This window comes from Mytilus galloprovincialis, chromosome 11 (assembly GCF_965363235.1).
Source record: "Mytilus galloprovincialis chromosome 11, xbMytGall1.hap1.1, whole genome shotgun sequence".
In the NCBI taxonomy this organism is placed as follows: domain Eukaryota; kingdom Metazoa; phylum Mollusca; class Bivalvia; order Mytilida; family Mytilidae; genus Mytilus; species Mytilus galloprovincialis.
The window spans coordinates 26,076,319-26,220,497 of record NC_134848.1 but is presented as its reverse complement, the minus strand read 5'-3'; the positions used below and the strand labels follow the sequence as shown (position 1 = coordinate 26,220,497).

The 144,179-nt window shown below is 31.1% G+C and overlaps 1 long non-coding RNA gene across 1 annotated transcript in view; it reads left to right on the top strand.

Moving 5' to 3' along the window:
- Positions 1-3,463, top strand: part of LOC143051080 (uncharacterized) — a 4,006-nt gene extending 543 nt beyond the window's left edge. The window contains exons 2-3 of the long non-coding RNA XR_012970579.1: positions 1,194-1,264; positions 3,072-3,463. This is a non-coding gene — a long non-coding RNA (uncharacterized LOC143051080). The remainder of the gene's footprint in view (positions 1-1,193; positions 1,265-3,071) is intronic.
- The last annotated feature ends 140,716 nt before the right edge of the window (positions 3,464-144,179 follow it).

Below are 144,179 nucleotides of genomic sequence, written 5' to 3'. Positions count from 1 at the left end.
TTCAAAACTTTAATAGAAAAACTTTTTTCTCTCTCAGTCTCTCAAGAATCATGATAAAATATAAATTCTATTACAAAGCCCTCCGGTATCAGGTCTGTTCGCACTGAGTTTGTTTGACAAATTGTCAATAGAGTCCATTGACTCCGTTTTTTTTTCTCCTAATTTAAAAATAATGGTTGCTTCAAATCCCTTTTTTTTAAATACAACCCATTGAAATAGAAAACATTCAGTAGATAGATATAGGAAGATGTGGTATGAGTGCCAATGAGACAACTATCCATCCAAATAACAATTTATTAAAGAATACCATTATAGGTCAATGTACGGCCTTGGCTCACACGGAACAACAAGCTATAAACATGATAAAGGACCCCTAAATTACTAGTGTAAAAACCTTCGAACAGGAAAATCAATGGTCTAATTTATATAAAAAAAAGGAGAAACGAGAAACACGTATAAATTACATAAACATACGAAAACTACTGTACATTTATGCCAACTAAAAAGTATGTGTTTGAACCGCACAACCCTTACCCTTACCTACCTTTATTTTTATCCCTACCCTAAAGATTTTTGTGACAGGTTTTGATTAAGCACTGTTAAAGTCACAATATAGCTCCCAAATTTCCTGTCTTTATTCATTCCTTTACCAGTACTACATGTACATTGTACAATGCAGCTAGATTGATACAATATATGGTTCTCAATCTCAAAAAAATGTTTTACAAATTATGAGCTGTTTTTTTTCTCTCTAAAAATTGGTTACTGTGAGACTTTTTCTTTACATTTCCTTAGTGCAGGTCATGTATCACAGTTATAAACATGGACAGAGAACTTGTACATGTCTTTACTTCTATCCTTAATAAAATAGAATCTGAATAGAATATGCTTACAAATGTATTCCAAATTAAAGGGCCCAGAAGGGGCAACATGAGATTATAACATTACAGATTACTCAGATAAAACAAATTCAAAATAACAATACTGAAGAAATGAATTACTTGATGATGTGATTGATATCATAGCATTTATGACATTTACACAAATTAATTATCATATCTACAAAACTTTTTTTTTTCAATAACCAATGCATTATGTTAAGCCAACTTAATGTACAATGTACATGTAGATGTAACTCACTGTACTGATCATGCAAATGTACATATATACAATATTTTATTTCTTATCAACAGGTTAATGTTGAAGATGGAAAAGCACAAAAATAATGTTAAAATGAAAGCAGATATGATAGGAGATCACATAGGTAAATATATGATATAATTGATAAAAAAATGAATCAAACAAGTCATAACAAGAGACTACTAAATAGACAGCAAATAAGACCTGTGTTGTGACATTATTTGTGAGATATAATCATATATAAAGAAATTGGAAATTGACCAGTTACATTTATTATTGTAAAAACATGATAAATAATCAATAAATTAGATTAACCCTTCAATGTTAACAATCTGGTGAACAAAAAGTAAACATAACACACAGAACGTTCAAATTATTTTTTTATGATCAATTAAGGGCCATATCAGTACAATTTACACAACAAAATTTTCATTACTCATCATTGGAATTGTTCTCTTTATAAGAATTAAACCTAGAAAAAAATATGTTTTCTTGTCAGCTTGACACTGAGATCCTCATTTATATATATAGTATACATGCATTAATGGTAAACCTGAAGACTACATTTGTATTTTTCATTTTTGAAAAAACACTTTTACCATTATTACAGCTATTTTCCTAATGCGTGTAGAGTAAAACTTTGGTAGATTTGCTTGCTCTGTTTGTATAAATATTGATTCAAGCTTTGTTATTAAGGTTGATATCTTCAAACAATAAATATAGGCATATTTGAACCTTAATGGAGTACTTTTAAATTTGATTAGACATTATGTCAATTGCAATTGTACAATATACAAACAAACCATGCAAGCTAACCGAAGTCTAAGATTTACATGCCGTAGGAAATTAGCTGTAAAATTAATTATATATTTGTTTCCAATGCTTATTGTTTTACCAATTTCAGATGTTTGGCTTGTTTTTAAATTGGTCTATATCAGCTATAGGGTCAAAAGGGTCGAAAGTTAAACTTCATTTCATAAAACAATTGAATAATTGGTGTTCTTTGATATTATGCAAAACTAAACGGTGTATTGTACTTTTTTGGGTTAAATACTTCTTATATGTTTAGATTTTTAATATTCGTTTGCAAATTGCAAAAAAGATCATGGGGGGCAAAAAAACCTTTGTTAGTTTATTAAAATATTATTGAAGTTTTTTTTTTCTATGCTAAATGTTATCATGCATTTAGCATGTTAAGATTTATGATTTGGGCTCAGTTTTCAAGTTGATTCAAATTGGGGTCCAAATTTAACTTTGTTTAAATTCATTAAAAATTGCATATATGGGGTTCTTTGATATGATAAATCTTAATCATGTCTTTTAAACTTTAGATTTTGGATATTGGCACAAGTCCAATTTCAAAACCATCAGTTCTTTTACCACATTTATTCTGTGTCAGAAACCTGCATGTATGATGTGTATAATAATTCATCACAATCCAAATTCTGAACTGTATCATGTGAATCAAGTTTGAATGTAGTGTCTATATAGTGCCCCCCCCCCCCTTCCCAACCCAAACCTGATGAAGGTGCAATCTCTGTATTTGTAAAAGAATGTACCCTTGAGCTGTTTTATTCTCATTGTTGAAGGTTGTACAGAGGCATTACATTCATTTCATTTGAACTTTTGTGGATATTTGTCTCATTTGCAATCAATACTCATCTCCCTATTTTTGTATTGTCATAACGTCATTAATACAAGATGATGACTGCAAAATTAACTTCATTAAAATTAAGCTTGCTGCAGCTTGGAATGAGAAAAAAATCAAATTTAGGTCCATTTTTAGCTAGTATACTTTATAGTATACTGGAATGTCAGAGTTGTGATAATCGAAACACATTTTACACTAAGAAAAAGTTAATAAGTAATTTCTTTTTAGGAAATTTCAATCATTTAATGTATAACAATTGTTTTCTTATTATTTTTTACAGACATTTGGTGATCCAAAATAACTGGAGTTCATGAAAGAAGACTGATTGCTGAGACACATTTTTGTTGATCAACAGTTTATGATGAAGAAAAACTTAGATAATATTACTGATACTAGAATAAGGCTCTGATCTGTCTTTGATTTTTCCTGTTGATGTTAAAAAATTGCCAGCTCAAATAAAAATAAATTGAAATGGAACTCATATGCTTTGAAAAAAAAGGAAAAAAACGGAAATGTGAATCTCGCTGAAGTCTTGAAAACCACCAAGTCAACACGCAGTTGCAACACAAATGAGAAGAGAGAGATATTTGCTAGGAAATAGAATGTTCTCACTGTCTCACCATCAGCAAGGCTTTCTCATCAGCGAATAAGAAGTCTAAAATTACTTCTGTATTAAAATTATCAGTATTGAAGACAATCAAGAAGATTACGAATGTACTTGGCCATTTGATAAACATAATAATATTTTCATTTGTCAGAAATTGTTTCTTAGATTGACTAACTAGTTTTATTCATTGAATTATTAGTAAATTACCTTTCATATTTCATGTAGTTACATGTATGTAAATTCTTATAAGATAGTATGGAAACAATTTAATACTTCCCTAAATTCCATACCTAATGCAACAATTGTCTTGTGCTGCTAAGTCAATTCGAATTAATATTTATGTATGTTTATAATGATCTTATTCTTGCATGTAAGCACCATTTAGTGTTATTGTATCATCTTCATTGATTGTTAAATATAATACTAATGCTATAGAAAATAATAACATTTATGATCATTTATACAGATTGAGATATTTAAAAATGTATCAATGCTAAAAGAGAATTTATAAATTTAGACCTTTTTTTAGGAGAATTTTAGAAAGTACTACAACAAAAGCAAACCAAGAGTATATGCTCAAATGCACTATTAACTCTCTCTCCAGATAACCAAATAGAGATATGTTTATATTTTATTAAATTGATGAAGTGTATGTTAGTTTAAATTAATATGTACATGCAATTTTAAGGTTTTAAAAATTAGCATTTTTATTGGATTATCTCCCTTTGTACAATAGAAATTCAGATTTTATCCACACTGTCTCAGGTACTCATGATGAAAATGACTTATATGGTAACCAGCATGCAAGTAAAAGGTTGCAACGTGTCTTAATTTTGTTTACCTGTCAGACACAATTTCTGAATGTCAATACTTAAGATTTTTCAATATGATTAACTTGACGTTGAATTTCATATCCTTTTTCAGTAACCAGAATACAACTTTAGTAATTAGCAAGCTGCAATAACCAAAAATGGGATTACTAGGAAGAAATGAATGGATTTTACTCTTTAAAGTAATAGGGACAAGTGTACTAAAGGAATTTGGAATAAAAAAAAATACCCCAAAAAAATTGTCTTTGGCAGCTCCCCCCCTTTTTTAAGCCTTATGCTTACTATTGTTTGTGACACAAAAATCCATTTCACTTTGAATTTTCTATTTGATTAACCTATATTGCATGTTACAATCTGTATAATTCAAGTGTTTATTTTTGAATGCTTGGTTTCATTAAAATATGAGACTTTCCTCAATTTATTGCGAAAATACAAAAAAAAAGGGGGGGGATGCTATCTAAATGATCAATAAAATCTATAAATTTAATTTGCAACCGAAATCCCTTCAAAATATTTTGAACCAAAGAAAATGCAAAGCATTTCTGAAATTTAGGGTAAATTAAAGCGACTTTTGGGCTGTAGAGTCTGTTTTAGTGTGATTAGATGAAAAGGCCATATTTTTATCATTTTATGTGTTTTGCCACACCCTTATTTTCTATATATATCATTATGTTTAATAAAATTATGTGATTTATACTTCATACACATCCTATCTGTGCTATTAAAGTATTTAAACACTCAGAAGTATTATAGTATTTATTTCTATTTGAGAAATTTATGAAATCTATGCATTTCAGTAAATGCATCTATAAATAAACTCGAAAATACCCTAAATCCCTATCGTTTCCATGGTTACCAGCAGTGTAAGGGCTTCAAACTTGCATGACTTTCATATGAGGTCAACCTGAACATGTCAGCAAAGTTTCATCAAAATCAAACAACTTTGCATGGAGCACCATCTGCATGGTTTTCTCATAGATGCCCATTTAAGCAGCTCAGTGAATATAATTATAGTATAACTAATCGCCGTATTTGAATATAAAAAAATAAGACAACGCGTGACCGAACGACGCATGGATTAAACTACTGCGGCGTTATTTTTGATATTCAAATACGGCGATTAGTTATACTTATTATTACATAGTCAAATTTTTTTTCTATGAAATTAATGTAGAAAAATGTAAGGAACTATATTTTTTTCCTTTGCATGTTTTGTTTCGACTTTATCGACGTCTTGACAACGCCTATTGTTGTATGACGTTAGAGGGTGAAATAACCACCTTTATTTCACATGAGGAGAAATTATCGGTTTTTATCTAACTGTGAACTCAATGTAATGCATTGCAACCAATGTAATAATATAATTTATTTCTAATGAATGAATGAATGAATTGTTTTCCTATTATTTTGTTATGAAGTAAATTTTAACCAACACTTTGTAATGGATTGTTTCAGATGCCAAACTCTCCAACAAAGAACCGAAAACTATAGAATGTATACATGTAGATAAAGAAATCAGGAGATTATATTTTATCAATATCAAAAAGGAAGCTGAAAACAGAAAGGAAAAATTAGCCTGTAACATTTCAGAACCTGTAAAAGGTATAACATTTATTTTCTATGTACTTTTTGCTAGCATTAAAGGGGCACTAGCTGTCAAATTCATTGTAACCGATTTGACTCAAATTCTCATATTTGGTTTATAACAATGTAAAACATTTATCCAAACTATCAAAAGTCTAAAATAAACAGTTTACAGAGCATGGGGTAGATAATATATAGGTTCGTTTCGTGTGTATTTTAGTCCAGACGCCATCTAATTAACTATCGATTTGACCTCAGATGACCATATAAGCGATGTAAACAAAAATAAAGATACTAATAGATTAAACCAACACGTGCAATTGCATTTTTATAGGTCTGTTTGATTTTATTTTATAGATTAAAAATAGATGTTTCTCATTGTTTTTAACCATATTAGAATGATTTTATGTGCATCGAATTAGTAATCAAATGATTTACCGTAGTTTCACTTTCATTGTTTACATTCTTTTTCTTTAAATAACCAGTACACGTACAATGCATGCGTTGTCAATCTCTAGCTAGGGGTTAACTTGAAGTTCACATGAATACCGGTTAGAATGATGATGACGTTTTCACTTGCAAGTGAATCAGTCAAAAATTATGTTTAATCGCTTATTTCAACGAAATTAAAGGAAATTGATTCCTAAAAGCCAATTATTATTTCATTATTCCAATTTGATTAATGATTGATCTAAAAAAAATCATACTTTATTTTTTTATATATATCGTAGCTAGTGCCCCTTTAATAGACAGCCAATTTTAACTATTATAAGAATATTCAGTGTTTTATGGTTTAAAATTATAGCTCCTGAGAATAGTTTCCTTAAACAGAAGTATGATTTTTAATACAGGTAATAATTATGTTTTCTTTAATACAAAATTTTCTTCCAGATGTGAACGCCATTTCAAAAACAAGTGGCCATCAAAAAGATTGATTGATTGTTGGTTGCTTAACGTCCAGTGGCAAATATTTCATGCATATTCAGGACGAGAACAAGTTCACAATAAATACAACAGGTAGGTTGATACAATAGAGGCCATCTGGGGCATGGGATGATGGTCGGAGAAATTTTGACTGCCACCGGAAAAGGAGGGTATATTGGATAGGGACAGAAATTTTGCCTTGCAACAGGCCACCTACGGATCCCTCAAAGAGTTGTTGCAAGGGTTCTTTACGTGCAAAAAGCGTGGCTCTCTCTTTACACGAGGCATCGGATTTAACGTCCCCCTTCTGACCGGACGTTACTGCGAACATGATACATTCCGCACAGCCAAACGGACGCCCCACTTCGGCAAGCGTTTTACTGCCGGTCGGGAGAAGACCAAGTGACCATATTTCTATACCCCAGTCACCCTTGGAGATCCATCAAAAAGAAAAGACAGGGATGAAGCCAGTTCATGCTACGAAGCTGACTGCAAAACGGACACCTCAATGCTCTTCAACTTTGTATTTGTTTGGCTTTTTAATTGTTTTGATCTGAGCGTCACTGATGAGTCTTATGTAGACGAAACGCGCGTCTTGCGTATTAAATTATAATCCTGGTACCTTTGATAACTATTTACACCACTGGGTCGATGCCACTGCTGGTGGACGTTTCGTCCCCGAGGGTATCACCAGCCCAGTAGTCAGCACTTCGGTGTTGACATGAATATCAATTGTATGGTCATTTTTGTCGAGCCTGCAACTTTTGTTGCAGAAAGCTCGACATAGGGATAGTGATCCGGCGGCGGTGTTAGCTAACTTCTTAAAAGCTTTATATTTTAGAAGGTGGAAGACCTGGATGCTTCATACTTTGTATATAGATGCCTCATGTTACGAAGTTTCCGTCAGTCACATGTCCAATGTCCTTGACCTCATTTTCATGGTTCAGTGACCACTTGAAAAAAAAGTTGAGATTTTTTGTAATGTTGAATTCTCTCTTATTATAAGTAATAGGATAACTATATTTGATATGTGCGTACCTTGAAAGGTCCTCATGTCTGTCAGACAGTTTTCACTTGACCTCGACCTTATTTCATGGATCAGTGAACAAGGTTAAGTTTTGGTGGTCAAGTCCATATCTCAGATACTACAAGCAATAGGGCTAGTATATTCGGTGTATGGAAGGACTGTAAGGTGTACATGTCCAACTGGCAGGTGTCATCTGACCTTGACCTCATTTTCATGGTTCAGTGGTTATAGTTAATTTTTTGTGTTTTGGTCTGTTTTTCTCATACTATATGCAATAGGTCTACTATATTTGTTGTATGGAATGATTGTAAGGTGTACCTATTTAGCGGGCAGATGTCATGTGACCTTGACCTCATTTTCATGGTTCAGTGGTCAAAGTTAAGTTTTTGAGTTTTGGTCTTTTTATCTAATACTATATGCCATAGGTCATCTATATTTGGTGTATGGAAATATTTTATGATCTTTATGTCAGTCGCGCAGATTTTATTTGACTGTGACCTCATTTTCACGGTTCGTTGCACAGTGTTAAGATTTTATGTTTTGGCCTATTTTTCTTAAACTTTAAGTAATAGGTCAACTATATATGTTGTATAGAAGCATTGTTAGCTGTACATGTCTGTCTGGCATGGTTCATCTGACCTTGACCTCATTTTCAAGGTTCATTGGTCTTTGTTTAGTTATCTTGGTTAATGTTAAGTTTATGTGACAGTTGTATTAAAGCTTAGCTTTATACTTAGGACTATCAACATAATATCAATGATTAGTATAGAAGGCGAGACATTTCAGCGTGTGCACTCTTGTTATAAATTTTCTGTGTACAAAACTTTGAATTTTTCGAAAATCTAAGGATTTTCTTACGCCCAGGAGTAGATTACCTTAGCCGTATTTGGCACAACTTTTTGGAATTTTGGGTCCTCAATGCTCTTCAACTTTATATTTGTTTGGCTTTTTAATTGTTTTGATCTGAGCGTCACTGATGAGTCTTATGTAGACGAAACGCGCGTCTGGCGTATTAAATTATAATCCTGGTACCTTTGATAACTATTTGTGACCAGCCAGGGAAATTCTGGTAAGGATTTAACACTCTAAAATATAAGTGAAACTGCGAACTACTGCTCACATGTGATACCCGCTCCCAAGTATTTTAAAGCGGTTTAAAGAATTTAAATTATTGATAGACATTCAGTGCTGACCTTTTATATTGTACCTCAGATTATATATTTTTTTCTTTTGTTTGGTGTAGTCTCTATTACAGCTATATAATAGTAAATCTTTAATTTTTCATAAGTGATTTTGACGTACATTTTCAGATTATATACGTTATTAAAATTTTTCTTTAAAATACTAAATTTTACTAATCTTTCAGAACCATCTAGTGGAAAAAAAGACACCGTTGGATCTTGCTGTGCAGTTGCTCGGAAAAACACCAGAAGTGTTCGAGTGCATCAAGTATAAAGGACTCGTGCAAAATCTTCCAAGTCATGCACCCTTCTCGATGAAGTATGACAAATTGTTTTCCAAACTCCAGATAGACATCAGCGCCAAGTACCATGAACTAAAAAATAAATTAAACAACTCTGAGATGCATGAATTTTTTGTTGTTGACTTGATAAATTAGGGTCAAACTAATAAACGTCAGTTCCAAAATTGTAACGTGGCTGATATACCATAATAAAAGTAAATAAGGCTTGGGGTTTGACGTCACAAAGCTGTGATATGCAATTTCATTATAAGCTGAGATAAAAGTGAATACAAATGTATAAGATATTGTTATATAACCTAATTCTCAAATGAAAGAAATTTTCAATCTTGTGCATATAAAAGTCATAAACACTTAATCCATACAGTTATTATAACAACAATGTCATTACTATGTTTTATTGGAACAGAAATCTGACAGGGAGACGTAAATAGACTGTCAAAGGGTCATTGGTTGGATGAAAGCATTGTTTATGTTGCAATAAGGTGATTACTGTACACGACTTGTACTGCTTATATGCAGCATTCATCATTACCAAAGGAGTTTGTTATCAGCATTATTCAATAGTATATGTTACTGGAATAAATAAAATAAAATACAGGAATATAGCAATAAATTGTGTTAAAAATATTTGGACAAGGAAGATTACTTTACACTTAAAGTTGGTTTTGATAATTAAATATTATATACCCTTGTTTAAATAAAAATACAGTCTTTTTCAAAATATACAATTGATATGCTTTAACACTAATTTATTAATGTATTCTAAAGACATCATCAAGAGACGTGTGCAACAGAAGATAGTATTCACACATTTGATCTAGTCTTCAGCAGGAAGCTGTTAGCAAAAGAAAATTGTCGTGATGATGGGTAATTGTTAAATTTATCACAAGCAATGCATTTAAAAATATATGGAAACAAATTATCAAACTTCACACTTAAATGCCATATCATGATTAGCTAATAACAGAGTTGTCATTTACTCTATCATATGGCTGAAAGGGTGACAATCTTTTTTAACGTCAACCTCTTGTCCAGATCAATCAAACTGAACTAACCATTCAATGACAATGAATTGAATACTAAAGTAACTGAAGACAATTCTTAAGTTCTACATTGATGCTCAAATTTTATCATTTGACTGTCAAAATAAATTAAAACATTTTGCTTCCCTTAGAACTGTTGTGACATTGTTATGTACATGCTACCTTGTTTTCAAACCATTATAAAATCAGGAGATTGCCTCTTAAAGTAAACTATTTCACTGAAACTAAACAAAAGTGATCTTACGGCATGGCGCTATGTAATTTTTATATATATATAAAAAAAAATTCTTAGAAGTAAAATTTTCCCCAATGTAAATAGAAAATTTCTGAATTTGAGGTATTATTACAAGCTGGGGCATCATGGACACATTCTTTAAATAATGTTGTCATGTGGAAGTATAGCTCATTGCCACATGGTAAACCACTTTCAGATGGGGCCCTTCAGAATGCTCTAAGAAGTGTGTTCACCACTTATGCTGAGAATTCTGGTAAACTTTCGTCACTAGGAAGTACATAGGCAAAAGAAAGTTTTAACAGAATTTGGGCTTGGAAGGCCCCTAAACAACAACACTACAGTTTGTCTGGTTCCTTGAAATATAGAATAGCCGCATGTGTTGCTCGGAAAAATGAAGGGAATAAATATATATTAGATGTAAGATTTTAATTGTAATTATTTTAACTCCTGTATACATATATCTCAAGACAAATCTTTTTTAATATTGTATTTCTGTTCATATTTAAAACCTCTAATTAATGACAAATTATTATCAAAATGTTTTTATCTTCATTTCCCATTTGCCAAATAAAAAAAAAACATTTGTTATCAAGTTTTGAAATATTTTTATTTTGACTCTATATTTAGCTTTAAAAGGGATTTCTAACATCATCATAACTGAGAGTGATCCCCAGAAAACTTGCGTCTAAGAGAACATTTCAAGTTGGTGCTCGGAAGAACAATGTAGTAATAGTCGCTGAGTTCAGCAGAAGGCTAACCACTCAGAAAATATAAACAGCAATCAGTCAGTGGTTCAACCTTTGGCATAGGGCTAGTGATGCAAACGGACGTCAACACACGAAGGAGACGACCCGTTTATTTGAATTGGACAGAGTAGATCATGTTAAGCAGCCGCTTACAGAACTGATAAATTTATTTGAGATGCATAAGTTAAATAATTTGCAAATGAAAATATCGACTTAATTAATGCATGCGATCCTGGTGTTGAACATAATTTGATGTAAAAGTTAGTTGTTGATTAAAGGCAAGGCTAATTCCTAAACTGTTGGTGACCAATACACCAAAAATCAATCCCAACCTTTCTATTCTGGTAATTAACCTTGTGTTCAAATTTCATAAATTTCTATTTACTTTTACTAAAGTTGGAGTGCAAAATCCAAATTTGGAACCGAACGACTACAACGATACCTTGATGTAATGAAAGTGCATGCCTTACTGGAGGAGGAGTTCAGGGGCACCTATAAACTAAACTATATCATACCAGAAGTTGGCAGAATTGTTAAAACTGCAATATGACAACAAATTTAGTATAAACTTGGGAAACTACATGCTGCTGAAGAAATACCGAGGACGTGGGGATGCTTAGCGTAATCCAAGAGAAAACGAGAAACCTCTTCATAACCTTTATGTTTGAAGAACGCATGTACCGTTAATAAAGGGGAACTAACAAGATGTACCGTTAATAAAGGGGAACTAACCTACATTTTAAGTTTACTTTTTATGTCATTTAGTATTAAAATAAGACCCATATTGGTTTGCTCAAAAGTCTTGCATATTAAGGTTGTACTATCTCCATTTTAATTTTTTTTTAAATCAAAATACATGTAGTATGTCAATTTCTGACAGTGTTCCAAGTTTTTTCAAAAATCACAAGTTAAGATATTTGCATTTTCTGATAAAACAGAATACGAGACCATAGTGTGGTGTCAGCAGTTTCAACATTAACCTACAATGGATAACTTTTATAAATTGTTACTTGGATGGGGAGTTGTTTATTGGCACTTATACCACATCATTCTATATCTATTGAACATGAACATGAATGCAATAATCATATACCTATCAGTCATCAAATTGCCATATATGAGGGTAGAGGGATAAAGGCTGTGGATTTTCTATCAATTTTTCATATGTTTAGCATTGAATCCAGGGAACATAATCCTTAACAGGTCGGGACCACTACCTTATATGGAAATTCATAAATTAGCATACTTACGTTCTCGCACATGTAATTGTTTATTTACATGTGACGCAATTTATTTTTACAAAGTATATATGTATAAAGTCTATATAGATGTAACACTCCCAAACGTGTCCGATTCCCCCAAGCGTGTCTTTTCTCCCTAAACGTGTCCGAAATGTACAATATTCCCCAAACGTGTCCGATAAATGTTATTCGCCAAAACGTGTCCAATATTTAACGCCAGAACGTCTCGCGTCTTTTAGCGTTAATACATGTATCTCCAAAATAAAATCGCAGATAACGTTTACGGCAATTTTATAATGAGGACACAGGTGACAAAATTTTCATTTATTATCTTTTATTAGTTAATTGAATGTAGGTTTTTAATGAATATCATAATTCAAAATCTAATCTGTAATTGTTAATTAATTTTTGACTGAAATTGCTTATTGTTCAGTTGCAAGTATTTTAAACTCATTGAGAGCGAACCTGCACATAATTATAGAGCTGAACTAATCGGTGACTTTGTAAATTATTTTGTACTTATAAATTCCGATGATGTTTTCTATATTAATCCGAATATTGCCTGGCGGGCATTAAGCAGCAATATTTTTTACTTTTGTTAATAGTTCTCCATCTGAATTTGTGTGTATTTTAAAAACTCATCAAATCATAAATTGGTTATCCGTTGTTTTTTTTCAATTTTAGGTTTCCAGCATTAATAAAGACACACGATCAACAGTGCCAAATATTTCATGCATTGGTTTTATAGATTCTTTTTATATATATGAATGTTATGTGATCAACGCCAGTTATTAGGGGTTACCTTTATTGCAAATTTAATTTGTACTGTATAAATGCACTTTCTTTACTGTTTCGTATTGTCCAGTTGCAAATACTCTATGTATAGTTAGAGCGAAATAGTTTAACATTTGCTGTATAAATTAACTTTAGACTGTTGATATTTCCAGTTGCAAGTATTTCATGCATATTGAGAGAACACACATGTTTTAATAATTTTAATGTTCTTTACTGTTTGAATTATCTTTAAACTGATGATTGCGTATTGTCCAGTTGCAAGTATTTCATGCATATTAAGAGATGAACATAGGTTACAAGTTTTTATTTTTTTACATTTGTACTGTATAAATTTACTTTAGACTGTTGAACGTCCAGTTGGGGGTGTTTCCCAATATTTAGAGAGAACATACACATTTTAATGTGCAAAGAAAGGGACACTTTCATCCGTTAACTCTACAGTATAACGTTACTAAACATATTTGCTTACACTTTACATACGACATAACCGAAAGGGCGCCCCCACTTTTACCCGATTTGTTTGGCCGACTTAAAAAAATTACCTTATCTGTATTTTTAATGCAATGGTAAAATTAGTATACGTTTATGGAATAGCAATAACCAAATAACGCTTGACATGGACACGTTTGGGGGTTTGTTGAGAAATGGACATGTTTAGGCGTTTATACAAATCACACGCTTTGGCGATGTTTTGAAGTAGACAATTTTTTAGAGTTCAGTGACGTCAATGTGGACACGTTTGGGGAAAGGACACGTTTCTGAGTGTTACATATATATATACAACTCGTCTAAACATCAACCCAACAATGTTAGATTGCAATTATTTGTTCTACCCTCGCCGGGATTCGAACCCATGCTTCTGATATATCGTGACACCAAATCGCCTGCACTGTAGCCATCCCGCTAGACCACACGATCACCTGGGCTTCACTATATACAACTCGTCTAAACATCAACCCAACAATATAAGATCTGTAATTTTTTTTTCTTCCCTCGTCGGGATTCGAACCAAAGCTACTGAGATATCGTGACACCAAATCACCTGTCTTGCAATCGTCCCACTAGACCACGCGACCACCTAGGCTTCTCATACTAGTATAATAAAGCGTTCGGTGGCCGTGTGTAACCTTTCCTCGTCAGTATTAATCTAACGTCGTATTACAGTACGTGATATATAAGGCATGGATATATATAAATGCAACTCGTCTAAACATCAACCCAACAATGTTTTACATGCACGCGTATAAAAATTGCGGTTTTTATCCAACGCAATCATAGATTTGAACGTAGTTTTCAATTTAGACTTGTATGTTAAATATATATATATACATGTACAACTCGTCTAAACATCAACCCAACAATGTTAGATCTGTAAATTTGCTTCGCAATTTTTTGGTGGAAACATAGGAAAAAAATGGTGCTCTGACAATAAATGGCAAACTATTCAATGTTACTGTGGGGATGATGATCGCTCAACCATTTCTATATACATTATAATGGAACCCCACCATTTAAACCGCCAAATGATTCAACGTGCATATATATATTTTAACAAGGGCTAAGTTTTATGACCCAAATGGAATACAGTACAACGTTTCAAAATGCAATAACCCTAGATGTGGTCTTTGTCAATATATGGCAACCGGCCCGCAAATAACATTGAAAAAACGGCCAAACCATAGTTCCAAATGCAGACATGAATTGCAAAACGGTAAACCTAATGTACTGTACTGTATGCAGCACTTGCAAGGAATGGTACATCGGACAGACTGGTAATTCAATTTGTCAAAGAGTTTGTGTTCACAGACAACAGATACGAGACCCATCCACACGAATGCAAGATGTGAGCGAACATTTCGAAACATGTAGTAGTGGAAAATTTGCCGTATATCCGTTCTATAAAATGACTGGCAAAGGAAGCACACTTTATGAAGGACTTTTAGCCAAAATTAAACGGATGTACGTAAATACGTTGGATTTATCTCCCCTTATCGTTATTGTAACGTAATAAACGTTACCAACGGCAGTGTGGTCAAGGACATTGTTAAAACGTCGCCTGAAGATTGCCAGAAGGCATGAAAGCGCTAGTGACAATATTTTAACGAACTGTTATTATTTGATGTGAAATGTAGTTTGCAAATTTAATTTTTTTTTATTATATATATATATTGCCCTAAAATGAAAAGAAATGTATATACTGGCTAACGTGTGAGGGTACTCTTACATTTTTGACTGAAAATTAAGCAAACGGATCAATCAATTAAACAATATGACAATGCTTTTTCCATATGTTGTAGTCTTCCAACTTAATGATACGTATCAAGATCATCAGTCCTATAGAAAAGAGGAAAGATTAGTTTCTGACCAATGTGATAGAAAATGTAAACAAAGAAATTAGACAGATGTACTTCCCAGAACAAATTTCTTCAGAAACTGAAACAAAATTGCTTTTACGCAATAACAAATGCTAAAATTGGAAATGCGATAAACGGCAGCCAATACTCCAAAGAATATAGTTACGCTTAAAACTTAAGAAGCCTCGATGGAATTATCCAACATTGTAAAGTTTATCATTGTGCCTAATAGTTAATTGTTGATTACTACTGGAAATTTTCTGAGGTAAGGCCAAAAATAAAATTCAGATTGTTTGATGTTGCCAACCTAAGCTACCCACCTAAAAAGCCAAAACAAATTGAAAAAAAAAAATTTGAGACAATTCGTTTCAAATTTTTTTCTAAGTTTCATTTGTGCTCTAATATTGTTTTCACGTCTTTTGTTGTCAGCCAAAAAAGAAACGATCCCTACCTACCTAACCCTACAAGGCATGGGTAGGCAACATGAAACAAAAGAATTTGATGAGGGTGGCCTCAAATATCCTGGACTTTGCAATATGAAAATCAATGGACCACCTAAAAATTAAAAGTGGAGTTCTTTAGAATTGTGCAGGACAAATTTCTAAAACAAAATATGTTTATATATTATACATGATATATAATTTGTACCATAACTTTTGATTTCGCAAAAACATGCAACATGAAGGCCTGTCTGTATTTTTACAATTTTCATTTCCCTTTGTTCTGCAGTATGAGCAATGTAATCATTGGTTAATGGAAAACATTTTAAACCAAATCTTTTGAAACTTTTACCTTTGTGCTTTGGCATCTATAGGGCTTTAAGTGGCTAAAGGTAAATACTGCTTTGAAGAAATTTTGACACGTGAAAAATGTGTATTTACAGGGGTTCAAATTTACTTTAGGCAATGGAAGGTCCAGTACCTTTGACCAAAACGACTGAAAGGTCATCCTTTATTCTTAGAAGGTTCAGTTTAAACTGAACTTGAATTTTGAAATTTAATTTATAAAAACAGAAAATGCTTACCCTTCCAAAGCACTCATCAGGTCTTACTGTAGAAGTATATTGTCTAAAAAAAACAAAAAAGTTTCAGTTCTGTCCATTCATATTTGATTTGCTCCTTTTCATTATCAGGAAATATTTCACTAAACTCGTGCAGATTGATTTACCAATTCTACTAACTGGTCATTTCCAAATTCAGCAAGTTCAAATTCCCTTCCAAGAGGCCCCGATGAAAATTAAATATTTGAAGAAATCAGAGGGTTTTCTCATTCAAAGACTTGAATCTTCAATTTACCCTGAAAGACTTGAGTTGAATGATTGATTGGGTCAGTCATACCATGTTCTCCCTGTTTATTATTTTATCCATTATTTTTTTGTCTTGCAGGTTATGGAAAGCAAACCCTTCCCATATGTTGTCGAGGTTGAAAGGGTCTTTATTCATCCACCAGTTGCATCAGTAGCAGAAGCTCTAGCCTGCCATCCTAAAAGGAGGTTAAGTTTGAGTGGAAGATTTGAGGGGGTAAGCAGAATATACAGGATAAGATTTTGTTCACTTTTAAACATTGAATCTGTCTTCCCCAAATGATTTTATCAAATGATTAAATTTGTGACAAGATTTAAATCTGTGTTTAACAATAAGAATATATTGACTATTTGTGAGTGTCTGCAAAGAAAATACACTGATCATTTATTTCATGTTCACATTTTTTTTAGAAAACAAAGTAAATTGTCAATGTTTGTACACTGATATTCTGACATTTTATAGAAATTTCATTGTTTTAAAATAAAACTTCTCGAGTGTACTTGATGTGATTATATGTCAATCCTTCCTGATTACTTCAGCTGATATAATGAGGAATTTATCTAACAAAATTACAGAGCTCTAAAATTAAGACAAACTTGCTGTACATAATGGTTAAACTGCAATTTTAGCAAAGTTTGAAAATATATTTAGGAGGTCGAAAACATTCATCCCATTTTCTCCTGGCACCAAAATATCCGGTCCATTATACGTCCTTGCATTTTACAAGATAAGTAAATATTAGCTGTATAAGACAAGTGCATGCAACAGGTATATAAAATGCAAATTCGCCTATGAAAACATATTTCAGAAATAACAAGCATTTTTGACAGACAGATGAAATTTGCTAACCTATTAACTGAACATATTCAGATATAGAAGTGTTTACTTTATTAAATTATCAAATTAAAGTCCTATGAAACAAGTGACTGGTGAAAAATAATGTTTATCCAATTCCCAAACCAATGAATGTATATAACATAAACTTAGTCTTCTGTGCAAGCTTGTCTTTTTTTTCCAAAACTATATCGTATAATCGTAATTTTTTTCGCTGTCTGTTATGATTTAACAAATATGGCAGCTCATCAAATGCCGTGTTTTGACTCCAAAGTTTACAAATTGTCACCTTATAGTAAACAATCAACCGAAAAGGCATGGACATTGAGCACGTTTAATATGTACAATCAGATAATAAAAATAAAAAAAGTATATGTTCATAAGTTTAATAATGAAAACTATCCATTTTGTTATATGCACATTTTTTTTTTTAAATTTGAGGTTTCAAATGATTTGAAAACATGTACTGTTGCAATTTTTTGGAAAAATATAAAACACGATGTTTGTCATCTATTTATCAAATCAGATGTTGGTTTTCTCATCAACGGGTATTTGCCGTCAATTGTTGTTATGACACAAGCATATTTAATAATTTGCATCAATATGGATGTGCTAATTATAACCCCAAAAAATGATTATATAATATTGTGGTGTAAACATCAGAACAAGCTTTGTTTAAAAAAGAAAAAAAAAAAGGAAAAATATATGCTTTTTTTTTAATCATGAACCTTTTACATTATTCTGGTTTAGAAATTGGGGCAAATATTGAGGTAAAATATAAAAAGGGCAATACCAATGGTATTTTTCTAGACTTGAACTGTATTTCACCGGTAAACAGGCTGCCGCTCTCCAAACAGCTCAAATCTGTGTTGTAGTTTTGTGAAATGATGTTTCCAATGATACCCGAAGCATTTTTCTAGACAAACAAATTTAAAGTTTATTTTAATAATTCATTATGAATCCGTTTGGCTGTTCGCAGTCACGTCCGGTCAGAAGGGGGACGTTAATTCTGATGACTCGTGTAAAGAAAGTGCCACGCTCTTTTCACGTTACGAACCCTTGCGACAACTCTTTGAGGGGACCATAGGTGGCCTGTTGTAAGGCAAAATTTCTGTCCCTATCCAATATACCAACATTTTCCAGTGGCAGTCCAAATTTCCCCGACCATCATCCTAGATGGCCTCTATTACAACAACCTACTATTGTATTTATTGTTAACTTGTTCTTGTCCTGAATATGCATGAAACTTTTGCCACTGGACGTATAGCAACCAACAATCAATCAATCAATGGTAGTGTATGATTTGTGTATAGTATGTTGGCAGATTATGATTGATTTATTGAAGGTATGTTGGCAGTATATGATTGGTGGAAGGAATGTTGGTAGTGTATGATTGGTGGAAAGTCTGTTGGCAGATAATGATTGGTAGAAGGTATGTTGGCAGTGTATGATTATTTGGACATTTTTTTAAGTTTATTTCCAACCAAGTTTATTTCTTTTTTTGTCTTATAGACACAATTGTCTGACCATACCTTTCTATATTTTTTTTCTCTTACTTTTAAATTTTTTTTATATTTAACAAGTAATCTCAGAGATATTTTCAAAAATATTAGTTAAATTTTCAGTTGCACCATCAACCCCTTTCGTCCTTCATATTCATTGAATTCAAAATTCAATATATCGTTTTAATATGCTCTGATGTAAAAGCTTTAAGTAGCAAGTTTTGTGAATTTTCAGTCCATTTGTATGTTATCAAATCTTTCCTTTTTTTTCTATATGACTTTTAAGGTCAAAAATTTGTTTTATATTACAATTTAAAGTATTTCACTGAGGACAGGAGACTATCACTTATTAATACATAATCTACATCACTGTATCCATTTATTGACATATAAGTATAGTAGCCTAGGCTATCCCCTAATAAAAAACAATAAGTTTTAAGAAAACTGTGTTCATTCATTAAGTGCATTGATAAAAATGTTAGTCCCTCCATGTAAACGTAAAGCACAGACTGATTTCTTCATGTTTAGTTTAACCTGTTTATTATACAGGTATTCCATCATAAAGTTGTACTTTATTATTTATTATCTGCATCTGTTTACCCTCAACTATTGTATTTGTATTTATATTGTAATTGTACTTTCTCTGTAGACCTGTATTTAGTTTTTAGAGAATACAATATCTATCTATCTAATAAGAATAAAACTGAATGTTACCTGTTTTGATTTTACCCATGGACTGCATCCTTGATCTATTAACCATTTTGTTGTTTCAATCTGTCCAAACTGAGCAGCATCATGTAAAGCTGTTTCTCCATCAACAAAATGGAAAATAAAAACATGTTAATGGTGTGAATAACAAAATCATGAGAGGAGTCAAACAATTTATCAAATGTAAGAAATATAACATCGGGTAAGAAAATATCCAATTATATTAGTGTCTAAACTATTAAATGGTAGATTAAGATATATAAATTCAATGTATATTTTCTGATTCAGTAAAACAAAACAGGTAAAAAAAAATAGTAAACTCTTAATTATATATGTAACAAGTTATATAATAGCAACCCTCACTTTATATAAGTCAAACAAGTATTTGTTTTCCATTTAAATTGTATGATAAACAACATGCTTTTATGTTGATTCAGTAGAATGATCAAAGTTGAAAAAAACAACTTTTTCAAGAAACATTTAAAACGAGTAACAGGGGTGTGGAAATATTTGTTGTGGCCACTTGTCCCCGGGCAAGTGAAATTGTAAATTTTACTTGTCCAGAAAAAAAATTACTTGCCCCGATTTCTTAATAAATTTGGAATGAAGACATGTATGTTTCTCAAACAGTTTTGAAACACAATGGAAATGATATTCATGATCTTTGTTTGTATATTAGAATGATAAAAAAATAAGTGGAGTATAGACCACTATGAGCTAAAAAAAACAGCTCTAAATTAAAGAATCTAGAGGCCAATATTGCAATGTTTTTCAGTGCTAGCTTACATGAACCTGGGAGATTATATCATGGCTTATATTTTCTTCACTGTGAGCTAGTGCGAAGTTTTAAAGTTAATAAAGGGATGAAAACCAAATAATTGATGAATTACTGAATTGTTGTTTGCACCACCTACTTTTACCCCCAAACAAACTTGTAAATTTGAGATTTATTTAAGATACCTAAGCGAAATCAAAATTTTATAGAACTTCAAAATCCTCTATTCCGTTTTTTTCATGATATTTGCGCTGTGCCGCCTCTGATTTCCGTTTCTTGTAAAAACCAAATTATTTGCTCAACAATTTTATTTTTTATGAGGCGCCCATTTTCCGTTGGTCATCTTCCGAGCGATGACCTATCTTAAGATGCTTATCCAACTCGAGCGGTCATTTAGTTTTCATTCTTGAGAAATCAGTCTTCGAAATTAATAATACCATTTCCGGTGTACCGTTGCTATAACCTGATCAACGATTCCGGATCAACGGGGAAAAAATCACAGAATATGAATGAAACCCGGATCCGCATACTTTTTTTTTGGTTTGATAATCGATCTGTCTTGATCATTGATGGAGTTTTACTAAAACATGTTGTTGTCGTCTTATTTCATACAGTTGGGTGCAGACCAAGCATTACATAAAGTAAACGCAAGTTAACGCGGCGTGCACATGTTTCGTTACTTAACTTTAAATTTTGCGTTTACTAGTAAACGCCCGTTTACTTCATTTACGTTAACGCGGTCAAAATGGAAATTTCCAATGTCTACCCGAGTAAACGCGCGTTTATTCTGTCCGTTTAGTCAGTAGTAAACGACCGTTTACTTCAGATTTCACAAGTTTAATTTTACTTGCACGTAAAAGTAAACGTTTCTCAATTGTATTTTTACATGCACTTGAAAGTAAACGCGCGTTTACTTTTCGAGTTAACTTATTGTGTATACCATAAAATAATTGTCGTATGCATTTGTACATTTATTTATGTTGTTGAAATTAATTAATATTTTACGTGTTTTGAACCTTAACATATAAAAACACTTTTTATAAGACTTATTATTATAAACATTTATTAATTGCAAAAAAAGTCAGTTCCAAAAACTTTTAACAGCAGATTTTCTATTTTTTTCTGTTCAAAATTTACATATGCAATGATTATTTTTTAATAAATCATTTTAAGAGTTGTCATTTCATTACATGCAACCGTCAATATGTTTATCGAAAATGGCCAGATGGATATTTTCATGTACCTTATCATGTGATATATTAGATCAGTGTATCCAGGATACGAGGATTGATTGATTGATTGTTGGTTGCTTAACATCCAGTGGCAATTATTTCAAAAAACAATTAATTACACCACCTTTTTAAAATCAAAATCGTAACCTCCTATAACAATGTAAAAGATATATTATATAGGCGTATTTCGTTTCTTCATTTTCCATTTCGTTTCTTCATTTTCCATTTCGTTTCGTTTCGTTTCTTCATTTTTTCATTTCGTTGCGTTTCGTTGTATTTCGTTTCGTTTCGATTCCGTTTCTCACTTTATAAGTACCCCACAAAAGAAAGGTGTTTTGTCTTGATGTAACGTAGAAGCCTTATATATGAAACTCGGGAAGTTTAATCCAAGGTATTTATCTTTCTCCAGCATTACCTCTTTCATCAGCTCCATTATACCATGCTGCATTAAACAAATTGTTGGTTTATTTCCTTTTACATTGAACTGCACATTCAAATATTAACAGAATATTTTCTTATTTTTAAATTTATAATAAGAGAACGTATGAAACTCGGGAAATTGTATGGATTTCAAGATTCCGGATTATCCAAATAAACTCACCACAGATACTAGGACTCAATTTTGAATATACGCCAGACGCGCGTTTTGTCCACTAAAGATTCATCAGTGACGCTCAAATCCAAAATATTCCTGAAAATTTTGCCAAATTCAGCGGAGGTAGAAGAGCCTTAGTATTCCAAAAATTCAATATTTTGAAAACAGTTGATATATAAAAATAACCATATCAATGATAATTCATGTCAGCACTAAAAAGTACAACCAGCCAGATAGTTGTTTGTGTTTTTCATGAAAACAAACTGCTGCAAAATTATAGGTTTATTCTGTGACCATGACATTTTTCATTAGCTCCTGGCACACACAGTCCTTGCACGAATAAAATCAGACGGTTTTTTTTGTTGTATTTGAACTGATGGAAAGAATTCAGCACACTTTGTTCCCATAGTTTAAAGCCAGATTCTGCCTGTGATGCAAAATTTAGTAAATTTAGTAAAATGTCCCGGTTACATTTAAAAAATATTTGATTTTGATATTTTTACGTTTGTCTTCGGAGTCAGAACTGTTCGATTTTATTAATAATTCAATTTCATTGAATTCAACATTCAATTTTCATTCTGTTCAGATTTTAGGACCGAACCTCTCTTAAATGTGTTGCCTATACCAATATTGTATGCTTGCCATGTAATGATATCACCTCCATCAAAAGATATATTGCTGATGTTAGAAATTCCTTTAATGCGGTGACCAATCATGGTTTGTTTTGTTGTGTCTACTTCCACAACAGCACACTGACATCCTGCCACTCAAGTTCCTCCCATAATAGCATCCTGCATATCAAATGGAGACGTGATATTTTTCAATGAGGAGACATACATTCGCATTTTAGAGCGCCTATGTGATATCTTAGCATCAGAAAAACTTTTTCCTTCTTGGATTTCACTGAAGTCATAACGAACCACTGTAATACCTGAAAAATTAAAATATTCAACTTAATCAATGAACACTTATGCAGATTTGCAAGACCTATTATGGCTATCTACAATTATTAATTAAGGCTTACTGAGAAATAATACATAGAATGTCATTGTTATCTAAATAATTGAATAGTATATATGACTTGTGTAAATAAGGAAAATAGAAAGACAAATACATTTTGTTATTGGCGATCAACACATGCATGAGAAAAAAGTTTACTCCTAACTAAAAACTCATATAATTTCTTAACCCCATATGAAAATATCCAAGAAGATTTATTTTTCAAATGTCTGGCCTAAGATGAGAATTGCATGGCCCTAAACATCGAAGAGTTATTAAACTTATAATATGCACTTAAGAAATCAAGATTTTGATCATGATGTGCAACAAAGACAAGAGCAACATATTTTTTTTAATTATGGGGAATGCTCATGTTTGCATGTTCACACCCCTTAGTGTTAAAAATAGTGTTGTTTTTTTTACCCATTGATGCAGTTTACATTGCAACTTTATAATGAAGCAGATGATAGACATGTCCTTCTATTTTTATATGTTCAAAAAATCTGGAAAATTGAGAAAAGAAAATCCAAAAACATTGAAAATCAAGGGAAAAGCTTTGCAGGGGACAGTATTTATGTTCAAAGTTTATGGTGAAAGACTTCTCGGCTACAAAATGTAAATGATTTTAAAGATGATATTGTTTTTATCTTACTACATAATGCATATATATGCCTGCAGAAATATTCTGTTTCAAGTTTTCAAATAATATTTCAAATATCATTAAAGGTACCAATTAAATGCTGTTAAAACATTTTATACGAAATCAAAGCAAGTGGTCTTCACATTTTTAGCAAGAATGCAAGCATTTTGCTTGCTTTCCTTACAGGCTTACTTTATGAATTATCATAAACTGCTTTCTTATTTCAATTCTTTCTGAATCAATTGTTCAAACCTCAAAAAAAATACACTATCTAGTTTACTTTGTTCCTGATTCGACAGCTCTTCCTCTCTGTTATCTTTGCTGTTATCAGGATTTATAAGATCTTGATCTTGATTGGTTATCAAAATTATACTGCTGGACAGGACTTCCCCTAAGGAAGGCACGACCGCTTGATCAGTATTTGTATCCATATCTTTTTCTTTTTCCATCTTCTGTTCTTTTTTTTTCTTTTCTTTTTCCTTTTCTTTTTCCATCTCCCTCTCCTTTTCTATTTTATTCTCTTTCTTTTTCCGTCTCCTTTTCTTTTTCCTTTCCACTTTTATTTGATAAAAATTTGTACAAAAAGTCACTTTTCAGCTAATATGCCCAAAAAGTAACTTTTCACTTCTTTCAATATTTTTGCAAATTCAGCATCCTTAATTTTTCTTTGACAATCTTTATCTAAAATCTATTTGTGTTTGTGGTATTAATTTCATGTGTTTTACTTATTTGTGAACTCTGTACACAAAGAAAAGTGGATAAAAGCATAAACAGAGTATAAAATGTGCTGTTTTAATAGTCTAGGTCTAGCGGTCCGTACGAAGTGAAATATGTAGTTCTATGCACTTTACAATTGTATTTCTTTAAACAGATTGCACGTGAATCTATATGAAATGCACTTATTACTGTTGCTTCATCATATCCAGCACCACCATGTAAACAAGCATCAGTTTGTAAACAAGTAACTGGTTTTGGAATCTAAAAAATGTTACTGTTCCATTGAACACATTCATAAAATTAACCCACCAGAAAAAAAAATCTGTAGATAATAGTATTTTTGCATTCCTATTCGTTGTATTTACATTTGATAGGTTATCTATTAATCTCCTTACAAAAGTTCTACCTGCCTTTACTATCTGACAAGTCCAATTTGGTTTTCCAAACAAAGATTGTAGTTGTTTCACACTGGCTCGTTTGCAGTTTTGAAATGATAAAATGACATCATGGAATTGTCGTCGTTTTTTATCAGGCATAGCGAGAGACGGAGAACATGTGTTAATGACAATCCCTAAAAACGTTAACCTTTGAGATAGACCCTCAATTTTATTTCAGCTGATGTTGAAACATAATCTACGTAAAGTATCGATTAAAAAACAAATTCCTGTTTGACACTTATTACACGTATCTTCAGTCACTAAAATAATATCTAAATACGCAATGCAATTAATACTATATGTACATTTCATGATTTCACAGACCGATGCACTTAATTGCTGAAAGACTTTAGGGCTTCTCACGTGACCAAATAGAAGTTTAGCATCACACATATATGTTGGAGTATCGTCCTCATTAAAAGTCCATTGGAGGCCTGTCAAAGGATAATCAGAATCATGACACTTTACAGGTCTATAAGCACTCTTTAAATCTATTTTCCCGGGATAATCATTACGTTTGATTATCTTCAATAAAATTGTGAATGGAAATGGGGAATGTGTCAAAGAGTCAAAGAGACAACAACCCGACAAAGTAGAATATTGAAATAATGTGAAATCATTGTATACATAATATGTCACAAGCTAGCGAAAATGTAAATTATATTAATATTACATACTTATTATATATCTCAATTATTCTCTTGACTTCTCCTCTGTCTTTAAGCAGGACCCATTTGTCCTGGTCCTGGTTGTCCAATAGATCCCCAAGGAAACCCTTGAAGGCTGTCCAGTAATCCTCCAAGGGCTCCCAGACTGCCTTTTTAGTTGCTTCTTTTCATAGCTAAATGCTCTCTGAAAAATAATTAAAGGTCAATAATATAGTATGTTTATACAAATCTAGTGTTTAATGCATACATTTTCAGTACCCCATTGGTTCCAAAGTCTCTTTACAAGAACAAAGGAGGTTGACAAAGAACAGACATGAAAATTGCTAACAAAATAACAACTCATTCTTATCATGTTCAACATGCCAAATATCAAATGGAAATTTAAAGAATTAAATTAGAGTTTATACAATTATTTTATATCCTAAGGTCTGTACTTTCCCAGGTTATAAAGGCTTTGGCTGGATTTCCCACAAACTAGATACCAATATGCATAGTTGTTAACTTTAATAACTTAATATTTCAAGGTGTACACATTATGATTAAAAATTAAATTGTCCTTATTGTTTCACCCAGGTAATGAATATATATATAAAGGTTGAATCATTGTATTTACATAAGCAAACAGCCAGCTCAATAGATGCATTAAGTATGCAGTAAAATATCTTGTATTTCAGGGTTTTTTTTCTTCTGTTTTATAGTGTATGTAACCTACTCATAACTAATGTTTTACTGACACAAATATTTTATCTGCAAAATGATGTGACAAGTTGCTTAAACTCTTTAAGTGATTGATTTTGATAATTCTTACAGCTATAAATAATTATCAGTTTTTTATGTGATTACCATCATCCATGTGATGATGTGGGGACTATATTTTTAATATATGATAATAAATATCTATTATTTTTTGTTTAAATAATGATGTATGTACTTACTAAAGCAACTGTCATATTTTCAACAGCTTCTTCATCTTGGCATTGAAACCTTGAAAGAGGGCTTTTCCCAAGTCCTTCAGACCTTTACAGCCTAAGTCTGCTGATTCATTTCTTGATAGCATCTAAATAGTAATTCAAACATCATGATAGGATTACATGTAAGCAATTTGTGTTTCTTATTGAATAACTTTACAAAAATTCTGTCCATATAAGAAATAGCATCTAAAATGTGGTACACATATCTGCATGGTTATTTTGTGCAAGAAAATTGATACCGTTAATTTTATTAAAGTGTGCACCACATTTTTGATGTTTTAAGAAAGAAAAAATATAAATTAAAAGTCATTATTTCTTTAATTCAATTCTAAATTCCATTTTAAGCATGAGTAAATCAAGAAATTTTTATGTCCTGTATTAGTGTAAATATTTCTCGGATTTATTTTCCAAGAAAATGTTGTTCATGTCCTCATTTTTCAGCCTTTGTAGATGGATGGATCTATCTTAAGAGTTATCACTTAACAGTAAACAAATGATCGTTTCCAATTTATTTAATGCGGTGCAGTACCTTTGTTTTGTGAATTCAACTTACATTATGTGTAAATTAGAATTGCCGAGTGAAGTATTGGAATCAGTGGGGTTTGAGATAGGGAGTTCGGAGTTGACGGAGGAGGTGAATCCAGTGGTGTTTGCCTCAAGAGGAGCACTGATGTTTTTTAGCATGACAATGCAGGACAGTTTTCAAACTTATGTGACAGGTATTTGATGTAAATGATAAGTGTTTTATTTTTTACAAGAGTTTGCTGCTATAAGGAAATATTTGACTCTTATTTGTGTTTAGTTCGTAAATTATAATTGTCGAAACGGCTATAAATAGCAAATTTGATTGTCAATGTAAATAGTACAATAGTATTGTAGTAGATCATGTATATATGTTTATGTAGTACGAGACAACTAGTTTTATCTTTTTCATTGATCGATTGATTCATTCTTTTATATGTCACTTTTTTTCATGATCACATGTTTTGGCTTAGTTGAATGAAAATCGGCGACAATGCGTGCCGGTCCCTCTACATAAAATGGTTGGTGGTTACAGAGAATTGCTCTTAAAGAAATAGTGTTTATCTGTTAGGTTTGTTATTTAGCTGACAATTTATTACAATATGCAGTGACCATGGCAATCAGAAAACATACAAAAATGATACTCAGACACTTTATGCATGAAACTAGCGGTAAAAATGAGATTGAAATAATCACAATTTTACCAAAACCATTGTTAATCATGCATATTTTGAAGCAATGAATCGTATATCATTTGTTACATCACTTCAGATAAAAAACAATTAAAAAAAAATATAATAATAAAGTAGACATGTACTGACAAGTTTTAAGTTTTTGAAAATACCCCATACAGATGACAGTTTTGGGGATCAGCAATTCCAAGTTTAAGGTCACACACACTTATTTAGGTTTTTTTATGTATAACTTCTTTGATCCTTCGTGGATATAAATGAAAGGTATACAAGTGATATATTTAGGAGCAGTGAAGACACCTATATTTGAATAATTGTTTTTATCAGTCAGAAGGTCAAATAGTCATGGTCACACTTACTGGTTGAAATACAGTTTTTCTTTTGAAAATCGGTTTCCGATGTATAAGTTCTTTAAGCCTTTGTTACACAGCAAACTTATTCTTGAATATTATGGCATAAAGAAAACATTCCACTTACTATCATTCTTTTTCTACATAGTTCTCTTATTATATCACTGAATAAACTATGAATTACTTTTGGAAAGTTAAAGTAAAATAGTATGTTTTGTTCTGAATTCTTGTAATTGTTTTACTAGTCATTTAAGTTCATTCTCTTCATCAAAATGTTTCGCAGTCATAATGTTTTGCTTATCTAAATAAAAATGATATTAGATACAAAAGTAGAATAGTTCAATGTTCAGTTCTAACAGCCTTCATCATGTTCATGGCTAATAAGGAAACTTACATAGGCATGATAGGTGAAGACTTTTTGGGTAAGGAAGAGGACTGTTGATTTGTGGTGTCAGTAGTTATATATAGGCTAAATGTCAATGTCACACATACTGACATACAAGTAATCGTCTGAATTTTTTTAATTTTACCTTGAAAAAAACATTGTCATTGTTGTATCTCAATCATTATTTTAGCATAGATGCTACTTTTTCTAAACAAATGGGAAGGTTTGTCAATGATGGAGTTGGAGCAGATGAGAATGCTTTAATAAAAATAATTGTTGTGGATGGGAGCCTTTGACATTATGAAAGACCCAGACTTTATGAAATCAAACAAAATGTTCAAGGCTATGTCGATTCAACTAAAACGTGATGGATTAGGAGGGATTGAGCATTATCCACCCATTGAAGAGGACCATATTAAGACAATTTATAGTTCTCTAACACAAATGGATCCGGTGTCTCTTCAACAAAAGGTTTTCATAGATTTAATGTTGTACTTTGGTCGACGAGGACGGGAAAATCTCCGAGATTTAAAAGTAAAGGACTTTGAATTTTCTAAACAAGGTGGTGGTGACAAAGAACATAGATATATAAGAATACAACGGGATGAACTAACAAAAAATCACAAAGAAGATACAAATACTGCAGTTGGGAAAATGTACGAGGTGAAAGGTAGGTACAAAATAATAAATGTACTTCATTTTGACATTTAGGTAATCACTCAGTGTATAAATACTAAGAAAGTTTTAAAAAATACACCAAGGGATGTGGATTGATTAAAACATTAAGGCAAAAGAATAAAAGGAAATACAGCGGTCCTTGATCAATTTGAACTCCGCTACGGTGCTCCAATTTATGGTGATACATGAACACGTCCTTATAAATATATACAAATTCAATATGTTAGTTATGAAAACACATTGAAAATGATATTAATAACATCAAAACATGATCAAAGATGTCTGTTATCTTAATTTGATTTTATTTCATTGCGGTTTGAAGGTACACACTACATAGAGTAATATTTAAATATGAAAAAGGAAGATGTGGTATTATTGCCAATGAGATAACTCTTCAAGCATTGAACTGTAGTTTTGATTCCTTATTGACCAGTTTACTGTATTTTTCAGATGATGCTAAGTGTCCAGTAAGAGCTTTATTAAGTATACAACCAAACTCAACACAAACTGTGAATATTTCTTTCAAAGGCCAAAAACCACCATAAATGATGACTCTGTTTGGTATGATGCATCACCATTAGGACATAACACCCTAGGTGCTATGATGCTTGCAATATGTGAAAAGGCAGGCCTTGGGAAAAGATATACTAACCATTCACTTCGTGCAACAACTGTTCATGTTTTAGATGAGGCTGATTTTGCTGGAAGGCATATTATGTCAGTAACAGGTCACAAAAGTGAAAACTCTTTAAAAACATACACAGGGTTTACATCAGACCGTGCACTACATAACATGTTAAATGTAATTAGTGAAAGTCTTCGGACAGATGCTACATCTACAACTTCTACTGCTGCAGTTCCTGATCGTAATGTTGAAGATATGTTCCAAATTGAAAATGACAGTGACATTATTGACTTCATAATTTTGTCTGATTCCCAAATGAATAATTTATGCCAAGACATTACTAGTACTAAGTCTTCACATGGACCGGTGGCTGCTTGTGAACAGCAACAAGTAAATGTTAACAAAACAGCAACATATTCAAGCTATCCATGTGTAAACAATTTTGGAAATGGATATCCAAATTATCCTGTCATTACAAACAATTATGGGAATATCAATATCAACTACAATATTATTCCAAAGTAAACTTTTTTTTGACATTTTCGTTGTTACATTGTGTCAAAGAACCTGTGATTACTTCAAATGACATCTAAATACCTGTTTTCAAGTCTTAATTTTTGCAAAATTAAATTTGTGTTGGTATTAAAAGATTTCTTTTGATAATTATTTTTACACAAAAAAAAATATTTCAGGGAGATAACTTAACAATAACTATGAATAAATCATACAAGTATACAATAAATTGCAAAAAAAAAAACCAACAAATTAACATGCACATATATATATATACATGTTTATGGGGAAATATCAAGGACAATACACTCTTTATTTATTGAATAAAACAATCATTGTCTTTTGTTTCGGCAAATGTGTGGTTTTATTGACTTTGGCCGAAGTGAATATCAGTTTTTTCAAAAGTCAATAAAACCACACATTTACCTCACCAAAAGACAATAATTGTATATTATTATATTTAAAACGATTTGAATTTTTATCACGTTATCTTACTGTTTATTTTTATTTGTAAATAATCAATTTGCTTTAATCTAGAATTTTAGTTTATTGAAGGACCTTTTGTCTTATTATAAGAATATGCTTTAAATTGTAATAAAATATTCGAATAAGGTCTCACCGCGATATAGCCTTCTTGTGCTAATGCGGCGTAAAGCAACCAACAATCAATCAATCAATCTTTCTCATCTCCAAATTTAAAATGTAAAACAGAATGAAATAAAGATGCTGTAATTCTTCACTCTGTACAAAAACCACTCAGGATTTTCAGCTTGCCCACTTGTTCTTGCTTAAATTTGGTGTATAATGTCATCATCATGATACAACAATTTAATAAAGTCTAAAATGTTACTACCATTATCTTTGCTTTTTATCAGCTAATTGTTTCAAGGACATAGGAGTTTCACCTTCCCCGTCACTTTTGTCACTGGAATTTTCTAATATGTGTAAAAAAAACAGATTTAAGTTTTGAAAGATGTGAGACAGTCACCGTTGGAAGACTTATAAAAATATCATGAACATGTGAAAGAATTCAAATAATATTTCAAATGCAAAACACTACAGATTATTAACGAACTTTAAGCATTTAATTGATCGATTGATTATTGGTTGCTTAACGTCCAGTGGCAAATATTTCATGCATATTCAGGACGAGAACAAGTTTACAATAAATACAATAGGTAGGTTGTTGTAATAGAGGCCATCTAGGATGATGGTCGGGAAAATTTGGACTGCCACTGGAAAATAAGGGTATATTGGATAGGGACAGAAATTTTGCCTTGCAACAGGCCACCTACGGACCCCTCAAAGAGTTGTTGCAAAGGTTCTTAACGTGCAAAGACCGTGACACTCTCTTTACACGAGGCATCGGATTTAACGTCCCCGTCTGACGGACGTGACTGCGAACTTGATACATCCCGCACAGCCAAACGGACGCCCCACTTTAGCAAGCGTTTTACTGCCGGTCGGGAGAAGACCAAGTGACCATCTTTCTATACCCCAGTCACCCTTGGGGATTAAAGAGTATAAAGAGATCCCTATAAGAGTATTTCATTTGGATTTTATGGTACACGGCTTAATCAGCACAGACGAATTAAATTCTGATTGATATATTTTACCTTTATTTTTAAAAACAGTCGTCTCATTTTACATCATATTTATGATTCGAGCGTCACTGACGAGTGTTGTAGGTGACGGCGCGTCTGGCGTAAATATTAAATTTTAATCTAGGTATCTATGATGAGTTTATAAACATATAATTTGATTCTATTAGAGGCTTTACATCTGGCTGCTCAGAATGGACATCTACAGGTCACATGATGTCTCTCAGAACAAGGAGGTATCAGTCCGGTTGTTAAAACACACGAGAATGAAAGAGAGTTCTCTGAAGAAGCAATGAATTTCAAAGCCGAAATACAGGCATAATATTCATCAACTGTTTTTCTTATTTCAGTCCTGTCTCAAAACTATGTATACCTGGAGTAGTGTTCTGGGGTTCTATAACTTTACATGAAAGCCTAATGTTCTATAAATGTTCTTTATTTCCATACATTACATACTTTCCAGGGGAAGGTAGAAAGCTGAAATTAATAAAATGTTCCTATTACAATATGTCTTATTTTAATAAACAAAAATACACAAATTAGGTAAGTATCAGGTAAGTACACATGCACTAACAGTATATGAAAACACGCACCTAAATCAATCAATCAGTCAAAAGCTCACACATCGAAATCGTAGTTAAACACTTGAAAAGTGTCCTATAAAACCTGTGCCTATAAATATGTTACATGCTTATAAATAAATACATAATTGAAGTTGAATTGTAATTTTCTGCCGTCGCTTCACTTCAAATAGTTGACCATATAGAAAGAAGACTAAACAGTTCATCGGCAGCAACAATCGCTATCAAAGTATTTAAAATGTTAAAAGTTTATACATATTCTCCCTTTTCCTGCGACCGTGAACATTTTGTATTTCAGGTAAATAAAAATAATTTAGTCACTTTGCGTATGAACGTTAGATGGTATGTGACTAGTACGATAAGAAGACATTAAATTTTAACGATTCCGTTATCTCAATATCGATAAATGCCTGGTTGGGAAAAACCTCACAAATTTCTGAAATATAGTGAACTAAACTGTAACTTAAAGGAATTTAATTTGTGTGAGAAGATACGGTTCCTTCAAGATCTTGACGAAAAATAATGTATCACAAGCACCGAGATCTTTACAGTCACTCATCTTGGGGAAACAATAATGTACCACAAGTACCAATATCTTTAGTCACTCATCTTGGGAAACAAAAATGCACCACAAGCACAAAGAATTAGAAAAATAGGTGTTTCCAGTACACGATCGACCCTAGAATTTTTTTTTCTTTCTGAAAAATAAATTTTCAAAATAGCAAATTTTGAGGATTGTGATGATCATGATGATTGTGAAATAAATCATTAAAATCATAGATTTCTGTCATCAGAAGCATCATTTATAGCAAAAGTGCAAGAATTCACAACAGAATGCAACAAAATTAACTAAAAACGTTTCCATTTTCCTGTTCTATTTTGGAATCTGCCTTACCAGTTCACTATCATGCAGTTTCAGTAAACAAATCAAACTGAAAAAAAAACGAAATTGGTTGACCATGACCATGGATAAAACGGATTTATACAGCAGTCTTATCATGGTTTTTGGCCCAAAAATTTAGCAGTTTTACATAATTGTTGAAATATAAACTTTTAGTTATTTTTTTAACAGTAGAATGCTTCTGCTTAACAAATGTGTGCTGTTTTTGACAATACAATGCATATATATCGGATACTACCCCCTTTAAGTCATGCTTAATTACTGAAATCTTCACAATTCTAGCATTTTAGTTAAATTTTAGACGGTGTCCGTGTAAAACGAAAGTGGCCGCATTCGTGTTCATCCTTAATATTGAAATGTAAGTTGTATTTAATGATAATACATAACATATATAAAGGTTGAGGATGAACACGGATGCGGCCACTTTCATTTTTGACAAAAACCATCTGAAAAGTGACATTTTTCGGCATATTTGGTTTTGTATTGAATAACAATTACCGGTGAACCCTATCAAAAAAAGTCAGGGGTAAATTTTAAAACACTTCAGACAATTTCATTCTAATTACATATTTTAATAAATTGGCTAATTTTAAAAGCATACAGAAGTTCATAGACTCATCATGCTCATTGCTAAGTATTTACTCTTTTACTTCAACATGTTCAGTAGAAGCTTGATCATCTTCTTATTGTTTTCAGGTACAACAGAGAGAGAGAGTTGTTCAACAGACATGACAGAAGAACCAATAACCATGATTACAGGAATGAGCAACAGGGAGAATATCCGAATGTTCTCCGCACCAGGGTTTAGAAAAAAACTGAAACCCTTCATCAGCAAAAAAACAAAACACCCAGGATAAGATTATGGCATTGAGGGCATCAACATCAAGAAATATTAAAATCTTGTAAGCATTGAAATTGTGTATTACATAAAAATATTCCTTGTTATATAAATACCAACACTCTCGGCCCCTCACTACACACTCCAATCGTTACCAATGAGTATGCCTGCTTAAAGGAATCACAATTTATAAACTGCTGTTTATACTACATGTATTTCACATAACATATTATGATATAAATAATAAATCCGGAAAATCTTGAATATGTTGTTAAGTTAGAAGACATAAAGTGACAATTTTTTTTCTACGTCACACAGGTAATGGAAAATAAATATGTTGTTTACAGTACAAAGAAATGCACAAGGCTGTAGAACGAACATTAGTAATGCATAGCTAGTGTGTGGAATAAAAGGGTATATCTCTGCGTATGGTTAAGTCAGTCTCATACTTGTTAGCAATACTCCATACGAGCATTTTTAAACCAATCAAAAAAAATACTACTTAAGCTTAAAAATCATGATTTCAGATTTTATAAATTTCATCATATATAAATATCATTTAGTTACCTTGATAACTATGATAAAAAGTAAAAACACAAAATACTGAACTCCGAGGAAAATTCAAAATGGAAAGTCCCAAATCAAAAGTTCAAACACATCAAACGAATGGATAACAACTGATTCTCACGTTAAAGGAACATGTTAATCTCTTGACATTTAAACCAACGTAAAGCCTAAGTAAATAATATTACTCAACATCCAAATTAATCATGCTTATGATTTACTTAAAATTATGGTTTCAAAGCCGTACGAACATGTTATTTATTTATGTCTCTTGCGCAATTTTAACTTTACATTACATCTAAAGTCCCTATATTAATGTTAATATATAAACTCACGACTTGTTGTGATGGTGGAGGATGCTGTTCATTCATAGTTTACAGAGGATTTATTGTGTTCTGATACCGTTATAATTTATAGGTCTCCCATAAGAAGAAAGCAGTGACGGAATTGTATACTAGAAGTGTAATGTCGCACAGCAATTACAGGAAATTTAAATAGTAAGCATTAAACATTGAAAAAACAAATATTGTATTTATTAATATGAACTGTTTTACTTAACATAAAACGTAGATGTGGTAGGATTGCCAATGAGACAACTGTCCACAAGAGACCTATATTGACACTGACATTTACAACTAGATGTCACCGTACGGCCGTCAACAATAAGTAAAGCCCATACCGCATAGTCAGCTATAAAAGTCCCCGATAAGACGTACTTTTTCTTGTTTCAGAAGTGCATTAAATTGGACTAACATTGTTGGATACCGACGTCGGATTATGGGTCAAGGGGAAGAACTGCACGACCCTCTTTCTACCATTTGTGTATTATAATGATACATTCAAAGACAATTTTAAGTTTCAATTTATCCTTGCAATTCGAACCCTCTACACTAATAATTCAGTGAGTATTTAAAGAATCGGCTCTAAAATTCTGTTTCTATCATTTCCTAGGAGTTTAAATTTTCATTAAATATAAAAATCACCATGAGTATATGATTGTGAGTTCTGAATGTGGACGAAATGAACAATAAGTTGACCACAAAATAACTTGAATATTATGGAAGTTAAGCAACCAACAATCAATCAATCCTATTGAAGTTAAAAAATTATGTTTCTTGTAACATCAATGATGTCAGATTATATTTTTTACATACTTTATACAACGTTGATGATGCAACTAGACACAGGCACTTTATATAACAGATATTTGAATAATGCACATACATTATTTCATTGATTAACCTCTTTATCATTGATTATCTGATGACGGAGGATTCCCAGTAAAAATGACATTTCCAGATGTTGATTTTTAAAAAAATTACAGTTGTACAATTTACATTACCTTGACAAATGCCTTATCACATCTGTATGTTGCTTTTAGGGTTGACCCAAACATTCTTACCATTTTTGTTAATTTTATCTTAGTGAGAGGCATTGATAATTCATTGAACTTGACAGCACAGTTTTCCATATTGCATTTATTTTATTTTATTTCAGATTTAATAGATTAGTCTCTGACATTGGACAATGTTGGACCTTCTAATCTTGTGAATGGTTGGCTCTGTCCATCATTGAATGCCATATCATGGAAGATGTGTTGTTATACAGTGAAACTGTATGCCGAAAAATTTGCGAATAGTCCATCTTTTTAAGAATAGGAATAATTTGACAGCACAGCATGGCAGTTAGAAAACACTGATTAAATAACCAAAGCATTTTTTTTAACTTGGTATTTAAAGAGCTGTATGGTATTGTTATCTCTGCCAGCCAAAACAGAGATCAACAAATTATTTACTGATGCGACCTTTCTTGTTCAAGTTGGTGATGCATTTGTCAGCTGAATGACAAAACGACAGGCATCAGAGCCTTTCATTTGTTTTTTTTTCTCCAACGGTTTCTGCAGCAAATTTTTCAAAATCATATTGGGTATTGATATATCATGTGAGGTTCATTGTGTAAAATTTCATCAGTTTCTAAATTCAGGGTTTTTGTTGAGTTACATTGATTTTTTACGAGTTATGCTGGAGGTCTTGTAATACCATGCATTAGTTCCGTTAAAACATCTTTCACTGTATTTTTATCTATATTGTCACTGTTAACACTCGTGCATTCCAGTTCATCAATTAGCTGATGACAAATGGATTAATAATGCCACTCTGAATTTTTAACCACACCTTACCTCCCAATACCAACCTACACCTGTCTTCAAGATCTAGTAATTCTATTTTTTGGCAAGCTTAATTATGAGCTTTTGAAGGAACTTCACAGAGACAGCTATAATTTTCAAACATTAAGCTAGCTGGATTATCTATATATTGTATTAACGGTGATGTATATACTTTCTCTTTGTTTATAGGTTGATTTTGGATAAGTACAGGTGTAGTTCACCAATTTTAGCATTTGGTTGAACCACGTCGTTGTTCTAGTGCTTATAATTTATCTAAGACGATTAATTGTCTAAATCTGATGGTAAAAGAGATGAAAGTTTGTTTAGTAATAGCAGATGTAAAGTGGTATGGTATTTATTTTATTGTCATGGCTTCAATAGACAATTGACGGTTCGCTGGTATATTATTTCGTATTCATAAGGATGTAGATAATGAAAGGCCGAGGAGAAAACCTTTACCGTGATGAAAAATGGATTTTTTTTTAGATTTTAGGACTGCAGGGGGATGGACTACAGTGCGCGAATATGAGTCATATCCCATCGCTGATAACTCGGACGATGAAAAGAAGATTAGGCAAGCCAAATGTAGTGCAGTCAAATCAATTAAAGAGAGGACCAAACCTCCTCCTGCTTGGTACAACATAAGAAACATAGCTATCCAAATTGCCAGACCAGCTGATACTGTGCCGAATCCTGCTTATTCTCAGTCTTACAGTCGTTACTCTCAACCTAAATAAACAATCATTTCAAGCAATTAATAGTGTTTATGCCAAAGCTACGATAGTATAGGGGCATTATGTATCTGACTATGATATGATTATTTATGCTAGGCTATGAATAATTTTAACAGACCATCGCACAATGCAAAATAATGAATTTAAATGAGTGCTATTTATGTTAGTTTGTCCTTCGATTCAAAATGGCAATTGTTACATCTAATGTCGCGGGATATCTTTGTTATACAGGACATTTGTTAAATGCATTTGGTGAGCCTAATTTCACAGAAATTTCGGGGATGGTTACGTTACTGTGAAAGTACTATTGTTCATTAGTACTAGTATAAATTTTTCATGGTTCGTTCAAACCATAAATTCAAATTCCAACCATAATATGGATTTTCCTTTTGATATTCAGATGCCTTAATAATATCTACGTACCCACGCAGTTAATAAACTCGAAAGACATAACCTTCACAGTAACCAAGAGTCAAACACATTTAATAAAAAGTATTCTTTCAGTTTGTTTGTCATTGGAGGTTTTGACCTTATAATCTTGATGACAGTATTTAACCAATAGTTGATAAGATCGTCGTGCTAACCCATTGTATTTAGCTGTGTTTTGTACAAGATTGCTTGGTACTTTTTTCTTTACAAAAACAGGAGTTTTAGGATGACTGAAGTACTTAGGTATAGCTGTTTTCATTCTTGTTTGTTCCATTGTTTTTTTACTGTTTCAGGATCTCGACAAATTTTCCTTTCCGATTAGATAGTAGTTTGATACCGTCCCTGAATTTATTTACAAAACTTTGATTTTTTCGAAAAACTAAGGATTTTCAAATGTCAATGTTTCGTACACTTCTATCCCTTGGTTGCCTTCCAGATAAAAAAACATTTCCAACTTATAGTCTTCATAAAATAAAATAGAATGTAATACTAGTTTTATTACCTGGTTAGTTAACAAAAAAAGTGATCACTAGCTGTGTCCATAAATTAATAAAGTTTTTATAAATATATCGCTATCATAACTTATATATAATTCATGTCGTAATTTTCCCTGAACTTTTACTTTGAGCATTGTTACGTATAGTGTAGTCAGTATTCGTAGTGATAACGTCTTCCTCTGAACGATCCTCTGTTGATTCTGCCGTTTCTATTGTCTCTCATACTGTTCTTTAACTCGTCCATCTCCCTTCGGGGTTTTACTAGTTCATTTTCTTCTTCCCTCTGAGGTATAATAGTAGGTTGTTTACGTATTTACAACCATATAATAGTCAATTTCTTTCAAGAAATAAAACATATGAAATAGATCTCAGTTATCATTTATGGTAATTTCGTACAGTATAACCTTAACAACCATGATTACCTGAAAGCTTTTCAATCAACAAAATAGTTAAAAATGAAACACTTTCACAAACACAATAACAGGCTTAATGATATAAAGAAAATGCCTTGAAAATACTAGATTTAAATATTATTCCTACTTCTTACCTTTCCTTTTTTTAACTTTTGGTATACCGGTAATTTCTTTTCTTTCCTTAACATCCTTTATGAGAACTCCTTCCTTTACATCCTTAATAAAAACTCCTTTCCATTTTTCGGAAAACCATTTAACCATAACTGTATAGACAACTTTGTTATCTTGGTTAACTAATTTGGGTTTTTTCACCCAAAGTTCTTCCAATGATTTTGTCCGGCAGTTTTCTTGGAGACAATGGAACCAATCTTAATGATAGTTGACTATAATGAGGAACACAAAATTCCGGGTTGCAGTAGGTCATAAGACCATTAAAAATGGCTGCCGTTACCATGGAAACAGAACAAATGTGAAAAATTAAATTTTTGGGTTTTGGTGAATAATTTGGAGATGCTTAAACTCAGAATCATTATATTTTGATACAATGTAGGTGCCGGGCATATACTGGTTTTGGATGATTTTGGCAATCATTGGAACTACTATGTTGTCATGGAAACTACACCAAAAATTTCCAAAACATCAAAATGCTTCAAATTTTTTGAAACTTAAGCATAACGATGAGCAACTTTGGTAGATGTGGAATTTGGCGTTGGAATTTCGAAAATGTCTTGTGTTACCATGGAATCAAGGCAAAAATGGTCAAAACGCTTTAAAAACCTTAAAAATGGGCATTTACTTCCTAAAAATGGTAGGTCAAATCCTCCCATGTACCAATGTGGAATCTGCCATTAGAAATTTGGAATGGTCTGTGTTACCATAGAAACCAGCCAAAATGTCAAAAATTTCTAAAATTTCAAAATGCTCAAAAAATATTGAAACTTAGTATGATTGTTGACTGTCAAGTCTGCATGAGACTTTTGGAGTTGGAATTTCCAAAATGGCGGCAGTTGCCATGGAAACTGCAGAAATGTTAAATATTTTCAAAATGCTCCAAACTTAATCAAACTTAATATTATTGTCAACTGGCATGTATGGATGAGACTTTTGACTTTGGAATTTTCAAAATGGCTGCCGTTGCCATGGAAACAGCAGAAATGTGAAACTTTTGGCAAATGCTGTTATTGTATTGAAAATTTACAGAAAGATATATCGCAATTCATAGATCTGCATTCACTGTTAAGTTGTTTTGAAATGGCTGCCGCTTAGTGGCAATGAGGGGAAGGGTGACATCCGCTATTGCTTGCAATGGCAATTCTAGTTATGGCACCCTCAACGGAGTTGGGGTGACGTATTGTTATTCTACGTTTCTTTTTTTTCTTATTATGGCACCCTCAACGGAGTTGGGGTGACATATTGTTATTGTTCCGTTCTTTTTTTCTTATTATGTCACCCGATCGACAAAGTCGGGTGACATATTGCTTTTCCTCTGTTTCTTTTTCCCTATTATTATTATGGCACCCTCAACGGAGTTGGGGTGACATATTGTTATTGTTCGTTTCTTTTTTTCTTATTATTATATTTATTCTTCAACACTTTTTTGTCCATGCTATTTCTCGGAATTGGCTTGAACAATATTGATGGAACTATACCATAATGTAGACAAGAACATTCTATAGTGCAGTGGGGTATGGCACCGTCAAGATGGCTGTCGTTACCATGGAAACGAAACAAATGTGAAAAAATCCAGTTTTTTGTTTTGGTTAACTATTTGGATACTATTTAACTCAGAATCATTATATTTTGATACAATGTAGGTGCCCACTATATACAGGTGTTGGATGATTTTGGCACTCATTGGAACTACTATGTTGCTATGGAAACTACTCCAAAAAATTCAAAAATCTCAAAATGTTCCAAACTTAATGAAACTTCACAGTAACGATGAGCAACATTGGAAGATGTGGAATTTGGCGTTGGAATTTCCGAAATCGCTGTTGTTACCATGGAAACAATGCAAAAAGGGCAAAACTTTGAATTTTCACAGAACATTCTAGAACATCAATGTTTAATTTATTCTAGAGACATTAAACGGTATATGATTGTGGAGGAAAAAAATTGCAGCGGGGGTTTGACTTTGGAATATTCAAAATGGCCGCCGTAACCATGGAAACAGCAAAAATACAAAAAACTTCAAAATGCTTCAAATTTATTGAAACTTATAACAAATGTTGCTCAGCTAATGTAGACTTGACTTTTGAGTTTGGAATTTCCAAAATGGCCGCCGTTACCATGGCTACCGCTCACCTGGCAATAGGGGAAGGGTGCCATCCGCTATTGCTTGCAATCGCAAATCTAGTTATTATTATTATGTCACCCGATCGACAAAGTCGGGTGACATATTGCTTTTCCTCTGTTTCTTTTTCCGTATTATTATTATTATTTTTCTTCCACCTAATTTTGTCCGCTCGCTTTCTCAGAGCCAAAGGAACCAATCTGAATGATGGTGCACTATAACGAGGAACCCTGACTTTCCTGTTGCTTTTCAATATTGGCACTAAAAAAATGGCTGCCATCACCATGGAAACGGAAAAATGGTGAAAAAATATAATTTTGGAGTTAGGTGAATTGTTTGAGAATTCTTAACCTTAAAATCTTAAGATTTTAATACAATGTAGGTGCCCACTATATACTGCTTTGGGATGATTTTGGCAATCATTGGAACTACTATGTTGCCATGGAAACTGCACCAAAAATTTCAAAAAAATGAAAATGCTCCAAATTTTTTGAAATTCTAGCATAACGATGAGCAACTTTGGTAGATGTGGAATTTGGCGTTGGAATTTCTAAAATGTCTGCCGTTTCCATGGAAACAATGCAAAAAGGTCAAAATGCTCCAAAAACTTCAGGGTTTGGTGAATAACTTTGATATGCTTGAACTTCAAATCATCAAATTTTTATACAATATAGTTGTCCACTATATACAGGTTTTGAATGATTATGACAATCATTGGAACTACTCTGTTACCATGGATACAGGATCAAATATTTCTAAAATTTCAAAATGCTCCAAAATTAATGAAACTTGATATTATTGTTGACTGCCAAGTCTGGATGAGACTTTTGACTTTGGAATTTCCAAAATGGCCACCGTTGCCATGGAAACTGCAAAAAAGTCAAAAATTCTCAAAATGCTTTGAACTTAATAAAACTCGATATTATTGTTAACTGACCAGTAATGATGAGGCTTTTGACTTTGAAATTTTCAAAATGGCTGCCGTTGCCATGGAAACGGCAGAAATGTGAAATTTTTAAAATGCTGTGAATGTACTAAAAATTTACAGAAAGATTTATTGCCATGAATATATGTGCATTCACTGTTAAACCATTTTGAAATGGCTGCCGCTTAGTGGCAATGGGGGGAAGGGTGACATCCGCTATTGCTTGCAATGGCAATTCTAGTTATTATTATTTTTCTTCCACCTAATTTTGTCCGGCAGTTTTCTCAGAGCCAAAGGAACCAATCTGAATGATGGTGCACTATAACAAGGAACCCTGACTGTCCAGTTGCAGTGCAACTTTGGAACTAAAAAATGGCTGCCATCACCATGGAAACCGAAAAATAATGGAAAATTCCAGTTTTTGGTTTTGATGAATTATTTGGAAATGCTTTGACTTAGAATCATTATATTTTGATACAATGTAGGTGCCGGGCATATACTGGTTTTGGATGATTTTGGCAATCATTGGAACTACTATGTTGCCATGGAAACTACACCAAAAATTTCAAAAATATCAAAATGCTCCAAATTTTTTGAAACTTTAGCATAACGATGAGCAACTTTGGTAGATGTGGAATTTGGCGTTGGAATTTCCAAAATGTCTGCCGTTACCATGGAAACAGTGCATAAGTGTCAACATGCTCTAAAAACTTCAGGGTTTGGTGAATAATTTTGATATGCTTTAACTTAGAATCATTAAATTTTTATACAATAGATTTTTCCACTATATACAGGTTTTCAATGATTTTAACATTCATTGGAACTACTATGTTACCATGGATACAGCTGCAAAAATTTCAAAAAAATCAAAATGCTTCAAACTTAATGAAACTTCACAATAATGTTGATTGTCATGTTTGGAAGCAGCAGCTGGCGTTGGAATTTCCAAAATGGCTGCCGTTGCCATGGAAACATCAAAAATTTCAAAAATTTGAAAATGCTTCAAATGTTCTGAAAATTTGTAGAAACATGAATTGCCATGCATATATGTAAAATCACTGTTTAAAATTTTTGAAATGGCTGCCACTTAGTGACAATGGGGGGAAGGGTGACATCCGCTATTGCTTGCAATGGCAAATCTAGTTATGGCACCCTCAACGGAGTTGGGGTGACATATTGTTATTGTTCGTTTCTTTTTGTCTTATTATTTTTATATTTATTCTTCCACACTTTTTTGTCCATACTATTTCTCAGAATTGGCTTAAACAATATTGATGGAACTATACCATAATGTTGACCACCACATTAAATAGTGCAGTGAGGTATGGCATCATCAAGATGGCTGCCGTTGCCATGGAAACGAAACAAATGTGAAAAATTTCTGTTTTTTGTTTTGGTGAACTGTTTGAATATGCTAACACTCAGAATCATCATATTTTAATACAATGTAGGTGCCCACTATATACAGGTGTTGGATGATTTTGGCACACATTGGACCTACTATGTTGCCATGGAAACTACACCAAAAATTTCAAAAATATCAAAATGCTCCAAACTTCATGAAACTTCACAGTAACGATGAGCAACATTGGAAGATGTGGCATTTGGCGTTGGAATTTCCAAAATATCTGTAGTTACCATGGAAACAATGCAAAAAGGTCAAAACTTTGAATTTTCACAGAACATTCCAGAACATCAATGTTAAATTTACTCTAGAGACATTAAATGGTATATATGATTATGGAGGGAAAAAATTGCAGCGGGGGTTTGATTTTGGAATATTCAAAATGGCCGCCGTTACCATGGGAACAGCAAAATTATGAAAAACTTCAAAATGCTTTAAATTTAATGAAACTTATAACAAATTTTGCCTAGCTTATGTAGACTTAACTTTTGAGTTTCGAATTTTCAAAATGGCCGTCGTTGCCATGGAAACAGCAAAAATTTTCTAAATGGCTGCCGCTGGCCTGGCAATGGGGAAAGGGTGCCATCCGCTATTGCTTGCAATGGCAAATCTAGTTTTTATTATTTTTCTTCCACACATTTTGTCCAGGGGATTTCTCGAAATCCAATGGACCAATGTTGATGGAACTCTACTATAGTGAGGACCCCCATGTTAGGTTTTGCACGAAGCATGGAATGGTTCAAGATGGCTGCCGTTACCATGGAAACGGAACAAATGTGAAAAAATCCAGTTTTTGGTTTTGGTGAACTGTTTGGATATGCTTTAATTCAGAATCATTATATTTTAATACAATGTAGGTGCCCACTATATACAGGTGTTGAATGATTTTGGCACCCATTGGAACTACTATGTTGCCATGGAAACTACACCAACAATTTCTAAATTCTGAAAATGCTCCAAACTTCATGAAACTTCACAGTTATGATGAGCAACATTGGAAGATGTGCCATTTGCAGTTGGAATTTCGAAAATATCTGTTGTTACCATGGAAACAATGCTAAAAGGTCAAAAATTTCAAAAAAATAAAAATGCTTCAAACTGAAAGAAACTTTACAGGAATGGTCACTGGCATAAGCAGAGTTGACTTTTGAAGTTGGAATTTTCAAAATGGCCGCCGTAAGCATGGAAACAACAAAAATGTCCAAAATTTTAAATTGCTTCAAACTTAATGAAACTTTGCAAAAATGTTACTAGACAGCTGTAGATGCACTCTTTGACTTTGGAATTTCAAAATGGCTGCCGCTTACCTGGCAATTGGGGGTAGGGTGCCATCCGTTATTGCTAGCAATTACAAATCTAGTTATTATGGCACCCTCAACGGAGTTGGGGTGACGTATTGTTATTGTACGTTTCTTTTTTTTTTCTTATTATGTCACCCGATCGACAATGTCGGGTGACATATTGCTTTTCCTCTGTTTCTTTGTTATTATTATTCTTCTTATTCTTCCAATGATTTTTGTCCGGCAGATTTTTTGGAGTCAATGGAACCAATCTAAGTGATAGTCAACTATAATGAGGAACACAAAATTTCGGGTTGCATTAGGTCATAGAACAATTAAAAATGGCTGTCGTTACCATGGAAACGGAACGAATGTGAAAAATTCCACTTTTTGGTTTTGGGGAATTATTTGGAGATGCTTTAACTTAGAATCATCATATTTTGATACAATGTAGGTGCCGGGCATATACTTGTTTTTGATGATTTTTGGCATTCATTGGAACTACTATGTTGCCATGGATACTACACCAAAAATTTCCAAAATATCAAAATGCTCCAAATTTAATGAAACTTCACAGTAATGATGAGCAACATTGGAAGATGTGGAATTTGGCGTTGGAATTTCAAAAATGTCTTGTGTTACCATGGAAACAAGGCAAAAATGGTCAAAACGCTTTAAAAACCTTAAAAAGTGGCATTTACTTCCTTAAAATGGTAGGTCAAATCCATTGAAACTCTTATGGTATGTTCCCTCCCATGTACCAATGGGGTATCTGCCATTAGAAATTTGGAATGGTCTGTGTTACCATAGAAACCAGCCAAAATGTCAAAAATTTCTAAAATTTCAAAATGCTCAAAAGGAAATGAAACTTAATATGATTGTTGACTGTCAAGTCTGCATGAGACTTTTGGAGTTGGAATTTCCAAAATGGCCACCGTTGCCATGGAAACTGCAGAACTGTCAATATTTTCAAAATGCTCCAAACTTAATGAAACTTAATATTATTGTCAACTGGCATGTATAAATGAGACTTTTGACTTTGGAATTTTCAAAATGGCTGCCGTTGCCATGGAAACAGCAGAAATGTGAAACTTTTGACAATGCTCTTATTGTACTGAAAATTTACAGAAAGATATATCGCAATTTATAGATCTGCATTCACTGTTAAGTTGTTTTGAAATTGCTACCGCTTAGTGGCAATGGGGGGAAGGGTGACATCCGCTATTGCTTGCAATGGCAATTCTAGTTTTTCTTATTTTTCTTCCACCTAATTTTGTCCAGGAGATTTCTGGAAATCCAATGGACCAAAGTTGATGGAACTCTATTATATAGAGGACCCATAGGTTAAGAGTTGCAGGCACCATGGAATGGTTCAAGATGGCTGCCGTTACCATGGAAACGGAACAAATGTGAAAAAATCTAGTTTTTTGTTTTGGTGAACTGTTTGGATATGCTTTAACTCAGAATCATTCTATTTTATTACAATGTAGGTGCCCACTATATACAGGTGTTGGATGATTTTGGCATTCATTGGAACTACTATGTTGCCATGGAAACTACACCAAAAATTTCAAAAATATCAAAATGCTCAAAACTTAATAAAACTTCACAGTAACGATGAGCAACATTGGAAGATGTGGAATTTGGCGTTGGAATTTCCAAAATATCTGTTGTTACCATGAAAACAATGCAAAAAGGTCAAAACTTTGAATTTTCACAGAACATTCCAGAACATCAATGTTAAATTTATTCTAGAGACATTCAATGGTATATGATGGTATATGTGATTATGGAGGGAAAAAATTGCAGCCGGGGTTTGACTTGGGAATATTCCAAATGGCCGCCGTTAACATGGGAACAGCAAAATTATGAAAAACTTCAAAATGCTTTAAATTTAATGAAACTTATAACAAATTTTGCCTAGCTTATGTAGACTTAACTTTTGAGTTTCGAATTTTCTAAATGGCCGCCGTTGCCATGGAAACAGCAAACATTTTCTAAATTGCTGCCGCTGGCCTGGCAATGGGGAAAGGGTGCCATCCGCTATTACTTGCAATGACAAATCTAGTTATTTTTATTCTTCTTCTTCCTCTTCCGCCACTTTTAAAAATGAACTTGTCCGCAGCGTTTCTCCAAAACCGCTTGTCAGATTGACTTGGGATTTCAAAAAATGGTAGACTAATATGTCTAGGTGAGACATCAATCTTTTATTTGTGCATTGGGGTCTATTAAGGGGTATTTTTTGGAGGGTAGAAAGGAGGGAGGGGTTTACTATAGAACCCTATGGGATTTTATTTTCTAAAATTTTCAAATGAATATAACTTGAAAACTGTAAGTGATAGATACATGCAGTCTTCAGAAATGATTAAAGGACAATAAAACAAATCACATGAAATATAGGTGGAGTCCCTGGGGGTCATCCCCACCCACTTCAATTTGAGAATGTACTATTATCTTGTAAGATCCCCACCCTAAACCATATATATTCTTGTAGTGGACAATAAAACAAATGAAATGAAATAAAAGGGTTTGAAAACTTGTAAACGGTCAACATCCCCACCCCTAAACCATATATATTCTTGTAGGGGTCAATAAAACAAATGAAATGCAATAAAAGAGAAGTCCCTAGGGGGTCACCCCACCCCCTCTTGTTTGAAAACTTGTAAACGGTCAACATCCCCACCCCTCAACAACTGAAACAGTTTGCAACAAATTAACATAAATTTAAGCATGTCTCGCCAACGGAAATATATATTACTTTTTATCATTTACCATCAATTGGCAAGAATAAGAGTGAATTCTCTGGCATTGTCTGCAGTTCATATCCTTGTGTTGAACGGGGTGTCTTACCGAGAAGATTGAAATAATTTATCCTCTTGCGGCTTGGCTGAATTATCTATACAACAGTGACATCAACATAGGACTAACTCATTTCTTTTTCAATTTAACAACTAAATTCTTATGGTCAAAACTATTCATAACAAATCACTGTTAAATGAAATCATTCAGAGTATTTATAAATCCATCAAATATATATATATATATATGTACGTCTGAGTCAGTGACAACCCTACAACAGATGTATCCATCGGATCGTCATCAATGATGGTGATACATGGCTGTGTACATAATGTATATACAACTCGTCTAAACATCAACCCAACAATGTTAGATCTGTAAATTTGCTTTCGCAAATTTTTGGTTCTTCCCTCGCCGGGATTCGAACCCATGCTACTGTGATATCGTGACACCAAATCGCCTGCACTGCAGCCGTCCCGCTAGACACCACGACCACCTGGGCTATATATATATTACAAATTATAATTTGTATTTTGACTCTATACATTGTAATTTGTAAAATGAGTGCATGTACACATTATAATTTGTACAAACTAAGGCTTAATTTCACTCATAACTTGTACAATATTTTTCATAGAATAAGATTGAAATCAAATGATAAGAAATAATTTAAATTGCAAGTTTTGATGTTTTTGTTTCAAGAGACATTCTTCAAAGTTGGTTGTAAATATGCGTATTGCTTCCCGGCTAATGCTAGCAAAATTCAGTTCTTTGTTAGTTTAATGGAGACCCCAACATATGCTGTTTCTGTAATATCATACTTATCCTCAATGGATAAGGAGTAGTGTATGGCGTCATCTGAAAGTAAGAATCAAACCATTTTGAGTATTGCACACAGCTAAACTTGTATTTTGTTATAAAGATAATTATGTTATGAGCCCTAACAGCGATATGCTTATTTAACTATTATAAATATAAGAAGAGTTGTGATATAGTTAATAGTTAAGCTCATATAGTCGTCTGTATTGTGACCTAAAGTTCTTTAAATAATACTAGTAAACCCTTATTTACTATGATCATATAGAGTTACGATTTTAGGTTGATGTATCATAGTGACTGCAATCTTCTGTATGCAATAATGAATGTATGATTAATTAGATACATCGTCAAGAACATGCATGAAATATTCACCACTGTAAGTTAAGCAACCAACAATCAACCAATCAATTAAAATTCCAGGCTTTGGGATATATTTTTGTTTACATTCGATTTCAAACCCTCTTCTATATTTGTCATATAAAACAAAACAAAACTTATCATTTCCTCCTTTTTATGAGCTTTTTAATATCAGCAACTTCAATTACATTATATTTCTATAGCAAATGTTTGTCTTGGTAACTTTTCTTCAATGCCTCTTTTAACTTTAAGAAATTAAGTGATTCAATTTTCCCTAGTATAAACTTTAAGGTGGTTGTGCTTAGATGCATTATTCTCAGCAGACTGCTTAATTTCTTGGTAGAATTTATCATGTTGATTAACATTACTAATCATTTTTGTTGACACCTTAACTTTTACTTATGTTAATGTACATGTGAAGGACCAGTGAACAGGAGTTTTTATAGTGGGTTTCAACACTTTTTTATCACAATATCCATATGATAAATTACATGAATTGTACAAGTTATAAGTGAAAATAAGCCTTATTTTGTACAACAAGTGCTTCTACAAATTATAATAAAATTAACGTTACCAATGTTCTTGCACCAGATGCGCATTTCGACAATACATGTCTCTTCAGTGATGCTCATGGCCAAAATATTTGAAATCCAAAGCTATCTATATATATACAAGTTGTACGTCTGCACGCTACACGTTGTTGGGTCTAATTTCAATTGGATATTTTATTATCATAGTAAATTATATTTTTTTTATAATTAAGTCCTTGATTTTTTTATTGGTTTAATCAATGCATATATTATTATGAAAAAAGGCGAGTACATACAGTCGTCTACCGAGGTCCACAAGTTTGCCCTCTCCAACTGTTTTAACTGACGTTCCTGGAAATCTTTCAACAGGACAATATTGAAGCCTTCAAACACTTCTGTTGATTCAAAAATCTGAAAAATTATATGAATTGTAATGCATTTCTCAATTTGTCTGGCTGTATATAGCTAGGAGATTGATATTGATGAGCTCAAGTGGGAACTTAGTTTGTTTTTTATCTATAGTTTTAACGTTTTCATACGACCGCAACAATACGGATCTGTACTTCCAAGTGAATATACTTGGTCAAAAGGATAAGCGTAGCTGGTTGTGTCTGGATAGTATGGTGCAAAATTATATGAATGTAATTAGTTTCGTACTCTCTGTGTGTGATGCTGTATATGGTGATATACTACATGTAGTTGCGGTCCATATTTGCAATTTTGTAGGAATATTTAGTGGTTGATATATTTTCCAAGTATCCTTGTTTGAATAGCAGAAAATAGAAGATTCGTTTGTGCAATCAGTGCATACATATAATAAAAACATTTTGGTGATGAGCTGAATTAAACTAATGCAGCCTATTGACGTGAATAGTAGAACTAATGATCGTTTGTTAACTAGTGAAGAAAAGTTTCTTTTTGTCGGTTCAATTCTTGTTTTAAAATTATCTGTTTCTTTCAGACGTATGTTTTTGTTGGTATTTAGTGAATAAACATACATATAAGATAAATTAAACATTACACTGTTTTCTATTTTACATTGTCAATTGAGAACGCATGATCTAGTATTGTGTCCTTTTTCTCTTTTTGATTGGTTCATATACATGTACCACTCTTATCAACACAAATACAATATACAGTATGTCTGGAAGATGAGCATTTTTGTTTCGATAACATCATTCAAACACATATAATCTAATATTATATCGTATTCTTTTTTTTTCTTTTTTTTTACATAATAAATAAAAGTCCTGAAAGAACATAAAATTAATCAAAAATAATAAAATCGTATGATTATGAGGAACTCGAAAGACGATTCATGAAGTGACGGAACACTTAGCATATGGCAAGAGGAGGGAAAAGGATGTTTGCTTATAGCTTCCTACACCAGGATTAATTAATTGTTGGTTGCTTAACGTTCAGTGGCAAATATTTCATGCGTATTCAGGACGAGAACAAGTTCACTACAAATACAATAGGTAGGTCGTGTCATATTAGAGGCCATAAGGGATGATGGTCTGGGAAATTTCGACTGCCACTGGAAAATGAGGGTATATTGGATAGGGACAGACATGTTGCCTTACAACAGGCCCACTACCTACGTTCTCTCAAAGAGTTGTTGTAAGGGTTGTGAACGTGCAAAGAGCGTGGCACTGGCACTCTTTCCACGAGGGATAGGATTTAACGTCCCCATTCTGACCGGACGTGACTGCGAACTTAATACATCCCGAACAGCCAAACAGACGCCCACTTCGGCAACCATTTTACTGCCAGTCGGGAGAAGACCAAGTGACCATATTTCTATACCCCAGTCACCCTTGGGGGTCTTACAAAAAGATACAATAAACGGAAAATGCCATGTTATAATCTATAACTACAACATTCATGACATTTCACATGTCGCTGAAAAACATCTCAATTGAACGCCTCTTTGCAATTTTTGGAGGTGGTTTTAATTTCTTCTTTACACTTCTTCTTTCTACCATACTTTTGTCAATAACTTCTGGCCAAATGAACATTCCATTTTTGTTTGTTTTTTCATGAAATATACATCAATATCTTCTTCTGCTACACCGATGATCTGAACAAAATATAATTGATTTCGTTGGTTTTTAAAACTAAGTATGTAATAAATAGAAAAAACCAGTATGGACACAGACCAGCTTGGATAGTATCCAGCATGCTGTGAGTATTGCATGACAATACATAGTCCCCATCCAGTTAAAATGCATTGTTCCCGAACAAAACAAAATTCAAACTTGATCTGTAACTTGTCATGTTAAATCTATATATAGTTATCAAAGTTAGTCAAGCATAACAAAACAAGAATATTAATGTGTCCATAGTACAGGGGTCTATTTAAAAAAAATTTAAGGCTCATACTTTCAAAAGCTTGGAATAAGTGAGGTTTTATATTTTAACAAAATACTACTGTTTACCAACCTTTCCAATGAATTGTTTTGTTTTTGATGTTTTTTCTATTGGAAGTTCCACCAGGACAAAATCATCTGAAAGCAAAAAAAAAAAATTAATCCGTATGTCCCACAACTAATTTTGTCCCCCAAAGATTCCTGATAAAGTGTGTTATTACTTCTGTCAATGTTGAAAGTAAAGAAGTTGAAACATTTCCTTTCTGTACATACTAACTGTTTTATTTAAATGTGATTTATAAAGATCATCTTTCAGCAGTTCCCTATTTATGTGTGAATTTTTTGTAAATATATGAACTTGCAACATGAAAGACAGTAGCAAAGTATACCTTTACTTAAAATGTCCTCTGGTTGTTCTGGTGTTTTAGTTTGTTCTTGTGTTTTCTCTGGTTTTTCTTATGCTTCAGTTTGTTGTTCTTGTGTTTTCTCTGGTTGTTCTTGATGGTAGTAAAACCCAAAACACACTTGGTGAAACAGAAACTACATTCAACATCAGACTTAACAATCACCGGTCGTTCTATACAAAAGGAAGAAACTGTCCAATTACGAGACACCTCTTAAGAACAGGACATACTTTTGATAATATCACTTTTTCAAATAATTGAGGTAAACCAAAATTGGGACTTTGAAAGGAGAAAACAGAGAGAAATGTTCTAGATGCATCAGCTTACGTACTCTTGAAACTTATGGACTTAATGAGAGGGATGAAAACAGTCCTACCCGAAACCAAAGGAATAAATCATGAATTTTAATTCTATTTAACTAAAACAACTATTTGTTTTAATTTTCAATGTGGAGTCGGGAAAGAAATCAAAAGTAAAGGGCAAACACTATAAATCGAGGGACGACATTTTAAAGTTTAATTTCGACAAGTATATTTTGACAAGGACAGTAATGAAAGCGAAGAAACATTGACGTTGGACCAATTTTTGTTTATATTCCTTATATACATTTATGGAATATTTTGATACATATTTTTTGAACCTTTTGAATATATTTTTTTATAGACATGTACATTTACGCTTACACACATTCTTCATTGTTATTTGTTAGCTTCCTTGTTAGCTTGAGCGTATTTACATTTGATTTAATTATAATTGTTATCATGAAAACTTTCACCTGTGTTTATGTACACAATAAATTGACTCCTTTTCTAAACCGGTTATTCATAATTAAAGGTAAGATGGTGTTGAAAATTGGTTTAAATGCAAATCTTATATCAAGAAAGTACCATTTGTTAAGTCATTTTGTTATTAATTATATACTGAATTCACATTTAATACATTGTCCAGAATTCATACTTTCCTCGAAGGTAACTATCAGTATTCATTACAGCCATGCTGTTTACTATTACTGTTCTGGACCAATTCGTCTCTTAAATGTTTTGGCATTATTTAGGGTTCAAACGCTTGGACTTGGGTATAAAATGGTTTAAATGATAGTCTAAAAGCCTTACTTAAAGTAGGTAAGACATTTCCACACTTTATTTAACTTCTGTATTGTTGTACAACTAACTGTCATTATATTAGAATATTTATTGTGTATTTTGGTATGAAATAAATATGATAATTTAGGAATTATTTCTCTAACACTTCCCTTCCTAGAATGCTGGTTTATACTTGTCCAAATCATTATCCGGTCAAGTATTAGCTTTGCCCTCCCAGAGAATTGTCCGTTATGTCGGTGGTTGTAGACACTTGTCCCCTAGTGTTACAAGGTTCCCAGGGCAGAACTGGTCTTCATAGTTTATGACCCCAAGGGTGACTTGGGAATAGAAATATGGTCACTTGGTCTTCTCCCGACCGGCAGTAAAACGCTTGCCGAAGTGGGGCGTCCGTTTGGCTGTGCGGGATGTATCAAGTTCGCAGTCACGTCCGGTAAAAAGGGGGACGTTTAATACGATGTTTGTAAAGAGAGTGCCACGATCTTTGCACGTTAAGAACCCTTGCAACAACTCTTTGAGGGATCCGTAGGTGGCCTGTTGCAAGGGAAAATTTCTGTCCCTATCCAATATACCCTCATTTTCCAGTGGCAGTCCAAATTTCCCCGACCATCATCCCAGATGGCCTCTATTGTATCAACCTACCTATTGTGATTATTGTGAACTTGTTCTCGTCCTGAATATGCATGAAATATTTGCCACTGGACGTTAAGCAACCAACAATCAATCAATCATAGTTTATGTGAAGAACCTGTGTTAATTGGGTTATTTCGTGGTTGCGCTAGCATTAAGTAAAGAGGTATCCGGAGAACGTTACTTTTACTTGAATGTAAGATCAGTCTGTTCACAATATACATGTCATTCGTACAGGTTTTATTTGACCGTGACCGCATTTTCAGGGTTCATCGCTCAGTGTTAAGTTTCTGAGTTTTATTATATAGTGTGATATTATCCACACGTACAATGGTATTCGACAATCGGTCGAAAATTACCAGAATTATATATTCCAGCAGAAACCCACTGTAACTGTAACTGTAACAGAGTGTCTGCCATCACAATGTATCAAACAAACCATACCAAAATCTGCACTGAAGCAAGTTTTAAAACTGCTCAATTGTCAAATTGCATATTTGTTAACAACTTGGAAGCATGATGCAGTTTTGCCAGATTTTCAAAAGGATGGTTGCTTAAGAAAAAATGCTAGTGGAAATGTTCATTATGACTTTGGAAAAGATGCACGTATTGACAAACATAAGGACCAATTATTTAATTTTAGTTCATTTATACATTTTGGAGTTTAGTGTGACGTCCATTTTCACTGAAATTGTACACAATTTTATTGAGGGGCCAGCTGAGGACCACCTACGGGTGCGATATTTTCTCGCTGCGTTGAAAACCCATTGGTGGCCTTTGGCTGTTGTTTTTTTCTATGGTCAGGTTGTTGTCTCTTTTACATATTCCCCATTTCCATTCTGAATTTTATTTAAAATGTTTTGGCACACCTTTTGTTATGCTGTTGACTAGTTATTTGAAAATCAAATGTTGACTTGCAGAGTGTGAAAGAATCATGTGCCTGTCAGGTTGATTGATATATAGTTGGTGTTTAAAGCCACATTTCAGCAGGAAAACTAGCAATCCTGGTTGATTAAGATATGAGTCAAAAGTACCTGCCACACGTAGGGTTTAAACTCACAACCTCAGTGTTGGCAGGCTAGTGATAACTGCAGATGTGCAATTTAGACCACTTGGCCATTGAGGCCCCCATCTACCTGTCAGACAAAAGCAGAAAAATCTATAATATGGTCAGTAAAATTTATAATATAGCATGCTCTTTGTGCCTGCCAATTTTTCTAATTCCAGCTGTTAAATCTATTTAAACAGACCAACTGGTTTCATGATGGACCAGTAATTCAAAGTTAAAACAAGTCATTATGTCCAATGGAAAATCCCACTGAAGGATGAGCCTTTTTAACTAGTACTGAAAATCAGTCAACTTTTGCATTATTAATTTTTTTTTTAAATGAACTAATTTATGTCTACCTGAAAACAACTAATATTAGTATGTGAAGGCATTACAAAAACATTATGTTACATTATATACCATCAATATCTATGTCGTTATCGACATCCCCCTAAATGAGTTTGCTTTTCCACTTTATACCGCTAACAGAAGCTTTGACCCTTTAGCTAATTCTATAATATCATCTTGCAGCCTATGAACGGCCAATTCGTGCCCCATATGACGAGCTACTTCTGCCAATTCGTTTTCTTTAATTCCAAACAGCTGGAAAAAAGGAAAGAATAAATATATTGTTTGGCAGATATAAAAAATATAACCTGGTGTTTAATTGTATAATTCACTATGATTCTTATTGTATTTATTTTCATGTGTTCTAACATCCACGAATCTTCTCTACTCTGTTTACTTGTGAGTATCGCATTCTAATATATTGTCAGCAAAATGATGTAACCAAAAAGCTCCAAAATATAAATCTTATTTATGCTTAAATCTAAACAAAAATAAGAATGTGTCCAAGTACACGGATGCCCCACTCGCACAATCAGTTTTCATGTTCAATAGATCGTGAAATTGGGTAAACAATCTACTTTGGCATTAAAAGTAGAAAGATTATACCATCATGACCATAGGGAACATGTGTACTAAGTTTCAAGTTGATTGGACTTGAACTTCATTAAAAACTACCTTGACCAAAAACTTTAATTTAAAACTCCACTTTCATTTTCTATGTTCAGTGGACCGTGAAATCGGGGTCAAAAGTCTAATTTGGCTTTAAAATTAGAAAGCTTCTATCATAAGCAACAAGTTTACTAAGATTCAAGTTGGTTGGACTTCAGCTTCATCAAAAACTTTCACCTGAAGCGGGACGAACGAACAGATGAACGGAAGCACAGACCAGAAAACATAATACCCCTCTACTATCGTAGGTGGGGCATACAAATGGTAAATGATTACTATTGTCAGAAAACTTGGTTAATTTGCATTCAAATACGGAAATTGTTTTTTTAATATTCATTTTTTTCAGATGCGATTTATTGATATTGAAAAGCTTTAATTCCATGAAATTTTAACAAAATTTGTAGATGTCTAAAAAACTTTTACTCCAAAATATTAGAAATTATTTTAAATTAAGGAATGTTTCTCCCTCATGCAAAGCTCTGATTCCTTTCACGGATTTGGCTATACTTTTTGGACCTTTTGGATTATAGCTGTTCGTCTTTTATATAAGCTTTGGATTTCAAATATTTTGGCCACGACCATCACTGAAGAGACATGTATTGTCGAAATGCGCATCTGGTGCAAGAAAATTGGTACCGTTAATTTTATTACTCCAAACTGTATCTATTTGAAAAAAATACGGAAAAAAATGAAGAAAAAAAATTTCTAAATTCTACTTTAGACATTATCTCTTAATCACTGGGGTAAATGTGATCTCCGTAACTGCAGTTACATATATCCGAAGATGGCGATCGATGTTTTGGTCAAATTTTCCTTTGTCAATTTTGTAATAATTATATATTATTCTTCGGTATTTCGTGTCTTATTATAACGTCATACTAAACAAGAAACTGTAATACCAAATGTTTAATTCATAATTCATCCGCTAAACTTTGGAGTAGGTCCGGTAAGACCCTTTTTTGGCCCCAAAATATAACAGTTTTACAAATAGTTAAAATGTAAACGTTTAGTTATTTATTGGACAGTAGAATGCTTCTGCTACATAAATATGGGCTGTTTTTGACAATATAATGCACATATATCGGGTACTAGCACCATTAAGTCATGCTAAATTACTGAAATCTTCACAATTCTAGCATTTTAGTTAAATTTTAGACGGTTTTCGTGTAAAACGAAAGTGGCCGCATTCGTGTTCATCCTTAATATTGAAATGTAAGTTGTATTTTATGATAATACATAACATATATAAAGGTTGAGGATGAACACGGATGCGGCCACTTTCATTTTTGACAAAAACCATCTGAAAAGTGACATTTTTCGGCATATTGGTAGATTTTTCATATTTAAGCTTAAATCGGATCGTTTTTAATGACTAAATCAGTTTAAATATTTCACATAAACTAATTGATTCAAATGAAATAGACACTTAAGTGTTTAAAAAGTGGTCAAAATCTTTCGTCAAATGAACCTGAAATTTGAGGCCAAAATCGGTCCTTACTGGACCTACTCGTTTGTAGTCGTACCCCATTTTATTTTCAAATAGAATTTGATCAGTTACAAACTCTTTCCATACAATATTTCTTCTCATACTTTATCTCTTTGTTGTCATGAAGTACTTTTTTTACCTGATAGTCCTAAAATATACAGTTGTGACCTTTTATCAATTTTCTGTATATCTATATCTTTCATGGTAGGATTTCTTTCCAGATACTCTTTGCTTGTTACAAAATTGCAGAGTCGTACATATAATTTATCATGAAATTGATGTAGGTATGGCTAAGTATATCAGAATGGTCATGCCAGACTTTAATGTTTCCTGGTCTTTGAATTGCCTTTAAGATGTTTCGTTTTGTTTCTGTGTTGCAGTGATGATTCTCTTGCAAGTTGATCAGACACTTGTCTAGCTCTGGCTGTGTTAATTTGACATAATACTCATCAGTATTCACTCTAAGAACCCCAGCTGCATGTAACCTATGGTTTTCTTTTTCCAATATTTGTTTTAATGGAATTTTTCTACCATAGACGGTTTTGTTTTTTCCAATAAGGTTTCCTTCCTTATTTATCGTTTTTCCAATGTTAATTTCACCAGATTACCTTTTCCTTAACTATATCTCTCAGTATTTTGGCTGACCTCGGTGCATTGATAGAAATGTTGGTCTTCAGCAACCTTTTTTTTGCACGACGAACGCGGCGCAAGTAGTTCCTTCCACTGACTCGACTTTGCATGTTTAATTTGTAAATATATATTCCTAATTAAAAAAAAATAAAGTTTGATTGAAAGCAACTGTTTCAGACAATCAAAATTTATTTTAACATTATCGAAAGGGATGCCAAATGATTTTTTGATGAATATAATAAACATAGAATATGATAGAGCAAGTTTAGCATTTGTGTACTATTGACACATTCTATAAATGCTACATTATGGTTCTGATTGGGTAATAATAGCAACTCCTTTCTTTTTAAATCCATGTGTTAATTTAAAGCGTCCGAAAGAAGGCGTTACAGAGTTGTCTTATATTTCTAGTAGTATGTTGTCTCTCTGCTGAGAATCTTCACCAGACAATATTTCTTGAGGTGGAATTTTATCAAGATTTAACTTTGCTAAGTAGTTCATATGGTGTCTAGCGATGGCAAGTTGTTCTTTATCTCCAACTCTGTCAAAAAGGAAGCATCTGGCCATTCCACGATGTAATGTAGGCAGTATATAGTCAGAATTATCTGGTTTACTTATATCCTCAAAAGAAGCAGGTCTGAATCCAATACCAACTTTTGTTCCATCACAGGCAAGTTGTTTAGATCTAAATATGCAGACAGGACAAGGTTTCATAAAGTCTATCCCCCAAGGGTGACGGGTATAGAAAAATGGTCACTTGGTCTTCTCCCGACCGGCAGTAAAACGCTTGCCGAAGTGGGGCGTCCGTTTGGCTGTGCGGGATGTATCAAGTTCGCAGTCACGTCCGGTCAGAAGGGGGACGTTAAATCCGAAGCCTCGTGTAAAGAGAGTGCCACGCTCTTTGCACGTTAAGAACCCTTGCAACAACTCTTTTGAGGGGTCCGTAGGTGGCCTGTTGCAAGGCAAAATTTCTGTCCCTATCCAAAATACCCTCATTTTCCAGTGGCAGTCCAAATTTTCCCGACCATCATCCTAGATGGCCTCTATAGTATCAACCTACCTATTGTATTTATTGTGAACTTGTTCTCGTCCTGCATATGCATGAAATATTTGCCACTGGACGTTAAGCAACCAACAATCAATCAATCATAAAGTCTACCTTCATATTTGATGCCCATCTAAACCACCACTTTATAAATACAGATGAATCCATAAATGACCTGAAATTAAATCACAGAATTCTGAAAAGGTTATTTTAGTGGACAAAACCTGGTTTACAAATGCCTAACCAATTTCATCTCCAGCTGCAGTATCCCGAGTTACTACATGTATGCATTCTTTATCTCCTTCGTCCCAGTCTTTCTTACATGGTGATATCTTTTCTTTTATCCTTTTCCGTTTCTTCTTCTTCTGCTTTTTTGTTCTCATGTATTTAGTTGTCTTATTTTCAAAGGCGGAACTTGAATCAACTGCCTTTCTTTTGTTAATCGAACTTTCTGCTGAACTAGAATCTTCCATAACACCAGTCTTTTTCAGTTGTGCTTTTGAAATTAACGCCTGACAAACCACGGAAATTGACATCAATAACGATCTGGATTTTCATAACGTTAATTATAGCCAAATATGAAATGATATATATTCTAAACGTACAACATGAGTGGAATATTTATAGTAACAGTGAAAAAGCAGTCAAAGACCTTACTGCCAAACACAGCAGTAAAAGTGTGATTTGGACTATTCTTTTACCAATTTGTTGGAAGTGCTCCTTGCACCGCCACCGAATTGAACGACCCAAATTATGACATTATAACATGCATAAGAATGAAAGAAAATCCCCCGAAAAGGTGTATCATACAATGAAATGGCACGCAATGTTTACGGGAGAGAAAATCAGTAACTAAAGTAAAGTACCATTTCAGGAGGTTTGTAAAACCTTTGAAGTTTAGTTAAGAAATAATAATTAATCGCTGCTCATTAGGTCATTAATGTTCCCTATAATATGATCTTTCTAATGTTAATACCAAATGAGAGTCTTGTTTAGGAGTTATTCTACATTCCAATATCTTTTTGAAGAATCTGAGTTATTAATCGTTGCAACCGTTTAAAACATTGGCTGGTGCATGAATATATATTTATAATCACTTATGGTTAAGTTACACACCTGCTTAGAAACTTTGCCTTTCTTTTCCTGATCACTTCCTTTGTCCACAGATTTTGATATCTGAAACAGTATTTTTATTCAAACTTAAAAATAAACAGCTGCGTCACGAGTGCATGATGCGCCCGTCGACGTGTGTGTGTGCAAGTTTTATGCAATTATCATAAATAGTTTCTGTGATACATGTGAACCCCCTTCTTTTACATCAAACCCAATAACTCTAAAATAAAATTTTTATTCATCACCAAAAGGTAGGCAAATCGTTAGATTAATATAACTTAGAAGTGTGTAAAATTTTAAGCAATAAACATAAATCGTTTTTCAGATACGGCGCGACATCTGTTACAAAGTCTCGTAACTCAAAAAGTTATAATCTTATTTTCACAAAAAAAGTATACAGGTCGTTTGACTATCATAAAAACAACTATGTTAAGTTGCATGCAATTTGGATAATTTGTTCCCAAGTTACGGTGCGGCTTGTTTACGCCGGACTGACGGACAGACGACCACCGGACATTTGTATACCATAAAACGTGCCCCAAAGAATAAAATCCCAAAGAATTATTAATTTAAATATAGTGTATACTGTATAGCCAATAACGATGAGGTGTCATTTGATATTTTTTTCCGTATAAAATATTTTTTGTAATTACAAATGCAGAGTAACTTTAAAAGTTATTTTCAAATACCTTTTTTGCCCGTATTCGAGGAACAAATGACTGATCGTTGTCACCACAGTCAGGTAGTTACTTTGCCTCTGATTTCAAATCATCAAACTTGATTTTACAGTTCTTAATTTCCTTGAGAAGATACAAGGCAGACTGTTTTGACAGTTTGAACATGTGTTCATAAACATAACACGAGTGATCAGGGAAGTTATCCTGCAGTTCCAGGAAGACTTGGAAACATTCGTCCTCCATGGCAGAAACTCGTGCCAGAAGCCCAACACCCTTTTTTCTCTTTTGTTCTTCTCTCTTATTTGTGCACTGAAAGAAGAAATATTACAATATATTTAGCTGCATGAATATGTAAAGTTGTCAGACCGGCAGTAAAACGCTTGCCGAGGTTGTGCGTCCGTTTGGCTGTGCAGGATGTATCGAAGTTCGCAGTCACGTTTTGACAGTTTGAACATGTGTTCATGTTCTGAATGGGGACGTTAAATCCGATGACTCGCGTAAAGAGAGTGCCAAGTATTCTATACAGACCACATCAACATTATTTTATGATCATGAGCTCTTTGTTAGCGGGCTGTGTGATGCAATCAACAGATATCAATGAATATTTTGACTCGAGAAAAGTACACGAACATGTGAAATTGCAGGCACTAGTGAATAAGTCGTATTCTTAATGAAAAATAGTCGAATTTCCAAAAAAAATTGCAATGTGGACAGGCAACTGTAAACATTCCTGGAAGTAAAGACGGATAACCTTTGTATTTCTTTTTTTGTGTGATTGATGAATATATGTCACTTAAACTTCTTCTGGCATCATAAGGTCTTGGATGGTGTCAAACATTTCTATAACTTGATATTTGGGATGTGATCTTCCACGAAACAGTTCTTTTGTCATGTATTTGGCACTCTTAAGGAGGTCAGAATAGTTTCTGCTTGTTGCCATTCTAAAATTTATTATACTTTGGGAAAACCTGCATACCTGGTCCATTATATATGTAAAATTTGGGTTTGATGGAACCCCATACTTCTCAGTGCTGTATTTCAGGAAACCTTTTGCAGTCCCGTGAACCTTTGACAACATACAGAGTCGAACAAATGGTAAAACCAACTCCTGTAATGTTCCCAGGTGAAAGATAAGTAGTAATCGCCATGTTTTGTGGTGAGCTTTGCATGGCTTTGCAAATTGTTTGGCAGCATCAGACTCCAATCCCATTAGTTGACATAAGTGTTCCAAGGCAGGTGTCCAGTTTAATTCGAAGGAAGAATTCATAAGATTCATTTCATAGTGACCAGACCCTATCCTTAGATACAACCAATCAAATTCCAGCATTAATTTTCTCTCCATTTTGGGGTAAAATTCCTTTGCATGACTATTATAAAGATCTGTTGACAAAAATGACTTTGCACACCCTTCAATGGCACAAACAACAGCTTCCTCTTTCAATTTCTTAATGATTAGGTATGGTAACCAACCACATCATACAAATGTCCAGTGGCGCTGGTTGCCACCATATCTGACAATGCCATGTTCTTCACCAATCTTTCTTAAAACTCTTACAACAGTTATCATGCTGTTTGGGTTACAGAATACAGGATCACTAAGAATAATTTCACATCTTCCATCATGGTTAGACTTAAGGTGGTATGGGTGTCTTCCTCCATCTTGGATTGTAAAAAACAGAGAATCAAGGGTCCAGATTTTCCATCAAGTTAGCAAAATTTGATGCAGGAATGCAGATGTTTAATATACATTTTCATTTGAAAGTAACTTCTAAATATTGATATTTTTGCAAATGTTAATTATATTTGGTTGTTTTTATTTTTTTTTTTAAAATTGGCATTTTAAGGGGAGGTAACTCTTAAAAAGTGCATTTTCTGAAGGATTCTGTATGGAATTTTCCTATTTTGTATTTTAGCCGAAAAAAACGTGCGGTGACCCTATCTTTTCTTTTGATATTCTCAAAGCAGTGTCTGAAAGCTATCTTTTCACGAAGTATTTAACAATTCTATCATTTTGTTTAGTTTCTAATCACAAAATGGTGTTTTTTCCTGTAAAATCCATACAAAATGTGTCATTTTGTCCCGTCCTGTAGCTTTAGAAAATGCGCGGTGACCTATCATTTTTATTATATTTTTCAACATGTATCAATAGATACAACGTTTTGGCAAAGTATGAACAAATTCTATCATTTTTATTTTAGACTCCCATACCACCTTAACATGGCTGAATTGGGTAAACTCGCTGTGCACCTCTGTGATCTCCGACTTATCGTCATTTTCATCTCCTTCAAAAGTAATTAGGTAACAGGTTTCCTGGTCTTTAACAAATGAGTCATTGGCACCATCTTTTATTATTTTTGGTTGATTTCAATCCGTCTTTTTTACTGCAATTTGTACAAATTAGTTTGCGCTTACCATTCAAAGCTCCACAGTGTTTACATTTTATATAGTTTTCATCCTGCACATTCTTTTAACCTGCCAAAGATAGTTTTGCCGGGTTATCAACCGAAGATGCCAACCCATTGTTCGATAAATTCGATGCATGGATTTCGTTCCATGGAAGGAACCTGGAAAATGAAAAAAATTGCAAGTGTTATTCGTCTTTAACTGAAAGGAGATGCGCTATCGTGGTTTAATGGTCTGTCCAATAGTGTAAAACGAAACTGATATATTTACAATATTCAAAGAACATTTTAATGGACTACACCCGACATGGATGCTTGAACAACATGTATATGAACGATGTATACAGATTTTATTGAAATCACAATCACGAACTGATAATTACATTAACGCAGAAAAGACAAAACCGAAATGCAACAGCATGTCTACATTTAGAACTTATTAGATACTGTGATGGAATTGATTAGTTTGCTGTATCCGAAAGGATTGGCGGAGAAAATGTTTACAGCTTATAGTTTGGAAATATTAAATCCCCGAATCCGTTTTATTTCTGATGAATGCATTTAGCTACGCTGTATTTTGTTTCGGGCTTCAGTTATCAATTTACAGTTGCAGCCCATTTTATCCGAAGTTGAAGCATTTCTTGAACAAAAGAGATGATTTCAGCTTTCCAATTATGAACTTTCCATTTCTAAGTAGCAACATTCCAGCAGCACCTGCATACGGGGTATATATCTCTCAATTGATACGATATTCCCGTGCTTGCATTTCCTATCATGATTTTCTTGATAGAGGTTTACTGCTCACAAGGAAGCTATTAAATCAAGAGTTCCAAATGGTGAAGTTGAAATCATCCCTTCGTAAATTTTACGGACGCCATCACGAGTTGGTTGACCGTTATGGAATAACCATTTCACAAATGATATCGGATATGTTCCTCACGTCGTAACTACAATCCCCTTCCCTTTCATGAATTTGACCTACCGAATTAGACTATTTACCGGATTTGTAATCACATAAGCAACACGACGGGTGCCGCATGTGGAGCAGGATCTGCTTACCCTTCCGGAGCACCTGAGATCACCCCTAGTTTTTGGTGGGGTTCGTGTTGTTTATTTCTTTAGTTTTCTATGTTATGTCATGTGTACTATTGTTTTTCTGTTTGTCTTTTTCATTTTTAGCCATGGCGTTGTCAGTTTGTTTTAGATTTATGAGTTTGACTGTCCCTTTGGTATCTTTCGTCCCTCTTTTTGTACAGATTTCCAAACCATTCCAATTTTCATATTTCGTTTTCAACATTCAACACTCGTTTACATTTTTGGATTCGAAATGTCAACATTCATTTTCAACTTAGAGTGAGAAAAATGTGCGAGTAAGGTGGCACAGACAGATACTTTTTGAACAAACACATTATAAATATGGCTCAGTGTGTCGATCTAGTACAAAGCGGGATTGATATTTTACATGAACATGTTCTTGTCCTGAATCTGCATACATATTACATTTGGCACTGGACATTAGGCAGCAATTTCATCAGTACCATTGTATTGCTAGTGTTTGATTCATCATTGATGTCATTTTCATTTCTTTGTCAACAATTTATGTGTGTCACTTTATGACATGATGTTTGGTATTCAATTATTAAACTTATAAACTCAATTTTTCAACATGTTTAAAGCATTGCTTTTTATCACAGTTTCAGGTACAACCAACAAAGAGCCGGTGCCTGAATTCACAGGGCCTCCATGTACAGACATTGTTAATTGAATGTATTTTATATTGTAAAGTTTAATTTGAGGTTTATCTATGAAAAGAGAACTCATAATAAGATTCACTGATATTAATACAGTAGCTGGTATTGAAAAATATACAGATTTTAAAACAACTAAACAGTCCAAGGGCAAATGGAATTAACATTGAAACTCATATAAAATGTAATGGAGTCAAAGCACAAAATTTTCCAGGTGACTGTAAACAGGACCATGTGCAGAAATGTAATGCTTGTGTCTGATACTTTTGTCATTTTGAACAATAAAATATGCTTAAACTAATGTAATGCTTTATTGCGAGAATATGGTAATACACGGTTTTGTTAAATTTTAAGGCAGTCATACGATTTTGAGGTTGAGTCCCTAATACTGATCCTGACAGCTCTGCATACAGGGATGCAAACAACTGGTATAAGGAAGACTTAAAAACATACCGACCCCAAGGGTGACTGGGGTAGAGAAATATGGTCACTTGGTCTTCTCCCGACCGGCAGTAAAATGCTTGCTGAAGTGGGGCGGCCGTTTGGCTGTGCGGGATGTATCAAGTTCGAAGTCACGTCCGTCAGAAGGGGACGTTAAATCCGATGTCTCGTGTAAAGAGAGTGCCACGCTGTTTGCACGTTAAGAACCCTTGCAACAACTCTTTGAGGGGTCCGTAGGTGGCCTGTTGCAAGGCAAAATTTCTGTCTATCCAATACACCCTCATTTTCCAGTGTCAGTCCAAATTTCCCCGACCATCATTTTCGATGGCCTCTATTACAACAACCTACCTATTGTATTTATTGTGAACTTGTTCTCGTCCTGAATATGCATGAAATATTTGCCACTGGACGTTAAGCAACCAACAATCAATCAATCAATAAAAACATACCCTCGATAGACGGCATGTGTCTGAGAATGTCCGTAAGCGTACAAAGAATGATAAGAACCTGTTACAGATTATGCCAGCAAGAACACAAGTGAAGAGACAAAAAGTAATATAATACGAAAGATTTATACAAATAATGTAACTGGTAAATAATATTAAATGACCATATTAGAAAAATTCAGAAAACGCACACGTGCCACGTCTTTTATTTGTAATATCTCGAGACAATAAGCTTTTGAAAATCGCCCAAATAAACACAAGTCTATCTTTGCACACCATTTCAAATTAAGAAACACATATCTGTTGAAAAGTTGACAATATAAAATTCGTATCAAAACCTTAATAATACATAAATTTTCATGATGTGACGAAGACAAAAAACATCTTCAACTGGCACCAAAAACAATAATCTTAAGGTTCATACAATTAAATTGTAACCAACATATCTTCCATTTAAACAACAATCGGTAAGATGTAGTTATATTATTAACGCAATAAAATACTGTTGGGTGTGATAGACACAATCCTTTTTGAAAAGAATACAGCCACAGAAAAACGTTAATAATCATAATATTGATTCCTCTATATTTCAAACGGAATAGAATTAAAAAAATTGAATAAAAGAATAGTGTTTTTATTTAAAATGCTAACAGAACACCATTCAGAGAGTCAATGGAAGCTCAAACATTATCATCATAGCGCATGTCCAGATAAGGAAGATTCGACGACGAACATCTACCGCGTATGCTCCGTATGCCTATTCTAAATTCGAACAATTGACTTTTGCCTACAAAATGCAATGATTATAGTCAGCTGCCTTCATTACAGCCAGCTAACAAAGAGCTCGTTATCATGAAATATTGTTGATGTGATCTGCAGAGAAGCAATTCCATCGCTACGTAATATATTTGATATTTTATGTATATCATAAATACTTCTTTAAAAAATGGATATCTTTATTAACTTAATAATACTGTTCCAAAAAGATATTTTTACATCTTTAAGCAACACTTGAAATATGTCAAAATTTAAAGACTTGTATAATACCTTTTAAGAAAAAGGAATTGCAGATATTCTACGGCTTCAATAGGTTTAGATAATAATTTTGATGGAATGATAACACTTTTAACTTCTTGTCATTTGACAGGAAGAACAAGGAACCAAAAGGGCAAGTTTATGAACAAACAAAATGGAACGCCCATGCAGATGGTAAGAAGAGAGAAGGATAGAAAAAGGAAGCATTTTGACAAGTTAACAAATTCATCAGTTGGGGCAGAGAGATTAGCTTACTTCTGCCTAACAAAAAGGGAAAATGGAGAGGTCCACTACACAGGTACAGAAGATTTAATGAAAAAATTCAAAGACAATGAAAGTCTTCTAGATTTTAAAGATGGAATGATAGAGACAAGAAGAGAATCATTGCTACTGAATTTGAACAAATCTACTGTTAAAAAAATAAGCTGTACAACTCTCCCCTGAAAGCACCAGCGCAGTTGTCATTTTTGCTAGGTATAGGCTTAGGTGAATCCCAAAGGAAGGAATTGGGATAAGCTTTTGTATCTGGTGAAAATGCAATTGCTTTGGACAAAGAAAGAATAGAAGATATAAAAAAACGTATATGGGAAAAACAGGGTCAATCCAAAATAAAGAGTTGAAACAAAGGGCAGAGGTCGGGGACGAGGGCGAAAATAATACATATAAACTTAGCAAAAGTTTTAAGTCAATAAACCATGACTGAAGGGATGGGGCCAAATATTCTCCATGGAAAATCATAGATACCAGGGTTGAAATTTTATATGTACGCCATACGCGCGTTTCACCTGTTAATACTTATCAGTGTCGTTCGAATCAAAACATATTAAAAAGACCAAATAAAGTACCAAATTGAAGAGCATTTAATGTATTGTAAATTATTTTGATCAAAAAGAAAAGAAAGTATAATTAAAAACATCATTTTCCTACCAGCAAAACTGAGTTCTCGTTGTTTATTCATTTAAAAAGGGTCGTTAGGCAGATTCCAACCTAGCACTACCTAGCTTTTCACAGCAACATCAAAAAGGTATGCTGCAGCATTAGTGGTATTCAATGACAGTCTGAAGGGTTATTTGTTCGATCGACATTAAGTTCCATCGTTTGTTGGTATTGGTCAAATAAATATGTTGGAGAGTTGTAATGAGTTGGAATGAGGGATACTGAGTTCCGTCACACAAATATGGTGGACGCAGAAAACGACAATGAGGAAAGTAACAACAGCAGATAAATTTAAGTTACCACATAAATATTTTACGAGGGCTAGCAAAAATAAAGAAAATATTTAGACATAATTCCACGGAGAATGTAAATGAACCAGAAATTAAACAGCCGATACAATCGCATCAACACGGAATAATTGATAACGATCAATTCTTGCCAGAACAATTTAATGACATTTTTTCTACTATCAATATATTATGTTGGGACCAAAACTCCCAAAATCAAACCCAACCTTTCTTTTATGGTCATAAACCTTGTGTTTAAATTTCATAGATTTCTATTTACTAACGTTATGGTGCGAAAACCAAGAAAAATGCTTATTTGGGTCCCTTTTTGGCCCCTAATTCCTAAACTGTTGGGACCTAAACTCCCAAAATCAATACCAACCTTCCTTTTGTAGTCATTAACATTGTGTTTAAATTTCATTGATTTCTATTTACTTAAACTAATGTTATTGTGCGAAAACCAAGAATAATGCTTATTTGGGCCCTTTTTTGGCCCCTAATTCCTAAACTGTTGATAACAAAACTCCCAAAATCAATCCCAACCGTTCTTTTGTGGTCATAAACCTTGTGTCAAAATTTCATAGATTTCTATTAACTTAAACTAAAGTTATAGTGCGAAAACCAAGAAAATGCTTATTTGGGCCCTTTTTGGCCCCTAATTCCTAAAATGTTGGGACCAAAACTCCCAAAATCAATACCAACCTTCCTTTTGTGGTCATAAACCTTGTGTTAAAATTTCATAGATTTCCATTCACTTTTACTAAAGTTAGAGTGCGAAAACTAAAAGTATTCGGACGACGGACGACGACGACGACGCCGACGCCAACGTGATAGCAATATACGACGAAAATTTTTTCAAAATTTGCGGTCGTATAAAAATGTATATATAGCACATTATTATACTCGAGTTTAATGAAACCCAACACTATCATCTAATTAAAGATTGTTTGTTTTTTAATGTTTAATTCTGCAAATTTTAAACTTTCGAAAAAAAACCCAATCATTGTTCTTTTTGTATTTACGTTTTTTTTATATATATACTGGTAGAAATGAAGAAGGGGATGAGTCTATTAGTTTCCAAACTTAGTGCATCTCCACCATATTCAACATAACTATTTCATTGATTTTTTTCATTTTAACATGATTTCCGACTTGATCTATCATTCTTATGTTGAATTTTTGAATCAGAATAAATTACTATTGCCTGCAGTTTAAGTTGATCTTGAACATCTTGAATCCAATTATTCATAAATTTCTTCTGCTTTCATTTCAACCCGCAAACAAAGAGCTAATTATCATAAAATATTGTTGATGTGAACTGTAGATAAACAATTCCATCACTATTAAATATTTTTGTTATTTTATGTATATCACAATTCCATCCACGGGAATGTCCATTTATCTTCAATGGGGTTTTGTTTTTTGTTCCTCAAAAATGTTATTCTGTTCTCCAGTTCAACAGAAAAAATATTCTAATCAATACTTAAAAAAGAAACTTGACAATTTTTTTCGAGTGATCGTCGTATAAAATGTGACGTTATTAAACAGATATATTGCCAATTAACCATGTTAAAAATGCTGATCTGGTTACAGTAGTATTTGTAATCATAGATGTTAAGAAATAAAGAAAGATTATACCAAAAATCAAAAGTTCACTTTCTTAATTAACTGACAATGAAAAGTCATTCATGTATAGCATTTCATAGTGCATTTTAAGGGCATACGATACAGTTTTGATCCTGTATTTACAGTTTGATGAAAATTTCCATATAGGCTATTTTTTGTCTGCTTAGATCAAATATGTCATAAAAATGTACCTCCATGTGCTACTTTTTGAGTTATTGTTTTTTGTTAAATAATTTGAAATTTCTGTATTTTATAAGTATCATAAAAATTTATGCATTTTCTATTCAAAAATAACTCATATTTATCAAATGGTCATGAATTTAGAAAAAAAAGTCTTTTTTTGCTGTATATTTATCAAAATAACAAAAATTGCACTATTTACAGTTTTATAAAATTTTATACGAATGTGAACAATCAAAACCTTCCACTAATATTTAAGACAGACAATGAAGAATCAATATCAGAGATAAATTTAAAACTAGATATTTCAACGGAGAGGGTAATTTTACTAGAACCAAAAAGAGGGGGCGATTATAAAATGACTAAATCTATTAAGAATTTAGGTTACATCCCATCTTCATTGTATAGTGTAAAACGTTTATAACCAGTGGCGAATAGAATCATAACCTTACAATAAGCGGTAACTAAAATAATTTAGCAAAAACCCCATGACGTTTATATGTTAAAAAAAAAAAAATTGTGCAACAGAAAAAAGAAATTTCACTCAAGTTTCATGATTTTTTACTTTTTTTCTTTACTAAAGCTACACCTCAAAGAGGAAAAGGAGAAACAATTCTCTGTACAACCAGAGGAAGACGGGGGAGTAGCGGGTTTTCCGTTTCGGGGGGAGACCCCGTAAGAACGTTGAAACCCCGCTGGACACTCCCTGTCCTCCAACGACATGGATTTTCAAGGATGTGCTAGGTATGAATCTTTTTTTTATTGGAGGGAGTTAAAAATAGGAAGGAATATTAGTTTTCTTGTAAAAACAGTTTTGTCTTTTTGTTTTATGTTAAATGTGTTTAAACTAATTAATTATATGTGTTAAGGATTTAGCATATAATACAATAAACTATACGAGGTAGACGTATGGAAAAAAAATCACTTCAAATTTTAAAAGTAGACATGAAAACTACTCTTTTTGTACGTGTGACACAAACGCTGTCATAGTTTGACATATTCTTATTAGTGTTTATATTTTTATTTTTCCAGACAAACTCTGAGTTGCTTCAATGGAGTTTTGCTCACCCTTGGAATAGGGTATATCAAATGGCGGGTCGTCCGCAGACGGAGGGGAACAAGGATATGGATATATCCATCGATGCGTACTTTGAATACACACATAATAGAGACACTATTGAAACGTGTGATCTCAGGAGAAGAAGCTACTTCATTAGAAAAAATGCTTGCTCCAGGATGTCTGATTCATCCGACAATGACATTGAAATCAAGGAGGAAATTTCATGCAACATCGATGGGAATTGTACATTTAGAGTATCATACAGAAATGTGGAAGGCATGGGATTGAAATCAACAAAAGATGGCAGAAATTGGATACGCTATAACAACTCATTCACCACAGAACTGCCTATACGAATAAGTTCAAAACTGATAGCGAATTGCAAGTAAAATAGTATCCATGTAGTTTGAAAAGAAAGGGAATGTCTATTGTGGGAGGTGAAACAACTTTGATTTGTTTTCATTTGTTGTTTGATAGGTTGTGATCTTAATACATATATTGTTTTAGTGAAGGTAAATTTGTCAATTTTCAATATGGGAGTCTATATTGCGATCATCTTGAGTTATATTCCTCCTCTAAAATTTTATTAATTTCCTCAAATGTACCAATGTTTGTATCTTTGAATAGTTTAACTGCTTTTGAGGTTGAAATACCGCCATTATCGTCTTCATTTATTCCAAGTTTACAAATTTCATCACCAGCTGCAGCTTCAACATTTTCAACTCCAAAATCCAAAAGCAGTACCACATTTAACATTGATTCCATTGACACTGTGGACATGTTTCCAACCAGACAAAATCAAGGTAAGTATACAATAAATCGTAAAGGTTATCAATTTTTTACTTGTAATAAAATTTGTTTTAAGAATTATGAGAAATGTGGACATGTTGCAAGGATGAACTTATAACCACAGTACTTTTTTCAGCAATTCATGATCTTAAACAGAATCACATCAGTGATAAGCCCATATTTTATTTTAAAGTCAATATGATCGAGACAAATCATGAGTGTTGCAGACGAAAAAACCCAATCTGTAAAACCGTCCCCATTAAAGGGACCATCAAAGATGTCATTTGTGTCTGGCTTATAGCATCACAAAGAAAACGAAATGCAGGGAAACAAGATATGATGAACAAGAACGAAATAGTGAAGAACCCTCCTGTAGTGTACCAGAAGTTACATGTATTAATCCAATCATACTGTCTAGTAATAAAAACGACAAAGATACTCAAACTGATAAAATTGGTGAGTCTTTTTTCAATTGGTTCAATATTATAATTAGTCCTTTAGGGGAATCACCGTATATTAATTACCGTTTATGTGTAACCCTGTTTATTCAAAGTTTCCCAAAGACAAGTGATTAGTTTCGTTTTAACGAAGATCAAGTACCGACTATAAGTTCAATTTTAAAACAAAAGCTGCGAAAAAAGATGTAGATGTTTGACATATATCAAAATGCACGGAACGAAACCTTCAGCTCCTCATATTCAAGTCAAACAATGAAGAATCAATATCAGAGATACATTTAAAAATATATATTTCAACGGAGAAGGTTATTTTAGTATAACCAACACATCCAATAAAATCGTCACAACGTAGATTAAAATGTTGGAATGTACAACAGCAATCTATCTGGAGTGGGAAAAACATCTTTTCAACCTGACGCTCAAGTTATATACAGCTTAGCAGAAAATGTCACCCAACAGCATGAAATTATTGGATTAGTTGTACAAAAAAAACTTAATACCCTGAACATCCTTTTCACTATAAATTATAATTAGTCCTTTAGGGGAATCACTGTATATTAAATTATATGTATAAATTATAACTCGAGTTCATTTCAATCGTTGTGCACAGATTTAGGGCATTAAGCAGTTCAACCTCATTAGATGAATATCATGAACATGTTAACAGTTAAAGCAATTAATCAGGAAAATTAAAAGCGGTGTTGAAATCTTCTTGGAGATTTTCAAAAAGATATTAGCACATTCCAAATTGATATAACAGTATTATATGATGAAACAATTTTAGTCTAACAATTGTTTTACTATTAATGGGTTGGAAACTAAAAACATCAAATTCTATCTATTTCAGAATAAATATATGAAACAGAAATACTTGTATTGTTTATATGTATACTATATGTATAGTAAATTACTTTTATCAAAAGGAGAAGCAAGTATTATTTAAAACAACATATGCATTACCAGCAGAACTGAGTTCTTGTTATTTATTCTATTAAAAGGGCCGAAAGGCGAGTGTCCTACTCTTGCTTCCAAGCCAGTCCATAACAACGACATGTAGTCCCCTGATGACCAAACATCTTGCAGAACCATAGAAAAACTATCATTTTATATACAAAACATTAACATGACAATATATGATATTTAATATCAGAAAGTATATAATTAGTAATATAGATATACCCATGCTTAATGAGAAAAAAATGCAATATCTGTAGATAACTGTGTATACAAATATTTTTTTTTATAATTTTCTTCAGATAACTATCTTGGGATCTATGGGTTTTGAGTCTGTGGTGATTGCCACAAGAGAACATAAAGATCCCCACTTGTTTGGTACCAACAAAGGACTCGAATAAATCGGACAACCTCAAATACTCAAGAATTTCAGGAAATCAGTGTTTGGTATGCTAAGGAGTTTAATTTCTAAAAAGTGTACTGCTTGATGATAATGCTAGCAGAAAATAACGTTGATGTTCACATCATTAGTCCATCTGTATTTCATCAATCGTACTGTCAAAAACATTACGAGATGCAAGAACAATGTTGAATAGATTAAATTCACATTAAAAGTTAACAGAACACTACATTCATAGAGTCGAGGAAGCTCAATCAAAGAAATTGGAGAAACAATGACGACCATAACTATTTCATTGATTGCTTTCCTTTAAATATTGTTTCCGACTTGTTCTAATTTTAGCATTATAATTATTATAATTGACTATTCTAAATGATTAGCACATGTTCCTACATAGATAAGAACTTCCCAGGACTGGTGTCAGTTAGATCACAGGCTTTGGTCAGTCAGCATCGTTTTTCTTCAGATATAATTACTCGCTATAAATATATTTCTATTTATGCTGCTGGACAAAGAAATATCAAAATTTAATAATGATATTCATTATGATGAAATAAATAGTTTTAAATAGGAGGATTTAAGGACTTAAAGTGTTGTAAAATTAAAAAAACAAACGGTTAGAAAAAAGTTAGTCCGTTTCCATTGCCAAAGTGGAAAAGATGTTAAACAAGGAATTGGAATCTAGTGACTTAATAAGACTTTGCCCTTTTGCCATAGAATGCAAATGCCAAATCTGGCGAGAGTAGGAGGCAAAAGAAAAAGAAAAGCAGGGAGTGATGATAGTTCACCAAGAAATTGAAAATTATATTTTAGATGATGTTAACAGTTCATGAAATCATGACATCGGAAGATATTCCTTCCTGTCCCAGCACAAAATTGACTGTCCTGAGCGTCAGTGAGTTAGAATCAGCAAACAACAGAAAAATGTTATATGCTGTTTTAGCAGATACAACAGATACTATTTCAGCAACTGTTTACAATGAATGGATCATAGCAAATGCATTGAGGGCGTTGGTGTAAACCTGATGAATGTCATATGTAAGAAATCTTACATAGGTGTCACTATCAAGACGGAGGTAGCAATGTGCCAGGCAATTGAAGTGTTTTAAGAGGTGAAGCAGAATGCAGCCAAACTACCAGGCAGCACGGTTAATAGCATTGAAAATGGACTAGTCTCCTGATAAAAATCGGGGGGTATTGTGAGCTTTGAGTGTGACTTCATTAATGACTGATTTATTAAAAATAATTATCGGTTCATCCATTTTAAAAGGAATCAGACCTTCTGGACTATCTAAAACAGATATGAGAACATTCAGAGATGCCATCATCGATAGGATCACTAGCATTCATTATCTAATTATCTGGTGTTTTTTTTTAGAATCATTAAAACTAGACGTATTTCATAACCATGTTGTCAATGTTTTTGATACGTTTTAGTTAGTATGCGTGTTTTTGATACGTTTTAGTTAGTATGCGTATTAGTGGGGTTACTATAGAACTTCGCCTACATTTCTTACTATGAATGGTTTTGAAACTTAGAGATGCTCATTTTCATAAAGCAATTGACTATATCTTAATCACCCCTAGTTTTTTGGTGGGGTTCGTGTTGTTTATTCTTTAGTTTTCTATGTTGTGTCGTGTGTGCTGTTGTTTGTTTGTCTTTTTCATTTTTAGCCATGGCGTTATCAGTTTGTTTTGGATTGATGAGTTTGACTGTCCCTTTGGTATCTTTCGTCCCTCTTTTAAGAAGACATGTGGAAGTTTGGACCGATGTTTTCCCCAATAAGTCCCTATTTTGGGATACATACACCTAACCATATATTTTTTTATTGCAAGTTATCCAACCTCAGAGATATATGACAACATGGTTCATTGATTGTTCAGAGACTATGCTTACCTTTTGACAATGGGTGGGCTTCCTTCAAAGTCAGCCAGAGTAAGTATTTAATATAAAGTTCATATTGAAACCAAAATATACACAATTCTGAACAGACATTTTAATGCTGCAGATAACAATCAAGGATGTGGCATGGTAGTGACATCTACCCACCACTGAAGTCAAATGTTTGTGATTAAGTGAAATTGACAATTTTATAAGGCCTAAATACATTTTGAAAATTACAGACCAATTTTACAAGCACGTTTGATTCTACAATCGGGTGTAAATGAACTGACCATAATTTTTCTTACTCTATTTGTACTTTCGGGAGTTTTGGAAAGACAATTTGGTATTTAAATTTGGCAATGCAAGAAAAAGAATAGATAAAAACCACCCTGAGGTGATATCAAGAAGCAAAAAAAAGCAATAAAAATCCACAACCACAAACTGAGGATTCAAGTGAGTTTGTTTGGGGGTTGGCAAGATTTCTGCCAACATTACAAGTGTCTGAAGATTCTATATCCCAGCAAGCCCACATAGACTGGTGGAAAAGGTAACATAAAAAGACAATTTCAGACATTGATATAAGCACCATCAACACTAAAATGGACCTGACATTCTAGGGTACCACCAGCCCATGTATAAAACTTTAAGAAAAATACAAAAAAAATAATTTCAACGTAAGTGTTTTCTTGTTAAAAAAACAATATCTCAAAACTGAGTTGTGACTTTTTGTCCTGTGACTTTCTGTCCTACATTCCCAGCGATTCCTTTCATATTAACGTCGCTTCCGAATTATTCTTCTGTAGGAATTTATTAACTGATTATTGCATGCAGGTTATATGGTACTTGCAATTAGGAACACATATATTGTTGGATCCGCTGTTCCGCGATCCATGTGTTCTGCTGCTTCAAACTAAGAAAATCAGATTGTATGTTTTTGCCGTGATCAGTACAATAACAATTTATTCAGCTTTTAATATGTATGTTATTCAATGTATATTACATTCTTTCCGCTACGGGAATAACAAAGTAACCAGAGCATTTCGACATATTAAGTCATATTAAAATGTTAATTGAAGTTAATTTGATTTAAAAGGCTAACTTAACCATACATTCAGAAAGACAGGGAAGGCTCAAATTGATAACGAACATAAGTACATCACTGATTCATTTCATACTAACGTCGTTTCCAACTTATTCTTCTCTAGATAAATAACAATTGACTATGACATGACATTTAAATTGTTCTTGTTCTTTTTAAAAGCAACCAGGAACATATACATCGAAAGATACACTGCATTGATTTATTTATTCTGTTGCTTCAAACAAAAGAAATTCAGATCGTAAAATATATTTGACGTGATCAGTACAGAAACAATTACATAACTTTTTCTAAGGGATCGACAATTTTCCCAAAACACAATTACCAGAGCACTACGAAATGATACTACAATAATTATTGAGGTAAATTTTGATTTTAAATGTCTACTTAACCTTGCATTCAAATAGTCGAGGGAAGCTCAAATTGATACACAATCATCAACGTCCATATAAGGCGATTCGATGACGAACGTAACTAATTCAATGACTCATATTTACGTTGTTTCCGACTTAATTATCTCTATAATATAATAAATGACTATTGCACGCATTTTGAATTGTTCGTGTTCTATCTTTATGCAGTATCGAAAAGATACTCTATTCCACGATCCATCGATTTCATTATTCTGCTGCTTCAAACAAAGAACTTCAGATCGTAAAATATGTTTGACGTGATCAGTACAGTAACAATTCCATCAGTTTTTAATAATTTTGTCACTTATTGGATATTACATATCTTTCTGTAAGGGATCGAGAGTTCATCAAAACCACAATTATCAGAAAACTACGAAATATTAAAACAATGTTAATTACAGTAAAGTTGACTAAGCCCTTCATCAAGATAGTCACTGAGGGATGCTGAAATTGATACATAACTATCAACGTCCATATCAGGCGATTCGATGACGTATATATTTCATTTAACCCTTTCATATTGACGTCGTTTCCAATTTATTCCTCTCTACACATACAACAATAATGCAATCGGGAACACATAGATACACTGTTCCAAGATATTCCGCAGCTTCAAACAAAGAACTTCAGATCGTAAAATAAGTTCGACGTGATCAGTACAGTAACAATTTCATCAGTTTTTTTTTTTAATTATTTCGTCATTTAATGGATATTATATTTCGAATGTAGGACAGAAAGTCATGGACAACAAGTCACAGGACAATCACAAATCATTTTTTCTGATTATTTTCTTTGAATAAAAAACGCTTGAATTCTACAAAAAAAAATGTATTTGTCTTGATCTATTGTACATTAACCAACTTTGTAAACAAAAGTTTTCAAAAAATATCAAAGATGATCAAATAATTGTTAAAAAAACAAAATGTCAAAGTGGCTTTGCACTTAAATGGCTTCATGATGCCAATAAATTTTTCTTTTGCATGATTAAAATTATTAAATCTTCATTTTTCAAGTATAATCACACATTTCCGAAACTTTAATTTGAATATATGTATGTAAAAGTAAATATTTCAAGATATTTCTCTTATACATGTTATATATTCAAACAACTGTCAACAAATTATTTGGGACTCTTTGTCCTGTGACTTTTTGCCCTACCAAATTTGTGACTTTATGTCCTGTGTGACCTTTTGTCCAGTGACTTTCTGTCCGTTTACCTTATATTTCATACCTTTCTTTAAGGGACCGACAGTTTTCTAAAAACACAATTACCAGAACACAAGGAAATGTTTACACAATGTTTATTAAGGTAGCCAAGGTACGCTCAAATTGATACACAATTATCAACGTCTATAGATATAAGGCGATTCGATAACGAACATAATTAAATTCAATGATTCCTTTCATATTAACGTCGTTTCCCCATTTATTCTTCTCCATTATACATGTATACGAAATGACTATTGCATGCAGAGTAAATTGTTCGTCTTCTTTAAGAAAGTATTTAGGAACATATACATTGAAGGATACACTGTTCCGCGATTCATTTATTCTGCTGCTTCAAACAAAGATTTTATGACGTGATCAGTATATCAACAATATTATCAGTTTTGATATGTTAGTCATTTCATATATTCCACTAAAGGAACGACCATTTTCCAAAAAACACAATTACCGGAACACTACGCAATGTTAAAAGTGGCAGCTGGGAAATGAAACTTTTTTTCCAAAAAAAATTCAAAGCCCCCCCCCCCCCCCCCCCCCCCCCCCCAAAAAAAAATATAAATCAAACGGTTGCTGCCTAAAGGAATGTACGTGGTGAAAATAAAATGACAAAAATATTAACTTTGTCATGAAAGGAAACATTGAGTTAATATCATGTTCGTCATCGAACCCCCCCCCCCCCCCCCCCTTTACATTGGTCACTAAAACGACTAGGTGCATTTGTTGTAATGAGACAACACGTTATAACGAACCAATACAGAAAACCACAGTTTCTACATATCTGTTAGAATGAAGACAAGAAAGAACTACATCACTCTATTTATTTCTAATTCGGTTGGTAAATTTATTTGTAATCACCACAAGACAAAAAGCATTTGGAGAAACTGCAAATTTATGTATCATAAATTGTTTATTGGTCCTCTGGTTGTGGCTCTGATGCCCTCTTGGTTCTGACTGTTCTTGTAATTGTTTCTATTTTAGCCTTCAGGTAAAAAATGACATCCTTACTGTCTACGGACAATTTGGAGAGTGCATATGCTGAAAAGAAGAAAAAAAACCATGTATCAGTTTAATTGAATTCTGGAGCTGGCATGCATACCTCAATATGTCCTTGGTTAATTTAGGTATCATTGCCATTTTGCTTAGTGTATGTTATACCTATTCTGACATTGGACTCGATTAGATTCTATAAAACTTTTCTTGTGCGTAATGATATCTCACTAAACATATTCAACGCTGCTGCATGTTTGCGCCTATCCCAAGTCAAGAGCTTTTGGCCTTTGTTAGTCTTGTATGTTTTTTTTTTTTTTATTTTAGTTATTTATATGTTTTACAGTTATTAAAGTATAAAATATTTTTTCACGGAAGTCTGAACTAGTACATATTTTTCTTTAGGGGCCCGCTGAATTCTGCCTCCAGGTGCTGAATATTCTTGCAGTATTAAAAACCCATTTGTGGACCAGCTGTTTTTTTTTAACCTTTGGAAGGATTTTTATTTCTTTGTTATGTTCCCCATCTCTATTCTCAATAATATTATATTCATCTCTTTTAGACAAAAGACATGTCTTGTATAATAACACACACTTGTTAACTTTATATATATGATCCATTCATTAGACAATAAAACAATTTGATAAAACTGCACCCATACTGCTTTTTCCTTTATTTAGCTGATGACATAAGCCACTTCTCTCCCTCAATTATCAATTATGTCAAACTCTGACATAGAAGAACACTCCACTTGTTAATATTCAAAAGCAACCATAACACCAAAATAATTATATTTAGTACTAGCGCATTTTTAAAATTTAATGATATTATCATAGAAGATAAGTGGTTCCATCAAACGGTAGAAGATATTCAAAAGCAACCAGAACGCCAAAAGAATTATATAGTGTACTAGCGCACTTTTAAATTTAATGATATTATAATACAAGATAAGTGGTTCCATGAAACGATAAAAGATATTCAAAAGCAGACTAGCAAGATAACATACACGCAATTATGAATAGATCAATTCTACCTCTATTCAGATTAATTTTGTTTCTCAAAAGTATGTTTTATTATTTATGACCCAAAAAAACCCTTTAAACAAGTAATCTGATAGTATGCATGGCACCATTGTCCCTTACCGGTTACAATTTCACTAAATTGGAGCAAATTGCTATTCTTGATCTGTAACATGTCATGGTGTAAACTATAGAACAAATATCAAATGAATATCGTCAAGCATGATAAAAATGGTGTGGAAACTGACTATTAGAGTCCATGAACAACAACCCTGGACAAAATATCATGCTTTCCTTCATAATTTCGGCCTGGATCAAGACTTTTTTTTACTTGTTCTTGTCCTGTATTTAATAAAATACTGCTCAATGGATGTCAAGCAAACATTCAAATTATAATTTTAAATACCTTTTAATGCCTGTCCTAATGATGTTTCAGATAACTGGCCACCTGTCATGCTAACAACTTCATGTGGTTGGAAAAACCCATTCACCATCAATTTGAAGCAACAAGATTTTGTTTTTCCCTTGAAGCTGCCCTGTGTTGCAGTCAGCCACCGGACGGGAACACATATTTGATGCCATTCAGAGAGCGGAACATAGCCCTCCGGTATCGTTTCTGTATTCATTATCTGCACAACAAAATAATAACATTTAGTTCAAATACCACATTTAAAATATCAAATACTACCAGTACATTAAGTTAATAAATATATTTTGATTGCAGATTTTAGCTATGGTCAGCTGCATTTTTATAGCCCAGTGTATAAATGATTACTATGTCTTTAACACTGATAATTTTATATGCACTTACTTCCGATTCAATTAGGATTAGAACTTACATTTATATTTTTTTTTGTGGTTTCCAATGGAACACGAATCCATACAATACTTTTTCCCCATATATTCTCTTTTTCTCTAAAGCACATGATGCTGCCCTGAACGAATCCAATCCATTATTGTGTTTTTTTTAAATACGCTGAAGTGTTGTGGTATCATTCGACCCTTACAGTGAAGGTTATATATAAGGTGGTTGTAAATGAATTATTTGTGTTACATTATCCAATTTATATTCATGTGAATGTATACTTTTACTTCGGTTTTTAAATATATCATTTAATATTAGCATACAGTACTTATGACTCGGAGTTTTTTTTTCAAATAGTTTTGTTTTAATTGTAAAAAGGAAGATGTGCATGATTGCCTATGCAATGAGACAACTGTTCACAAGAGACAAATTGACACAGAAATTGATACGGCTTTCAACAATGAGCAAAGACCATACCGCATAATCAGCTGTTGGTTTTACATCAAATATTTGTAATACAAAATGTTACAAATAAATTCCACCCCAAGGGTGACTGGGGTATAGAAATATGGTCACTTGGTCTTCTCCGACCGGCAGTAAAACGCTTGCTGAAGTGGGGCGTCCGTTTGGCTGTGCGGGATGTATCAAGTTCGCAGTCACGTCCGTCAGAAGGGGACGTTAAATCCGATGTCTCGTGTAAAGAGAGTGCCACGCTCTTTGCACGTTAAGAACCCTTGCAACAACTCTTTGAGGGGTCCGTAGGTGGCCTGTTGCAAGGCAAAATTTCTGTCCCTATCCAATATACCCTCATTTTCCAGTGGCAGTCCAAATTTCCCCGACCATCAGCCCAGATGGCCTCTTTTGGATCAACTTACCTATTGCATTTATTGTGAACTTGTTCTCGTCCTGAATATGCATGAAATATTTGCCACTGGACGTTAAGCAACCAACAATCAATACAAATAAATTCAATTTTTCACATATTTATTATTATATATGACTTGAAAAAAATCCAAATATGAATAGCTGATTGATAGTCCCCCTCCTAAAAAAGTAAATTTGAATCTTTTTTTCCTTACATAGTCACACTTGTTAATGCGAATTCCTCTCCTCAGAACATAATGTCCCTCATGTCTGCTGAGAGACATTTTAGCGAGATTAGCTGGGCTTGGTTGCTGAATCATGTTGTTTTCTTTACCCTTTTCTGTAATAAATACATGAGAATGTATAATACTAGTAAAAGTTTCTTAATATTCAAATAAAGACTTTTCAGAACAATTTTAAACCAATAGACTGAAAATATTTTATTTAATATCTACAAATATTAATAAATCTGAAAACCTGACTTTTTACTCAACAAAGAATAAATATAAAACAGAAATACTTGAAATACAATTCCTTGATAACGGGGAAAAATAAGGTCAGTTGGGTAACTACATGTGGATGTTCATCGTTAAACAGTTTGGGTGAATTGTGCACATAAAGAACCTTTAATTCTTGACTCAGCATACTTACAGTTCTGCAAAACGCAGATCAAGTTGAACTTAGAATGTCAATATTTTGTTATTTATACTGTTTTAATTGTGCAAGGCATTTTCATGATACCTTCGGGTTCCAACTAACATTGATTGCTAGATTTTCCTGGTAAAGTATTTACATGTATGTGATGTTTTCATGGATGCAAGACAAAATTGAAAAAAATACAAGACTGTTCAAATGTCAGAACCTCCTGAATATTTATTTCACATTTTGGACATTTATTTTAAGTTACGATAGGGGGAATGGTCACTTGATTGTGGCCCCAATAGGCACTTTGAATCTCATTTTGATTCACACATGAGTAGTTCTCTGTAAAGTTTAAATTGAGGACACCCCAATCTACAGGTAGATTTTTTACTAGGTTAGAAATGGCCTGTTGTTGCCACCTAACTTCAAACTAATGATAGGATCACTCAGATACATTCTTTGGAAGTTCAATAACAAAACTAGAATTTTAAAGCAGGAAGTAAATATACATACCAATAGAGGTGGAACTGTCCAGTCAATAAAAAGACAAATTTCTTCAATTGATCTTTCACCATACACTACTATGATATTACAAGTTGGGGGAAACGATGATGGAAATAAAATCTCCGTTCAACAATTTAAAGATTCATTTAGATCATTATTAACCAGTAACACCCTTACGTGCCAATACGCACTCAGAAAATGTCAGAAATAAATCTGACTTAAATTTCGGTTTTCAAAAGAAACAACACAGATAGTAATGTGTATTTGCAATGGGATACTCATGAAGTGCATTAAAAATTAAGAATTTGAAATCTCGTCAATAAAATTCGCGAAAATCTTGTTTCAAAAAATTGAAAACAACACATTTAATAATTTCTTGCGTCCGAAGCACTGTTCTGGATTTACCTTCATCAGGAACGCTCAAAACCAAACAGTTGAAATTTGAAGATGTATAAGTACCGAAACCGTTGAAGAGCTATATGTCAAAAATACCTAAAATAAATAACCAAATTCATCTAACGCCAACTTTGCCTGAGGGAGTTAAAACTTGAGTTTTTTTTTAATAATTTCAAAATTTATTAACGGACTGTTCTAGTAAAGTTTGTTAAATCATGTCAGTATCGAAGTACTGACTACTGAGCTGATGGTACCCTCGGGGATTAATAGTCCACCATCAGAGAAATAAATCATAGCCAAGTGAACTGCAGATTTATTAAAACTATTGAAGAAGATTTCAGTTACCCTAACATATTTGGCAAGTGAACCAAGACAGGACTTTCCAAAAGAGGGGGAATTTGTGTAAGACACCAGTACATGGTCAACCAATATTGGAAGAGATAGTCTTCCCAAACGATGTGGGAATTTTAAAGATACATTGATCAAGTCTGCCGATAGCGGGAAAATATAAATATTTGAAAGAGCACCAAAAGTCTCACCTTATCACAGATAGGAACCAGTGTGGTAGAAATTGCCTCTTTCGATGAACCAACATATTAAAGACAATTAGATACAGAAAAAAAACTCCCTATATCCTCCAAACGACGAAAAACTGAGACTTGATTTTCTCTGTATTTCTACAAATGAAAATTTCGTACAATTAAGATACATCTAAATTCTTATCGGAGTCGTACCGACCTATAGAAAATCACTACAGCGATTGCCAGACTAAGCTGTTGAAACAAAATGCGAAGATACTTACAATGAATAGAATTATCACAGTAAATATTTTTATAAGGAATGCTGTTATAAAACTGCACCTCCAATGTAAACCTTAAATTTTTATCTGTTATGGAATTTATTTCATCAAATGCTGTTTGTAATTTATTGCTCATATCAACCATTATAAAGTTGGTTTCTCCTTCGTCACATTGTGACATATCAGCTATTTCTAGCTGTCTTCCCTTTACAACCACCGTTTGAAGATATATCTCGGTATTTCTACTGGATTTTGCATATTATTTTCTGTACAGTATCCCATTGCCTTTTCAAAAATAATGTCAATGTGTTCTTCTGAATTTTCATGTTCAATTATGGCCAGTTGATTATTGTCATCATGGGAATGATGCTCAAGTGTTACAATATGATCTGTAGTCTCCACAAGATTGGCAGTACTGACATTGGCACTCTCAGTCTCATTGACCTGATCAGTGAGATCAACAAGATTAGGCACTCTCAGTCTCATTGACCTGATCAGTGAGATCAACAAGATTATCAGCACAGACAATGACACTCTCAACCTGATTAGTGTCAGTGAGTTCAGTAACTTTTTCAATGTCACTATTCTTATCAGGACCAGTTCGTTGATCAGGCAAATCATCACTATTCCTATATTCGTAAATATTTTCTTCATCTACTTTGTAAAAGACTTTCAAAAATTTGGTACCCAAGTAAAAAAGTTGGTGCAGTTGATCTGTTGAAATAAATTGGTCAATCTAGATTGCTAATTATCTAAGTAAATATTCGAAGTCCAAGGACCAACTTTGCACAACATCATCATCTGACTGAAACAAAATTAGAACTTGATTTGTAACTTGTCCTGATGAAACAAAATACCAGATAGCAGTGTGGAAAATCATATCGGCAATTCATTGCAAAAAGAATCATTGAAAGCTTAAGCATATAACAATAGACTTGTCACATTTATTGACTGTAGATTCTAGCTGTTGCATAAGCCATGATTTCAGTGAAGTAAAGACGTTTAAGATCATATTAGAACACAACAACAATGCATGTCTTTTATTGTTGCTTCTTATCTGCATTCTTTTCACTATGGTAAAGGTTTTGTTTGACAGAATGACAAAGATGCATCCATTTTTCTTATGTATTGTTATGTATGTCTAAGCTTAAGAATATATATTAAAGTTGTTACTTTTATATCATATAGGAGATAACTATCATATTTTGAATTTAAGTTCTAAATATATTCAGTATAGATTGTATAAAACAAATTCAAAATGGTGTTAGCTTGAGTATTTTCATAAATTAATGTTGAAAGATTTGTTTCAGTCATGATTTTGTTAAAGAGTTAATTGGACCGATAGCATGGAAAGATAGATCTGATATTATTGGTTAGCTACAACATGTATGTTATTATTGTGTTGTTCTCGGTTACCAGTCGTTTGTCACATTATGTATATATTATGTATTGCCATAACATGTTCTATATGCTTTTGCAAATAAAAGTCATTCATTCATTCATTCAATTGCTGCTATACTGAATACTAGTTTTCATAACTTTATGGATTATCACATGATTATGTCTTAATATATTACAGATTGAATATTGGAACAAAGACATATCAACCAGTAGCAGTAAAGAGTACTATGATATGCAGATAGACAAAATAGTGACAGATTATAAGAATGCTAGTCTGCAATTCACGGGTTAGTGTTTTATTTCTTATATCATGATTATCCAGTAAAGGCAATTATTTGATAATATTCATTAAACAACATTTCAAAAGTATGACTTTAACTGTAATAAGAACATTTTAAAGAAACTAGGTGTATTTTTTTTTTTTAATATTGCATCAACATTATAATTATGTATACAACATCTAATAATATCTCTGTAAAATGTATGTTTTCACTTTTAGATAAGGATGCATAAGAAGAAAAGTTTTTTTAATAAAGAAAATAGACTATAGATAGTAAGTTGTATCATTGTTATCTCCCTTATGTATTGGCTATTGACTTTAAAGAATTGAATTACTTCCCTTTTGTCACTTTGCAAATATGACGAAAGTTAACAGACACACTTAAAACTACCAATTATACCAACAATCAATAAAAATTGGCATAATTCTATGTATATTTAGGCACAAACAAATTCATTTTCTCTTAAATCATCGGTCAGACTTTCAGTTTAAAAAAATAGGTAAAGTGGCTAGTTATTGGTGAAAACAAATATAAATATGGTCAAAATCAAGTGCACCTTTTAGGGTGCGCTCGATCTTAGTGAGTCAGCACGAGGTGTTTTGGAATTTACAGGTTGCTTAGAACTGTTTGTGAAAAATAAACACTAGCACATCATAGAAAATCAAGGGAGTAATTCATGTTTCAAATTTTAAAACAAAAATCTCGGTATTAACGGCTGTGGATTTTCTACAAAAATCTTGATTTATTTGGCACAAAGTCCTCTTTTTCTATCAAATGCAATGAAACAGTAAAATATAATGCTTTGCATTAAGTTCCCCCTTGGAATATGTACTAAATGGCCTATTTCTATTATTCATTATATCTGTAGGGTTGATACAATTGAGGTTTGAAAAATTCGTACAAAAATGGCTACAGAAGGGTACATAAACCTTAACCATATTAATTTTGATTTATTTAGAAAGCTTTTAAAGTTTTTGTTCACCCTATTTACGTCTTTTATACATCCAGATCTTTTTACAGGATATGAAATGACCATTTTTTTACGTTATACAGGTAATGGGAAATAAATTTGACACTTATTTAAAAGTTACAATCTAATGAGTGCATAAATCATGAATTATATTTGTGCTAAAATAAAAAAAAAACAAAAAAAAAACTCATTTACATATTACTAATTCCACAAATTTTGATTCTCAGTTTATGTGGTTGTTAAGTAATGAAGACACTGATGTATGTAAAAGTATAGCTAAGTACATAATCATGTGTTTTTTGCTTAGAATATAAGTGTGAACTGTTAGTTAGCTGATTTTAATGAAAAATGATTACTTATATTTGTTACACTAGATCTACTCCCCTTAGAACACATATAATTTGATACTTGTGTAGTATTATTTTAAGTTAAGATTGTTTAAATGTTATATCATAATGCTATTAATGATTTTAATAAAATATTTCGTTAATGTGCAAACAGGGTGGATGACTAAATATCGCTATACGCTATATGCTATTTTCATATGGGTTAATGACGATCCGGTGTAAGGAAATGTGCTCAAGTTATCGAACATAACAGAACCAAGACTGGACTTTTCAAAATATACAGAAGGACAGAAAGTTAAGGCAAAATGCCCAAACTTTGGAATAGTTGATGCCGTGCTTAGCAAAATTGCTGGTAAGTCAACATTTACTTCAATTTGTTTCAAGTTATATAAAGGTATTATAAAGGTATTATTATTTTTTAAAACCATCACTCATATATGACTCATTTAATCATTTTATAATAGTCCTACATAGACGATATGTGCAAAAAACTAGAAACACATTTTATCACTTTTCAGAACTCAAGTCTCAGTGAAATAGGTCCTGGCCTGTTGCCATAGTATCATTATTCCAAGAGGTAATTAAATATTTATATTTTGTAAGAAATTTTACTGCTGTAACCAAATTATTTATATACTAGCTATTAAAACGGGAAAACTTTCGGACTTCTCGGACTTCATCTTTCATGCAACGAATCATTTGCACATGCGTTTGTTGGATATCCAATATATATCTAATAGTCAGACTGCATGTCAGTATGAACAAGCTTTGAATAAGATTGATTGAAATGCTGGTCTGAAAGAGATTGTTTTAATATTTAAGTTCAAATTTACGACAATACTTTTTCATTCGTTTGCAGAATTCCTTTATCACAATTTGTTATTATAATATTAGTTACGGTTGTTCAAAGATCTCCTTACCTTGTTTTAGTTAAGTCAAACATTTCACTGACTTAAAGAGAATAATTATTCCAGATAAATATATTCACAGCTGATCTCGCCGTTGCTTTTTCAAACAAACACACTTAATGTGTGTCGTTTGTGTTCATGTTGTGCTGATTGAAGGGGGGTTTTTGTTTTCTGTTTTGTAGGTTACTAAAATAGACAGAAGTTCTGTAAAATGATGTTTTATTTTCAGGTTCCAAAGATCAAGTCTACATTGTATATTCAATAAACAGTTATAATCAATTACAAAAATATCATGCATCAATAAATCAATAAACAATGATGAACCTTTACAGTCTCACATACAACTTATTTCAAAGGGGAATAACTCATCAGGGGAATTAACTCTGTAACTTTCAATAGTTATATTTCATTAAATATGTTAAAAAGGGGTGGACCTAACTCAAGAGCTTAACTCGCATATTTTCTTTAATTGCATAACTAAATATATTTCTTTCAACATGCCAGATAATTCATAATACTAAATCAATATTGTTTCTTAATAATTACCTTTTCCTGAATTCAAATTAACTTACTAATCAAAAGAGGTACATGTACTTAAAACTCTAAATTGAAAAAGGGACTTTATATTTCTAATAATTAAATTGTTGTATGCAAGACTTGCTAATAACATAAAAGTAATGATATGTATTTTTACTATCTGAATCAACCTTAATTCTAAGCATTCAAAATATTAACATATTAAATCACAATACAGCTACATTACATAATGAATACCTCAGTCTCCAGGCTTCAAACATTTCTGCAATTTCTGCAAGTCAAACTTATTTAAGTATTCAGTAAAATTAGGGTTTTGAAGATTGTGCGTCTTCAGAATATTTAGCGATATAAATTTACATTTAAAATTATCTCCCATGGACTAAGTAATTATAAAACTTATTTCGGAGTAAATATGATTTATATAAGTTCCGTAATTCAGTAATGTTCTTATCTTAAACATTTAACCTTTTAATAACTTTTTAAAACTAATATCTTTAAAACTTACAATAACTCACATTTAATATAAAACTTATTTACAGATAACTTTAACATTATAAGACCTTTTTTTATTTAAAACATTATATACAATGTGTCCTTAAAGTACAACAGATATTTATAAATCTTAACTCAAATTAATTATAAATTTAGTATTAACTTATTTAATTCAAAATCATATGCTAAATTAAATGTTACTTTAACTTACCTAAAATAGACAGAAGTTCTGTAAAATGATGTTTTATTTTAAGGTTCCAAAGATCAAGTGACGCTAAAACATAATTTTGGATATTCGAAATTTTAGTCACATGACCTTTGGATTTAAGAACTTCTTCTATTTTCTCCAATGAAATGCCAAATAATAATTTAAAAGACTTCCCATAATTTATTTCATTGGTCATCAATTACCTGCTGACCATTTAAGCTTTTGTCAATCAATTTGACTTAATTCTTAGCGTCCCTAGTAAACGGATTATCGAACTTTTACCTATAAACAAAGAAGATAAATAATTCCCTTTGTTCCTTTAAATCTAAATACTTCCCAAATACAATTGACATCTTTTACTAGGATTTATCTATTTACTTTATAAAAGTCTTTATTAGTTAAAAGTATTTGACATCCAATACTTACAAAAGAGACTTAATTAACATGCTCTTTGATATAAAACTTTATGTAATACTATATACAAAATATCTGTGAAAGTATATAATTAACTTTTAATTCTATTTACAAGTTTCCAACTTTAGTTAATATTTAAAATTATATTCTTCAACATAAATCCAATTTATAGGGTTACATTAATTTTATTCAATTCTTCTAGTATGAACTTTCTTTATAAATTAAGCATTATAATTTTACTTTCTTATAAAATCTATAATATTTCCTTTTATTCAAATTAAGCATTCTTTCTCTTTCTTTTAATGGAAATATAAAATTTCCATATTTTGTCTATTTTTCCTTCACTATATATTAATCTGTCACCGGGGAAACTGGGTGACTTGTTAGGATGTGTAACAAGAGCCTGACTGAATGGCCTCTTGTTACTGAAACTGTGTGATGCACCTGATCACACAACGAACGATTGCTGTGAATAGCAACGAGAACTCTGAACTCTGAAACTCTGGTGAAAACTAACTACTGAGACTTTGGAACTAGCGATGAATAAACCAATAATTCAGCATGGAATACTAATACTTTTATTACAGATGGACTGTGTTCAGTGTAAAGTCCTGAGTCCAAATCTTGCTTATCAAAATTATAAGCAAGTATTTATACACAATTGAATTAACAAGTATGGACATAACAAATAACAATTAATTTGAGTGATATTGTTCACTGACAAAGATTAAACTATTTTTAGAACTTGAAGAATAGATATTAAATGATAATCTGATTATGACAATTAAGAACATACATTATGAATAAGGTAAAATGTCACTAATTAGCTAACCGATTGAAACATGTCACTCAATGTCCAAACTGAGAATTAAATGCATATTAAAGAATGTTGATTTTAAGTCCTGGATACGAAATGTAAATAGAAATGAAATTATAAAATATAATGAATAATAAAACACAGATAATTAACGTCTAAAATATCAAAATTGAGAATTAAATATTAAAGTCCTAAGTATTAAACGAAGCTGCTTTTTCCACTGTCACATATGCCTCTCCTCCATATTAAGTCCGTCCTCGGACTTAGCACTATCTAAATCGGCCTCCTCTGTGGTTGTTATAGTGTCTGTTGTTGTAGTTAGGTCGCTGTTGGTGTTGACTGGAAGACAACATATAATTTTCATGCCGAAGGCTTTGCAGTTCTTCTGTCAGCTGTTTGACAGAATTTTCTTGAGATTGAAGTTTAGAATGAAGGTCTGATTTTTCATTTTTCAATGTTTCTATTTCGTCCGTAAATTCGGTTGAACGCATAAAGTAAAGATCTTGCACCATTTTCACAGTCTTGTCTTTTTCAATTATTTGGTCCTTTAATTCTTGAATTTGATTCACATATTCCTGTACGTTTATACGCGAGGCATTTTCTTCTTTATGTTTACTAATGTTTGCAAGCTCTTGCTTAAACTGATCTCTCTCGGATTTAACACTCTCTAGATGGTTCATTTGAAATTTTAAGTCCTGAATGTACTGTTGATGTTCTGAATTTTTCCGTTTTTCCTCTGATAATTTCGACTTAACACTATTTAGTTCTGTTTTTAACACATTTGCAATGTCCAAATGTTGAATGAAGGCCGAATTTCTCATACCTGAGAACGGTAAAGCTCGGATGATGTTTTTGCGCTCAATATAGCTGTGTATTCTAGCTATATCACGTTCTTTTTGTTTTCTAGATTTCACATGAACTGGTGTACTTTGTCTGTCTTTTGTTGCTTTTGAAAAACACTTACTTGAGAAATGTCCGAATTTTCTACATGAAAAGCACCTTTGATTGACAGAATTACAAATATAATGTTTATGGAATTTACCGCATCTCCCACATGCTGGACTGTAACCTGACTGGACGTTCCATGGTCTCCATTGTGGTCGAAAGCTGTACTCCATCACTGAATATTGTCTACGCTATACTTGTCTGGGAACTCGCTTGGCTGCTTGAGGTCTCTGGATCGTGTGCTGAGCATAGAAGTCAGCACGCCGTCGTCGTCCACCAATCTGTCACCGGGGAAACTGGGTGACTTGTTAGGATGTGTAACAAGAGCCTGACTGAATGGCCTCTTGTTACTGAAACTGTGTGATGCACCTGATCACACAACGAACGATTGCTGTGAATAGCAACGAGAACTCTGAACTCTGAAACTCTGGTGAAAACTAACTACTGAGACTTTGGAACTAGCGATGAATAAACCAATAATTCAGCATGGAATACTAATACTTTTATTACAGATGGACTGTGTTCAGTGTAAAGTCCTGAGTCCAAATCTTGCTTATCAAAATTATAAGCAAGTATTTATACACAATTGAATTAACAAGTATGGACATAACAAATAACAATTAATTTGAGTGATATTGTTCACTGACAAAGATTAAACTATTTTTAGAACTTGAAGAATAGATATTAAATGATAATCTGATTATGACAATTAAGAACATACATTATGAATAAGGTAAAATGTCACTAATTAGCTAACCGATTGAAACATGTCACTCAATGTCCAAACTGAGAATTAAATGCATATTAAAGAATGTTGATTTTAAGTCCTGGATACGAAATGTAAATAGAAATGAAATTATAAAATATAATGAATAATAAAACACAGATAATTAACGTCTAAAATATCAAAATTGAGAATTAAATATTAAAGTCCTAAGTATTAAACGAAGCTGCTTTTTCCACTGTCACATTCAGATACCAATTGACATCGATGTGTGAGACCAAAAAACTACAATGTCAAAAAATGTCTTATTTTTGGAATTTATTTCAAGTGGGGTTTCCTACGGGGTGAAAGAACATTAGACTTGATCTTTTTTACCTTTAAGATACGTAATTAATCTTTTGTATAGATTAAGGAAGTTCACTTTTCATATTTTGAAATATTTTTCAAATTCCGGAATCCTCTGGTTTTATCAATTTGAATGCCAAAAAAAATTGCAAATGGTCTCCAATTTTTTTTCTTAAATATGTAAATATGTAGAATATTAGCCATCTGTAAATGTCTTATTTAATTTTGATTATTTTTAACTGTTTTTGAGAACTACAACTTGCCAATCTTTCTATTAAAACGGGAAAACTTTCGAACTACTCGGACTGCATCTTTCATGCACCATCATGACACGCCTTCTGGTGGTGGTTATTAAACATGTAAAGTAAAAAGTATGAAATCATAATGGTTCTCTAGATATGGAGCGGACACAAAGTTAAAGTGGGACGGACGGACAGACTGATCACTATATGGCGACCCGCCTAAAGGCGGGGCCCTAATAACCAGAACAGGTGTTGTCAATACTCTTAAAGTTGAGTAAAGTTCTGATGTTTTTCGACATTTTAACTGATATTCCATAGTGTAGCTCAATTCGTGAGCCTTTAACGCCCAATTGGTTAAAAATGGTACTTGATACATCCCGCACAGCCAAACGGACACCCCACTTCGGCAAGCGTTTTACTGCCGGCCGGGAGAAGACCACGTGCCCATATTTCTTTACCCCAGATGTTAAACCCTATTATTTTGAGATAAAAACCGCAGATGCTGATGCGACTTTCGAATTTTCCAGACTTAACAAGATAAGTTTCGTATAATGTATTACATTTCTTGTCAAAGAGAACAGCAACGATATTGGAATAATCAGAGAAGTTTATTCTTGAAATGATCATCTTTCATTTTATCTTCAAGGTCCCTAATTTCATGTATATAGTTGATGGGGTGCTGAATAACATCTTCCACCATTTCTTCCTGTTGCAGCCAGCTGTGAAATGGCAGTTTAAATTTTTTTGATGCCATCCTCTAATGTTCTAAATTTTTGTACAGTAACAGCCTCACTCACTGCAGGGGTTAAAAAATCCACTAGCCCGACGCCCGGGACTACAGCATTTAGGCCTCGGGCAAACAAATTTGTAACCCAATATGCCCGACGGACTAGTGACAAAAAATTCTTGGCGTTTCTAAAATAGAACGGGGAAACTCCCCTCGTCACTTTTCTATCTAAGCCAATCAGATTCGACTACGTCATCAGAATGTTAACTTATTTTGTACTAGTTTTAAAATAGAACAAACAACTCTGAATGGATCCCGAACTTTCAATATCGATGTATCAGTACAGGCTTTAAATGTAACCTGATTGCACCTCCTTCTGAATAATTTATTGCAATATAAATGTGAATCCTTTTTGGCAGCAGAAACCTGACTTTCGTCAGATATAACTTTTGAACCATGTTATGGACGCCATTTTGTTATTGTTTACATACTGTAAAGAAGCCTCCAGAACCATGATCTAATCATTAACAGTCTCGGAAAACTTAATTAAAGACAACAGTAGTATACCGCTGTTCTAAACTCATAAATCCATGGACAAAAAACAAAATCGGGGTAAAGAACTAAAACCGAGGGAAACGCATTAAATATAAGAGAACAACTAAACAACACTGAAATGTAACACACACAGAAACGGACTAAGCATCAGACAAAATCCCACGAGAATAACAAATATAACATCAAAACCAAAAACATGAATTTGGGATAGACAAGTACCGTGACACGTCTTGTCGCAATGTGAATATACACTAAAAATAAGAGAAAACAAACGACGCAACGTTAAAATGTAACACACACTAAAACGAACAATAATATAATATTGGCCATCTTCCTGACTTGGTACAGACATTTTAAAGGGAAAAATGATGGGTTGAACCTGGTTTTTGAGGCATGCCAAGCCTTACACTTTAATGGCAATGTTAAATATAACTTTGAAATGACAACATACAGGGCTACAATACAAAAAAATAGAACATATTAGACAAAGAAACACATGATTAATGGATAACAAAAAGCAAGTCCAAGTGTTCCCGAGCACAATCCCAGATAGCCTCTATTGTAAACTTATTCTCGTTCTGATTATGCATGAAATATTTGTCACTGGACTTTAAGCAAACGACAATCAATCAATCGATGTTTAAAGAAATATTTTTGTTTTACAAATACAATTTCAGTTCAGTTCAGTTAAAAGGCCGTGCTTAGGTTGTAATCTATCAAAGGCCACAATTAGCTTACCTGTACTAAATGTAAATATGGACATTACTGAACTTCGTTTATAAAACAATTATAAAAGATAAAAGCTATTGATGGTGATATTTATTCACATAAATATTAAATATGAGCATTACGTAATTAATCAGCTGATAATTCTTTTAAACAAACGCGATAATGTATCTGGTAAAAACCCTCCAGTACTTGAAGACTTGTATCATGTCGGGATTTGGGCAACTCATTATTAAAGAATATTTCGTGAATATTCAATTATCAATTACTTATATATATATATATCTCCTAATTATTACCAGTAATTGGATAGTTTTGAGTATCCAATTTGCACAAATCTACTGTAAAATGGATAAAAATTCTTAACTATATATATATATCATTGTTTTTGCAGCAAACTCTGAATTTGTGAGGCATACTAGGGCTAGCGGGTCAGTTTTGCTGGGCTAGTAGTTCATCCAACAGGGCTAGTAAAATCATGCTACCAATTAGCCGTGGGCTAGTGAGCTAATACAAAATTTCTTAACCCCTATTATTTTGAGATGGAAACCGCAGATCCTGATGCGACTTTCGAATTTTCCAGACTTAAAAAAGATAAGTTTCGTATTATGTATTACATTTCTTGTCAAAGAGAACAGCAACCATATTGGAATAATCTTCAAGGAGTAAAAAAGATGATAATAAATTACATGAAATTAAACCTTTTAATAATTTTATGTGCAGAAAAGATCAGTGTATTATTACTAGATGTCGTATTGGTCATACTAGAATAACACGAGTATCTTTTAAAAAATGAAGATGAACCACAATGTGTTCCTTGCAACTGCAAGTATACTATTAAACATGTTTTAATTAATTGTATTGACTTTGCTGATATTCGTAAGAAGCATTTCAATGTCAATAATATGTATTATTCAATAATGTTCCATTTACAAATATTGTTGCTTTTTTAAAAGAAATTGGAATTTATTATAAAATATAAAAATGTTATTATATTTAAATCGATTTTAATTTTTATCACGTTATTTTACTGTTGATTTTTATTTGTATATAATCAATTTGCTTTAGTCAAGAATTTTAGTGTATTGAAGGACCTTTTGTCTTATTTTAAAAATATGCTTTAAATTGTAAACATATTCGAATTAGCTCTCGCCGCGATATAGCCTTTTTGTGCTAATGCGGCGTAAAGCAACCAACAATCAATCAATCAATCCATTTACAAATATTGTTGCATTTTTAAAAGAAATTGGAATTTATTATAGAATATAAAAATGTTATTATATTTAAGTCGTTTTTAATTTTTATCACGTTATTTTACTCATATTGATTTTTATTTGTAAATAATCAATTTGCTTTAGTCTAAAATTTTAGTATATTGAAGGACTTTTTGTCTTATTTTAAAAATATGCTTTAAATTGTAAAAATATTCGAATTAGCTCTCGCCGCGATATAGCCTTTTTGTGCTAATGCGGCGTAAAGCAACCAACAATCAATCAATCAATCAAGGTCCCTCATTTCATGTATATAGTTGATGGGGTGCTGAATAACATCTTCCACCATTTCTTCCTGTTGCAGCCAGCTGTGATATGGCATTTTAAATTTTTTTGATGCCATCCTCTAATGTTCTTAATTTTTGTACATTAACAGTTTGACAGTCTACAAGACAAATTGATAAAAACACTTAAGAGAATTCAGCTATTTCTATGATGAAAGTAAGTTCTACAATTGTCTTGGTATGATGTGCATATTTTATTTTATCTAATACTTATATACACTGGGTGAAATAAAAACTACATGTCTTCGTTGTACCTGCTAACTAAACATATAATCAACTGTAGGTTTAATGTCATCTTCACAAATTTTTGTGACAGACATACTGGCAATGATGGTCAGGATAATCAGAAAGTATTGCCTGCTATTATGTTCACCGATAACATGTATAAGGAGTTATTAAAAACATGATAAAGTTTTGTATACCTTATTTACAGAAAATCAAGAAATTTAACATACACTATACAGGATTTCAGACCAATTTTTTTTTATTTTTAATAATGTGAGTACTAATTTATTGCATTCACAAGCTTGTTACATTTTACTTGATAATAAAACAATTTTCTATTTGAAAGAGTTAAAAGTGCTCATCATTACATAAATGTATGTCTCTAGAATGATACATACATCATAAAAATGCAAAAGAACACTTAGTACATGAGGAATCTTGTCTGGTCCGACCACTAGTAGACGGAACAGGCCTATATGTTGAGTCTTGTTTTTTTGAGACATCTCTATTTGGTGTAACCACCGATGATTGATCAGGCCTACATTTAGGACTTGAGTTAAGTCCTCTTGATACATGTACATCTCTGTTAGGTGAAATTAACCTAGATTGGCTAGAATGATAAGGCCTACATGTAGGACTTGAGTTAAGTCCTCTTGATACATGTACATCTCTGTTAGGTGAAATTAACCTAGATTGGCTAGAATGATAAGGCCTACATGTAGGACTTGAGTTAAGTCCTCTTGATACATGTATATCTCTATTAGGTGAAATTAACCTGGATAGATCAGGCCTTCATGTAGGACTTGAGTTCTGTGTCCTTGACCCATCACTGTCTGGTACAAATATAGGTATCTTGGGTGCAGCTGGAAGTTTCGTCCTTGGTTCATGTCCACTTTCGTCTACAATATACATTTTATATCAATATTAACACCAAAATGCCATTGAATATAATCATATATCCTTCATTTCTAATGCTTAACCATATGATAAAGTGAATTTCTTCGTTCGAAAATGTTCCGATAAATCACATGTGAAAACAATTCGATTTGTTTTAACACTTCAATTTTATAAAATGATCGAAAGGAAAGGATCTCAAAATGTAAACTTTCGCCCTGTAAATTGAAAAAAATTAATATTCGACTCGTTGTTTGTGTAATGGCCACTAATATCAAAATGACTTTAGAGCAACATTTTGTACAGAATCCAATATAACAAACATTTTGTCAAACATCTCACCATAGGGTCATATGAGGTGACTAAAGATGATCAGTTCAAAGACCAATAATTCAAAACAAATGATAAAGCTCTTTTTATGTATTTTTTTTTCAAGAAACAATTAAAAGTAAATTAACTTAATCACTGTTCAAAAGCTTGTCCATACACTTGTCTAATTTGGCTTCTAACTTTTTGTTCCTTTCTATGCTTTTCGTATACTCTTCATAAGCTTGTCGTGCAACTTCGCTAATTTTTAGCTTCTTTGGTGGCGTGGGGTTCCTGGACCTCTTTCTCCTCCTCGGCTATATGGATAGCCTGTGCCCTGTGGTCTTTTTACGACATTTTGAAAATAAAGTTAAATCCATTTACTTTGAATTCTTACATTCTCCTTTCCAGGTTTCTAATAAAATATTAATATCACTTTTAATATAATTAAAAAAGAATGAATCTTCTATCGTGTCCCCAACGCCATGAACATTCCATGATGAAATAAAAAGCTGTTCTTTCCTATATACCATAAAATTTAAATATTTATATAAAAAAAACAATATTTTGGTCTGAGCCAACTCCATCTTGAGGGGGAGGCCATTAATACGTTAACCCTTTTAATGGGGAAGGATACAAAGGCAAACAAAAAGGTTACCTTAAAAAAATTGTAATATAAAACGAGTGAAATTGGACGAGCCGAAAATCAAATTTGCCAGTAAAAATATTACGAATCAATGCCGAGTATGTGGAAAAGATATTCAAAACTTGAACCGCCACTTATTTGAAAAATATAGAATTACCAAACTAAAATCGACAGGGTACGAGATTCCCATGGTTACATTATGAAGATCTGTCCAAAGTGTGGGGAAGAAAACACGAGGGACCACCTGAAAAAAAACATAATAATTTAACAAAATCGTTTTGTGCATCATACATATGGTGCATGTCATTTGTTCGTCATATGGATAATAAATGTGTTTTTTTTTTCCTACTCTTCATTTAAAATTAATTACAATTCAATTTCAATTGATGAACATTAAAATTATTAAACATTATTCTATTTTAGTTCGCATGTGGAACGAGGATTCATACTTTTCTCTTCAATTGGCAAGCATGTGTATCTTACTTGTTGTAAGATTTATATTTTTGTTGGTGATCCAGCGAAAACTACGCATTAATTTGCGAGCAAGGTATTTTAATCTGTGATTTTCCATAAACATAAATGAAGGCAGTGATCCTCTTTTGTGTGCATGGTTTGCATGTGATTTTATTCAGACTAAAGTGCTAAATCTATATATGTATACAGAAAGGAAAATTCAAGTGAATTCCGGCACTCCCACATTCATAGCTTTTAAGAGGCTGGGACATGAATCATGGAGCTTTTCAGCAGAAAATGGATAATAGAAAAAAACAAAATTTCTTCAAATGGTGATATTTTCATGCATCCATCGTGTATAAGGCAAAAAAACAACATTTTTTTTTGTTGAAATTGATTTTTATTGTGTGTATTTGGGACCCATATATAACCAATGACTGTTTTGTACTTTGACACATTTTACATTGTAATTAACGCTTAATAATAAAAGAAAATCTTTATGCTTAAGTAAAAAGTTATTAAATCAAAGAAAAATTATAGAAATAACAATTATATAATGATTTTCAACTGAAATTGACATTTTTCAAAAAAATATTGCCGAGTACAAAAATGTCAAGACCCATTTTTATTGAAGAATTGAGATTCAATATGATATAATAAATTCCAAACAAACAAACACCATAACAAACAAAAAAAAGCACAAATTTGGCAAATCATTGCTAAGCAGACAAGTGCCATGGGAGTTGCAATCAGAACTGCCAAAGGGTAAAGGACAAATGGACTAAATGTAAAAAGGTGGTAAAGAGGACAATAGGAGAGAGTCTGTTAAGGCTGGGGGAGGCCCAAAGCATAAGGAAGTGAGCATTGCAATTTCTAACATCATTGACCTCTGCAAAGATAGCGCCTCTTTCAAAGGCATTGAAAGTGGTGTAGAGACAGATATACAGAGTATGTTTGACTATAAAATATGTATATTGTAATTAAATATTTCTATTTTATCAAAAAAATAAAGCAAAATCCAAAAAAAAACAACACTCGTCGTCTGTTTTTTTACATATTTAACGGTAAACGACCTTCACCTCTCAAATATGCGAGCGTATTATATGTTTTTAGTAAATTCTACCCCTTTTTGATAATTCATTCTGATATTACATTATATCGACCATATTCTAAAGATAATTGTATAAAATATGTTATCAAACCTGCCAACGGTTTAAATGAAGATTTTTTTAAAATGTCACTGTACATTTGACAACTTTTTCGATAATTGTAATAGATGATACCTTAAATCGGTCAATTGATTAAGATAGATTTATAATATGTAATGACAATTGTATCTGAAGTAAACTTGAACCAACTTAATTTCTTTTAACAATATTATATTTTTTAGTAAATTCTACCCTTTTTTCATAATTTATTCTGATATTACATTATATCGACCATATTATTAAGATAGTTGTATAGAATATATTACCAAACCTGTCAACGGTTTTAATCACGATTTTTTGAAATTTAACTGTAAATTTGACCTTTTCGATAATTGTAATAGATGAAACCTTAAATCGGTCATTTGATTAAGATAGATTTATAATATGTAATGACAATTGTATCTGAAGTAAACTTGAACCAACTTAATTTCTTTTAACTATATTATATTTTTTTAGTAAATTCTACCCCTTTTTGATAATTCATTCTGATATGACATTATATCGACCATATTCTAAAGATAGTTGTATAGAATATATTACGAAACCTGTCAACGGTTTTAATCACGATTTTTTAAAATTTAACTGTAAATTTGACTTTTTCGGTAATTGTAATAGATGATACCTTAAATCGGTCATTTGATCAAGATAAATTTATTATATGTAATGACAATTGTATCTGAAGTAAACTTGAATCAACTTAATTTCTTTTTACAATATTATATTTTTTAGTAAATTCTACCACTTTTTCATAATTCATTCTGATATTACATTATATCGGCCATATTATAAAGATAGTTTTATAGAATATATTACCAAACCTGTCAACGGTTTTCATCACGATTTTTTAAAATTTAACTAAATTTGAAAACTTTTTTCGATAATTGTAATAGATGATACCTTAAATCGGTCATTTGATCAAGATAAATTTATTATATGTAATGACAATTGTATCTGAAGTAAACTTGAATCAACTTAATTTCTTTTTACAATATTATATTTTTTTAAAAATTCTACCACTTTTTCATAATTCATTCTGATATTACATTATATCGGCCATATTCTAAAGATAGTTGTATAGAATATATTACCAAACCTGTCAACGGTTTTAATCACGATTTTTTTGAAATTTATCTGTAAATTTGACAACTTTTTTCGATATTTGTAATAGATGATACCTTAAATCGGTCATTTGATTAAGATAGATTTATAATATGTAATGACAATTGTATCTGAAGTAAACTTGAACCAACTTAATTTCTTTTAACAATATTATATTTTTTTTCGTAAATTCTACCCCTTTTTGATAATTCATTCTAATATGACATTATATCGACCATATTCTAAAGATAGTTGTATAGAATATATTACCAAACCTGTCAACGATTTTAATCACGATTTTTAAAAATTTATCTGTAAATTTGACAACTTTTTTCGATATTTGTAATAGATGATACCTTAAATCGGTCATTTGATCAAGATAAATTTATAATATGTAATGACAATTGTATCTGAAGTAAACTTGAACCAACTTAATTTCTTTTAACAATATTATATTTTTTAGTAAATTCTACCCCTTTTTCATAATTCATTTTCCCCCAAGGGTGACTGGGGAATAGAAATATGGTCACTTGGTCTTCTCCCGACCGGCAGTAAAACGCTTGCCGAAGTGGGGCGTCCGTTTGGCTGTGCGGGATGTATCAAGTTCGCAGTCACGTCCGGTCAGAAGGGGGACGTTAAATCCGATGCCTCGTGTAAGAACCCTTGCAACAACTCTTTGAGGGGTCCGTAGGTGGCCTGTTGCAAGGCAAAATTTCTGTCCTTATCCAATATACCCTCATTTTCCAGTGGCAGTCCAAATTTCCTCGACCATCATCCCAGATGGCCTCTATTGTATCAACCTACCTATTGTATTTATTGTGAACTTGTTCTCGTCCTGAATATGCATGAAATATTTGCCACTGGACGTTAAGCAACCAACAATCAATCAATCATAATTCATTTTGATATTACATTATATCGGCCATATTCTAAAGATAGTTTTTATAGAATATATTACCAAACCTGTCAACGGTTTTAATCACGATTTTTTAAAATTAACTGTAAATTTGACAACTTTTTCGATAATTTTAATAGATGTTACTTTAAATCGGTCATTTGATCAAGATAAATTTATAATACGTAATGACAATTGTATCTGAAGTAAATTTGAACCAACTTAATTTCTTTTAACAATATTATATTTTTTTAGTAAATTCTACCCCTTTTTGATAATTCATTCTGATATGACATTATATCGACCATATTCTAAAGATAGTTGTATAAAATATGTTATCAAACCTGCCAACGGTTTTAATGAAGATTTTTTTAAAATGTCACTGTACATTTGACAACTTTTTCGATAATTGTAATAGATGATACCTTAAATCGTTCATTTGATTAAGATAGATATATAATATGTAATGACAATTGTATCTGAAGTAAACTTGAACCAACTTAATTTCTTTTAACAATATTATATTTTTTTAGTAAATTCTACCACTTTTTCATAATTCATTCTGATATTACATTATATCGACCATATTCTAAAGATAGTTGTATAGAATATATTACCAAACCTGTCAACGGTTTTAATCACGATTTTTTTAAATTTAATTAAATTTGAAAACTTTTTCGATAATTGTAATAGATGATACCTTAAATCGGTCATTTCATCAAGATAAATTTATAATATGTAATGACAATTGTATCTGAAGTAAACTTGAACCAACTTAATTTCTTTTAACAATATTATATTTTTTAGTAAATTCTACCCTTTTTTCATAATTTATTCTGATATTACATTATATCGACCATATTCTAAAGATAGTTGTATAGAATATATTACTAAACCTGTCAACGGTTTTAATCACGATTTTTTGAAATTTAACTGTAAATTTGACAACCTTTTCGATAATTGTAATAGATGATACCTTAAATCGGTCATTTGATTAAGACAGATTTATAATATGTAATGACAATTGTATCTGAAGTAAACTTGAACCAACTTAATTTCTTTTAACAATATTATATTTTTTTAGTAAATTCTACCCCTTTTTGATAATTCATTCTGATATGACATTATATCGACCATATTCTAAAGATAGTTGTATAGAATATATTACCAAACCTGTCAACGGTTTTAATTACGATTTTTTTAAATTTAACTGTAAATTTGACAACTTTTTCGATAATTTTAATTGATGATACCTTAAATCGGCATTTGATCAAGATAAATTTATAATATGTAATGACAATTGTATCTGAAGTAAACTTGAACCAACTCAATTTCTTTTAACAATTATATTTTTTTAGTAAATTCTACCCCTTTTTGATAATTCATTCTGATATGACATTATATCGACCATATTCTAAAGATAGTTTTATAGAATATATTACCAAACCTGTCAACGGTTTTCATCACGATTTTTTAAAATTTAACTAAATTTGAAAACTTTTTTCGATAATTGTAATACATGATACCTTAAATCGGTCATTTGATCAAGATAAATTTATAATATGTAATGACAATTGTATCTGAAGTAAACTTGAACCAACTCAATTTCTTTAAACAATATTATATTTTTTAACAAATTTTACCTCTTTTTCATAAATCATTCTGATATTACATTATATCGACCATATTCTAAAGATAGTTGTATAGAATATATTACCAAACCTGTCAACGGTTTTAATCACGATTTTTTTGAAATTTATCTGTAAATTTGACAACTTTTTTCGATATTTGTAATAGATGATACCTTAAATCGGTCATTTGATTAAGATAGATTTATAATATGTAATGACAATTGTATCTGAAGTAAACTTGAACCAACTTAATTTCTTTTAACAATATTATATTTTTTTTCGTAAATTCTACCCCTTTTTGATAATTCATTCTGATATGACATTATATCGACCATATTCTAAAGATAGTTGTATAGAATATATTACCAAACCTGTCAACGATTTTAATCACGATTTTTAAAATTTAACTAAATTTGAAAACTTTTTCGATTATTGTAATAGATGATACCTTAAATCGGTCATTTGATCAAGATAAATTTATAATATGTAATGACAATTGTATCTGAAGTAAACTTGAACCAACTTAATTTCTTTTAACAATATTATATTTTTTAGTAAATTCTACCCCTTTTTCATCATTCATTTTGATATTACATTATATCGGCCATATTCTAAAGATAGTTGTATAGAATATATTACCAAACCTGTCAACGATTTTAATCACGATTTTTAAAATTTAACTAAATTTGAAAACTTTTTCGATTATTGTAATAGATGATACCTTAAATCGGCATTTGATCAAGATAAATTTATAATACGTAATGACAATTGTATCTGAAGTAAATTTGAACCAACTTAATTTCTTTTAACAATATGATATTTTTTTAGTAAATTCTACCCCTTTTTGATAATTCATTCTGATATGACATTATATCGACCATATTCTAAAGATAGTTGTATAAAATATGTTATCAAACCTGCCAACGGTTTTAATGAAGATTTTTTTAAAATGTCACTGTACATTTGACAACTTTTTCGATAATTGTAATAGATGATACCTTAAATCGGTCATTTGATTAAGATAGATTTATAATATGTAATGACAATTGTATCTGAAGTAAACTTGAACCAACTTAATTTCTTTTAACAATATTATATTTTTTAGTAAATTCTACCACTTTTTCATAATTCATTCTGATATTACATTATATCGGCCATATTCTAAAGATAGTTTATAGAATATATTACCAAACCTTTCAACGGTTTTCATCACGATTTTTTAAAATTTAACTTAATTTGAAAATTTTTTCGATAATTGTAATAGATGATACCTTAAATCGGTCATTTGATTAAGATAAATTTATAATATGTAATGAGAATTATATCTGAAGTAAATTTGAACCAATTTAATTTCTTTTAACAATATTATATGTTTTTAGTAAATTCTACCCCTTTTTGATAATTCATTCTGATATTACATTATATCGACCATATTCTAAAGATAGTTGTATAGAATATATTACCAAACCTGTCAATGGTTTTAATCACGATTTTTTTTAAATTTAACTGTAAATTTGACAACTTTTTCGATAATTGTAATAGGTGATACCTTAAATCGGTCATTTGATTAAGATAGATTTATAATATGTTATGACAATTGTATCTGAAGTAAACTTGAACCAACTTAATTTCTTTTAACAATATTATATTTTTTTAGTAAATTCTACCCCTTTTTGATAATTCATTCTGATATGACATTATATCGACCATATTCTAAAGATAGTTGTATAAAATATGTTATCAAACCTGCCAACGGTTTTAATGAAGATTTTTTTTTAATGTCACTGTACATTTGACAACTTTTTCAATAATTGTAATGGATGAAACCTTAAATCGGTCATTTGATTAAGATAAATTTATAATATGTAATGACAATTGTATCTGAAGTAGACGAACCAACTTGATTTTTTTTAACAATATTATATTTTTTAGTAGATTCTATCCCTTTTTTATAATTCATTCTGATATTACATTATATCGGCCATATTCTAAAGATAGTTTTATAGAATATATGACCAAACCTTTCAACGGTTTTAATCACGATTTTTTTAAATTTAATTAAATTTGAAAACTTTTTCGATAATTGTAATAGATGACACCTTAAATCGGTCATTTGATCAAGATAAATTTATAATATGTAATGACAATTGTATCTGAAGTAAACTTGAACCAACTCAATTTCTTTTAACAATATTATATTTTTTAGTAAATTCTACCCCTTTTTCATAATTCATTCTGATATTACATTATATCGGCCATATTCTAAAGATAGTTGTATAGAATATATGACCAAACCTGTCAACGGTTTTAATCACGATTTTTTAAAATTTAATTAAATTTGAAAACTTTTTCGATAATTGTAATAGATGATACCTTAAATCGGTCATTTGATCAAGATAAATTTATAATATGTAATGACAATTGTATCTGAAGTAAACTTGAACCAACTCAATTTCTTTTAACAATATTATATTTTTTAACAAATTCTACCACTTTTTCATAAATCATTCTGATATTACATTATATCGACCATATTCTAAAGATAGTTGTATAAAATATGTCATCAAACCTGCCAACGGTTTTAATGAAGATTTCTTTAAAATGTCACTCTACATTTGACAACTTTTTCGATAATTGTAATAGATGATACCTTAAATCGGTCATTTGATCAAGATAAATTTATAATATGTAATGCCAATTTTATCTGAAGTAAACTTGAACCAACTCAATTTCTTTTAAGTATATTATATTTTTTAACAAATTCTACCACTTTTTCATAAATCATTCTGATATTACATTATATCGACCATATTCTAAAGATAGTTGTAAAGAAGATTTTACCAAACCTGTGAACGGTTTCAATCACGATTTTTTAAAATTTAACTGTAAATTTTACAACTTTTTCGATAATTGTAATAGATGATACCTTAAATCGGTCATTTGATTAAGATAGATTTATAATATGTAATGGCGATTGTATCTAAAGTAAACTTGAAATCAACTTAATTTCTTTTAACAATATTATATCTTTTGAGTAAATTCTACCCCTTTTTGATAATTCATTCTGATATAACATTATATCGACCATATTCTAAGGATATTTGTATAGACTATATTACCAAACCTGTCAAAGGTTTTAATCACGATTTTTTTAAATTTAACTGTAAATTTGACAACTTTTTCGATAATTTCAATAGATGATACCTTAAATCGGTCATTTGATTAAGATAGATTTATAATATGATATTACATTATATCGACCATATTCTAAAGATAGTTGTATATAATATGTTATCAAACCGGCCAACGGTTTTAAAGAAGATTTTTTTAAAATGTCACTGTACATTTGACAACTTTTTCGATAATTGTAATAGATGATACCTTAAATCGGTCTTTTGATTAAGATAGATTTATAATATGTAATGACAATTTTATCTGAAGTAAACTTGAACAAACTCATTTTTTTTTAACAATATTATATTTTTTTAGAAAATTCTACCCCTTTTTGATAATTCATTCTGATATGACATTATATCGACCATATTCTAAAGATAGTTGTGAAGAAAATATTATCAAACCTGTCAACGGTTTTAATCACGATTTTTTAAAAATTTAACTGTAAATTTGACAACTTTTTCGGTAATTGTAATAGATGATACCTTAAATCAGTCATTTGATCAAGATAAATTTATAATATGTAATGACAATTGTATCTGAAGTAAACTTGAACCAACTTAATTTCTTTTAACGATATTATATTTTTTAGTAAATTCTACCACTTTTTCATAATTCATTCTGATATTACATTATATCGACCATATTCTAAAGATAGTTGTATAGAATATGTTACCAAACCTGTCAACGGTTTTAATCACGATTTTTTAAAATTTAACTGTAAATTTGACAACTTTTTCGATAATTGTAATAGATGATACCTTAAATCAGTCATTTGATTAAGATAGATTTATCATATGATATTACATTATATCGACCATATTCTAAAGATGGTTGTATATAATATATTATCAAACATGCCAACGGTTTTAAAGAAGATTTTTTTAAAATGTCACTGTACATTTGACAACTTTTTCGATAATTGTAATAGATGATAACTTAAATCGGTCATTTGATCAAGATAAATTTATAATATGTAATCACAATTGTATCTGAAGTAAACTTGAATCAACTTAATTTCTTTTAACAATATTATATTTTTTAGTAAATTCTACCACTTTTTCATAATTCATTCTGATATTACATTATATCGGCCATATTCTAAAGATAGTTTTATAGAATATATTACCAAACCTGTCAACGGTTTTCATCACGATTTTTTAAAATTTAACCTAAATTTGAAAACTTTTTCGATAATTGTAATAGATTATACCTTAAATCGGTCATTTGATTCAGATAAATTTATAATATGTAATGACAATTGTATCTGAAGTAAACTTGAACCAACTTAATTTCTTTTAACAATATTATATTTTTTGGTAAATTCTACCCCTTTTTGATAATTGATTCTGATATGACATTATATCGACCATATTCTAAAGATAGTTGTATAGAATATATTACCAAACCTGTCAACGGTTTTAATCACGATTTTTTAAAATTTAACTCTAAATTTTACAACTTTTTCGATAATTGTAATAGATGATACTTTAAATCGGTCAATTGATTAAGATAGATTAATAATATGTAATGGCGATTGTATCTGAAGTAAACTTAAAATCAACTTAATTTCTTTTAACAATATTATATTTTTTTTAGTAAATTCTACCCCTTTTTGATAATTCATTCTGATATAACATTATATCGACCATATTCTAAAGATATTTGTATAGACTACATGTATATTACCAAACCTGTCAACGGTTTTAATCACGATTTTTTTTTTAATTTAACTGTAAATTTGACAACTTTTTCGATAATTTCAATAGATGATACCTTAAATCGGTCATTTGATTAAGATAGATTTATAATATGTAATGACAATTGTATCTGAAGTAAATTTGAACCAACTTAATTTCTTTTAACAATATTATATTTTTTAGTATATTCTACCACTTTTTCATAATTCATTCTGATATTACATTATATCGACCATATTCTAAAGATAGTTGTATAGAATATATTACCAAACCTGTCAACGGTTTAAATCACGATTTTTTTTAAATTTAACTGTAAATTTGACAACTTTTTCAATAATTGTAAGAGATGATACCTTAAATCGGTCATTTGATTCAGATATATTTATAATATGTAATGACAATTGTATTTGAAGTAAACTTGAACCAACTTAATTTCGTTTAACAATATTATATTTTTTTAGTAAATTCTACCCCTTTTTGATAATTCATTCTTATATGACATTATATCGACCATATTCTAAAGATAGTTGTATAGAATATATTACCAAACCTGTCAACGGTTTTAATCACGATTTTTTAAAATTTAAATGTAAATTTGACAACTTTTTCGGTAATTGTAATAGATGATACCTTAAATCGGTCATTTGATCAAGATAAATTTATAATATGTAATGCCAATTTTATCTGAAGTAAACTTGAACCAACTCAATTTCTTTTAAGTGTATTATATTTTTTAACAAATTCTACCACTTTTTCATAAATCATTCTGATATTACATTATATCGACCATATTTTAAAGATAGTTGTAAAGAATATATTACCCAATCTGTCAACGGTTTCAATCACGATTTTTTAAAATTTAACTGTAAATTTGACTTTTTCGATAATTGTAATAGATGATACCTTAAATCGGTCATTTGATTAAGATAGATTTATAATATGTAATGGCGATTGTATCTGAAGTAAACTTGAAATCAACTTAATTTCTTTTAACAATATTATATCTTTTGAGTAAATTCTACCCCTTTTTGATAATTCATTCTGATATAACATTATATCGACCATTTTCTAAAGATATTTGTATAGACTATATTACCAAACCTGTCAACGGTTTTAATCACGATTTTTAGATAGATTTATAATATGATATTACATTATATCGACCATATTCTAAAGATAGTTGTATATAATATGTTATCAAACCGGCCAACGGTTTTAAAGAAGATTTTTTTAAAATGTCACTGTACATTTGACAACTTTTTCGATAATTGTAATAGATGATACCTTAAATCGGTCATTTGATTACGTTAGATTTATAATATGTAATGACAATTTTATCTGAAGTAAACTTGAACAAACTCATTTTTTTTTAACAATATTATATTTTTTTAGAAAATTCTACCCCTTTTTGATAATTCATTCTGATATGACATTATATCGACCATATTCTAAAGATAGTTGTAAAGAATATATTATCAAACCTGTCAACGGTTTTAATCACGATTTTTTAAAATTTAACTGTAAATTTGACAACTTTTTCGGTAATTGTAATAGATGATACCTTAAATCAGTCATTTGATCAAAATAAATTTATAATATGTAATGACAATTGTATCTGAAGTAAACTTGAACCAACTTAATTTCTTTTAACGATATTATATTTTTTAGTAAATTCTACCACTTTTTCATAATTCATTCTGATATTACATTATATCGACAATATTCTAAAGATAGTTGTAAAGAATATATTACCAAACCTGTCAACGGTTTTAATCACGATTTTTTAGAATTAAACTGTAAATTTGACAACTTTTTCGGTAATTGTAATAGATGATACCTTAAATCAGTCATTTGATCAAGATAAATTTATAATATGTAATGACAATTGTATCTGAAGTAGACTTGAACCAACTTAATTTTTTTTAACAATATTATATTTTTTAGTAAATTCTACCCCTTTTTCATAATTCATTCTGATGTTACATTATATCGGCCATATTCTAAAGATAGTTTTATAGAATATATTACCCAATCTGTCAACGGTTTTAATCACGATTTTTTAAAATTTAATTAAATTTGAAAACTTTTTCGATAATTGTAATAGATGATACCTTAAATCGGTCATTTGATCAAGATAAATTTATAATACGTAATGACAATTGTATCTGAAGTAAATTTGAACCAACTTAATTTCTTTTAACAATAGCATATTTTTTTAGTAAATTCTACCCCTTTTTGATATATCATTCTTATATGACATTATATCGACCATATTCTAAAGATAGTTGTATAAAATATGTTATCAAACCTACCAACGGTTTTAATGAAGATTTTTTTTAAATGTCACTGTACATTTGACAACTTTTTTGATAATTGTAATAGATGATACCTTAAATCGGTCTTTTGATTAAGATAGATTTATAATATGTAATGAAGATTGTATCTGAAGTAAACTTGAACCAACTTAATTTCTTTTAACAATATTATATTTTTTAGTAAATTCTACCACTTTTTCATAATTCATTCTGATATTACATTATATCGACCATATTCTAAAGATAGTTGTATAGAATATATTACCAAACCTGTCAACGGTTTTAATCACGATTTTTTTTAATTTAACTGTAAATTTGACAACTTTTTCGATAATTTTAATAGATGATACCTTAAATCGGTCATTTGATCAAGATAAATTTATAATACGTAGTGACAATTGTATCTGAAGTAAATTTGAACCAACTTAATTTCTTTTAACAATCTTATATTTTTTTAGTAAATTCTACCCCTTTTTGATAATTCATTCTGATATGACATTATATCGATCATATTCTAAAGATAGTTGTATAAAATATGTTATCAAACCTGCCAACGGTTTTAATAAAGATTTTTTTTAAAATGTCACTGTACATTTGACAACTTTTTCGATAATTGTCATAGATGATACCTTAAATCGTTCATTTGATTAAGATAGATTTATAATATGTAATGACAATTGTATCTGAAGTAAACTTGAACCAACTTAATTTCTTTTAACAATATTATATTTTTTAGTATATTCTACCACTTTTTCATAATTCATTCTGATATTATATTATATCGACCATATTCTAAAGATAGTTGTATAGAATATATTACCAAACCTGTCAACGGTTTTAATCACGATTTTTTAAAATTTAATTAAATTTGAAAACTTTTTCGATAATTGTAATAGATGATACCTTAAATCGGTCATTTGATCAAGATAAATTTATAATATGTAATGACAATTGTATCTGAAGTAAACTTGAACCAACTCAATTTCTTTTAACAATATTATATTTTTTAACAAATTCTACCACTTTTTCATAAATCATTCTGATATTACATTATATCGACCATATTCTAAAGATAGTTGTATAAAATATGTCATCAAACCTGCCAACGGTTTTAATGAAGATTTCTTTAAAATGTCACTCTACATTTGACAACTTTTTCGATAATTGTAATAGATGATACCTTAAATCGGTCATTTGATCAAGATAAATTTATAATATGTAATGCCAATTTTATCTGAAGTAAACTTGAACCAACTCAATTTCTTTTAAGTATATTATATTTTTTAACAAATTCTACCACTTTTTCATAAATCATTCTGATATTACATTATATCGACCATATTCTAAAGATAGTTGTAAAGAAGATTTTACCAAACCTGTGAACGGTTTCAATCACGATTTTTTAAAATTTAACTGTAAATTTTACAACTTTTTCGATAATTGTAATAGATGATACCTTAAATCGGTCATTTGATTAAGATAGATTTATAATATGTAATGGCGATTGTATCTAAAGTAAACTTGAAATCAACTTAATTTCTTTTAACAATATTATATCTTTTGAGTAAATTCTACCCCTTTTTGATAATTCATTCTGATATAACATTATATCGACCATATTCTAAGGATATTTGTATAGACTATATTACCAAACCTGTCAAAGGTTTTAATCACGATTTTTTTAAATTTAACTGTAAATTTGACAACTTTTTCGATAATTTCAATAGATGATACCTTAAATCGGTCATTTGATTAAGATAGATTTATAATATGATATTACATTATATCGACCATATTCTAAAGATAGTTGTATATAATATGTTATCAAACCGGCCAACGGTTTTAAAGAAGATTTTTTTAAAATGTCACTGTACATTTGACAACTTTTTCGATAATTGTAATAGATGATACCTTAAATCGGTCTTTTGATTAAGATAGATTTATAATATGTAATGACAATTTTATCTGAAGTAAACTTGAACAAACTCATTTTTTTTTAACAATATTATATTTTTTTAGAAAATTCTACCCCTTTTTGATAAGTCATTCTGATATGACATTATATCGACCATATTCTAAAGATAGTTGTGAAGAAAATATTATCAAACCTGTCAACGGTTTTAATCACGATTTTTTAAAAATTTAACTGTAAATTTGACAACTTTTTCGGTAATTGTAATAGATGATACCTTAAATCAGTCATTTGATCAAGATAAATTTATAATATGTAATGACAATTGTATCTGAAGTAAACTTGAACCAACTTAATTTCTTTTAACGATATTATATTTTTTAGTAAATTCTACCACTTTTTCATAATTCATTCTGATATTACATTATATCGACCATATTCTAAAGATAGTTGTATAGAATATGTTACCAAACCTGTCAACGGTTTTAATCACGATTTTTTAAAATTTAACTGTAAATTTGACAACTTTTTCGATAATTGTAATAGATGATACCTTAAATCAGTCATTTGATTAAGATAGATTTATCATATGATATTACATTATATCGACCATATTCTAAAGATGGTTGTATATAATATATTATCAAACATGCCAACGGTTTTAAAGAAGATTTTTTTAAAATGTCACTGTACATTTGACAACTTTTTCGATAATTGTAATAGATGATAACTTAAATCGGTAATTTGATCAAGATAAATTTATAATATGTAATCACAATTGTATCTGAAGTAAACTTGAATCAACTTAATTTCTTTTAACAATATTATATTTTTTAGTAAATTCTACCACTTTTTCATAATTCATTCTGATATTACATTATATCGGCCATATTCTAAAGATAGTTTTATAGAATATATTACCAAACCTGTCAACGGTTTTCATCACGATTTTTTAAAATTTAACCTAAATTTGAAAACTTTTTCGATAATTGTAATAGATTATACCTTAAATCGGTCATTTGATTCAGATAAATTTATAATATGTAATGACAATTGTATCTGAAGTAAACTTGAACCAACTTAATTTCTTTTAACAATATTATATTTTTTGGTAAATTCTACCCCTTTTTGATAATTGATTCTGATATGACATTATATCGACCATATTCTAAAGATAGTTGTATAGAATATATTACCAAACCTGTCAACGGTTTTAATCACGATTTTTTAAAATTTAACTCTAAATTTTACAACTTTTTCGATAATTGTAATAGATGATACTTTAAATCGGTCAATTGATTAAGATAGATTAATAATATGTAATGGCGATTGTATCTGAAGTAAACTTAAAATCAACTTAATTTCTTTTAACAATATTATATTTTTTTTAGTAAATTCTACCCCTTTTTGATAATTCATTCTGATATAACATTATATCGACCATATTCTAAAGATATTTGTATAGACTACATGTATATTACCAAACCTGTCAACGGTTTTAATCACGATTTTTTTTTTAATTTAACTGTAAATTTGACAACTTTTTCGATAATTTCAATAGATGATACCTTAAATCGGTCATTTGATTAAGATAGATTTATAATATGTAATGACAATTGTATCTGAAGTAAATTTGAACCAACTTAATTTCTTTTAACAATATTATATTTTTTAGTATATTCTACCACTTTTTCATAATTCATTCTGATATTACATTATATCGACCATATTCTAAAGATAGTTGTATAGAATATATTACCAAACCTGTCAACGGTTTAAATCACGATTTTTTTTAAATTTAACTGTAAATTTGACAACTTTTTCAATAATTGTAAGAGATGATACCTTAAATCGGTCATTTGATTCAGATAGATTTATAATATGTAATGACAATTGTATTTGAAGTAAACTTGAACCAACTTAATTTCGTTTAACAATATTATATTTTTTTAGTAAATTCTACCCCTTTTTGATAATTCATTCTTATATGACATTATATCGACCATATTCTAAAGATAGTTGTATAGAATATATTACCAAACCTGTCAACGGTTTTAATCACGATTTTTTAAAATTTAAATGTAAATTTGACAACTTTTTCGGTAATTGTAATAGATGATACCTTAAATCGGTCATTTGATCAAGATAAATTTATAATATGTAATGCCAATTTTATCTGAAGTAAACTTGAACCAACTCAATTTCTTTTAAGTGTATTATATTTTTTAACAAATTCTACCACTTTTTCATAAATCATTCTGATATTACATTATATCGACCATATTTTAAAGATAGTTGTAAAGAATATATTACCCAATCTGTCAACGGTTTCAATCACGATTTTTTAAAATTTAACTGTAAATTTGACTTTTTCGATAATTGTAATAGATGATACCTTAAATCGGTCATTTGATTAAGATAGATTTATAATATGTAATGGCGATTGTATCTGAAGTAAACTTGAAATCAACTTAATTTCTTTTAACAATATTATATCTTTTGAGTAAATTCTACCCCTTTTTGATAATTCATTCTGATATAACATTATATCGACCATTTTCTAAAGATATTTGTATAGACTATATTACCAAACCTGTCAACGGTTTTAATCACGATTTTTAGATAGATTTATAATATGATATTACATTATATCGACCATATTCTAAAGATAGTTGTATATAATATGTTATCAAACCGGCCAACGGTTTTAAAGATTTTTTTAAAATGTCACTGTCCATTTGACAACTTTTTCGATAATTGTAATAGATGATACCTTAAATCGGTCATTTGATTACGTTAGATTTATAATATGTAATGACAATTTTATCTGAAGTAAACTTGAACAAACTCATTTTTTTTTAACAATATTATATTTTTTTAGAAAATTCTACCCCTTTTTGATAATTCATTCTGATATGACATTATATCGACCATATTCTAAAGATAGTTGTAAAGAATATATTATCAAACCTGTCAACGGTTTTAATCACGATTTTTTAAAATTTAACTGTAAATTTGACAACTTTTTCGGTAATTGTAATAGATGATACCTTAAATCAGTCATTTGATCAAAATAAATTTATAATATGTAATGACAATTGTATCTGAAGTAAACTTGAACCAACTTAATTTCTTTTAACGATATTATATTTTTTAGTAAATTCTACCACTTTTTCATAATTCATTCTGATATTACATTATATCGACAATATTCTAAAGATAGTTGTAAAGAATATATTACCAAACCTGTCAACGGTTTTAATCACGATTTTTTAGAATTAAACTGTAAATTTGACAACTTTTTCGGTAATTGTAATAGATGATACCTTAAATCAGTCATTTGATCAAGATAAATTTATAATATGTAATGACAATTGTATCTGAAGTAGACTTGAACCAACTTAATTTTTTTTAACAATATTATATTTTTTAGTAAATTCTACCCCTTTTTCATAATTCATTCTGATGTTACATTATATCGGCCATATTCTAAAGATAGTTTTATAGAATATATTACCCAATCTGCCAACGGTTTTAATCACGATTTTTTAAAATTTAATTAAATTTGAAAACTTTTTCGATAATTGTAATAGATGATACCTTAAATCGGTCATTTGATCAAGATAAATTTATAATACGTAATGACAATTGTATCTGAAGTAAATTTGAACCAACTTAATTTCTTTTAACAATAGCATATTTTTTTAGTAAATTCTACCCCTTTTTGATATATCATTCTTATATGACATTATATCGACCATATTCTAAAGATAGTTGTATAAAATATGTTATCAAACCTACCAACGGTTTTAATGAAGATTTTTTTTAAATGTCACTGTACATTTGACAACTTTTTTGATAATTGTAATAGATGATACCTTAAATCGGTCTTTTGATTAAGATAGATTTATAATATGTAATGAAGATTGTATCTGAAGTAAACTTGAACCAACTTAATTTCTTTTAACAATATTATATTTTTTAGTAAATTCTACCACTTTTTCATAATTCATTCTGATATTACATTATATCGACCATATTCTAAAGATAGTTGTATAGAATATATTACCAAACCTGTCAACGGTTTTAATCACGATTTTTTTTAATTTAACTGTAAATTTGACAACTTTTTCGATAATTTTAATAGATGATACCTTAAATCGGTCATTTGATCAAGATAAATTTATAATACGTAGTGACAATTGTATCTGAAGTAAATTTGAACCAACTTAATTTCTTTTAACAATCTTATATTTTTTTAGTAAATTCTACCCCTTTTTGATAATTCATTCTGATATGACATTATATCGATCATATTCTAAAGATAGTTGTATAAAATATGTTATCAAACCTGCCAACGGTTTTAATAAAGATTTTTTTTAAAATGTCACTGTACATTTGACAACTTTTTCGATAATTGTCATAGATGATACCTTAAATCGTTCATTTGATTAAGATAGATTTATAATATGTAATGACAATTGTATCTGAAGTAAACTTGAACCAACTTAATTTCTTTTAACAATATTATATTTTTTAGTATATTCTACCACTTTTTCATAATTCATTCTGATATTATATTATATCGACCATATTCTAAAGATAGTTGTAGAGAATATATTACCAAACCTGTCAACGGTTTTAATCACGATTTTTCTAAATTTAACTGTAAATTTGACAACTTTTTCGATAATTGTAATAGATGATACCTTAAATCGGTCATTTGATCAAGATAAATTTATAATATGTAATGACAATTGTATCTGAAGTAAACTTGAACCAACTCAATTTCTTTTAACAATATTATATTTTTTAACAAATTCTACCACTTTTTCATAAATCATTCTGATATTACATTATATCGACCATATTCTAAAGATAGTTGTATAAAATATGTCATCAAACCTGCCAACGGTTTTAATGAAGATTTCTTTAAAATGTCACTGTACATTTGACAACTTTTTCAATAATTGTAATAGATGATACCTTAAATCGGTCATTTGATTAAGATAAATTTATAATATGTAATGAGAATTATATCTGAAGTAAATTTGAACCAATTTAATTTCTTTTAACAATATTATATGTTTTTAGTAAATTCTACCCCTTTTTGATAATTCATTCTGATATGACATTATATCGACCATATTCTAAAGATAGTTGTATAAAATATGTTATCAAACCTGTCAACGGTTTTAATGAAGATTTTTTTAAAATGTCACTGTACATTTGACAACTTTTTCAATAATTGTAATAGATGATACCTGAAATCGGTCATTTGATTAAGATAGATTTATAATATGTAATGACAATTGTATCTGAAGTAAACTTGAACCAACTTAATTTCTTTTAACAATATTATAATTTTTAGTATATTCTACCACTTTTTCATAATTCATTCTGATATTACATTATATCGACCATATTCTAAAGATAGTTGTATAGAATATATTACCAAACCTGTCAACGGTTTTAATCACGATTTTTTTTAAATTTAACTGTAAATTTGACAACTTTTTCGATAATTGTAATAGGTGATACCTTAAATCGGTCATTTGATTAAGATAGATTTATAATATGTTATGACAATTGTATCTGAAGTAAACTTGAACCAACTTAATTTCTTTTAACAATATTATATTTTTTTAGTAAATTCTACCCCTTTTTGATAATTCATTCTGATATGACATTATATCGACCATATTCTAAAGATAGTTGTATAAAATATGTTATCAAACCTGCCAACGGTTTTAATGAAGATTTTTTTTAATGTCACTGTACATTTGACAACTTTTTCAATAATTGTAATGGATGATACCTTAAATCGGTCATTTGATTAAGATAAATTTATAATATGTAATGACAATTGTATCTGAAGTAGACGAACCAACTTAATTTTTTTTAACAATATTATATTTTTTAGTAGATTCTATCCCTTTTTTATAATTCATTCTGATATTACATTATATCGGCCATATTCTAAAGATAGTTTTATAGAATATATGACCAAACCTTTCAACGGTTTTAATCACGATTTTTTTAAATTTAATTAAATTTGAAAACTTTTTCGATAATTGTAATAGATGACACCTTAAATCGGTCATTTGATCAAGATAAATTTATAATATGTAATGAGAATTGTATCTGAAGTAAACTTGAACCAACTCAATTTCTTTTAACAATATTATATTTTTTAGTAAATTCTACCCCTTTTTCATAATTCATTCTGATATTACATTATATCGGCCATATTCTAAAGATAGTTGTATAGAATATATTACCAAACCTGTCAACGGTTTTAATCACGATTTTTTAAAATTTAACTGTAAATTTGACAACTTTTTCGATAATTGTAATAGATGATACCTTAAATCAGTCATTTGATTAAGATAGATTTATCATATGATATTACATTATATCGACCATATTCTAAAGATGGTTGTATATAATATATTATCAAACATGCCAACGGTTTTAAAGAAGATTTTTTTAAAATGTCACTGTACATTTGACAACTTTTTCGATAATTGTAATAGATGATAACTTAAATCGGTCATTTGATCAAGATAAATTTATAATATGTAATCACAATTGTATCTGAAGTAAACTTGAATCAACTTAATTTCTTTTAACAATATTATATTTTTTAGTAAATTCTACCACTTTTTCATAATTCATTCTGATATTACATTATATCGGCCATATTCTAAAGATAGTTTTATAGAATATATTACCAAACCTGTCAACGGTTTTCATCACGATTTTTTAAAATTTAACCTAAATTTGAAAACTTTTTCGATAATTGTAATAGATTATACCTTAAATCGGTCATTTGATTCAGATAAATTTATAATATGTAATGACAATTGTATCTGAAGTAAACTTGAACCAACTTAATTTCTTTTAACAATATTATATTTTTTGGTAAATTCTACCCCTTTTTGATAATTGATTCTGATATGACATTATATCGACCATATTCTAAAGATAGTTGTATAGAATATATTACCAAACCTGTCAACGGTTTTAATCACGATTTTTTAAAATTTAACTCTAAATTTTACAACTTTTTCGATAATTGTAATAGATGATACTTTAAATCGGTCATTTGATTAAGATAGATTAATAATATGTAATGGCGATTGTATCTGAAGTAAACTTAAAATCAACTTAATTTCTTTTAACAATATTATATTTTTTTTAGTAAATTCTACCCCTTTTTGATAATTCATTCTGATATAACATTATATCGACCATATTCTAATGATATTTGTATAGACTACATGTATATTACCAAACCTGTCAACGGTTTTAATCACGATTTTGTTTTTAATTTAACTGTAAATTTGACAACTTTTTCGATAATTTCAATAGATGATACCTTAAATCGGTCATTTGATTAAGATAGATTTATAATATGTAATGACAATTGTATCTGAAGTAAATTTGAACCAATTTAATTTCTTTTAACAATATTATATTTTTTAGTATATTCTACCACTTTTTCATAATTCATTCTGATATTACATTATATCGACCATATTCTAAAGATAGTTGTATAGAATATATTACCAAACCTGTCAACGGTTTAAATCACGATTTTTTTTAAATTTAACTGTAAATTTGACAACTTTTTCAATAATTGTAAGAGATGATACCTTAAATCGGTCATTTGATTCAGATAGATTTATAATATGTAATGACAATTGTATTTGAAGTAAACTTGAACCAACTTAATTTCGTTTAACAATATTATATTTTTTTAGTAAATTCTACCCCTTTTTGATAATTCATTCTTATATGACATTATATCGACCATATTCTAAAGATAGTTGTATAGAATATATTACCAAACCTGTCAACGGTTTTAATCACGATTTTTTAAAATTTAAATGTAAATTTGACAACTTTTTCGGTAATTGTAATAGATGATACCTTAAATCGGTCATTTGATCAAGATAAATTTATAATATGTAATGCCAATTTTATCTGAAGTAAACTTGAACCAACTCAATTTCTTTTAAGTGTATTATATTTTTTAACAAATTCTACCACTTTTTCATAAATCATTCTGATATTACATTTTATCGACCATATTTTAAAGATAGTTGTAAAGAATATATTACCCAATCTGTCAACGGTTTCAATCACGATTTTTTAAAATTTAACTGTAAATTTTACAACTTTTTCGATAATTGTAATAGATGATACCTTAAATCGGTCATTTGATTAAGATAGATTTATAATATGTAATGGCGATTGTATCTGAAGTAAACTTGAAATCAACTTAATTTCTTTTAACAATATTATATCTTTTGAGTAAATTCTACCCCTTTTTGATAATTCATTCTGATATAACATTATATCGACCATTTTCTAAAGATATTTGTATAGACTATATTACCAAACCTGTCAACGGTTTTAATCACGATTTTTAGATAGATTTATAATATGATATTACATTATATCGACCATATTCTAAAGATAGTTGTATAGAATATGTTATCAAACCTGCCAACAATTTTAATGAAGATTTTTTTAAAATGTCACTGTTAATTTTACAACTTTTTCGATAATTGAAATAGATGATACCTTAAATCGGTCATTTGATCAAGTTAAATTTATAATATGTAATGACAATTGTATCTGAAGTAAACTTGAACCAACTTAATTTCTTTTAACAATATTATATTTTTTAGTAAATTCTACCCCTTTTTGATAATTCATTCTGATGTGACATTATATCGACCATATTCTAAAGATAGTTGTATAGCATATATTACCTAACCTGTCAACGGTTTTAATCACGATTTTTTAAAATTTCACAGTAATTTTGACATTTTTTTCGATAATTGTAATAGATGATACCTTAAATCGGTCATTTGATCAAGATAAATTTATAATATGTAATGACAATTTTTTTGATAAGTTATTCTGATACCACATTCTAAGGATAGGTGTATAGATTGTAACAATAAACTTGCCTTTGGTTTTCGTAATGATTTTTATACTTTTTACTTTAAATTTGACTTTTTTTTTTATATTGTATTAAATTTTACCTCAAATCGGTCATTTGATAAAGATAATATTCTTTGTATCAATTTGACATCTTTTTTGATAATTGTAATAGATGTTACCTTAAATCGGTCATTTGATCAAGATAAAATTATAATATGTAATGCCAATTGTATCTGAAGTAAACTTGAACCAACTTAACTTCTTTTAACAATATTATTTTTTTTTTAGTAAATTCTACCCCTTTTTGATAATTCATTCTGATATCACATTATATCGACCTTATTCTAAAGATAGTTGTATAGAATATGTTACCAAACCTGCAAACGGTTTTAATCAAGATTTGTTTTACAGAAATTGATAATGGTTCCTCAAATACAAATATAATGAAACCTGGCACATTGAAGACAAATCAAAATTTTTTGAACCTACAACAACCAGATACGAAAATGCCATTTCTTAATAACTGTAGCAATGTAACTGTTAATATAAATTACAATGTTCAACTATATGTGAACAACCCTGCAAAGGTATAGCTTCATATACAAAATGTGTTTGTTGTAAATTTCTTGTTACTTTATTTGTTAATTGTTATATATTGTTTCAATTAAACAAGCAATATATTTTTTAACAATATTATATTATATTTTTTAGTAAATTATACCCCTTTTTGATAATTCATTCTGATATAACATTATATCGACCATATTCTAAAGATAGTTCTATAGAATATATTACCAAACCTGCCAGCGGTTTTAATCAAGATTAAAAAAAATTTTCACTGTAAATTTGACAACTTTTTCGAAAATTGTAATAAATGATACCTTAAATCGGTCATTTTATCAAGATTATTTTGTTATATGCATTGACAATTGTATCTGAAGTAAACTTGAACCAACTTAATTTTTATTAAAAACATATTCTTTTTAGTAAATTTTGCCCCTTTTTTGATAATTCATTCTATTACCACATTAAGTTGACCACATTCTAAGGATAGGTGTATAGGTTGTGACAATACACTTGCCTTTGGTGTTCGTAATGATTTTTCTACATTTTACTTTAAATATGACAACTTTTTTTGATAATTATATTACATTATACCTCAAATCGGTCATTTGATAAAGATAATTTTCTTTGTATCAATTTGACACCTTTTTTGATAATTGTAATAGATGTTACCTTAAATCGGTCGCTGACCAAATAAATTTATAATATGTAATGACAATTGTATCTGAAAAAAAACTTGAACCAACTTAATTTCTTTTAATAATATTATATTTTTTTTAATAAATTCTACCTCTTTTTGATAATTCATTCTGATATAACATTATATCGACCATATTCCAAAGATATTTGTATAGAATATAACACCATACCTGCCAACGGTTTTAATCAAGATTTAAAAAAAATTTCACTGTAAATTTGAAAACTTTTTCGATAATTGTAATAGATGATACCTTAAATAGACAAGATTATTTGGTTATATGCATTGACAATTGTATCTGAAGTAAATTTGAACAAACTCAATTTTTATTAAAAAAAATATTTTTTAGTAAATTTTGCCCCTTTTTGGATAATTTATTTTGATACCACTTTCTAAGGATAGGTGTATAGATTGTAACAATAAACTTGCCTTTGGTATTCTTAATGATTATTCTACATTTTACTTTAAATTTGACAACTTTTTGGGATAATTGTATTAGATTTTACCTCAAATCGGTAATTTGATAAGGATAATTTGGTTATATGCATTGACAATTGTATCTGAAGTAAACTTGAACCAACTTAATTTTTATTAAAAAACTTATTTGGTGGTAAATTTTGCCCCTTTTTGATAATTCATTCTGATACCACATTCTAAGGATAGGTGTATAGATTGTTACACTAAACTTGCCTTTGGTTTTCGTAATGATTTTTCTACATTTTACTTTAAATTTGACAACTTTTTTGGATAATTGTGTTAGATTTTACCTCAAATCGGTCATTTGATAAGGATAATTTGGTGATATGCATTGACAATTGTATTTGAAGTAAACTTGAACTAACTTAATTTTTATTAAAAAACTTATTTGGTGGTAAATTTTGCCCCTTTTTTGATAATTCATTCTGATACCACATTAAATTGACCACATTCTAAGGATAGGTGTATAGATTGTGACAATTAACTTGCCTGTGGTTTTCGTAATGATTTTTCTACATTTTACTTTAAATTTGACAACTTTTTTGATAATTGTATTAGATTTTACCTCAAATCCGTCATTTGATAAAGATAATTTTCTTTGTATCAATTTGACATCATTTTTTGATAATTGTAATAGATGTTACCTTAAATCGGTCGCTGACCAAGATAAATTTATAATATGTAATGACAATTGTATCTGAAGTAAACTTGAACCAACTTAATTTCTTTTACAATAATATATTTTTTAGTAAATTCTACCCCTTTTTGATAATTCATTCTGATATCACATTATATCGACCATATTCTAAAGATAGTTGTACAGAATATGTTACCAAACCTGCAAACGGTTTTTATCAAGATTTGTTTTAAATTTCACTGTAAATTTGACAACTTTTTCGAAAATTGTAAAAGATAATACCTTAAATCGGTCATTTGATCGAGATAGATTTATAATATGTAATGATAATTGTAGCTGAAGTAAACTTGAACCAACTTAACTTCTTTTAACAATATTATTTTTTTTTTAGTAAATTCTACCCCTTTTTGATAATTCATTCTGATATGATATTATATCGACCATATTCTAAAGATATTTGTATAGAATATGTTATCAAACCTGCCAACAATTTTAATGAAGATTTTTTTAAAATGTCACTGTTAATTTTACAACTTTTTCGATAATTGAAATAGATGATACCTTAAATCGGTCATTTGATCAAGTTAAATTTATAATATGTAATGACAATTGTATCTGAAGTAAACTTGAACCAACTTAATTTCTTTTAACAATATTATATTTTTTAGTAAATTCTACCCCTTTTTGATAATTCATTCTGATGTGACATTATATCGACCATATTCTAAAGATAGTTGTATAGCATATATTACCTAACCTGTCAACGGTTTTAATCACGATTTTTTAAAATTTCACAGTAATTTTGACATTTTTTTCGATAATTGTAATAGATGATACCTTAAATCGGTCATTTGATCAAGATAAATTTATAATATGTAATGACAATTTTTTTGATAAGTTATTCTGATACCACATTCTAAGGATAGGTGTATAGATTGTAACAATAAACTTGCCTTTGGTTTTCGTAATGATTTTTATACTTTTTACTTTAAATTTGACTTTTTTTTTTATATTGTATTAAATTTTACCTCAAATCGGTCATTTGATAAAGATAATATTCTTTGTATCAATTTGACATCTTTTTTGATAATTGTAATAGATGTTACCTTAAATCGGTCATTTGATCAAGATAAAATTATAATATGTAATGCCAATTGTATCTGAAGTAAACTTGAACCAACTTAACCTCTTTTAACAATATTATTTTTTTTTTTAGTAAATTCTACCCCTTTTTGATAATTCATTCTGATATCACATTATATCGACCTTATTCTAAAGATAGTTGTATAGAATATGTTACCAAACCTGCAAACGGTTTTAATCAAGATTTGTTTTACAGAAATTGATAATGGTTCCTCAAATACAAATATAATGAAACCTGGCACATTGAAGACAAATCAAAATTTTTTGAACCTACAACAACCAGATACGAAAATGCCATTTCTTAATAACTGTAGCAATGTAACTGTTAATATAAATTACAATGTTCAACTATATGTGAACAACCCTGCAAAGGTATAGCTTCATATACAAAATGTGTTTGTTGTAAATTTCTTGTTACTTTATTTGTTAATTGTTATATATTGTTTCAATTAAACAAGCAATATATTTTTTAACAATATTATATTATATTTTTTAGTAAATTATACCCCTTTTTGATAATTCATTCTGATATAACATTATATCGACCATATTCTAAAGATAGTTCTATAGAATATATTACCAAACCTGCCAGCGGTTTTAATCAAGATTAAAAAAAAATTTCACTGTAAATTTGACAACTTTTTCGAAAATTGTAATAAATGATACCTTAAATCGGTCATTTTATCAAGATTATTTTGTTATATGCATTGACAATTGTATCTGAAGTAAACTTGAACCAACTTAATTTTTATTAAAAACATATTTTTTTTAGTAAATTTTGCCCCTTTTTTGATAATTCATTCTATTACCACATTAAGTTGACCACATTCTAAGGATAGGTGTATAGATTGTGACAATACACTTGCCTTTGGTGTTTGTAATGATTTTTCTACATTTTACTTTAAATATGACAACTTTTTTTGATAATTATATTACATTATACCTCAAATCGGTCATTTGATAAAGATAATTTTCTTTGTATCAATTTGACACCTTTTTTGATAATTGTAATAGATGTTACCTTAAATCGGTCGCTGACCAAGATAAATTTATAATATGTAATGACAATTGTATCTGAAAAAAAACTTGAACCAACTTAATTTCTTTTAATAATATATTTTTTTTAATAAATTCTACCTCTTTTTGATAATTCATTCTGATATAACATTATATCGACCATATTCTAAAGATATTTGTATAGAATATAACACCATACCTGCCAACGGTTTTAATCAAGATTTAAAAAAAATTTCACTGTAAATTTGAAAACTTTTTCGATAATTGTAATAGATGATACCTTAAATAGACAAGATTATTTGGTTATATGCATTGACAATTGTATCTGAAGTAAATTTGAACAAACTCAATTTTTATTAAAAAAAATATTTTTTAGTAAATTTTGCCCCTTTTTGGATAATTTATTTTGATACCACTTTCTAAGGATAGGTGTATAGATTGTAACAATAAACTTGCCTTTGGTATTCTTAATGATTATTCTACATTTTACTTTAAATTTGACAACTTTTTGGGATAATTGTATTAGATTTTACCTCAAATCGGTAATTTGATAAGGATAATTTGGTTATATGCATTGACAATTGTATCTGAAGTAAACTTGAACCAACTTAATTTTTATTAAAAAACTTATTTGGTGGTAAATTTTGCCCCTTTTTGATAATTCATTCTGATACCACATTCTAAGGATAGGTGTATAGATTGTTACACTAAACTTGCCTTTGGTTTTCGTAATGATTTTTCTACATTTTACTTTAAATTTGACAACTTTTTTGGATAATTGTGTTAGATTTTACCTCAAATCGGTCATTTGATAAGGATAATTTGGTGATATGCATTGACAATTGTATTTGAAGTAAACTTGAACTAACTTAATTTTTATTAAAAAACTTATTTGGTGGTAAATTTTGCCCCTTTTTTGATAATTCATTCTGATACCACATTAAATTGACCACATTCTAAGGATAGGTGTATAGATTGTGACAATTAGCTTGCCTTTGGTTTTCGTAATGATTTTTCTACATTTTACTTTAAATTTGACAACTTTTTTGATAATTGTATTAGATTTTACCTTAAATCGGTCATTTGATAAAGATTATTTTCCTTGTATCAATTTGGCATCTTTTTTGATAATTGTAATAGATGTTACCTTAAATCGGTCATTTGATCAAGATAAATTTATAATAATTTCACTTATATTTACAGACACATATTTTATATTGACGCTAGCAGACGACTGGAGAACCCACCGACTTCGTCATGTTTATCAATTACTAATTTCAATACTTTCCGGATTTGAACCAAAGCACCAAAATGTGCTTATAGGCAGTTAATAAAAAATCCAAAGGCAAACTTAACATATCTTGATTACGGTTTAACTGTCTTCCATTACTAATATCATAATAATAAAAAAAACAGATTTATTTAAACTTTCAATAACTGTAGTAGTAGGAATCAAGAAAAACTTGTTTGTAACTTCAACTTGTTGAAAACATATTACGCGATTTCTCGGGCCTCGTTAGTCGTTACCTTTTTATGGTATCATGCAATTTCTTTTCATATTATTTTCATTAGGAAATTGTTTGCCAGCATAAAGTTGCTGAAGGAACCGCATAGAATTGATTTAATTACATTTAACGAGTGTTTAAATGTGAAACGTGAAACATAGTACACAAAAGCGAAACAATCTTAAAATGACCTTGACATCGACCAATCAGAAAAATACAATAACACCAAATTAATTTGACAAGCATGAAAGTCATTTGCGAGAAATTGGAATAATATTAACAAGAAAAAAATGAGCATTTATTTAAAATTACTGAATAGAGATTATTTAAATAATCTCAATCATTTTAGACAAAAAAAAGAGATTAATAATAAAGTACCTATGTATCATCAGAATTCTCCTAATTTAAAAGGTACGTAAATATCGTCTTCTATGTAATTTGAAATTGCCGCCAACCTTATGTCAGCTGATTAACAGGCTACTGACAAATGTAATACGTATCGATGACCAACAATATTCCTACGACTTTTGCCATATGGGAAATGTAAACGACTCATCTTTATAGATTTTCGGCGATCAAACATTTCATACAATTGATCTTTGACATCTGAGCCAACACCACAGGGGATAATAAACTATAGAAGGACTTCCTATGTGCAACTTCAAAACTTTTGGAAAAATCGACGACCATTTAACGTTTTTATGGTAATATTTTTTATATTCAAGAATAAAAAGTATGAAAACAGTGATCAATTACTTATAAATTACATGATAGTCAGCCAGATAATAAAACTGGCACATATTTCAGCATTTTTTTGGGTAGAACATAAATCTGGGGTGCTCGAATAAAGCAGCTTAACTGATTAAGAACTATATAAGTACACTAATATTGTATGAGCTATTGATGGAATCAATTGGAAAACTTCAAAAATTTCAACTGTGATATATAGAACACAATTTATGAAATTTAGAATTAATTTTCAACTTTGGCATTAACATCAACATTTTTAAGTACCATACGGTTCCTAAAAAGGCATATATAACAACCTACCCTTTGTTAGACGTTTTTCAACATCCGTAATCAATGACAACAATAATTAAAATAAAACAGGAAAAGGGTTCACGTCAACAATCAAGATGGTACAAAAAGTCGGAAAGTATGTAGTCCATACATCTACTTTTCCTGAAAGCTTTCCAACTTTCAAACACACCAAGAAACTCCAAAACATATCAGGAATTCAGAATTTGTTCGCCGGTCGATTTCCATCATACATGTACGAGACCGATAGCGGGGACATTGTCAGGGACTTTGATGACAATATTAACGAGCAGAATGTTGGCAGTTGACCTTAAACCTACCATACAGATGAGTCAGTCAGTCAAGAAGAAATACACAATGAACATAAAGATACAGATAGTGATCCTGATAGAATAATAAACACCTGGATATATTTTTTACATATGATCATTGCTTGGACAACACGTATGTGCAATTTGCCAAAACTTTTAACAGGACATCTTGATATCTGCACAGAATTTTATATTGACAAACCAACTTCATTGAAAGCACAGGTTAACTTGGTCTGAGTATAAACATTCAAACACTTCAAACGTACTGATTGGTGTTGCAACAAATGTAATCACTAGTAACCCGAATTTAACTTGATCGGACAAAAACGCATTAACGCTGTTTAAATGAGATTAATCGTCATTTGATAAAGATTGACAAAAATTAAAAATCATTTTTAATTTATTTCAATGCATATCAAATCATTTTAATGCCAGTCAAACAGATTCGCTTGCAGTCGTTCAATTTAATTCAAGTTGGCGGTAAGTTACGTCAAACAAATAGGCCACGCCCCCGTTAAACTATTTCAAACTGGTATTAATTCGTTTTAAACCGTGTTGAGACCCGAGCTTTTAACAGGTAAATCACTCAAGCAAAACAACATCGATGTATCTTTCGTTTATTTGTTTCAAACTTTATCGACTTATATATATATATAAATGCGTGTATTCTTATTAAAGGCATATACTTCACAATTTAAACAAATAAATGATCAATACACGTAACATATAAGGAATTTAAATAAAAACAATAACATATTGATGCACGGTTTAAAAAATTCAAAACTTGTGAATCTGTTAAAAATAAAATAGTTAGATGTTTAACATATTTTTAATTTGCCAAAATGCAGTATATCTTATCTCACATATTCTTTTCAAAACTTGCTGAGTGCTATGAAAACTTGTGACATGTAAGTAATGTATGGTCCATTGCACTGACTTACGAAACTTTAGGTATTCCTGTATATTTCCGTTTCTCTTTTTCTGTCTTACTATAGTGTACTCGTAAATTTAATATAGACACGAAAATTAAAGTAACTCACAAAAATTATTTATTTTTCACATAGTTTAAATCGATGTATCTTAAATTTTCGGTCAACAACAAATATTCCCTAGCTGTATATTGATATATGAAATAGCTTGTAATAAAAACAATGTTGTGTTAAAAAATAAAATTAATGAAGATACTGCTGACATCTGTTGAATTTAATAAACAGTTAAGTCTTGCACAACATTGTAAATGAAGGAACAGCTCAATATACTTTTAAAACTGTGTCAAATTGTAATATCGGTCACTGACGCGAAACGGGCGTAAATTGTGGAAAGCAGCATAATACGAAAATTGTGAATTGTGGTTCCGATTTTGTACAGGGATTAGTGTGTTGTCATGCACCGTGACGTACACAAAGTCTTGCTATGAACATATATTTTGTTTATATGAGATAAATTTTAGTCTGCGATAACGATGGGTTGGTTGATTTAACTTTTACGACCTTGACTTGCTCTAAGTCGACATTATCTTACGTCTAATGCATTTAAAAAAAACATATATCTACGTTTAGGGCATTTAATATAAGTATACCTACCAAAGTAAAATCAACATAAACATTATTAAAATACACAATGGAAAAGAAACAATTATGCATTGTTGCTCTGATATAACTTTTATTAACTATATTTGAGCGGTAATGTCTGAATTACTACTACTACTACTAAATAAAGTTTAATGGTGACTACCCTTGCGGGTATTGCGCCAGATTACCTTATATAAAAACATTTTAAGTAAATGTTTTAAATTTATCATTATTTAGGTGTTAGCCTATATTAGTTATATTCATATTATAGAAATTTTGTGAGTTTTTTTTCCCTTAAATTTAATTAATCTTGTGATTTAAATCTGAGCTATAGTGTGTATTTTAATTATCTTGATGATCTATTGGTTAATTTATATTACGAAGAAAAATATATGTGAGCTTATTATTCCGTTATTTGTAACTTAGCCTTCTTTGTATATAAATATTAAATGATTTGGTAGGTAGGTATGTTTGTTTTTTTAAACATGAAAACTGTAAATATCATATACTTTTGGATAGACATATCTGACTTTTACAAATATGCAAATCGTAGAAGGGGTCTGACATATTCCCGTACATTGTATACACATTAATACAATTATACCGCGGCTCGTACGTCCTTGGTAAATTGTGATTCTCTGTATAATGAATTTGACTTAAAGGTAGCACCCTCACTTATAAAAGTTTCTTAAACTTAGAAGTCTACGTTCTCTGAGAAGAAATATATATATATATATATATATATATATATATATATATATATATATATATATATATATTACTGTGTATGTATAATTAGAATCTATAATGTATCGTTCGTTTGTTCGTCCGTCCGTCTGTGCGTCCGTTCAGGTTAAAGTTTTGGTCGAGGTAGTTTTTTTTTCCAAATTAGATTATTACCCAATTTCACGGTCCATGGAACATGCAAAAGGATAGTGCGAGTGGGGCATCCGTGTACTTTGGACACATTCTTGTTTTTATATGATTTCAAAAACCCAGGTAGAATCAGGTGAGCGATACAGGCTCTTCTTGAGAGCCTCTAGTTAATAATCATTGCATATTGGTAAGGTAACAGACTCATATCCTCGACACTGGCATCGTTTAATCTATTTTCTGTTGTTTTACATCCATTCTGAAATTTAAAAGTATCACATTTAGCACTATGTATCATTAAATGCATCACATCTTCTACAGCTCGTACAACACAAATTTGATGTAAAAGTAATAAAAAGCATGTGTTATTTTACCTTGCATTTTAAGATAAATTAAAACCTAAAAAAAAGCCGTCTAGAATAGACGCACTATTATAGTCATTTACATTCTAATTTACGCATTTCTCACCGATGTGTGAGAGTTGTTCAAGAGAATCAATACATTTCAAAAGTATTCCAAAACATAATTTTTTTAATAATTATTCACAGATACTTATTGACGCCATAACGATTAGTGAAGGGCAGTCTCGTTATTTTTTTTCCAACTAAACCGTTTCTGTTGTCCGATTTCATGTGTTGAGAGAAACATATCGGACCAAAAGTAAAAAATACTTACATTTCGATAACCTCTTCCCTCTTTCTTTTTGCACGAATATTTGTGTTTGTAACAAATATCCCAGAAGGAAATACTGACATTAACATTGTGTTTGGGATGTTTAAGTACTCATCCTGTACTTCTATTATATTCCTGAAATTAAAAAAAAAAAGACCTATATTAATTTATATGAAATAGTATGTGCTAAACATTGCCTTGTATATCTCCTTTTTCACACTATTACATTTATTTTACTCCTATCAGCTCTATCATGTTTATCTTAAACTTGATCTTAAAAAACCATTGCAGTTTCATAAACTTTTCATAAACTTTACGTAGGAGTTTTATTGATCAAATTTCCCGGTCCCAGCCTATTTCAGTCTTAAAGGACGTTTTCTTAATTGTTCGAAACCATTTTTTTATGGTGGCATTATAATCTATGGATATTCCTTCTACTGCCCACAGCTTGACACCACTCAACATTGGGATTATTAGAATATTACTGTTGACTACAGTCATTGCGGATGGACTGCAATATACATTTTTCTGTCTAGTTTTGTCCTCATTTATTTCAACTTGGAAAAAGGTGAATGGTAACGACGATCTAATAGTTTCCGCATTCAAAAGCTGCGTGCAAACGCTACCTTTTATATCGAGTTAATCGATGTCATTTAGCTAGTTGGCCGTTTCTTTATGAATATCACGATCTTTTATTAATTGAAGTATTATTGTGAGAGATTGAGTCACTATTCTATGGAGTATGGTGAAGCAAGTACTGTTTTGTTTTTTGCTTTGTAAATATCCAACACTAACTTCAGTGTTGTGGGATTTGCAAAAAAGCAAAACAGAAAAGTATGAATTTTGAAAGATCAACATCTGCAATTGTATCCCTAAATCACTTGATGATATGACTGCAACAAAAATGTATAATGCAAAAATGTCATTTCTGTCTATTTGTGGGTCGTCTTTTTTCAGTAATTGATATGATTGATTGATTGTTGGTTGCTTTACGCCGCATTAGCACAAAAAGGTTATATCGCGGCGAGAGCTAATTCGAATATTTTTACAATTTAAAGCATATTTTTAAAATAAGACAAAAGGTCCTTCAATACACTAAAATTCTTGACTAAAGCAAATTGATTATATACAAATAAAAATCAACAGTAAAATATCGTGATAAAAATTAAAATCGATTTATTTATAATAACATTTTTATATTTTATAATAAATTCCAATTTCTTTTAAAAAAGCAACAATATTTGTAAATGGAACATTATTAAATAAATCATACATATTATTGACATTGAAATGCTTCTTATGAATATCAGCAAAGTCAATACAATTAATTAAAACATGTTTAATAGTATACTTGCAGTTGCAAGGAACACATTGTGGTTCATCTTCATTTTTTAAAAGATACTCGTGTGTTATTCTAGTATGACCAATACGACATCTAGTAATAACACACTGATCTTTTCTGCACATAATATTATCAAAAGGTTTGCCTAAATTAGGTTTAATTTCATGCAATTTATTATCGTCTTTTTTACTCCATTTATTTTTCAATATATTAAAAACATATTCTCTAATATTAGATTTAAAATCAGTATATGGTATATCACAGTTAGATAGAGGGTCACCCAGGGCATTCTTTGCCTCAAGGTCTACAGCTGTGTTTCCAAGGATTCCAACATGACTCGGAACCCATAGAAATATTATTTCTTTCAGAAGAATTTTTAAATTCCTCTTTACATATAAAATTTTCAGGATTGTTGGGTTTTTAATTTTAGTATTTCGTATAGCTTGTAAGCATGAAAGTGAATCCGAACATATAATAAATTTGGATTTATCTGAAGAAGCAATAAATTTCAAAGCCAAAATTATTGCTTCTGCTTCAGCAGTAAAGATGGATGCATCAGATGGCAAACGGAGGGTTGCAGCTCTGTCCCTGAAGACAGCAGCAGATGCAACTCTATCACCATCTTTTGATCCATCAGTATAGACAGTTGAAAAATCGAGATAATCGGCTTTAATTTCAGCATAGTGTTGCTGAATTAAAAGAGGATTTGTTTTATTTTTATTGTCTTCACGGAGATCAAATATCATTTTTTATTTGGGAAGTTCCCATGGAGGACATTTGCAAGTTTGAACTTGAGCAACAGATTTTAAATCAAAAGAAGCTAAATGTGGTTTTAAACGTAAACCTAACGGAGGAATTTTATTTTCATGTTTTGCAAAAATATCTTCATAAATCGGATTAAAAACACAGCTGTAGGCAGGATTATCTGAATGGGCTTTTAGTTTGACAGCATATTGGAGTCCAAGCTTCAAACGTCTGTCAGTGAGTGAGTGCTCATCAGCCTCTACATACAGACTCTCAACTGGTGAGGTTTTAAATGCGCCAAGACAGAGACGCAAACCTTGGTGATGCACAGCATCGAGAATCTGTATGTAGGACTTCCTTGCAGAGCCATACACTATAGAGCCATAATCTAGTTTAGATCTAACAAGAGATCTATATAAATTGAGTAAAATGTTGCGATCAGCACCCCAGTCAGTGCTGCCGACAACTTTTAAAATATCTAAAGCTTTTAAACATCTCGCTTTTAACATTTTGATATGGGGTAGAAAGGTTAACTTTTTATCGAAAATTAACCCAAGAAATTTGGTTTCATCAACCATTTTAATTGGGTTGCCGTACAAAGTTAGTTCTGGATCAAGATGCAATTTTCTTTTGTTACAAAAATGCATCCCGACCGTTTTTGAAGTGGAAAATTTAAAACCATTTTCCGAGGCCCATTTTTCAATTCTTCCAAGACATAATTGTAATTGTCTTTCAATGTTATTCATATTTTTGCCTCTGTAACATATTAAAAATTCATCAACGTACAATGAACCTTCAATATTACTTTTTAAAACTTCAACAAGGCTGTTGATTTTAAGACTAAATAATGTAACAGATAAAATACTGCCCTGAGGGACACCCATCTCTTGATCATAAAGATCAGACATGGTCGAATTAACTCTAACATTAAATTGTCTGTTAGAGAGAAAATTAGAAATAAAATTAGGCATATTGCCTTTCAACCCCATATCGAATAGATCTTTTACAATACCATATTTCCATGCAGTATCATAGGCCTTCTCAAGGTCGAAAAAGACCGACACCACATGCTCATTTTTCGCAAAACCATTACGGACAAATGATTCGAATCGAACAAGATGATCAAGAGTACTGCGACCCTGTCGGAATCCACACTGAATATTGGCTAATAGCCCATTGGATTCCAGGAACCAAACAAGGCGATCATTGACCATCCGTTTGAGTGTTTTACAGACACAACTGGTAAGAGCAATTGGTCGATAATTAATAGGATCCGTATGATCTTTACTTGGTTTTGGAATAGGCACGACGGTTGCAAGCTTCCAGATTGATGGTAAATCACCAGATTCCCAGATGTTATTCATGAGCTGCAAGAGAGCTTCTAGCGAGGAATCTGGCAAGTGTTTTAAGAGTTGGTAGTGAATATTATCAGGCCCACAAGCTGTATCATGGGCTTTTGACAGAGATGTTTTAAGTTCTTCAAGAGAAAATAGTTTATTATAATTTTCACCATTTTTTGATTTAAAGTTTAATTAAATTTTTTCTTTTTGTTTTTTAAGTTTTTTAAAGTCTTCCCTGTAGTTGTTACAAGAAGAAGACTTTGCAAAAGTTTCACCAAGTTTGTTGGCAATATCCTTTTCAGATGTTAATAAATTATTGCCGTCTTTCAAATGTTTTACAGTGGCTTTAGAATTTTTACCTTTTATTTTATTTACCATATTCCAAACTTTTGTCATCGGAGTGCGAGATGTAATCCCCGAGACAAATTTTTTCCAGGATGTTCGTCGGGCTTGCCTACAAGTCCGCCGTGCCTTAGCGCGAAAAATATGGAAATTACTCAAGTTTTCCGTCGTTGGTTGTTGATTGAACCGTCTTTCAGATTTTTTACGAGTAATTGATATGTCATCTTGCACTCATTCTCAAGTTACGGTGGCTAAGGCATATGCTTAAATACATTGTAATAAAGGTTACAAAAATACATTAAAACCTTTCATACATTATACCTAAATAAACCTGTTAACCAAAACTGCAATTCTTTTCTACTCACAAACATGGATAAAAAAAATTACCAGTTCTTAGTTTTGAAGCCTTTTATGTCCAATTTTTGACAAAATATTTACGTGATCTGCAACTGACTGTTTTAAACATATTAAATAAAGCTAATGCTCATCAATATACTTCAAAATATTGAGTTATCTAAATAGACCAACAGTTTTGACTTTCAAATTCACTTCTGGTTACCATGGTCCGAAATTCATATGACCGAATCAGCCTAATCAAAACTGGGTCCGTTTTTAAACTGTAGCTGTTCCTTTTACTCTATAAAATCACTTTCTTTGATTTATTTTTTTTTCTGTTCAATGCATTGTGAGTAAACAATTTATGGCTGATACCTTTTTTTGAATAATTGCAATGAAATATGATAAAGGTTTCCCCAAAGAAATGTTTACATGGTAGATATTTTAACCTTTTCATAGACCTGTGTAAATGTAACGTAAATATCAATAATCTGACTTATAAAATTTTAAACCGAAATTCTGACTTTAAACATTGAAAGTGTTTTATATTGAATGTACAACGAATTTATCAACTCAGACATTTGTCTACCATCAAATAAGAGACAAAAATTTCAAATTTTTAATTGGTAACGTAAATATCAAAATGCAAAGATTATGCATCAAACATGTTAAACGATTCAACAAATATGTTTCATTTATTTGTGTTCATTTCATGAGCTTCAAAGTTGTTCTCAATTCTAGTTCTGTCCTCTGGGCTTATTTTCCAAAAGCGTTTACTCTTGCCGGAAGGCTCTAGATGATCAAGCTTATAGAAGACGTCTGATTTTTTGCACCATATCGTGTCAGGTGAAGTTGGCCACCTAAACATAGCTTTCGCTCTTTCGAGAAAGGTAACCTGTACATCTTCGTCGTCCATATCTAAAATTTTCCCAATGTACCACTGACCTTCATAAACACATGCAATAAAGTCATCCACTGACACTTCTACTATTATTATTTCATGAAAATCTTCATTTTGGATCTCATTACTTTCTTGCAATTCGTTTTGATTGACTGTTTCTTTTGTGTGACTGGTATCATTTGAGTGACCGTCATATGTCTGTCGACTCCATGATTCACAAAATTTCCCCTTCAAGCATATGCCACAATAGCATGAAGTTTCTCTCGTGCAAAGTTCGGCCGTCTGTAAGTCATAGGCTACAGCATGAAACTTCATTGTTCCTTTAATTGGCCTCAGCTTTATTTTATTCAGTTGGTCGAGCTTCTTTTTGCATTCTTCTTTTTTTACAAACAAAAATTTTACTTCTTTCATGTTTGAAGTTGTTGACCAATCGAAAAATTCTTTTGGATCTTGAATAACAACTGCTCCTCTCTTCACTGCTTCGTCAGCCATTCTTTTAATTGTTCCACCAAGACCGTCGCAAGGTCCCTTGCCATGCCCAGCCTCAAAATAATTCCAACGGGCCTGAATTCCATAAACTGATGAATGATTTGCTATGAGGTCAAAAATGGTTTTATTGCGGTATTGGCTTGATGGACTATCCGTCCAGTAGTGAACAAACTCGACATTTGGACAGATTTCCTTCAAGACTGGAACTAAAGAATCAAGAAATGTGCACACTGTACTGGTACAATGAGAAAGTTCATCAGAAATTATTGCGATGCTTTTGTGTTCTAATTTTGATTGGCCTCGGAAATATACAACTACTGGGTGTATGGTGACTGGGGTCTGGTTCCAATAGGCACTCTGTACCTCTGCAAGGGACTTACACGAATAGTTCTCTGCAAAGTCCATTTGGACTAAAACTTTTTTCTCTTTAAGGCTATCTTTAAGTGTTTTGATTTCTCTATATTGACACCGTACTCTGTCAACGTGACTTGCAAACTGATTCATTTCAACTTTCATCATCTCTATAAATTCATTTTTCTCTACTGTATTTTCTATAATCTTCATTTTCTTTTTATCTTCCACAACGACTTGTTTCCATACTCGATAAGCCACTCGATTTTCTAGCAGCTGGTCCATAGAACGCTCTATTTCAAGACTTTGACCAATTAAGTGTTCTGGATTTTCTCTTACGAAAATGTTGTATTTCTTAAGTGTCTGACACTTGAGGGCCATATTCTGATGTTTTATACATAGACAGGATGTTCGGGATATGAACTTTGCTGTTAATATATGGCGTGGACGTAAACGACAAAAGGTTGCCAACGAAATTTTCACTTGAGGGTTTTCTGCAGAAAATTTCTTATGTAGATCAGCAAGATAATTTGTTAGAATAATTGTTTGCTTCTTTTCTCCTTTCGAAATCTTAATTGCATCCCCTTTTCCTGGTTGCATGCGACTATTATCTTCTCTGCTCATGAAATCTTCGACATCTAGAGCAAGCTGTTTGACTGCACAAATACGTCTGTCTGGTCTAACCCGCTTTGTGGAAACTTTTGTCAAAGTCTTTCTACATATACCAGTTCCTTTACTTATAGCAAGATTGAGTCTGTATTTCTTTGACAACTTTCCAGAAACTAGTCTAGCTATGGACTGTCTCTCATACATGGACGAAGTTGACGCTCTTGCTTCTGAAATTTCGTGCAACACCACATTCTTCAACATTAACTTTCGCTTTACCCTCTCCCTTCTTTTGGGTGTCAAATTTAATTCTCTCAGTTCTAATTCAGTTTTGCTGTTAGTTGTACAAGGTTCCGATGGCCTTCTAGTTCCGGTATTAATCTTAGTGCTGAGCCTTTTCAGTTGTCTGGACTTTGCTTTTAATTTTTTCAGAAGCTTTTCCTTTTCTACTTTCAAACGCTTCATTGCACCATGGGCTCTAGCTAAAGCTCTTGTATTTTTCTTTTTTCCTCCTTTCCTCCTTCCAACAAGTGGCAACTTTACCACCAATGGACTACCTATACTTTCATAACCACTGCTTTCTGTAACAGATTCATTCAAAACCAACGCTGCTGCATTTCTTTTGCGTCTATGTGTTTGGTTGTGGACCTTTGCTCTTGCGTTTCTTTTTTTTCTTTCCTTAGTTGGCAATTCAGCTGCTGGAACATAGTATTTAATCACCCTGGCAGATTCTTTCTTTAAATAATTCTTTCCATCTTTCAATTTCTTTCTTTCTCTATACTCTTTTTGGATTTGACTTCGTGACTTGGCCATGTATACCTGAAAAAGGAGTACATGTTGCATCAAATTGAACTATAATGTTCTAGTTTTATGTTAATTTAGTGAAATCAAAATATGAACAATATTAGCAAACACTTTGTTTTGAACGAAGATATGAATAATAAGAAGGTCTAGTTAGGTAAACATAATGTATGTTATAATTATGTAATAAAAAAATTACCTTTAAGCAATAATAAAATTTTGATATTTACGTTACAATTAGACCCAAAAGCAGATTAGGTGTAGTAATTGGTAAACTTGTATGTAATGTTTTTTGTTCATTTTGTTATCTTGATATAGCATATTATAAATGTTGAGATGCATTTTTAGCACGTTTTACTGATTTGACTGCTTAACTAATGGTGAAATTCCACGACAATTCTAGCATTACTACGCATCTTTTTAATGAAGCTACAGTAGAAAAACATTCATTTCTATTAAGTTTAACTACTGAAACTAGCATCATATATCTATAAACCAACTTTAAAATCACAAAGACAACTTGTTTTTTATTGTATTCACTTTATAATTCAGTTATAATTTGTAAAATATTTACGTTACCCAATCGTAACGTAAATACTTTCCTCATTCAATTAACTTGTGTAAATGATCAGTACAAAAAGTGTATTTGAAAATGACAAGAACTAAGCATGGAACACAATTAAACTTCTACTTCATCAGTTTATATCAAAACGTAAGAAAAAATAAATATCAAACATTGTCATAGTTACCTTGCTCTTCTATTTGCTTTTATCTCTCTACTGTCATGTATGGATATGTAACGCCATAAAATCTTGTAAACAACGTGTTAAACAATGACGTCATAGACGCTGTTTTTGAAAAGTGCTAAAATGATGATCAATACCTGGGTCCGTTCCAAAGGTATATTTTGTATCGTAAATATCGGTAACGTAAATATTTTTGGCTGGATAGTCATTCGTTGTTAATACTTACTGTTTATGTAGAAGACAGTACAGATGTAAAAATTGTACATATACTTCCACCTTTCTAATAACTAAGAGCTGTTGACATTTGGGATGTGTGTTATTATTGTGTCGTGCAACACGTAAATATCTCCTGTTTTTATAACCATGATCCTTGGTATGGAAAAAAATGCAAAATCAAAGTGAACTGAACAATTTTGTTATATTTGATATTTGTCAGCTTAAACAATATGTCTAAGGAATAAAACAAATAAGTTTTGTTTACTATAACTACATTTAATGCAGTCCCTTATGGAAATATAAGCCCTCTGGCACACAGTTGCGGCAGCAGTATGGCTTTGTTGCGGCTTTAGTGCTACAACATGTTGCAGCATCAATGCAGCTATAGCGTATTTCGTATGCAAATTAGTTTTCTGGCATCATTACAGTGGTAATATTCTGGCATCATTTTGCGGCAATATTCTGGCATCATGTTGCGGCAATATTCTGGCATCATGTTGCGGCACCAATGCAGCTATAGCGTATTTCGTATGCAAATTAGTTTTCTGGCACTATGTTTACGGCACTATTGCCGCTATATTGCGGCACTAGAGCGGCTTTATTCTGGTGCCAGAACATATATGATATAAATGGGATCTTTTCCACATCAGCTAGCTAGCAGCTATATATAATACACCATGCATACATATATAATGCGCTGATTTGCACTTTGTGCAACCTGCATGGGGCCAAAAATGAATTAAAATCATTAATAAACTAAACAAGTATTATATTAAATACAAACTGAAGTTATGAACCAGAAAAGATTGCAGTGATCCTATATTGCTGGTTGCTAGCTGTTATTTTTTTTCACAAAATTAATTAAATTAAACAGGTTAGAACTGATATCATATTGAAATATTTATTTTGTAACACAAACAAATTTCAGTTTAGGTTTGATGAAAAGTATTAAAGATACACAAACATAATAAATGTAAATAAACTATTTAATTAAAATATGTACAAAAAATAACATTTCAAGAAATAGAATTTATACATACAACAAATTATAACTGTTATAAACATCTTAAAGCACAAACAAGCTAGGCCAAAAAAAAATGTTGTATTTCCAATTACTTTTGTCTGAAATTAATAAATTCACATTGATTTTAATTTATTTTTAAACTTGGGATACAAACTAGTACATTGGATAACAAAAAACACAACCATATTTGTTTGGCCCAAGATAAAAATAGAATTTCATTAAAATATAATGCATAACCCTGAAGCAAGTAATCAGAAGTAAGGGCTATTCCATTTAAGCATACATCAACCCCCAGTAAGGCACTCTGAAAATAGGACAGCCACCCAGAGAAGCAGTTTTTACAAATTTTGAAGGATTGTTCTCATCAAAACTTTGAAAAGGGCACCCACCACTAGAAGTGATTTCAAAATGCATTCCTGGGGGTTGATCTATGTTTAAATGGAATAGCCCTAATGTACATTTACGTTTTTTGGCCCAAGATAAAATTGAATTTCATTAAAATAAAATGCATAACCCTGAGGCAATGGATCAGCAGTAATGTACATTTATGTTTTTTGGCCCAAGATAAAATTGAATTTCATTTAAATTGCTTAACTCTTTAGCAAGTACTCAGCAGTGATCGATGTTCATTTATGTATTTTGGCACAAGATAAAAAATAAATTTATAATGTGCATACCCCACAAGCAAGTAATCAGCAGTGATGTACATTTATGTTTTGTTGCCCAACAAAACAATAGAATTTCATAAAAATATAATGCATAACCTTAGGCAAATAATCAGCAGTTATGAACATATATGTTTTTTGGCTCAAGATAAAAATAGAATTTCATAAAAATATATTGCAAAACCCTGTGGCAATGGATCAGCAGTAATGTACATTTATGCTCTTTGGTCCAAGATAAAAATGCATAACCCTAGGCAAGGAATCAGCAGTGATGTACATTTATGTATTTTGCCCAAGATAAAAATAGAATTTCATTACAATATAATGCATAACCCTGAGGCAAGAAATCAGCAGTTATGTACATTTACGTTTTTTGGCCCAAGATAAAAATAGAATTTCCTAAGAATATAATGCATAACCCTGAGGCAAGTAATCAGCAGTGATGTACATTTATGTTTTTTTGGCCCAAGATAAAATTGAATTTCATTTAAATAAAATGCAAAACTTTGAAAAGGGCACCCACCACTGGAAGTGATTTCAAAATGCCTTGTGGGTTGATCTATGTTTAAATGGAATAGCCCTTATATACATTTACATTTTTTGGCCCAAGATAAAATTGAATTTCATTAAAATAAAATGCATAACCCTGAGGCAATGGTTCAGCAGTAATGTACATTTATGTTTTTGGCCCAAGATAAAATTGAATTTCGTTTAAATAAAAGGCATAACCCTGTAGCAAGTACTCAGCAGTGATCGATGTACATTTATGTATTTTAGCACAAGATAAAATCAAATTTCATAAAAATATAATGCATAACCCTGAGGCAAGAAATCAGCAGTATTGTACATTTATGTTTTTTGCCCCAAGATAAAAATAGAATTTCATAAATTTATAATGCATAACCTACAAGCAAGTAATCAGCAGTGATGTACATTTATGTTTTGTTGCCCAACATAAAAATATAATGCATAACCTTAGGCAAAGAATCAGCAGTTATGACAATATATGTTTTTTGGCCCGATATAAAAATAGAATTTCATAAAAATACATTGCATAACCCTGAGGCAATAATCAGCAGTGATGTACATTTATGTTTTTTTTGCCCAAGATAAAATTGAATGTCATTAAAATAAAATGCATTACCCTGAGGTAATGGATCAGCAGTGACGTACATTTATGTTTTTTTGACCCAAGATAAAATTAAATTTCATTTAAATAAAAGGCATAACCCTGTAGCAAGTAATCAGCAGTGATCGATGTACATTTATGTATTTTGGCACAAGATAAAAATCGAATTTCA